General features: G+C 52.1%; 4 protein-coding genes and 1 long non-coding RNA gene across 10 annotated transcripts; 3 read left to right on the forward strand and 2 right to left on the reverse strand.

Moving 5' to 3' along the window:
- Positions 1 to 3,969: 3,969 nt before the first annotated feature.
- On the reverse strand, positions 3,970 to 28,654 carry POLR2A (RNA polymerase II subunit A). Its single transcript, XM_029579362.1, has 28 exons — positions 28,568 to 28,654; positions 26,565 to 26,697; positions 26,154 to 26,290; positions 24,941 to 25,114; positions 24,091 to 24,534; positions 23,771 to 23,991; positions 23,206 to 23,338; positions 22,903 to 23,027; positions 22,602 to 22,812; positions 22,298 to 22,507; positions 15,972 to 16,140; positions 15,701 to 15,795; positions 15,346 to 15,549; positions 15,021 to 15,243; positions 14,322 to 14,505; positions 13,908 to 14,079; positions 12,212 to 12,317; positions 11,443 to 11,648; positions 11,129 to 11,353; positions 10,662 to 10,908; positions 10,369 to 10,469; positions 10,164 to 10,268; positions 9,883 to 10,065; positions 9,550 to 9,753; positions 8,466 to 8,652; positions 7,989 to 8,102; positions 6,418 to 6,567; positions 3,970 to 6,089 (listed from the first exon to the last, which is right to left on the reverse strand). Exons 1-28 carry the CDS (start codon positions 28,652 to 28,654, stop codon positions 4,891 to 4,893), a joined length of 5,949 nt encoding a protein of 1,982 aa, XP_029435222.1. The 3' UTR covers positions 3,970 to 4,890.
- Positions 28,655 to 28,672: 18 nt separating this feature from the next.
- On the forward strand, positions 28,673 to 37,141 carry LOC115077149. Its single transcript, XR_003852965.1, has 4 exons — positions 28,673 to 29,168; positions 29,302 to 29,505; positions 30,984 to 32,227; positions 35,277 to 37,141. It is a non-coding gene; the product is annotated as an uncharacterized LOC115077149 (long non-coding RNA).
- A 1,040-nt stretch (positions 37,142 to 38,181) lies between these two features.
- LOC115077187 (solute carrier family 35 member G3-like) lies at positions 38,182 to 48,767 on the reverse strand. Of its 4 annotated transcripts, none has more exons than XM_029579456.1 (2): positions 48,700 to 48,767; positions 38,182 to 41,868 (listed from the first exon to the last, which is right to left on the reverse strand). In XM_029579456.1, the coding sequence occupies exon 2, from the start codon at positions 41,827 to 41,829 to the stop codon at positions 40,792 to 40,794; it is 1,038 nt and encodes a 345-aa protein (XP_029435316.1). In that variant the 5' UTR covers positions 41,830 to 41,868; positions 48,700 to 48,767; the 3' UTR covers positions 38,182 to 40,791. The 4 variants fall into 4 exon arrangements, with proteins under 4 accessions (XP_029435316.1, XP_029435313.1, XP_029435315.1 ...); XM_029579453.1 differs by lacking the exon at positions 48,700 to 48,767 and adding an exon at positions 46,067 to 46,830; XM_029579455.1 differs by lacking the exon at positions 48,700 to 48,767 and adding an exon at positions 45,206 to 45,602.
- ZBTB4 (zinc finger and BTB domain containing 4) lies at positions 47,716 to 65,573 on the forward strand. 3 transcript variants are annotated; one of them, XM_029579449.1, is made up of 4 exons: positions 47,851 to 47,919; positions 48,728 to 48,802; positions 50,333 to 50,428; positions 55,013 to 65,573. In XM_029579449.1, exon 4 carries the CDS (start codon positions 55,031 to 55,033, stop codon positions 59,846 to 59,848), a length of 4,818 nt encoding a protein of 1,605 aa, XP_029435309.1. In that variant the 5' UTR covers positions 47,851 to 47,919; positions 48,728 to 48,802; positions 50,333 to 50,428; positions 55,013 to 55,030; the 3' UTR covers positions 59,849 to 65,573. The 3 variants fall into 3 exon arrangements, with proteins under 3 accessions (XP_029435310.1, XP_029435309.1, XP_029435311.1); XM_029579450.1 differs by lacking the exon at positions 48,728 to 48,802 and having other exon boundaries at positions 47,716 to 47,919; XM_029579451.1 differs by lacking the exons at positions 47,851 to 47,919; positions 48,728 to 48,802 and adding an exon at positions 48,064 to 48,389.
- An 11,073-nt stretch (positions 65,574 to 76,646) lies between these two features.
- On the forward strand, positions 76,647 to 88,813 carry SHBG (sex hormone binding globulin). Its single transcript, XM_029581671.1, has 8 exons — positions 76,647 to 77,024; positions 82,285 to 82,400; positions 83,648 to 83,837; positions 84,688 to 84,849; positions 85,162 to 85,330; positions 85,581 to 85,726; positions 87,017 to 87,239; positions 88,518 to 88,813. Exons 1-8 carry the CDS (start codon positions 76,926 to 76,928, stop codon positions 88,673 to 88,675), a joined length of 1,263 nt encoding a protein of 420 aa, XP_029437531.1. The 5' UTR covers positions 76,647 to 76,925; the 3' UTR covers positions 88,676 to 88,813.
- Positions 88,814 to 110,457: the final 21,644 nt, after the last annotated feature.

Here is a 110,457-nt window from a genome sequence, read left to right on the forward strand (position 1 = left end):
ACCTCGCAATGGTGGCTTTTGATGCTTTATGTCCCTTTTTGGCACCACTCCTCAGGACAAAAAAGATGATCGGACATGTGGAAACTGTTGGTGACCTCCAGGTATCGCATCAGCATGCGCTTTATGTCTAACCACCATAAATCTTTAGTGTGTGGCGCCAACAGGGCCAAACACACCGCCCTCATCTCTAGACGATTGATGGACCAGGAGGCTTCCTCCGCTGACCACCGGATTTGCACCGACTGGTTTCTGACATACCACTTCCCACCCGGAGAGATTGGCATCGGTGGTAACGATCATTAAGATCGTGATGTCGAGAGCCACTTCGCGACTCAACTTGTCCAGGAGGAGCCACCATAAAAAGTCATGAATGTGTAAACTCTGGAAGAGGGAGAGGTAGCTGAAAACGCTCCAATAATGGATCCCAGCAAGATAGTAAAGCCGATTGAAGAGGCCTCACATGAGCAAACGCCCATGGAACCAATTCCAAGGTGGAAGCCATAGGTCCGAGAACTTGTAAGTAGGCCCAGATATGGGAGTTGCCTGACCCTAGTGGCTCCCACATCCCGAGGACCTGGACCTCTTTTGCCAGCCTTACAGGAGCCTCCTTCTCAGTTCTGCGTCACGCAGACTTCCTAGCCTTATAGGCCTTTGCAGTAAAAGTACAAAATCTGAAGAGAAGGAAGAAGAGGTATCAGTCTTCTTCATGGTCCTCCTCATTTCCTAATGGGGCCCCCTTGGCATCTGGACCTCCCCCGGAGATAGAGGGAAATCCCTGCCTCCCTCTGCGACCCGCACGGGAGTCCTGAACTTAGCCAAAATGGCCGCCATTCCCATGTTCAGCGGGATCATCGGAAACCTGCCTTGCCAGCAAGAGCCCCCCCCCCCCCCCCAGGCTCACGGCACTTGACCGACTTTTCCCCCGCCGTGCTCCCCGAAGGGCCCTCCCCACCGAGGAGACATCGGTAGCATAGGCCGCCCCACACGGCATTGAAGACGGCATCAGGCAGGAAGACTAAATCGGTGCTGGGCAAGGAGAGAAAAAGAGGCGCTGGAGGAACAGAGATAAATAAGCAGAGCCGCCCAGATGAGGAGACAGAGCTGGGAACGGACCCGCGCTGACTCACAGCAAGCCCCGATTTTTCAGAACAATCTCCTCTGTACACTTTCTTTTTTTAAACTTTAACAAAGAAGAAAGCACTTCCCTTAGAATGGCTGCAGGCTCTGTCCGACCCTCAGGGCAAGTGATCTGGGCCCCCTGGGATTCAGCCCTGACCGGCAAGAAAAGAGCGAGCTATGTACAGGTCCTGAGCCCCTGCATCAAGGGGGGATGGCCCCACCAGGACCTAGCAACCCCCCCCCTGGGAGGCAGGCACTGCTGAAAATTCTTCCATACTTTTTTTTTGTTTGCAACTCAGACTGCAGGCTTTGCACCTCCATCTGCTGGAGACAGAGAAATATTGAGGGAGGGCAGGTGGCACTCATGTCAGTGTCAGTAAACTTTCTCTGTCTCCATCTGCTGGAGGGGAGGAGTCTGGACTGATCTGGGTACGTACAAGGAACGAGGGCATTACCAGAAAATGCAAGCGAATCCAAGTGCATTCCCATAAGCTTTTGCACTCTAAATCCTTCCAGAGACGTCCTTCCATGAGCCTGTGCCTTTTTTCCTTATGGCTATCCTCCTTCCACTCTTCATATCCAAATCTCCTACACCTTTGCTATGTATTTGAATGATTGTATCTGTGCATGGCTTACGGGGCAGGCACTGCGCCATGTCGGTGGCTCCTTTGAATCGCTGCCACCTTGGCAATGTTACTACAATGCGGACTCCAGAACTGAAACCAGCTCAAGGTCTTTTCAGCTTAGAGAAGAGACGGCTGAGGGGGGATATGATAGAGGTGTTTAAAATCATGAGAGGTCTAGAACGGGTAGACGTGAATCGGTTATTTACTCTTTCGGATAATAGAAAGACTAGGGGGCACTCCATGAAGTTAGCATGTGGCACATTTAAAACTAATCTGAGAAAGTTCTTCACTCAACGCACAATTAAACTCTCGAATTTGTTGCCAGATGATGTGGTTAGTGCAGTTAGTGTAGCTGTGTTCAAAAAAGGATTGGATAAGTTCTTGGAGGAGAAGTCCATTACCTGCTATTAAGTTCACTTAGAGAATAGCCACTGCCATTATTAGCAGTGGTAACATGGAATAGACTTAGTTTTTGGGTAATTGCCAGGTTCTTATGACCTGGATTGGCCACTGTTGGAAACAGGATGCTGGGCTTGATGGACCCTTGGTCTGACCCAGTATGGCATGTTCTTATGTTCTTAAGGTGGAGGCCTCACTAGAGCCCTGCGGAGAAGTGAATCGCTTCCCTCTTTCTTCTAGCAATACCCCTTTATTCACCCCATCAGCTTTTCCCGACTGTTGGGCCACACCTGCTGGTTAACTGAAGGCCAGGGATGACGCTCACGGCTCCTTCCTGTTTGGGGACTTAAAAAAAAAACCAAACACAACTCTTCACCTCCCAAAATGTTGTCTGGCCCTTGGGATTTCTGTATCCCAAAAGAGAAAGCACTAGAATGGAAGGCAGGCTGCCGCCGTCCCCGCGTTATAGTGAGCTGCCCAAATGCCACCCGATCAAAGCCATCGGCTCAGTCTTTCTAGCAGTTCAGCCTGGATCCTCCTTCCCACTCTCAAGTCCCTGTAACTGGCCTGCACACCCCCCCCCCCCCAGTGTCCGTTAGTCCTCTGGGCGAGGACGGAAGTGCAAGGGCAGGAGGCAGTTCCTGTTCCTTCTCTGGTCACGGAGATTGCCTCATCTGTGGATGAGCAGGTGCCAGCCCCAGCCCCGTAACCCGCGCTGCAGCAAAAAACCGCCACAATCACCGTTGGCCAACCCTTCAAACTGTTCCTCGGCTCTTACTCCAGCCTTCACAGTTTTACTGCTTTGCATTTGCCACGCCGCACACCCAGCACTCACCGAGACACCCCCCATCCCCCCCCCCCCCCCCAACTAGCCGCCCCACTCTGGTCATCTCCCGCTGGAAATTTCATACAGGGTCCGGGATTTCTTACCTTGAGCCCCCCCGCCCACCCGCATGAAGGTTATAAAGGACCCCTCTTCTCTCCCTTCCCCAACTCTGGGCTGCAACCCTGTGCTTGGGCACGAGAGATCGGGCCCCTCTGCTCAGGGCTGGGGATCAGTCTGGCGCCAAACAGACCCTCTCTTTCTTTTTAAAAAAACAAAAAAAAAAACACCAGAGACTTTTCTCAAAATTAGAAAAGTTTTATTCAAAGAAAAGAAAACGTACAGTTATTCTCCCCTTCAAAAACTAAGACATTTAACACATGAAAATAATTAGAAAGTTAAACTCAAGGCAAAATTTGTTTAAACAGTGGCTGTTTACAACATCATGAAAAATAATAATAATAATAATTATATATATATATATATAATGGCAACAAGGGCCGGGATGTCTTAAAGCATCGCCTAACGTCGAGACTCCTGGCTCCCGCGTTTCCTGCTGCAGAGTGACAATGGAACCGAAGCCCAGGCTGCGTTCCCACCACTGCTGACGCGTGCAAAAAAAACCCCCCAAAAAACACAAACCAAACCAACCGAAAATACAATTCCTCCCCCCCGCCCCCCCCCCCCCAATGTCGGCCGAGGGAAACATCTTGAGCTTGCAGCAGTCACTTAGCAAAATGGAAGCACCAGAGCGGATCAGAGCTGGGAGAGCCACAGAAGCGGGGCCCCAGCCCCTCTTCTCCTCCCCCAAAAAAACCCATCACACTCTGACTTATCCCGGGGCCTCTCAACGCTGCCATCGCTGGATGAACCAGATGTCGCCTACAGAACGGGTGAAGAACTGTCGGGGGGGGGGGGGGGAGAAGGGAGGTGATGCGGAATCAGGCGACAATCCTCCCCCCTCCCCCCCCAGGAGTTTTCCGATCCTTGCTGCTTTCTCCTCCACCGAAAACCCCGGGGGGGGGGGGGGGGTTTCTGTACCTCCCCCCACCCAGCCGATCCGGGAAAGGGCAGGAACGCTGCTTCAATCTGGCTCCCAAACCCCGTTACGCTATTCCATCTATTTATGAATATACAATATTCATCAGCTTACCTTAAAACCGCTCCTACAAACGTACTATTAGAAACCTTTTTCCAATATTTTCATACCTCTATGTAGTCTGTTTTTAACTGTGTTCTTCAAACACAATAGCAAAATAACTGTTAGCTAAGAAACACCTTATATATCACCCCCTGCAGATGAAGGGTGGGGGAGAGGCAGGGATGGGGGTTTCTGGGGACCTCTGCCCCCCTGCCACAGATTCAAGGTCCCAGATCCTAACACCAGAAAAAACAAACAACAAAACAAACAAAAAAAAAAAAAGTAAGCAATTAACGTCATTACAATTCCCTGGCCCTCCTCGCCCCCTTTTAAAATACAACCCCCTTCCCCCAAAACGGCCTCATCACAGCCCAACCGTGGAGTCTGACCCTGGTACAAACTGCAGATTGCTTTTTGATTTTGTCTTTTTCCCAGGAGGGTACACCTACTCCAGTCTAATAAAATATAAGTATTTACAGACAAATTAAAGGGAAAAGCAGCAGCCGCCCTCGTGGCTCCTGAATCCGGACGACTGGCGGTGCCGCACTGCAGGCAGTCTCTGGATTCCCCTGCGGGCACGCGCCGTGGAGGAGTCCGGGTAAGGCTCTCCCACCCCCTGTTTTTCGCACAGCAGGTCCTCGGGAGGGGCTGACCAGGACAGACGGGTTCTGGAAGGAGTCGTGGAAACGTCCCTCCCCTTGGGCGTCCGAGGGGCGGGGGGCGGCATTGGTTCTGCGCTGCCCCAGGCTCCCCCCCCCCCCCCCCCCGTGCTGCCGCCGGCTCTAGTTCTCGTCGTCGCTGTCGTCGGGGCTGATGGCCGGGCTGGTGAGGCTGTAGGTGGGGGAGGTGGGGCTATAGCCGGGCGAGGTGGGGGAGTAGGTGGAACCCTTGGGGCTGGTAGGAGAGTAGGTGGGGGAGGTGGGTGAATACTTGGGGGAGGTGGGCGAGTAGGTGGGTGAAGTGGGCGAGTACTTGGGGGAGGTGGGCGAGTACTTGGGGGAGGTGGGGGTGTAGACGGGAGAGGTAGGGGAATAGGTGGGGCTGGTGGGGGAATATTTGGGAGTTGTTGGGGAGTACGTTGGGGATGTGGGCGAGTACTTGGGAGATGTTGGGGAGTACTTGGGGGAGGTGGGGGAGTACTTGGGGGAGGTGGGGGAGTACTTGGGGGAGGTGGGAGTATACTCTGGAGAGCTGGGGCTGTAGGATGGGCTGGTTGGGGTGTACTTGGGACTGCTGGGGGAGTAGCTTGGACTGCTGGGGGAGTAGCTGGGAGAGCTGGGGGTGTAAGTGGGTGACTGTGGGGTGTAGCGAGGGCTGGAAGGAGAGTAGCTGGGGGAGGTAGGGCTGTAACTGGGCGAGGTGGGACTGTAGCTTGGAGAGGTGGGGCTATAGTTGGGCGACGTAGGTGTATAGTTAGGGGAGGTAGGGGAGTAAGAGGGGGAGGTGGGACTGTAGCTTGGGGAGGTAGGGCTGTAGTTGGGCGAGGTGGGGGTATAGTTGGGCGAGGTGGGGGAATAAGATGGAGATGTAGGGGAGTAGCTGGGAGAGGTGGGGCTGTAGGAGGGGCTGGTGGGAGAGTAGCTGGGAGAGGTTGGGGAGTAGCTGGGGCTGGTGGGAGAGTAGCTGGGAGAGGTAGGGGAGTAGCTGGGGCTGGTGGGAGAGTAGCTGGGAGAGGTGGGGGAGTAACTGGGGCTGGTGGGAGAGTAGCTGGGAGAGGTGGGGCTGTAGGAGGGACTGGTAGGAGAATAGCTGGGGGAGGTGGGGCTGTAGGAGGGACTGGTAGGAGAGTAGCTGGGAGAGGTGGGAGAGTAGCTGGGGCTTGTGGGACTGTAATTGGGACTGGTGGGGGAATAGGAGGGAGAGGTAGGGCTGTAGGAAGGAGAGGTGGGGGAGTAGCTGGGGCTCTGGGGTGTGTATCCTCCAGGAGACCGGGGCTCATAGGCTGGGGAAGTCGGGGAGTAGCTTGGAGACATAGCACCACCTAGTGGGGAAGAAAAAAAAGGAGAGAATTTCAATTTAAGACCAGCGACCATGGTCTTCCATTCAACAGCTCCATGGACGAATTCTCAGCACTGGGAGCTGAAGTCCTCTGTTTAGCCAACTCAGAGCAAGCACCAAGCACTCTGTTCACCTAGCGGTGCGACAGCCCCACCATGGTGTTTTGCTCCTGCTCTTACAGGGCTGACAGATCATGCCACACACCAGTCCTTGGGATTTGCTTTTGGTCACTGGAGGCCAGACTTGACCTGGTGACAGGAGGCCCAAATATCCTAATTCCCAAGCTAGAGGAACGAGGCACAGATACTCACCAGGAGAAGGGATGTAAGGACTGGATGGACCAGGGGAGCCCGGGGAACCGGGGGTGGGTGACCAGGCCGGAGAATAGCCAGGGCTGAACCCACTGGCATCTGAAGCAGCACTTGGAGAAAACCCGGCAGCACCGGGGGTCATTCCACTACCTGTGGGGGAAAAAACACAAGCATGCTTCCATCACTGAGGCCTCGCCTCCCTTTAAAGCCTTATGGGCCAACTAAGCCTGCATGTGAAAGCTAGGGGATTAGTGCAAAGAAAATAAAACATGAGGAGGTCATCTCATTATTGCTTCCTTCCCAAAAAACATGATCAATGCCTAGAGCACAGGTTCCCAAATCTGTCCTGGGGCACTCCCAGCCAGTGGGGTTTTCAGGACTTCCACAATGCCTATGGCAAGAGATTAAATGTGCATGATCTGGAGGCAGTCCAGGCCAATTCTCTCATGCACAGGCATTGTGGAGGTCCTGAAAACCCGACTGGCGGGGGTCCCCTCCAGGACACCTTCAGCAAGCAATGTGTGTGGTTTTATTTAATGGAACAGGAGTTTCCCCTGATTTCGGAGTGTGATGGTAGACAGCTGTACTGAACTACCTGGAAATGCTAATCAGTCCAGTGTCATGGTATTGCTTACATTTTCAGAAAGAACTTGCTGTTTAAGTTTCCTCTTCTTCAGTTAATCCCATTTCTAACCCACTTGGCTTTCTTCCACCCAATCATGGTCTCACTGTTTTAACTCTAAACCTTATTCATCTATCTAGAGCAGGGATTGTACTGCGAGTGTCTATAAAGTGCCGTGCATGGCTGGTAGCACTAGAGCAGGGATTGTACTGCGAGTGTCTATAAAGTGCCGTGCATGGCTGGTAGCACTAGAGCAGGGATTGTACTGCGAGTGTCTATAAAGTGCCGTGCATGGCTGGTAGCACTAGAGCAGGGATTGTACTGCGAGTGTCTATAAAGTGCCGTGCATGGCTGGTAGCACTAGAGCAGGGATTGTACTGCGAGTGTCCATAAAGTGCCGTGCATGGCTGGTAGCACCAGAGCAGGGATTGTACTGCGAGTGTCCATAAAGTGCCGTGCATGGCTGGTAGCACTAGAGCAGGGATTGTACTGCGAGTGTCTATAAAGTGCCGCGCATGACTGGTAGCACCAGAGCAGGGATTGTACTGCGAGTGTCCATAAAGTGCCGCGCATGGCTGGTAGCACTAGAGCAGGGATTGTACTGCTAGTGTCCATAAAGTGCCGTGCATGGCTGGTAGCACTAGAGCAGGGATTGTACTGCGAGTGTCCATAAAGTGCCGTGCATGGCTGGTAGCACCAGAGCAGGGATTGCACTGCGAGTGTCTATAAAGTGCCGCGCATGACTGGTAGCACCAGAGCAGGGATTGCACTGCGAGTGTCTATAAAGTGCCGCGCATGACTGGTAGCACCAGAGCAGGGATTGTACTGCGAGTGTCTATAAAGTGCCGCGCATGACTGGTAGCACCAGAGCAGGGATTGTACTGCGAGTGTCTATAAAGTGCCGCGCATGACTGGTAGCACTATGCGAATGACAAAGACGACAACCCACCAATGCTGGGAGACCAGGCCCCATAGGCCGGTGTAGCCCCCTGGTTCCATGGCGTCATTGCTGGGGACATGCCACTCATAGGGCTGGGTGCGGTGCCAAAGAACATACCAGTGGCTGTGGAGAGAACAGACGAAACATGTTACACAGATAACCCTACACGTTCTGAAACACTGGGGCCATCTCCCTTACTAGCCTCCACGTGTTGCCCCCCTTGACAGCTTTACAACCGTGGCTTATAAAATAAACTGGGGAACTGACTACGGAGGAAACTTTACACATGGGCTTGTCTGAAGGGCAACGTCCCAGAGGAGGTGAATCCTCCTCTCACAATCTAAACTGCTTTCTCCTCCCCCACAACCTGCAACAAACACCCAAACGCGGAGGTTGAAGCTCCTCCATTACAGTCACAGAAAGCTCACTGAAGAGGGATGAACCCCGCTAACATTACAGCCAGGACGTACGTATACAGGCACTTACGGCCAGCAGCCCCCAGGCCAGGAATGTTGGTGGGGATCTCCATGCCGTATTTGCACTTCTCGGCATCCAACAGCAGGTCAAAGCAGCCCGTGCCGGCGGGGGCCAGTTGGCCCAGCATGATGTTCTCAGAGACCCCCTTCATGGGGTCCGACTCCCCATGGGCTGCCGCCTCCATCAGCACGTCCACCTGAGGGGGAAGGAGCAGCCAGGCTTACACACACACACACAAGGGACACATCCCATCCTCTTCCCCGCTACCCGTGCAAGCCATTCGCAAACTGGGGGTTGCACAAGCATCAGCTGGTGGTCGCCAAGGGCATCTGCGTGGAGATTAAAAATAACTGCCCACAGTCAGCAACCCGGCAGCAGGCAGCAGAAGAAAAGCACAGGGCACCGAGCACGCTCGCCAGCACTACCCCGGAAATGCATCTTTCTTCCTGGCTTGCTTCTCCCCCTACAGCCGCCAACAGCCTCGACTTAACATGGAGGCCCCTGCACCCACTCTCCCCCGCCTGCCCAATCAGTGCCAGTACCAAAACTCATCGCTCGGAGGCAGAGGAGAAAATGGCCTGAGAGGAAAAGGATGGGGGACAGACGAGGATGAGGGAGATGAGAGGCGAGAGGGTGGAAAGTGAAGTGAAAGATGAGGGATGTAAGAGGATCAACTGGAGGATGTGAAAGAACTGAGCCAGGTAAGAGAAGATCAGCTGGAGGGAAGAGGCCGAGTGATTTCTGGCCCAGTTAAATTAATTCTGGTTGTCATCCAGGTGGCTGTGAATTAAGTACTAAATAGCAAACTGTTTAGGAAGCCTTGGCCTACATCAACACATCCATTCGCAGAGAGGACTAGCAAGACACAGACCACCTCCTCACTGAAGCCGCCACCTACACCAGCAGGATCCACTTGTGGGGAACAGCGGCAGGGTTAATGGAAGCCATCTGCAGGCATCCACATGCACAGCTCCTCCCGAGCAAACCAGGAGACCCCATCAACACCTGGCAAATCTTCGTAAATGCACGGGGCACCAGCACCAAGGACAACCCCTTCTCACCACCACCCCCCCAAAGGCATGGGAAAGCTTACCGTCTCCTCAAAGGAGCACTTCATGAGGGGCCCGGTGTCCTGCCGGTTCACGCCATGCCGGGTGATGGCCATCAAGTGGCCGCGACTGGTCATCGTGTCGCACAACAGAGCCAAGTGACGGTAGTTGACATAGGAGCCATCGAAGGAGATGACATGGTAGAGCTCCCGCTCCAGGGCCTTGCGCACAGCCTCAATGCCCAGCACCTGAGAGGAGAGAAAAAGGGACAAGCCCACAAAATTAGGCCGCAGTGCCAGGCAGGCAAAGTGCGTAAAGCCAGAACGTACAAGGCAGGCCCTGGCCAAGCGACCCTTCTGCCCTCCCTGGGGACTCACTGTGAAGATCTCCACAATGTCGTTTGAGGTGGTGCGCACAGGGTCCACATCCTTCTCGCTCAGCACCCGCATCAGACTGACGCCATCCGTCTCCAGGATCCACTCCTGCAGGGCCTTGAACTCCCCGTCTTCCGTGATTATGATTTTCTTCTTGCTGTCTGTCTGTGGCAAGTGCATGTACACCTAGAGCAGGGAGAGAGAGAGAGAGAGGGGTAAACACGAGCCAAATCCCTCGCGGCACAATTTTACCCCTCCACCAGAGCTAGGAGCCCGCGCCTCACCTTGCTAATCTGCTCTATGCCCTGCAGGGTCATATCCGTCAGCATGTTGGATTCTATACACCTCAGGAACACGTCGTCATCCATCTTATCTACGACCTCTTCCTCCTGGGAGGGGAGGGGGGTGGGGGGGAGGAAAGAAAGAACAGGACCGCTCAGCATCTCAGTGGCTGCGAGGGAAGCGGCAGTGCTGGCAGTGCGTACTCACATCCTGCATCTTGTTCTCATCGCTGTTCATGATACGGATGCGAAGGACCAGCTTCTCTGCGTTGTCATCGTTGAAAATGCAGTTCAAATCATCACCAAAACCTAAGAGGTGGGGAGGGAACATAGAGGGAGTGGTCAGAGAACATTGAACCAGATGCTGATCCTGCTTTCCCACCCACAGCCCAGGGATGCTGCTGCTCTGCTCGTCACTTCCACCTTCTTCGTCCAGTCTTCAATGGAGCGCTGCTTGCACCAAGTGATCCCCCGCCCCACAGAATTTTCCCATTTGCTCACCGGCATTGATTTTTTCAGCGATCTGTTCCATGGTGAGCTTGCGGTCGGTCATGTGTTTGCGGTCCAGCTCCACACGGAGTAGCCACGGCGAGATACGGGTCACGTCGAAGTCCGGCATCTCGTAGTAGACGTTTACCCACTCCTGGTCCTCAGCCACCACCGTATTCTGTGGGTTGGGGTCGTAGTAGATTGCCGTGTTGGCGGTGACCTTCCGCAAGGTCGTGTGCTCCAGTCTGCACAGAATATCCTGAGAAGAGGTGAAGACACCAAGCACTCAATGACTACACGGATGAGAAGTCTTCACAAATGAACTTTGGGGACCACAGGAAAAAAAAAAGGAACAGTTACATTTGCCCAATAAAGAGCACATCAGCTCAAACAATCCAGGCCTCTTTGTACAAGTTCACCAGCAGTTCCCACCTTGACCATGTCCCCAGATACTGGGGATCCCTCAATCCCGTCCTCACCTTGGCTCGTTCGGCGTCCCTGGCAGACTGCCCCAGCAGGAACACAGTCAGGGAGGGGGTCTTAGGTTTCTTGGAGATGTTGATCAACTCCTTCAGACGGGGGACTCCCAGGGTGACGTTCTTGGCTGACACACCAGCGTAGTGAAAGGTGTTCAGGGTCATCTGGGTGGCAGGCTCACCCAGGGACTGGGCAGCCAGCGCCCCAACCATCTCGCCAGGGTGTGCCTGTGGATGAATTGTGGGAGAGAAGGATTAAAAAAACACACCCCAGCCTCTCTATGCTCCTCCTCCTCAGTACTGTAACGCATGCTTACAATAGCCTGGTTGAACTTGGACTCGATTTCACCCAGCAGCCAGTCGAAAGCCTCGTTACTAAGTCGGAACTCCTCGATCATGCGCCGGCTGCAGAGCGTGGAGCGTAGATGGATGTTGAACAGCAGCGTGGCATTCTCCTGGGCCTGCCGGCTCAGTGGGTCGTCCCCGTTCACGATCACCAGCTTCTTGCTCAGGTCCTTCACACCTGCATGGAGATCAGACGGCATTTCTGAAGCATGGATAGAGCTGCGATGGCCACAGACTCTGGGTTCCAACCCACTGCTGATCTCACTGTCCCAGTGCTGAGAGCACAGAATTGTTACACCTGCAGACCAGGGGGCCTCCAAATCCCACTTCTCCCACCAATCTCGCTGGGTAAACCAGAGCTGCGATACGTGGAGGTGCAGGTCCCACCACCACCTCTTCTAAAGCTGCAGGCTGAGAACAGAGGCAGCAGGGCTCAAAAGCCTGCGACTCCCATTGATTCTCCTTGTGACCTTGGCCAAGTCACTATTTTCCGCTGCCTCAGATACTAATCCAGATTATGAGCCCACTGGGGAGAGAAAAATACCTACTCCACCCAATCAAACTTGCTTTGCGCTATCAATGAAAAGGTGCGAGCTAAATCCGAATAAAATACTCAAACCGTGAAAACCCAAGGAATTTAACCTCCCCTGCTGCTTGGTAAGGCCATAGGCTCTTGGTGCAGAAACTACCCGACCATGCACAGGACTCTAGTGGAGTGCAGAAACGCACAAGAAAACTCACCCTCCACTACTTTAATGGGGTGTAGGTCAGAGGGCACCCTGGGGTTAATGTGGAAAATCTTCTGCGCATTCCAGATCATCCTCATTAGATTGCAGGGCAGAACCACCTAGGGGGAGAAGAGATACCAGTGAGGATCGCTATATCCCAGACCCTTCCAAAGCAGACTCACAGCATCGAGAGAGTTTAGAGGAAAATTGGTTCTTACCTGCTAATTTTCGGTCCTCTAATACCACAGGATCAGTCCAGCAAAGTGGGTTTATGCATCCCTACCAGCAGATGGAGGCAGAGAACAAAACTTTCAAGCGCTGCTACCTATCTGAGCGTGCCACCTGCAGTCCCTCAGTATTGACCTATACCCAAGCCAGATATTAATCCCTCAAAACCCTTTCCAGGGCAAACAGGCTACCTAGGGTTGGAACCCCTAAACTGGAGCCCCCAATACTTCCAGAAACTCCAAAAACCAGTCTGATAAACTCTAAACTATCAAGCTCTCCTTAAAGGATCTCCCAGGTAAGGAAATCCAGTCTTTCGGTGGTGATCGGGTGGAATTCTGGACTGATCTGTATTACAGGAATAAAAATTACCTGGTAAGAACCAGTTTTACTTTCCTGAACATACCCAGATCAGTCCAGATAAATGGGACATACCTAGGCACCCTTAGACTGGGCGGACACCTGAAAGACCCGCACGCGGAACCACTCAAATGACGCATTCTCCTATGCCCTCACATCCAACCGGTAGTGTCTGGTGAAAGTATGACGAGAAGACCACACAGCCGCTCTCCATTCTCCTGGGGAGACAGTAACTGACATTCTGCCCAGGAAGCTGCCTGTGCTCTCGTACAATGCGCCTTCAGTCCCACTGGAATTTGGTGACCCTTACAAATATAAGCAGAGCAAATGGCTTCCGTCAGCCAACGAGAAACGGTGACCTTAAAGGCCTTATCCCTTTTCTTTGCACCACCATACAAAACAAAAAGGGGATCCGAACACTGGAAACCATTAGCGACCTTCAGATATCGCAATAAGGTTCTCCACACATCTAAAAGTTGCAACTCTCTGTCCTGAGGGGAATTTTTAGACCATTCCAGGAAAGCCGAAGCTCCACTGTCTGACTGACATGAAAAAAAGAGGACCCCACCTTTGGCAACGTATCTCAGTCTCAAGGGAATAGCGAGCTCTCATGTCATGGGTGCAGACAATGTGCAAATGGATTTCCTCAGCAGGCAGCAGTTGGATCTGGGGGAGTGGGAGTTGTCTCCAGATGCTTGGGATCACAAAAAAGGATCCCTGCAAGACAAAGCTTGCAACTCTGGATGAGCAAATTCTAAAACGTAACCTTTTCTTATCACACTGAGGACTCACTGGTCCTGCGTAATCTTTAGCACCCTCTGCCAACTGCTGGAGACAGAGAAATACTGAGGAACTGCAGGTGGCATTGGGGTTTATGATGCAGTGTCAGTGAAAATTTCTCTGTCGCCATCTGCTGGCAGGAATGCATAAACCCAGGAGTCTGGACTGATCTGGGTATGTACAGGGAAAAGGCACTTTTTCTCTTCCAAAAAACCTTGTAGTGCAAAGGCCAGAGCACAAATCTGGAGGCTGGTTCACCCAGATGATCCCGAGTGAGCTGGTCCTTAGACATCTTGCACACAGCAGTGCTGCCCCCCCATCCTCCCACCGAGATAACCCATTACCTTGCTGTCTCCAGTGGGGAAGATGACCCGCAGCACCTCACGGTCCTCCCTCATCTTCTCAAACTCGCTTTCCAGCTCATTCTGGATGTGGGCGTTGCTGAGAATGTCCTTCACCAACTCCTCCTGCAGCGTGCGGCGCAGGGCCCGCTCGTTAGTGTAATCAAATTTGAACCTGCCAAGGAGAGAGGAAACTGAGCAATTGACATCCCCAGTCCGGAACTCTTGGTGTGGTGGTGGGGAGAGGTCCCACGACTCAGGCTCATTAAATGATTTTGCCTACTAGATCCAATGTCACAAACGACAGACCAATAAGATCCCTTCCCATGCAAGGTCATGGAAACTCCCAGGACGTTCAGGATCAGTGGGTTGGGGAGGGGCAGTAGGAGGGAGGCTGGAACATTCCCAGAGACTCACTTTTTCTCAAAGGCCTTGTTGGAAGGCTTCAGCGTGGCCAAGTTCTGGAACTCAACACTCTCTCCGGCAAGGCCATCCTCACCATAGCGCAGCTGTACCACCTGGTTGATGGAATTTCTCACCGTGGCATCATACTTTACCATCACAGACTCCATAGACTTGATCAGACGCCTCTGAATGTAACCTAATGGAAAAGGAGGCTGCTTTGTTAAAACCCCAGCTTCTTACAGGTATCGGCTTCAAATCCTGCCCCCCCCCCCCCCCCCAATCTGGATTCTATTCTCCAAGAACCACCTCAACATGATCCCAAGCCTCAAACGGGAAAGGTGTCCAAGATGAAATGGGGAAGGGGGGGGGACTACTGACTAATACAGGAGATCTATGTGCTTGGAAGCAGGGGAACAGTCTCTGTCTACAGTGACCAAAAAGGGGGAGGTAATGCTTCTCATGTGCCACAGCAGAAGGGATGGGAGATCAGAGGCTTTTGTGATTAAGATGGGGAGGGTACTCATCAACCCTGTATCTAGATTCTTTAATATCCAGGGCTATCAGGAGATGTTTTAGTTAAGGGAGATTCAGCAAAGCAGAGTTTAGAGATACTTATGACCTCCAACCACAGATCCCTAAAGTTTCATAGCCCCTGCGTTTACCCAGCTCAATCCCCTTGCTCGCCGAGTGCTCAGGAAAGCCGCTGCTCACCTGTCTCAGCCGTCTTCACGGCCGTGTCAATCAATCCCTCTCTGCCTCCCATGGCGTGAAAGAAGAACTCGGTGGGGGTCAGCCCGGCCAGGTAGGAGTTCTCCACGAAGCCCCTGCTCTCCGGCCCGTAGTCGTCCTTGATGAAGTGAGGCAGGGTGCGGTGCTTGAAACCAAAGGGGATCCGCTTGCCTTCCACGTTCTGCTGCCCCACGACAGCGATGACCTGGGCAAAGGGACACGCACGAGAGAGGGTGGGGGGTCACAAGCCTTGCTGGGTCACTGAGGGGCTGGACTAACGTCCCCGCGGGCGGGCCCGCCTGCTCACCTGTGAGATGTTGATCTTGGAGCCCTTGGCCCCCGACACCACCATGGACTTGAAGTTGTTGTACTCAGACAGGGATTTCTGGGCAGAGGAGCCGGTCTTGTCTCTGGCGTCGTTCAGGATGCGGTTGACCTGGTTCTCGAAGGTCTGTCGCAGCGTGTTTCCAGGAGTGGGCTCGAGCTCATTGTTGTGTGCCTTCTCAATCACCTGGCAAGGGGGGGGGGGGGGGGGGGGGGGGGGGGAAGGAAAGACTTTGCTCAAAAAAAACAAAAAACACACAAACCCCCCCCAGACATTTATCCTTCATGGGTTACCCTTTTCACTTTGGCTGCTAGAGAACTTTCCCCTATCCCCCTACCTCTATCACATCTTGTTTGGCCTTCTTAATGGTGTTCTGAATGTCTTGGTAAGTCTTGGCGTCAGCGATGGAATCTCCGATCCCAATGGTGTGACCTGAAAGGGAGGGAGAAGACACTTATTAAAAGCTGCAAACTGCTGCTACGATGTAATGCACGGAAAAGGCATGTACCTATGCTGCAACCAAGGCCTATGTGATAAAGTACCTGAAGATGACAAATATTTTTGGTTTCCTAGCACTAAAGCTCTGTAGGATGCCACGAGGGACTGACCTTCAATCAGTAACCAATTGTTGATGACGGTCTGGATGTTGGAGTAGAAAAGGCGAGTGACATCGTGACCCATTTCCAAGTAGGAGATGTGGACCAAAGACCCAGCCGACGTCCCCAGGGACTTCTTGCACAGAATACCCATGATAAGCTCACCATTTTCCACGATGACCTACAAGAAGGCAGGGCATAGAGTGGGAAGAACCATCTTAGTTATGGTACATGGAGAAACTGTCTACCCTGTACTCTACAAGAAAGGAAAAGGAAAATTTGGTTCTTACCTGCTAATTTTCATTCCTGTAATACTGCAGATCAGTCCAGACAAGTGGGTTTTGCCTCCCCCCACCAGCAGATGGAGGCAGAGAACAAAACTTTGAGGCACTGCTACATAACAGAGTGCCACCCGCAGTCCCTTAGTATTGACCTGTACCCAAGCCATGATGTAACCCCAAAACCCCTTTCTCAGGCTAACAGGGAAAATTATAGGGTTAGAAACCCCCAAAAACAGGAGCCCAGAACACTCCCAAAAACTAAATCTGAAAAACCCAAACCTTGATCAACAACTGCCCAAATACCCTGAAAGGCAAACCAACTTGAACCACCAAATTGGCAAAAAAACCAGTCTTTCAGCAGTGACGGGGAGGGTCTCTGGACTGATCTGTGGTATTACAGGAATGAAAATTAGCAGGTAAGAACCAATTTTCCTTTTCTGAACATACCCAGATCAGTCCAGACAAGTGGGATGCACCCAAGCTCCCCTAGACTGGGCAGGAACCCGAAAGACCCACACGCAGAACTCTCTCAAAGAACGCATCTTCCTGCGCCCTCACGTCCATGTGGTAATGTCTGGTGAAAGTATGCAATGAGGCCCGCACCGCAGCCCTACAAATCTCCTGAGGCAACAGCAACGGACATTCTGCCCAGGAAGTGGCTAGCGATCTTGTGGAGTGCGCCTTAAGCGCCCCTGGAACTTGACGGCCCTTACAAACATAGGCCATGCAAATAGCCACTTTCAACCAACGGGAAATGGTAGCCTTAGAGGTCTTCTCTCCCTTCTTCCTGCCCCCATTCAGGACAAAAAGGTGATCAGAGCGCCAGAACTATTTGACAGCTCCAGATAATGCAACAGATTTCTCCTCCCATCCAAAAGATGCAGATCCCTGCCCCTAGGGGAATACTTAGACCACTTCGGAAAAGCCGGCAGGTCTACCATTGATTAACATGAAAGGACACCACCTTAGACCAAAAGGAGGGGACCATCCACAAGACAGAGCCCGTAACTCCGAAACCTGTATGGCCGAACAGAAGGCCACCAGGAACACGGCCTTCAGAGTCCAAGTCTTTGTCGTCGCTCCCAAAGGCTCAAACAGAGCCCCACACAAAACTCGCAAGATCAAATTAAGGCTCCAAACTGGGCAGAACTTCCAGACTGTAAGTCACAAATGCTTGACCTCTTAAGAAACAAACCACAGCCGGACGTGAGGCCAAGAACCTGCCTCGCCATTTGCCCCAAGAGAGCCCAAAGCTGATGCCTGAACGTGAACGATACTATAGGCAAGACCCTTAGCAAGCGCTATTGCACAAATTCCAAGATGAGAGGAACCTCCACTGACGGGATGCACCCGTCTCCGAAGTCACCAAGACTCAAACACCCTCCAGACCTGAATATATGCCAAAGTGGCAGGTTGACGAGCCTGGAGAAACGTGGAGATAACCTGCTCTGAATAACCTTCCAGGCAAAGCCGCCACCTCTCAAAAGCCAAGCCGCGAGACAAAAGTGTCCTCTCGATCCAAAAATATGGCGCCTCTTGCAGCGACTTTGATAGATGAGTCAGCCGAAGGGATCCAACCACCGCCAGATGCACCAGATCTGCAAACCACGGACACCACAGCCACTCGCGCGCTACCAACACCACATAACCGGGATGTTCCTCTATATGCCTCAGAGTTCGACCGACCAGAGGCCAAGGAGGATACACGTACAGCAGGATCCCCAACGGTCAAAGGTACACTAGAGCATCCAGGCCCACTGAAATGACCACTCTTCTGGGACTGAAAGACTTCTCTGTCTCTGCGTTTAGCCATTTTGCCATGAGGCCCAGCTGGGGGAACACCCCACCAGGCACAAATGCAGTTCCAAACCTCATGGGACAAGTCCCATTCCCCCGGGTTCAGTTGCTGCCTGCTGAGGAAATCTGCCTGTGCGTTTTCTGCCCCTGCGACATGCGAGGCCACTATGCCCTCGAGATAGCGCTCTGCCCACATGAACAAACACCGTGCCCCCAGAGGTACCGCCCAACTACTCGTCCTGCCTTGACGGTTGATGTATGCCACCGTTGTCGCACTGTCCGAAAATACGTGTCCCTCCAACTTGCGATGCTTGCATCCACCGTCTGTACTAGCAGTTATCTCCAAAGTCTTCTCCATCAGGGGATATAACTTCCCAACTTCCTGATCTTCTTAGGTAAAGGAAAGGCACTCGGGGAAGGGGGCCCCCCTCAGCCCATCCAGGAACGAGCTCACCCCCTCGCTATCCGACTCCTCCTGAGTCACTTTAACCCCCAATTCCTCCGAAATTCTCTCTCTCAATCTCAGACTACAGGGTTGCACCTCTACCATCTACTGGAGTCAGAGAAATACTGAGGGACTGCAGGTGGCACTCTCTGTATTGTAGCAGTGCCTCAAGGTTTTGTTTCTCTGACTCCATCTGCTGGTAGGGAGGCAAAACCCACCTGTCTGGACTGATCTGGGTACATTCAGGAAATTGGTTTTTACCTGCTAATTTTCAATCCTGGAATACCACAGATCAGTCCAGACTCCGGAGTTTTGCCTCCCTGCCAGCAGATGGAGACAGAGAAAGTTTTACTGACACTGCTACTTAACCCAGTGTGCCACCTGCAGTCCCTCAGTTTTGACCTGTACCCAAGCCAAGATGATAATCACACTAAAAACCATGAACACTAACTCCCGCAACAAGCAGGAGGATGGTGAAGTGTAACCAATTAGAAACTCACAAAACCAGGTAAATAAACAGCGTGGAGAAACCACCACCTGTGCATTATATAAACCATCAGTACGAGCAAAAGATTCCCCCCCCCCCACACAAAGGACAAGTCTCGGGCCTGTGGTATTCCAGGAACAAAAATGTGCAGGTAAGAACATTTTCTTTACCTGTTCAAATCCCATATCAGTCCAGACTTCTGGGATGTAACTAAGCTCCCCTAAACAGGGTGGAACCAAGATAGTCCGCTCGCAGAACGCACTCACCAAAGCCAATGGATGCCATTGCCCTGACATCGGAGCGATAATGGCTGGCAAAAGAATGCAGCGACCTCCAAGTAGCAGTTCTGCAAATTTCTTGTGGAGATACCTGCTGTGATTTGGCCCAAAAAGTTGCCTGAGAACACATCAAATGCGCCCTCGAGCTCTCAGGCACAGGTTGACCCTTGGACCACTCCATAACACAAAGAGGCGATCTGACCTACTGAACTCATTTATAACCTTCAAATACCTCAACAATGCACGCCTCACGTCCAAGAGCCTAAGCTCTCTTGCAGGAAGGAATCCAAATCCGGAAAAGCCGGAAGTTCCACAGTCTGACTAAGATGGCATGCCGAAACCACCTTAGGCAGAAAACTGGGCACTGGGTATAATGATACAATCGGCTGAAATTTGCAGAAACAGATCCTGACATGACAGTCTGGAGCTCCGAAATTCTCCTAGCCTTACAAATAGCCACCAGAAAAACCACCTTAAAAGTCAGATCTTTTACAGTTGCCCTCTGCAGTGGTTTTAAAGTCCCACACATTCCTCTAAGATTAAGATTCCAAGACGGACAAACCTTCCTCATCGGACGACGCAACAGATGCGCAGACAGAGGGTACAGTTGCTATCTGTACCCTTAGAGAGTTAAAGGCCAGACCCTTGGCTAAACCTTCCTGTAGAAACATCAAAATAGGTGAGAGAGAAGCTTGAAAAGGAGAGCACCTTGTTAGTGATACACCAAGACTCAAAGACCCTCCAAATCCTCAAATAAGCTAAGGATATGGAAGGTCGCCTGGCCTGCAAGGTGGTAACAGCCTCTCCCATCTCAAGCGTCTCCTCTTAAAAGCCAGGCTGCGAGACCAAAATATTGGGCCCTGGCAGACAAGAATCAGATGGCTGAACCTCAGTGGTCCAAATATGGCCATGTTGACAAGATCTGCGAACCGAAGCCAGCGAGGGCACTCCGGAGCCAGCAGCATCACATTGCGGGATGTTTCCCTATTCACCATATCCCTTTGCCAACGAGTGGCCATGGAGAGAACACAAAGAATGTCCTGGGGCTATGGCAAAACAAGAGCGTCTATGCCTTCTGCCCCATGCTCAGTCTGTAAAAACGAGATGCCTTGGCGTTCTGTCTTGTCGCCATTAAATCCATATAAGGAGAACCCCATTTTCTGCAATGGAGATGCATTGCCATTTGACAGTTCCCACTATCCGGGGTCTAGCTGCCTCAGACTGAGAAATTCCACCTGAACATCGTTCACTCCAGCAATGCGGGAAGCTGCTATCTGCTCAAAGGTGCAGCACCGCCCAGAGAATCAACTTCTGGGCTTCTGAAGGCACAGTCTGACTTTGGTGCCACCCTGCCAATTGATATAGGCCACTGTTTCACATTGTCAGATAGGACCTGCCCTGGCCAGTCACATTAACTGTGGTAGAAAGGCCGTCTCTAATCGACTGATAGACCATGAAGCCTCTTTCCTCTACCACTGGCCCTGCACAACTTGATCCTGACACACTGCCCTCTCAGCTCGAGAGGCTGACATCGGTGGTATCACCCAATCTGGAACTTCCAATGCCACACCACACTCCAGACTGGCATGAATAAGCCACCACAAAAGACTGTCCCTGTCTTCTCCCTTGAGCGGAAGGTGAAACTCCATCAATAACAGATTACAGCAGGAGAGAAAAGCCCTCTGAAGAGCGCGCATACGCATGAACGCCCAAGGAACCAGATTCAATGTCAAAGCCAGAGAGCCCAGGAACTGCAAATAGTCCCACACCCTGGGCACCGACAGCTCCAGCAGGCGGCTCATCTAACCCTGTAACTTCAACATCCTCTCTTCCATGAAGAATCCTCTTCCTGCCTGCATTATTAAATTGAGGCCCCGAGATACTCCAGAGTCTGAGAAGGAACAAGATGGCTCTTCACAAGATTCACCACCAAGCTCAGCGACTGCAACCGCCTTCTGCACAGACTGTCGACAGAGGCCCTCCGATTTCACCCAGGTGAGCCAGTCGTCCAGGTATGGATGCACAAACAAGCCCTCCCATCTCCAGGCTGCCGCCACTACCACCATCACCTTGGTGAACGTACGCAGAGTCGTTGCCAGATCAAACGGGAGGGTCCAAAACTAAAATGTGACCCTAGGATCATGAACCTCACAAACCGCTGGTGTTCCTGCCGGATGGCTAAATGCAGATAAGCCTCTGTCAGATACAAAGATGCCAAAAACTCCTCAGGCACTGCCATGACGACAGAACTTAGGGTCTCCATGCGGAAGCGAGGAACTTTGAGGGCTGCATTCACCTTCTTTAAATCCAAACTTGGGCAAAACGACCCCTCTTTCTTTGGCACCACGAAATAAAATGAAATACCTACCTGTTCCTCTGGAGGAACTGGTACTATAGCTCCAGATGCCACAAGCAGTCCACGGTCCCCTGAACACTGACCTGCTTAGCATGAGAAGCGCAAGGGGACAAGGAAAGCATCTCGAATGGGATGAGCAAATTCTAACGCCTAGCTGTCTTATCACACTAAGATCCGTGGTAATTGTGGCCCACTCCTCGTAAGAGCGCGCCAAGCAACCTCTGATGGCTGGAACCGACGAGCAGACTGTCCTCACTTCAGTCCGAGGACTTGAGAAGGTCTCCAACCACCAGACTGAGCTCTGACTGCAGTCTGTCTCCGAGGCCTCCGAAGAAACGTGGGCTTGGCGAAACCTCCTATTGTCTTGAAACAGTTTCGAGCAGGAAAAAACCTTCTGCCTTTTGGCCTATCTTCTGGCAATTTATGCACTTTGGATTCTCCCAGATGCTTCATCATCTGCTCCAGGTCCCTTAACTTCCAAAAGTTTGTTTTTTTTTCTCTCCAGACTGCAGGTTTTCCACCATCTGCTGGAGACCGAGAAATATACGGCAGTGCCAGTAAATCTTTGCCTCCATCTGCTGGCAGGGAGGTGAAACCCAAGAGTGGGGACCGATCTGGTGTATGAACAGGAACCAGAGACTCCTCGCAGATAAACCTGCAGAGAAGAAAGGAAAGTACAAATAAGGTAGGTTACCTTGGTATCTCCAGGGGAGATGTGCTTGTAGGGCCCGCTGTCCTCGTCATCGGGGTGGGTGCTGTGGGTTCGGATGCAGTTGATATGTCCAGGAATGATCAGGGAGAAGACCTGCTTCCCTGTCCAAAGTGGCCGAGGCTTCAGGATAGCAGGCTGAGGGACTTTGCCATCCCAGGTGGATAAGAACATAAGAAGATTCATCACCTCACCCTATTAAAAAATAAAATCAATCAATCACGTAGGGTCACCACCCCCCGCACATGCTCTCAAGTCTGGGGTGTTTAAAGTCTCCCCTGTGGCTCACCCTCTCCAGGAAGACATCTCGCTTGGTGAATTTACGGACGGCTGTCAAGGTGTCCTGCACAATGCCCATGACAGGCCGATTGGACTGGGGCGTGACAATCATCCTGGGCACCATGGCCAGCTCCTGGATCTCCGCCCGTGTCTCCAGGGACTGGGGAAGGTGGAGGTTCATCTCATCTCCATCAAAGTCTGCATTGTAGGGGGTGGTCACACTAGACATGAAAAACAAAAAAGAGTCAGGCAAGCAGGCCGCCATGCCACGGATCCGCCCGTGCCCTTGCGTGGGGATGCCGGGAAATTACCTGAGGTTCAGCCGGAACGTAGACCAGGGTAGAATGCGCACTCTGTGCCCCATCATGGACATCTTATGCAACGTGGGCTGGCGATTGAAGATGACTATGTCCCCATCACACATGTGCCGCTCCACCTGTAGAAAGAGAAGGGCTCCATCACCAACCATTGGCGCTCTCCCTTCACAAGCCAGCTATCCGTAGGATTTAGGCTGGGCCAAGATACACATTTCTCCTAGAAGCGAAAAGGGGGTAGGGAGTAGGGGGAAAGGGTCATGACTCCCAGATGTGAGAAGCAGACAGCTCAGTGCCCACCTTGTAGCCTATCTGTAAGTGCAGGTCACTGGGCTTGGGGTGGAAGCGCAGGTCAATCCGATCCCCATTGTCTCGGATGATGTACTTGGCTCCGGGATACTGGCTGTTTCCCCGGCGCACCAGTTCCTGCAGCCTGAGGATAAAGACACCCCCCAGAGACCAGGGGTCAGACAGTCACCACACTGAAAACAAAGTCGGGGGGTTCTCAAGGTCCCCCCCCCTGTTTTCTATTGAAGCTTGAGCACATCTCCTAGTGTTCTACCCATCAGGACCCACCCAAGGATTCGGGAGTAAGCGTTTGCCAATCAGTTTCCCCATCCTGCTACCCAGACAGTGAGCCAAAGCTCGAGCTCCGTTTTCTATAGCCGACTGCGGAAATAATAAATTCCAAGGCTGGCAATCTCACTTAGTACAGGCCTAGCCATTAACCATTTACATTTGATTTCTCGCTGTGTTCTTTAGGTCCTGAGTTACAACAAACCCGCCAATTGTGCAAAACGTCCTCACAAATGCAAAGATAACCATGCAACTCAGACCCCATGCCCGCTCTCTCCCCGGGTCTCACCTGTCGATGTTGAAAGGTGTGACAATTTCTGGGAAGGTCATGTTGGCAGCGATAGAGCGCGGCACGCCCACCTGATCGATGGCGAGATTGGGGTCTGGGGTAATAACCGTTCGGGCGGAGAAATCCACACGCTTGCCCATCAAGTTGCCGCGTACTCGCCCTTCCTTGCCCTTCAGCCTCTGTTTGAGGGATTTCAGAGGCCGGCCAGATTTCTGCATGGCCTGTGGAGGCAGTCAAGGTCCAAATTACACCTGGGTTCCTACAGCCTACACCCAACACAACTTACCAAGCCCCCATTCCCGCCCTTGATTCTCCCTTACCCTGGGCAGTCCTGGCAGTTCGTTGTCCACCATTGTGGCCACGTGGAACTGCAGCAGCTTAACGTCCTCTGCGATGACGTGAGCCGCCGCGCCATTCTGCTCGTTTCGTCGCAGCTGGTTGTTGATCTTCACCACATCAGCAAGTTTGTGCGTCAGGTCATCCTGGTTCCTGGCGGAGCCCTGCATGACAACGGCGGGCCGGACGGACAGGGGAGGGACTGGCAGCACGGTGACTATGAGCCACTCGGGGCGGGCATACTTGGGTTCCATGCCCAGAATAAAGCACTCCTCGTCCGAGATGCGTTTGAAGATCTCGTGCACCCGCTCGGGGCTGAGGAGGATCTTCTTCTCCTGCGAGTCCTCATTCACGTGCTTCCACTCCGCGTACAGCTCCAGACCCGAACGCCGGATGCGGGGCTGGTAGCGGCCACAGCCACCATGGCCCTAGGTAAAAAAACATTGGGGATTGGATTAAGCAGTGTGAATATGAATTATACCTGTCCCAGTTCACTATCCTGTTGTAGATAGTGTTATCATCTCAGCCGTGAAGGCCCAGAGAAGCTCCTCATGTCAGTCAGCCCCAGTGGTACCACTTCACATGTAATGCCATCCTCTGGCCCACCGTGCACCAAGAAGCTGGCACTACACAGGCATCACCAAGACGTTTCACCCTGCGGAGGCCTCAGGGAATGAACCTTCGAACACTGCCTCATCACTAAGGCAAACCCTTCATAGCAACGAATGCATGCAAGAGGAACATTAGGTGTGAAGCTCTCTGCCCCCTCTAATGCTAGAAGGTGGCTGAAGGAATGAATGCCCCTCCCCGTCCCGGGCTCTCCTTCCACCTCACCTTCTCCTTTGTGATGTCCTCGTCGCCTTCTGTCTGCTCCACCCCAAACTTGTTGTCCATCTCCTCACCGCCCTCGCAGATGTTCTTGCCTTTACAGAGATCATACACGTGGGTCAGCCGTTTCTTGGGCTGCCCCTTCGATTTGCCCAGGATGTCTTTGATCTTGGGATTGTTCTGAGGAAGGGAAGAGAGTAGAAGGAAAAATCTGTAAGGGCAGGTGCTGAGAAGGGGCTCCCAAACAAGCCAAGCCACTGAGTTGAGTGCACACAGACAGCATTTACAGAAACTACTAAATATGCAAGGCGACTATGGAAAATAGAAATTAAAACTATTCCAGTGGCACACTGAGGGGCCGATGCAATATTTGTGTCCAGAAAACGGGCGCTCGGTGTTGAGCACCCATCCTCCTAACACGCGCCCAGCCACCTCTTCTGGGCACGCGATGCAATATTTAAATTAAGGGTTGCCAAAAAAATACGAGGCATTAGGGACGTTTTGCGCGTCCCTAGTGCCTCTTTGGCATCAGCCCCCAGGAGACGTGGCTGTCAAGTGGGTTGGGAAAACAGACGCTCAATCATTTTCTCCCGCAACCGGCACAGACACGCACGAGATACACGGCCTGGACTGTGTATCTTGAGTGTATCTTGGGCAGCCAGAACTTTTTTCCACTAAATCTGCTCTCTTTGGTTCCTCCTACTTAGTATCATGAGGATACTATTAGGAGAAATCATATAAAGCAGGATCTGCTGGAGCCAGAGAAATACTGAGGGGCGCAGGGTGAGCACTCTCCTTATATGGGATACCCTTTCAGTTTTTCTATGGCTCCATCTGCTGGACAGGAGGCTCATCCCACTGTCTGGACCGATCCAGGTACGTACAGGGAAAAAGCAGGATTTTTTTTTTTTCAATGTGCCCTGGGCTGACGTAAAATTTGCCCCATTGCAATGGGCGTATTGGCCAGCCAGGAAATTTTTTGCATCACGGGGATTAGCTAATAGCCTCATTTACATGGGATGAGCGCTATTAGCTACGTGGTGATTTGGACGCGCTAATCCCCGTATTGCATCAGGGGTTATGGACGCACAACCAATCGTGGGTTAAACCATGCTCTCGCTGCTGCCCAGGGTATCGCATTGGCCCTAACTGGGCAAAGAACCAGTACCACTGGGTTACTGCATTGGATAAGGTCTTGACAGATGGGCCTGCCACTCACCGCGTCTACCAGCAGCTTGGAACAGAAGAAGCAGACGCAGCGGAGCACCTTCATGGTTTTGACTAGGAAACCGACATGAAAAACTGGCTTGGCCAGCTCGATGTGTCCAAAGTGGCCCGGGCATTCTGTCATGTTCCCTAATGAGTAGTAAAAAAAAAAAAAAAAAAAAAGGGCAAAGTTACAATAGACCTGAGGCACCACAGTCACCTTTCCCCTTCTTCCCCTGCAAGAAACCATCCTACCATCACAGCCTAATGAGATTCAGCTCACAACCTCTGTACGAGCAGTCGGAAAAGCCTGTTCCCAGAAGCTCTTTTACAAGAGCTAAGATACAAATTAACTTCACATATGCAAATACATCTCCTCCCCACCCAGTAAGAGACCTCCAGTCACCCCTTTCAAGCCCCTTACCTGCACATGTCTGACAGCGGCCTGTTCTCTCGATAACGCCCTGGCGGGGATCCATCAGTCCCCCAAGTTTGGGACGTCCGCCTTCCGTAGTTTCGGGGTACTTGATGCCTCCTTCTGTAACGGACATCCTTTTCTGGAAAGGGAAATAAAGAAGCCCCAGGAATAACACTCAGATCGGTCACGGGAATGTTAAGCACAGCTCCTAGGTTTATTTACCAGCCTTAGTAAAAATAGAGACCAAGAATAACCGAAGAAAAACTGCCAACTCTGGGCCTTCATATCCATAAGAGACCTTCATTTCAGTTTATTTCATTTTTCCTGGGAAATTTCAACGTCATGACCAAAAATAAAATAACTGACTGTATGTAGGCTTTGCACCTTCACCATCTGCTGGAGACAGAGAAATACTGATGGACTGTAGGTGGCACCTGAGGGTATAGGGCAGAGTCAATCAAAAGTTCTCTGACTCCATTTGCTGGAGGGGAGGCAAAATCCCAGGAGTCTGGACTGATCCGGGTACATACAAGGGATCAGTGAAAAAATGATTTGACATTGACATTCCCAGGAAAAAAATAAAATAAAAACTGAAAATCAAGGTCCCTAGATATCCACAATGAATATGCATGAGACAGACGTACATATTCATTGTGGAATGGAGGCAACACATGCCCATTTATCTCAGGCGTATTCACTGAGCATATCCTGAAAACAAGGCCAGTTTGAGGCTCTTGAGGAACAGAGTTGGCCACCACTGGCTTAGGGGAAAGAGGAAGGGGGGGGGGGGTGAAATGATGAAGCGATGCAGAACCTGCTGAGAACAGACAAAAAAAAAAGCAGGGGGCAGTAACCAAAAAATTAAGAATTGCAGAGGAGACGGAGCAGGAGAACAAGCAGCAACCCTAGCTGAGAAAAAAAAAGCCACATCAGGTTGCCACCTTCAGGACAAATCTAGGTTCTTGAAACCAGAAATATGGCTGACATCACATGGTACACCAATATCAGGAATTAAATCAGAAAATGAACATAGCACATACATCAAAATAAAGAGCCAGAAAATGCTTTGCTGAAAGCATACAACAAAAATATGCATATTACTAATTTCTCTCTACCAAAAACTCAGGAAGTGCATTCAACTATCTTTCCTTTCAATAAGTCTAAACCAGAGCGAAGCAGTAAACATGTCACCGTGTTTACTGAGACAGACAGAAGACACCCCAACACCCTAATAAGTCAAAGAGCAAACCCACTTATCAAACCCTAGCCACCCCAAATAGGTCAAAGGTGTTCCGATACCCAAACCCTTCGTGGGTCAAAGCATCCTCCCTATCGAATAGTGAAGTCACCCAATCATCTTTGGCTACCACTGGAGTCAATACACCAACCAGTGGGTCAAGGACATCACTTCAGCCCCCATAGGCCAAAACATTCCAGCCACAAATGAGCCCCTTCTACCCCATATGATAGGATTCAAGACACCCATTACACCCATAAGCTCCCCAAAACTAAACGTTGGCCATGGTTGGTGGGGGAGGGTAATGGGTGTCTTCACCCATTCATACGTTTGGGGAGGGAGGAAGGGAATGTTGGCTCTTTAAATGCTAAAGAATAAAAAGCACTGCATCCTCCCCAAACGTATGACAGGGGAGGGGGAGAAGACACCCTATCAAACCTCCCGTAGGATAAATAACACTTATACCACCTCCCCCCCCAAAACAAATAATGGATGAAAAAGTAAAAGACATCCCAAAATAATGGATCCAAAGGTAAACATGCCAGGCCATCTTCCCACTCCCCTTCGCCTGATCATGGCAGAGTAAACATGTCATGCCCATTTGCCTCTTCTCCTGTGGATCAAAAGCATCCCATCATGCCCACCCCTCAGGTCAAAGAGCAAAGATACCAACCCCTGGATCAAAGACAACCCAGTGGCCCTCCCCACCCCGGTGGGTCATAGGTCAAGGAGGCTATCCTCCCCATTGCACCCCCGCCTCGGGGCCACGCACCAGCTCATCTGGGCTGAGAACGCCGAATTGCACCCTCTTGATGGTGCGCAGCGGGCATGCGCTGTCGCCTGAGGGCGGGCCGTGCATCGTCGCGGCTTCAGACGGCAGCTGCGGCGGCAGCTGGCAGCGGCTCCGAGCCCGGTCTCTCTGTCACACAGAAGCCCCCTAGGGGTTGCTCCGCACACACACCAAACACCGCTGTACAGGAAGCCAGAGGCAGCGGCGCGGGGAGAAAGAAAATCAGCCCTTCACGGAGTAAAGCGGGCCCCTTCCTCCTTCCGATCCGCCTCCTCCGCGCTCCTCGGCGCGACTAAGGCGCAGCCCGCTCCGCTGCGCCTCTATATAAGCTCCCGGGCGCCTGCCACGGGGTCTCCAGCCCGTGCCGGCAAGGGAAGGAAGGCGGCGGGCCAACCAGAGAGCTCCTGACTGTCAGCAGCAGGGAAGGAACAGGTGATTCGACGTACGACGTCAGACGTAAAACGAAAGAGGAGGGGACTCTGGTGGAGAACGCATATTAATAAGGCGTTCATGTATATCCACGGGGAGGTGACGATATGAATAGCGGTGGTCACAGCTTAAAAGTTTTAATTTCTTAATTATAGTGAGTCTGTCTACTTTTCTTTGCTCAGTATAAATCCAGCGGGGATGGTGCTTTATTTTAAATGTAGCTATATATACAATGTCTTTTTATGAATACCTAATAAAACTGCTTAATATTTATGACATAACTGCAGCTAAAACTAGGCGATGGAATGGCCGTTGCGTTCTGCGCTTGCGCGGATGGCTGCTGTTCCTCAAACCCCCTCCTCCACTCTGGATCTCCTAGGCGACTGGGGCCTAACGTGACCTTCCGCGTCTTCTGGACTGCAGTATCCGCCAGAGGGCGGGTGTGTCGGGGACCCAGGGAAGCAGGAAAATCCCCGGCGGCGGCGCGGCAGGTAGGGTGAGCAGGCCCCGGAGCGGAAACAGGCTGGGGGACTAGACCTAGCTTCCACCGAAGTGGGTTTTTTTTTCTGTCCGTTTTTTCTCTTCATCTTACCCGCGTGTAATTTTTCGTTCCTTTCTCCGCATCGCCTGGTTCGTCTCGCCCTCGGTTCTCTTTGATCGGCGGCGTCACCCATTATCGAGTAATTTCCCGCTCGGGCCCCTTCTTTTTTTTTACCTGACCGCGTATGAAAAAAAAAAAAAAAAGGTAAGTATAAAACGAAATAACTTGTGTGCCCGTAAGGTTGTGTGTGTGCTTTTTAACTCGTTTCCGTGTGCGTCTACCTTCTTTTTCTGTTTACCTGCACAGCCATGTTTTCCTACGCAGTTAGCAAGGCGCTGCTTTATTTTAGATCGCATCATGCGTGTAATATTTCTCTCTCTCTATACATATCCGCATACACACGGTGGTGTTTACATTTAGCAGCTTCTTTCCAGCTCGACGGGGGGGGGGCCCAGAAATGTCTGGGCTTCTTTCTTTCATTTCCCGGCCTTGGCTGTTTCATTTCGCTGGCCTCTTATTTCTCTTTGTCTCGCTTGATCTGTATCTTTTTTTTTAATCCTTTTTTTTTCCCGTTTCCGTCTGTATGTTTACATTCATGCGGGTAAGAATCCGTCGGGTTATTTAAGATTCTGTGTGTGTGCGTGTGAGAGATCATGTCCTGATGTGCCATTTTATTTTGCCCTTGGTGTTTTCCCAGGGATTTGATTTCCTTGTATATTTTCTCTCTCGTTCTTCTTTTTTTTCTTCTTCTTCCATTTACCATCGAGAGAGACACAAAAACTAGGGAAAATTCTTCTGCACATCTGGAGCCTCCATTTACTTAAGCTATTACACGTTTAAAGGACCAGAAATAACACGGGTTGTGTAACATCTTTATTTACCCAGTAATGCATCTGTGCCTGTCTCTTTATTTCTTAATTTAAAAAATAAGAATTATTTTTTTATCTGTACAGCTATGTGTTTTAATGCATTTTCATCAATACACAGATCTAGAGATAATGCAGAAAACAAAATGATTGTAGAGAGATTTACAGCTTTATCTTTAGATATGTGTATTAAAATCAGTCAAATTTTGTTTTGATTGATCTCATCTACCCTCTGATTTATTAATAGTTCTATATCTAACAAGTGGTCTGTCTGTATTCTGGACATCTTAGTTTTTATGCCACTAAATTCACAGAACCACAGCTGTGTCTTTATTTGTATGCATCTGTGAAATAATGTATCAAGTTGTGTTTTTATGTGCTTGTTACTCACCGATACATGGCTACTTAGTTATTTTCTGGAGCTGCCAGTTATGTTATTCTGTGGATCCATGTACCAATTTTATTTCTTTATCTTTGACATCTTGCAAAAACATTGCTTTTACATAGCTTTAAATAAAACAATTTGCTTGTTTTATTTTTGTGTGTGTCTTTGCCTGTTCAGCTTTTCCGTCGATCACTTGCTTCCCTTAACGTGGCGACGCATTTCCAGGGATTGAATGGGATGAAGTATTGCAATGCACGGACCTGCTGTGAATCCCAGGAATTATTCCACACCTGCTTTATTGGACTAATCCTGTTCCTCTGGGATTGGAGCAATCACATCTAAATTGTTTTTTTCAATGAAATTGTCTATTTTTATGTGTTTGTGTGTCTTCCCCTAAGAAGAAAATATTTTAATTTTGTGAATGTGTAGCCTTTCAGGGGGATTACATGTTCTCTTGTGGTCCAGGTTCAAAAGAGTCAGTGAGCTATAAACTGTAAAATCAGCTGACAAAGTCTCTTTTTTTTTTTTTGGGCCTGTTTCTTGCTCATTTAGACTTCTACTTCAGTCAGTTGGGTAATGATGCTTAGACCTGACATTCGCAATGGTGCAGGAAATTTCCCCCTCCTTCCTCTTTATTTTATTTCTTTTTTTCTCTCTCTCTCTCTCTCTCTCTCTCTCTCTCCCAACCCCATGCAGCAGTTGAACCACAGTCCTCACCTAGGAGCCACCTATTGTGGATTCTTCCATAGCTCGGCGAAGCTGGACTCTTAAGTTTGGCCCCTATGTGTTGCTGTTGAGTAAAGACTGAGACTCTCTCCCCTACAGCATCCCTAGGCCTAGGCTCCAGAAGCCTGGTCTGGGAATCCAACACTGATTTTCTGTTTGCTGTGTGCAGCGCTTGTGGTTGGCAGGCCTGGTTTTAGGCAGAGGGGATGGGCTGCCAGCTCTGCTTCTGTCTACAGAGCCATGTACTGGCACAGGTCCAGAGGGGTGCTGCCGTGGCATTCTGCCTATGCGTACCAAAATCTTAAATCCAGCCCTGCTCATTGGGCCAACCCTAGCAAAGTCATTCTTAACTGTGATTTTGTTTCCTTGGAAGCTGAGCCATGCTCTGTTTCACCCTTTCCACCCACCGAAAGCCACGGAGGACATGCACTTGGTTCATAGTGTATTGCAGCAGCCGTGTTTTACCTTCCACCCTAGCTCACCTTGTTTTCTCAAAGTGTATAAACTGCCTGCCGGAAGGGAGTGAACACTATTGTTTACTGAAGGGTGGAGGGTGGCCCTGGCCTTAATTGTGAAAAGCATGGCCTCAACCAGCTCGGCCACTTCCTGCAGCCATGTTATCATCCAGCAAGAAAGAGACGTGAGCGTTTCAGGATGCCAAAGGTTCCAGCAATCTACACGTGCCCAGGAGAGTGGTATGTGAATAGTGTTCACAGGCTCGTAAGCAAATAAGGCTAAAAGTGGCGTCTGCTACCAGTGGCAGGGTGACGGTAAAAATACTCGCTGTCTGCCATTGGCAGGGCAACTGTACAAATGCTTGCTGACATCACAAATGACTCTGATCTTATCGATGTCAATTGAACTGCTCGGTTTCCCTAGCTGAAAAGGGGGCTGGTGAAAATATAGGAAAAGAGTGAGCCAACCAGGTGGGAGAGATGGGGGTGGAAATGGAAAAATACTGGGGTCTTAGGATGCTGCTGTAATTATAAACTGCAGGGGGGTTTTAAACCAAATAGTTCAATGAGAGGGCCAGGAACCCATTTGGCTGTAACACAGGACCCCCATTTCTCTCCGGGTTTGACCTAATTGAAGGCTAAACAAACAAAATCCCCTGTAAAAAAAAAAGAAAAAATATTTTAGCTTGGGCTTCTGTGTTTTGTTTTTTTTTTTGTGTATGGTTAAGCACATATGGTAATCGCAAAAATAAGGAATATGGAGAAAATGAGGGTTCTTGTCCACTTTAGAGGTTTCTTCATTCAGTTTATTAAGCGGGCAACTCCATAGGTACGAGCAGTCCAAGTAAACGATTTTTCACCAAAGTCCCCCAAGATGGACCCCGTGTTTCACCCGAAGGCTGCATCAGGAGGGGTGGCAAAAAAAAGAGAGAGGGTGTTTAAAAATAAGAACCACAAACCCTGGCACCATAATATTCAAAATAGCTGTAACACACCTGTTCAGCTGGACAGCATGGAAAAAGATGGATTGCGGATCTCTTACTACATATTACAGGTATTTAAAGAACGCTGGTAGAAAGTTTAACCAGGTGCCGAGTTTTGCCAACCTAGATTTTGTAACATGGGCAGAGGATAATATAGATTACTCCTTTTGAGGAGCATGAAGTTGAAAATGTTAACGGAAATGCTCTCTTGGTATCAGGATGGTGAAAAAGTGACAGTGAAAGAGTGTTCAGGACAATGCGGAGTAAGTCTGAGTGAAGCAATATATCCCTTAGATTTCTGCCACGATGGTAAGAAGCTCGGTGCGACATTGAAAACTGTGTGCACCAAAAGTAGCGAACAGTGAGGTCGAATAAGGGTGCTGCTGTCCCTAACGTGTCGAGAATGGTAGAATACAGATAACATGATTCGAGGGGGGAATAACAGGTCCTGGTAAATGGATAGGGCTTTTTTTTAAAAGGATTTTGCGTGGGTATCCTCTTTCACAGAAACGGGCCAGCATCTGTTTGGCCTGTGTAATAACTGTTCTTTGGTGGAACACAGACGACGTAACCAGAGGAATTCAGGGAGTATGGGTGGCGACTACTGAAAGATAGTGTTCTGATCAGTATCCTTACACTACAGTCAAGTTGGATGAAATCAAGATAGCCAAGAAGGAGATTTCAACACGATGGATACTGAAATTAAACTAGGTTTCTGTCAACAATTGTTAAGTCAAGCCAAGAAGAGGAAGAATTGAATATCCGTCCCCAACCAGATTAAGAAAATATCGTCAATGTATCTTAAGTTATTAGATGAAAGGTAGATAAACTCTTCTTCAAAGGATTCCACATAGAGGCACGCTAAACTGGGAGCCATAGTAACACCCATAGCTGTGCCCTTAATTTGTGGGAAAATGTATTGGTAACTTGAGGCAGTTTTTAATATCTACCTCCATTTGATCTGTAAGTCCAAACTGCTAGTAACATTAGGGTTCCCATTCAGGTCCTCTTGTTCTAAAACACTCTTCTTACAGTCGCTATAAATAATGGCAAAACAACTCAACTTATTCATTTCTTTGATGGGCAGTTTAGTCGAATTATGTGGCTATCCAAAGTTACTTATAATAGATTTCCTGAAAAGAGTTTTGGAAAGTTTGAAGCCACCTTTTTTTGAAAAGGTTTAAGATTCTGTTTATATTATGGTTGTGCTCTGCATAGCTGTAGTCTTCTACTAGGTCCATACTTTATTTTATTTTTTATTTGAGTTACATTTCAAGTTCTCCCTCAGGTCCTTTCTATTTTAAGCTACCTATTATTTGATTGGGTGTTTGTTTCATTGATCTCAGTTACCTGATTGGCTATCCTTTGTTCTGGCATTCTTTAAATACCTGTAATATACAGTAAGATGTCCGAACTCCATTTTTTCTATGCTGTCCAGCTGAAAACGTGTCATAGCTTTTTTGAATATTATGGTCCCAGGGTTTGTGGTTCTTATTTTTAAACACCCTCTCGGGTTGTTTGTTTTTTTTTTTTTGCCGCCCCTACCAGCGCACCCTTCGGCTGAAATACGGGGTCTGTCACGGGGAACTTTGGTGAAGAATCGTTTACTTGGACTGCTCGTACACCTGGAGTTGCCCGTTTTAATAAACTGAATGAAGAAATCTCTAAAGTGGATAAGAAGCCTCATTTTCCCCATATTCTTATTTTTGCAATTTCACATTGAGTGTGGCTACTTCCTCCAACTTTTTGCTTCTGGAATTTAAGCATATACGGTGTCATGGGTCTGGGGCAAGTTTAAAGGGCATTGGCAAAAGCTGTGCCTCATGATGCCTTTCCTGTGCCTTAAAGGAAGGTGCTGCAGTCATGTACTCATATCAATCAGATCCTAAGCTATGGTTTCCCAACCCCCCCCTTTAGCTGCTTTTAAATAGCAGTTACAGCTGGGGGATTCTCGTCTTGCGAGAATACAGGAAGTACTAGTAGCGCGAGTGTTCAATACCAGAGGAGGAGCTGCCAGATGGGTTTCCTCTGATGTGGCCTTCTGCTTCTGCCACCAGAGGGATGGACCCTATCCCACCGCTGGTGGGATAGGGTCCAGCAGCGGCACTATGGACTTCTCCCTGCCCCCGACGCCGCCCCACTGGGTGTGCCACCCTGTGCAATTGCACAGTTTGCACACCCAATGGGGCCGGCCCTGGCTGCCTCTATTTCCTAAGGGGAAAAATGCTGTCTGATGTACTTACAATTAAATTTCCATCACCAACATTGTTACAACCACATGCACATTTTTTTTTTTTTTACTAAAGGTGGTGAACCTGAAACACCTATTAGTAAGAAGGAAGAAACTCTGAAAGAAAAAATGGCACAAAATCCTGCAAGACAGCCTACATGGAAAAGACTCTTGCCATAAAAGGACCCTACTCTTCCTCATTCTCTAATGTAGTCTCTATTATTCAATGCAGAAAATGAGAAGAAGGATGGTGGTGAAACAGACCAGCAGTTCAAACGAAGAAAGCTAAACGCACAGCAGCACCTCTAGGGGGCCCAGTTTTTCGCTAGAGCAGGCCGCTGCATTGCTAACCTTTTGCGATCGGGATCCTTAAAAGGACTATTCAGAATGGATCAGATGTTGTAAAACAAACATAAAAGCACTCGATAGGCTCATGGGTTTTCTCACCTGTTTAAACAGATTAGAATCGGACTGGTTCCATTCTGTTAACAGCACCCCCCCCCCCCCCCAAAAAAAAAAACCCCACTCTCTTCTTTCCACCATTGTGGTGTAATCTGCGACTCACTTGTATGTTCAGACAGTAGCAGCTTTTGCCTTTACCTGTTTTGACTTGTGGAAGAGTGTTGGTCACGTAAGACACCGAGCGAGTCCAGTAAAAAGATGTCACCTTTATTCCACAGGTGGCAAAGGAGGAAAACTAGGCAGGCTGAAACGTTCACCCCTTCTCCCTGGGTTCCAGCCCAAGTTGGCGCCTTCTGACTGTTGGAATTAAAGTGGCCATTCTTGCACTGAAAGTCATAGTTTAAAAATGAGATCAGCAGATTCCCCGTGCTGTAATTTTACCGATCAGACACCGGGGGGCAGCATTCCCTAATGCGACACACGGCCACCTTCCCTTGAAACCCAAGGACCAGAGGATGCAGCCAGGAAAGGGGAGGGCCAGTACAGCAAGTGGTTCTTACAGGTCCTCTCCCAGCCCACCTTCCTACCCTCGGGCACCTCTGTATCTGAAAGTGAACTTGAAAACTGGTACCAAAGGGAAGCAAGCTAAAAGTGCATGAAGGGGCAGATTCTGAACTCCTGCTGGCTGTCGCTCCCTGGTGTGCCAGTGCTCAGCTCGTTCCGCAGATATAAACATACATCACCGTCTCCCTTACCCCTTCCCTGCCAGAACTCAAGAGGCACACAGGCAGGAGAAAAACAGATGCATCCCTCAATACATTTCAGAGTGCTTCAAACCAAAGTGAAACTGAAATCCATGCAAGTAATAAGTACCTGGTTCCAATCCCAGCCCTGTAACTGGTGCCTCGGTTCTAACCCCTGGCTCTGCCACTGATTCTGTGTACTCTATAGGGCATGTGGCTTGCCATGTCACAGCAGGTCACCAAAGAGGCTGATCCTTTTGCTGGTTTTACCCTATTGCATGCTGGGACTTGCAGTTCTAATTTTCCTTATAAGCGTCACAAGGTGTGGCCAGCTGGCTTGTTTTTGATCAGGGAGGCAGGTGGCTAGCAGGACCTTTAAACCAGCAATGTAATCAACAATATTCTACTGACTGCTGGCCTTCCCAGCAGCAGACTCTCCTTGTAGACCTCCTCCCCCCCCCACCACCAGAATTACTCTCTTCCTGTCTCTGTGTTGAGCCCCCACCACCCCCAAAGCTGTGGCCTTTCTGTTATAAAGCAGGGGCTAGTCTTAGGCTAGGCTTGTCTGTGATAGCAGCAGCAGATTGTGAGGGATCACAGACTGAGGCCTAAACTAGTGCATCTGTGCCAGTCCCAGGCCTCCCCCTCCAACTGGGAAGCCAGGTGGGGTTAAAAGAAGTTGCCATATTGGGTCAGACCAAAGGTCCATCAAGCCCAGCATCCTGTTTCCAACAGTGGCCAAACCAGGCCACAAGAACCTGGCAATTACCCAAACACTAAGAAGATCCCATGCTACTGATGCAATTAATAGCAGTGGCTATTCCTTAAGTAAACTTGATTAATAGCAGTTAATGAACTTCTCCTCTAAGAATTTATCCAAGCCTTTTTAAACCCAGCTACACTAACTGCACTAACCACGTCCTCTGGCAACAAATTCCAGAGTTTAATTATGCGCTGAGTGAAAAAGAATTTTTTTCTGCTTCATGTTGGGGCTCGTGCAGCCCTGGCCTGTGTCTCTTTACAACCTTTTGCAGCCACCTCTGTCATAGCCAGGCCTAGAACAGGCTCCTGTTTCATGAGAGACGGTCCAGCTGGATGAAGGAAGTAAAGACAGACAATTCAGGGGAACCCTGATAAAAGCTAAATGGCAAGAGGTGTGGGAGGATCCCTGACAAGAGCCAGGTGTAAGGGTGATAGCTGCGGGCAGGAAAAATCCCTGCTGGAAGAAATAAAGAGAGGCCTCGCAGGGAGAGAATCCCTGATGAGAGTCGGATGGAAAGGAGCCTGGAGCGAGGCCTCACAGGGATGGAATCCCCCATGCTTGCCAAAATGGGGAGGGTGGCATCGCGGGAGGAGGATTCTTGATGAAAACCAAGGAGGAAGGTAGGAGACCTAGCAGGGGGAGGATCCCTGATAAAAGTCAGCTGGAAAGGAGTGGGGGAAGATCTTGATGAGCTGGATGGTAAAATAAGTCTGTACCAGTGGATCCCTGAAGAAAGCCAGATGTTAAGGAATAAGGAGGATTGCCTTGCAAGGGGAAGGAACAGCCATGCTGAGAAGCAGGGTCTCATGGGGGGGGCAGCGGTGGTAGGGAAGGATCCTTGATGAGCCCTGGAAGGGAAGAAGGCAAGAGGTCTCAGGGCGCGGATCCCTGATGAGAGCTGGGCGGGTTGGAGCGAGGCTTCAGGTCGGATGATCTCTTGATAAGCTGGATGGTAAAATATAGGCAGGCCCAGATTTAGCCTTAGGCAATATAGACAACTGCCTTCAATGTCAAATTTTTCTAGAACCCAGAGCACCATCAAGCCACCATCCGGGCCAGCACAGGCGCTCGTGTGCCCTGTTGTGGCCCTCCCCCTTGCATGTGTTTTCTGGTAGCAGGAAGACTGTGCAGGAGGAGGAGGTGCAGCTGCGGCAGTACCTATAGGCGCCTGCACCGGCTCTGCGCCGAGTTTTGCCGTGGGCATTGCGGGTCAAGATTACCTCCAGATGTGGACAGAAACTCCTGCACCCTCTGATTTCAGGGGTGGGGGTAAAGGGATCCCCTCTCTCTCCTCCCCCAGCATCTGAGGGTGTCCAAGTTTTAAATATGGCCTTCCACATAAGATGAGGCCTTACTGGAGGATTGTGAGTACCGCATCCATTCTTTCAACGCCAGACCTGGTCTGTTTGACGATGGCATCCAGCTTTGCGTCAAATCAGGGACTGACATTGCTGCAGCCATCGCTAATCTCAATAACTCACAGCAGTGGTGGCCCTATGGGAAACTCAAGCTCACCCCCCTCCAGGTCTGAACTCTGGTTAAGCCACAAGGGTGTTCTCTATTGTCAGAACCCCTTTAAAGACTGTGAAACAGGCTGGAGGTACAACTCAGCCCGAATTGCACAATAGAAACCCACATCTCAGCAGTGGCAAAGGCCTTCGTGCACCTACGCCAGCCTCAACTGCACACCTTCTTTAAGAAACAGCTTCGCCACTGTCATACCCTCACTGACCACCAACTGCCTAGACGACTGAAATCTCTATTCCATGGCACACAATTCAAAATACCTCTAACTTTTATTGAAAACAGCAGTTAGGACTTTTGGTACAGGCCAAACCCACTGACCACATTACACTGGTTTTGCATCAACTACCCTGGCTCCCGGATGAGAGCAGGATACAGTTTAAAACACTTTGCTCCGTCTTTCAAATGCGTGAACCTGCTGGCCCATGAATATCGTGCCCCATGTCTACTTTTCTACATCCCCCCCACCACCTCCCCCAAGGAAATCTGGATCCTCCCAATGGGTCCTTCTATCATCTCCGCCACTGGCTCCACCTAAGCTAACATCAGGGCCAGATTTGAGATGCTGGTGCCCTTTGGCGGAGTGCCACAGTGGCACCAGGCTGCCTGTTACCTATTCCTAAATCCGGGCCTGGCTAACGCACATGAGACTTTGCGCCTCTAAAATATGGCGCAAGTTACCGCTAAAGCTGTGATGGGAAAACTTGCTACCTCGCCGTTTAACCAAGCCTTCCCCTAGACTCCACAGCAGAGGCTCATCCTCGTCCACCGGGAGTCTTCCTGACTGGGAATCCCACTTCCGGGCTACCTCTGTCCAACTGGTTCTTAATATCTATCACACTGCTGCTGTTTATCTTACTTCTTAACCATATATCTGCAATTTATACCCAATGCACTCACCTCTCTGCTCCTTCCTAATGTACTGGTGTCTTGTATATTTACTAGAAATCTACCTTGTGTTTTTATCCATTAGTTATGTACTCGGTGCCTTGTTACTTTATGTAATCTGCCTTAGGCTCACCTTTAGGAAAAGACTGAATATCAAATGCTTATAAATAAATATGGCACAAGGAGGGTGGCCTCCCGATGGGGGGATATATGGAGATGGGAGGATGCCTGATAAGCTGGATGGAAACGCACACGATGAGAGTCCTTACTGGAGGATCCCTGATGACAGCCAGAAAGTAAGGCATAAGAAGGGAGACCTTGATGAACAGCCTGAGGGGAAGGTGGCCTCATGGGGTTGGATGGTGGGGAAGGTTCCTTCAGGTCTGGAAGGGAAGATGAGGTCTCACAGAGTGAGAATCCCTGATGAGAGCTGGACGGAAAGGCGTGAGGCATGACATGGAAGGCTCCCCGATTAGCTGGTTGGTAAAGCATAAGGAAGGTGGCATGACTGACTCCAGATTTTCAGGACAGGTTGATCCGATCCTGCTTTTACCCCGCTGCATGCAGGGCCCTTGCAGTTCTGAAAGCAAGACTAAAAATCCCTGCATGCAACGGGGTAAAAGCAGGACCGGATCAACCTGACCTGAAAACCTGGAGCCAGCTGGCAACCCTCACTGGAGTGGGAAGAGCCAAATGGGAAAAGGAATGAGGAGGTTGTTGGAGACAGAAGGCCAAATGGTATCTAGGCCAACAAAAGATTTGTTTATCTAGTGGAAACTCTCCGCTTTAACCTGCAAGTTGAAACCAACTTCCTACATCTCTTTGTTCTGTCTTCTCTCACCTGCAGTCCTTTGTACTCCTCTCTGAGCCTCGGCGAACCTACAGCACTTCCTTTCATGATGAAGTCATTTTTAATGATAAAAAATAAATACATTTCAAGTGGCCTGGTAATGACTGTGCATTGGGTTTTACCTGCCAATATTACACTGTTTAAAAAAAAATAATCACATTTATTTCTATAAACTTAATGAACATGCAGTCAAAATTAAAAGCTAAGATTATGCTATTCCATGTAGAGAGAGAGTTTCAGGATGGTGAGAAACCATTTCTGTACTGGTATCAACTCCTGAAATATTCTGCAAGCCTTCCTGGACCAAGACAGAGAATTCTGTTGCTGGACAGATGTGTTACAAGCCCACAAGTGTCTGGGGAAACTCAGCAATCACAGGGTGGAGGGAGGACAGACTTGCTTTTGAGTTAAGGGGCTCTTACTAGTCCTGCACCATAAGGTCCTCCCTATCGCAGCTGACATTTTGTGCGGTGATGACTGCGATGCTCCCTATGATCACGCCGGCGCCCACCACATCAAATGGCGAGACGGCCTCGCGGAGCACATAGTACTGGACTGTCATGGTCACCACCACCTCGGAGTGCAGGACAGCACACACCAGCGCCGGGTGTGTTATGGTGACGGCATAGCTTGCGCAGAGGAAGGAGACAAGTGCCAGGACGCTGATGGCCACCACGCAGGTCACGCTCAGGGGGTCCTGGGGGATGATGGGGCTCTGCAGGATCCACATAGCCGGGGTGCTGAAGACACTGCCCACAGCCCCAAAGACAAAGATGACTGTTGCCAACTTGGATTTGAAGTCAAATGTGCGGAAGATTACCAGACCCAAGGCCAGGGCCAAACCTCCCATGGTAGCTAGGATGTAACCTAGGATGTCATAAATCCGGGTCTTCTCATCCAGTTTCAGCAGGCTAGGCACCACGATGAAGAGCAAGCCAACTGTGCTTCCTAGAAGTCCCAACCAGTTGTAGCCAGTCAGCTTTTCTTTGTCCATACAGAGGGCCAGGAGAGTGGAGCTAACAGTAGAGGACCCCTTCCTCACTGTTGCTGCATTTCCGGTCGGCACCACCATGTAGGAACTATAGGCACAGCCAACGGAGATGACGTTGACCACAGCATGCAGTAGAACACGCTTCCAGGAGTCTGGGGGTCCAAAGAGCGGCGCCTTCTTCCAGCACAACCAAAAGGCGATAAAGAGGTGAAGGAGGCAGCGGAAAAAGAGGATCTCCAATGAAGGCATCTGGGAGGTGGCATTGGCGATGTGGGAAAAGGGCCCCACAAAACCGGCAGGGACTCCACCTCCAAACAGGGCCACCAGCAGCCCCTTCATGCTGTCTGACAGGCGGTACTTCCACCAGGGCACGGGAGCATCAGATGAGTCTGGTTGGCTGGTGCTCCATCGGGACTCTCTGTAAGGGACTTGCATGTTGGCGATCGGCTGCAGCAAGTCATTTGCCATAACGAATCAATGGATGAGACTTCTCAATCCCAATGACTTCTGCAAAGGAGGAAGAGAGACACTGCAACTTATAATAGATCGCTTTTAATGTGTGTTCACAGTAACATAGTAGATATTGGCAGATAAGTATCATTGGTCCCACCTAGTTTACGAGGTCAACTTTGCCTACACTACTGTACCTGAGGGTATCTCCCAGCCATCAACCATACAAGCCCGGCCACCTTCACTGCTCTAGCTGTGATTCTTACCCTTCCTGGCCCTAACATTGGTCCACTTTGCTAAAGATATCTCCTAGCTATCAGTCTTACAAGCTTGGACACCTGCGGAGATCGCTGCTTCTCCGTTTGTCCCTAGCTGGGACATGTAGCCAGGTAGGCTTTCGGCCCATTCCAGGAAAATGTCCGCCTGCCCCCAGTTGTATCTGAGAATGTATCAAAACCCTGCTGCTGTTTCAAGTTGGTTGGACCGGCACCCACTTCTTGGGAGCTTGACGCACATGTGCTGCTCCTCTATGCAAATTGGCATTGCCATCTCTTCATTTTGGTCCTCTACTCTTCTTGTTAGATGAGCATAGATGTTTCCAGACAATTTCCAACACTTAGGCTCCCCCCACCCTTTATTTTACCTACCACTCCCCTACCTGCTCCTATTAATTCCCTCAGTATTTGTCCCGAGCGTGCTTAAATTCTCTCACTGGTTTAACTGCCACCTCTCAGTAAAGATGGATTTCTTCTGAGCCTTCACCCTTAGGGGCCAGGGTAATTCAGTGCATTAACGCTGGGATACTCTCAACATGCTTGTGTATTAGTCCACCTTAATATGCTAACTCACAGTTAATGTAGACTAATGCCGTACTTGCTAATGAGCTTCGTTGCATGCAAATGCATGCAGAGCAGCTTATTAACATTCAAATAGAGTTAACACAAATCACATCATGAAACATGATTTATATTAACCCCCAGGTAACCTCTCTGAGGTGTAATTAACTTTTAGCGTTAGCTTCTGGAAGCTAAGGCAAGGCCTGATGTGGGCTATGATGTCCTACTCCACCCATCTCAAATGAAAGCCCCTCTGCCTCGTAACCCCACCTCCCCTCTATCAAATGCAGCAATGGTGGAGGCAGCGCCCCCCCATGAGTACCATATATCCTCCCATCCCCACCCCCTGCCAGGCCAGTCCTCCCAGCCCTGGTCTACCCGTCTTGCTCCTCCCTATCCCAGCTGTTCTCTCTTGTCCTCCGAGAGGGTTGGGCCACAAATGAAGGTGTGGGAAGGCCTGTGGGGCTTGAGCTGGGTAGAGGCCTTCATTCAGCCTTCGGGCCTTTGCAGCTGCTGTTGGGCCTTACGTTATTACTTGCAGCAGTACCACCTCTCACACTCTACCTCAAAACACCCAGTTTAATGCCCGCTAGAGTTCAGTGGCTCTTAAACACCGTGCTTTCCAGCAAATAATGGCTGCAGTAAAATCTGCAAATAATGGCTGCTTTCACCGTAGCTTAGGCTCTGGATTTCTTTTTTTTTTTTTTTCATGGAAAATGCCTGCTTGTACTTTACGGAAGCTGCTAAATATCTGAACTTCCCCATCTTATCCCCCTTTCCCCTTCTCGCTAAGCGTTTTCTGGAGCTGTGAAGAAACCCAACCAGCAATCGGATATATTCGGAATGTTAAATGGAGCCACGGGACAGCCAGGCCTCAGCGAATCCACGTCTGAAACGCGAAGACGACCGTCTGGTTCTCTTTTTTTTTTTGCAGGACAGGCTGAATCAAGCATGGTTTTACCTCCCCCCCCCCCCCCCCATGGCATACTGGCACTCGTAGCTCTGGTTCCCCTCCCCCACTGCATGCCACCAGGACTTCATCTGCAAAATCAGAGCCAGCTAGCATGAGATAAACTTGCATGAAAACCCAGTTGGCTGTGGGGTCACCCGGACAGGTTTGGGAAGGCCAGAAAATCACATGGCCTGCAAATGGATTGGAGTAAAAAAAAAAACAAAAAACCAGAACCGGCAAATTGTTTTTCCTATACCTGATGCCAGCCAAAGACGCAGCCTGCGTGGGATAAAGATTATTCAAGTCTTGTGCACCCAGGGATGATAATTTAATTTAAAACATATTTATGACCTGCCTATCTAAATCCTAAGCAAGTTACCTATAAACAACCATAAAGCATAACAAGATCAACCATAAAACATACACAGATTCCAAACATAAAATCAAAGGTTAAAACATATCGTCTGAACTCCAACTGTCCCAAATTTTATGCTGCCTGCATCCTGCTACTGATGCCCCCAGTCCCTTCTTCCCATAAGTCTAGCCCTCCTTCCCCCCCCCCCCCCCCCCGACCCACTCTCATCCCTCCTGCTCCATCTCAGCAATCTCCTCCCTCCTTCCCCCAACCAAACCCACTGCTCTCATCCCTTCTCCCCAGGGCCAGATTTAGGATTTTCCTTTGAAGTTGTGCAGGCACGTGGCTCCAAAGCAGGCAGAACGTCTCCTTTTTTGGCCTATCAAGCTGCCTGTACCTAAATCCAGGCCTGCTCTTCCCCCCTGCTGCTGCCTAGCACCCCCCCGCCCCCATGCAGTCTCGTCCCTGCCTCCCCCCTGCTGGACCTGACCCAAGCATGTCATGGAGCCGAGAGCCCCCTTGCCCCAGGTGCCAGAAGTGACGCGTGTGCACCTTTCGTAACATACACGCACGAATGAGGCCTGCGGTGTGCCTATACCCACCCCATCGGGCCCTGACAGATACCGTCCCCTGTGCTAAGTGCAATAAGACACTGTATATATAGATATAGAAATATGGCGGCAGGAAAACCATCCGGCCCGTCTAATCTGCCCATCCATACAACTGTTCAGCTCCACAATCCTTACCACTCCCTCCCGATTAACAGAACGTAAGGAATTGCCATGCTGGGTCAGACCAAGGGTCCATCAAGCCCAGCATCCTGTTTCCAACAGAGGCCAAAACCAGGCCACAAGAACCTGGCAAGTACCCAAACACCAAACAGGTTGCTTTACAAAGGTGGTGCAGTGGTGTGGGTGAAAAGGACAGACGTGCGGCCGGAAGTATTTGCAGGAGACAAATAGCAGAATTGACAGCTATAGAAAGGCTGGTGACAGGGGTGGAAACCAATCGCCCCCTATTAAGTCCCTTTTTGATTTGAAATGTCTTCGGTTCTTGGGTGGTTTTGAAGCCCCCCTTCTAAAATGATGGGACGCTTTGAAACAAACACACAAACGGACTTAAACTAGGGAAACGCTGTTTTCCTCATCCCTTACGGTCACTCCTGCCATGGTAGTGAATTCCACTGTTTGCTCAGCTTCCATCCCTTAACTTTACAGCTTTGAAAACCACGATTCCCCTCTGTAATGCCACCTGTTCCTTTCCCTGTATCTGGGACATCGTCCTGGGCTTCTTTCCGCACTGATCCGATGAAAGGAGCGCAGCCCTCTAACGCCGGTCACAAATGTATTTTAAGTCCAATGAAAACCCCTCGTCTACCACTTGTTTGCCTGCCTGGCGTTCAAGGGCAAAGGGACAGGGGGTCCTTTCTCAGTGCCCCCCCCTCCACCCCCCCGCAGGCACCCGCACACTCCAAGGGGCTGCCCGTGCCTGGCAGCACGGCACTGCGCATGTCCCCTTTAAGAATGTGCTCCAGCAGCGGAAAAGGCTTCTCCCATAAGCCACGAGTGACGCTTCTTGTTTTCTTCGCTGATAATTCTGTACAGTCATTCTTTCCAGTGGGAACAGGCGCTAGTATCTCGCAGGCACGCTTCTCTTTCCTCCTCCCATCCTCCCGGCCTTTGCCAGCGCCCCCTTCACTAGCAAGGCCTTGGTTTTTGCGTTGGAGAGGGGGGGGGGGGCGGGGGGGTGTCCCTTCCACGGAGGGACTGTTCCGCCGAGTTGGCCACGGAGCAGCTGCAGCTGGAGAGAGTCCTCCCACCTTCCACCCCAGCCCCTTGCCCTGCTTGGTACTCCCCAAGTGGCAGTCAGGTTTGGGGGGGGGGGTGCAGCAAGGGGTCGATAACGAGCTCCAGATTTTCGGGTCGGGGGCCCGGGTTTTAATCCCCCACTGCTTGCCTGCCTGGACCTGCAGTCTGGCTTTTTCTCAGGGGGCATCAGTAGGGACAGCGCAGAACAGCAAGCCCGCGCGCGTGCCAGACCGACCTGCTTGGAAAAATCTGCCCGCGAGCTTCCCTGCTTTCCTACCCCCCACACACCCCCCCCCCCGTTTACCTTTCAGGGTGCAACATTAGCCCTGGTCGGATCAGTCGGCGAGAGTGGCGCAGCTCTCTCCGACCTCCTCCGCGCCCGTCCTCGCACGCAAGCACGCAGCCCAGCAAGGGCGAAAACTAAAAGCGCACCCTTCCAAGTGTCAGACAAGGCCAGGCTCGGGGTGTGACATCACGGCCCCAACTCATTGTGACAGCCTGAAATGCGTGGAACCAGCTGACCAATCAGAGGGCAGGGCTCACGGGCACTGTGACATCTTGGCCAGAGTCAGGTTGACTGCCTGCCGCGTCAGGTCTGCATTGCACCAGGGCTGGGGACACACTGACATCCGCTAATAAAAGTTTTAAGAAACGGGAAGGCCCTGGGACCTCAGCCCCTCCAGATTTAATGAAGGGGGGGGGGGAACTGCCCCCTCCCCCCCTGCTCATCCTGCATTTTGCTGGAGCCTCCTGTAGCATTGCAGCATCCTACATCCCTATAATGCACATCATCTCCCGCTCTCGCCGCCCCCCCCGTCACAGATGCACGGGTCCCAGGCCCGTATATTTAAACGGGAAGTTGTCTCCAGCCATAGTGAACCCTGGCACCAGGTAGGAGCCCGAGGCCAGTGTCTGTAGCGCTATGCATGGATCCCAGGCTGGCATTTTAAAGGGCGGCCCGTCCTCTCTTCCCACCCACGAGGCCCAGGGCGCCATGTTTATGGGCGCGCTGCGTCTGCCCCCACAATACATGCATCCCAGGTGTGTTTGGGAACCATTCAGTGCCCCCCCACCTCCCTACATATGCATGGCCCCAGGCCTCAGGGTCTAAGGCCGTGCCGCCCCTCCACCTCCCCCAGGCCGGTGCTGTCCCACCCCTCTCATCTTCATTCATGGGGGTACCAGGCCAGCCTCTCTCAGGGCACCTTGTCCACCTGCTCCCCCCCCCCCCCCGCCCATGCCCAGATTTAGGCACAGACAACAGAGGAAAGTGCCCAGGGCAGCAAATCTTTAAGGCGCCCAAAAAAACTGGGACTGCTTTTCGATTTCCAGGGAGGAAAACCCCGCATCCGCAGGTTTCTGACTAGAGATCCTATAACCTTACATCCAGCTTCAGCTGGCTCCCGAGTCGCCCTGTTTAAAGGGCAAGCTGTCCCCACAGATCCCAGGCCGGCCTGAGGGCGTGATGTCACCCCCCACCCCTCTTCCCTGGACCCCCCCAGTTCCCCGGGTCCAGGCTGGCCTGTTAATGGTGTGATATTCCCCCCCCCCCCCTCTTCCCTGGGTGCGAGATGTCCCCCCCTTTCCCTGGGTCCCCAGCCCCCCTGGGTGCAAGATGTCCCCCCATCCCTCTCCCCTGGGTGCATAATGTCCTCCCCCGCCCCCCCTTCCCTGGGTGCATGATGTTCCCCCCCCCCTTTCCCTGGGTGCATAATGTCCTCCCCCGCCCCCCCCTTCCCTGGGTGCATGATGTCCTCCCACCCCTCCTCCCTGGATGCGTGATGTGTGTCCCCCCCTCCCTTCCCTTTTTCCTGGTCCCTAGCCCCCCCCCCCCCTGGGCGCCAGGCCGGCCTGTTTAAGGGCGTGATGCCCCCCCAGCCCGCGCGAGGCCCTGCCGGCCGTGCAGCGCTCGGAAAGTTTGGCCAGGCTGAGGCTGCTGCTGCTGGTGGCTGCTGATGATGTCAGAGGCGGGGAGGGAGGCAGCAGAGAGAGCGCGGAGAGTGCCGAGGCAGTGAGCATGCACAGCACCGGAGGAAGGGAGAAAAAAAAAAAAAAAAGAGAGCGAGAAAGAGAGAGAGAGAGGGGACTCCATTTTGGGCTGCCTGAGAAGCCAGGATCCCTCAGTAACCCCCTCCCCCCCTCTCGTCGGAGAACCAGGTAGGGACCCCCGCCTCTGCTTCCCGGCATGCGGATCGCACCCCCCCCCCGCAGGGCAGCTTTCTCCTGTGCGTGCAGCGGGGCGGATCTGGGCAGTGGATTTGTTTATTCAGCATTGCCTCTCTGTGTGTGTGTGTGCACCCGGGTGGGGAGAGGCAGGCAGGCAACTGCTCGTTTAGAAATTGGGCGATCGCCCCCTCCCCATACCACGGAGAGGGGAGAGACACGGAGTCTGTGCCGCCAGGGGTGGGAGATGTCAGATCTGGGAAAGGGGACCAGAGAGGTGGGATGGCGGGAGTTGGGGGGGGGGGGGCCCTTGGCTGCCCTGACGATCCTCCTCTGTGATGCACTGAAAAATCTGCTGCTGTGCGAAGGCTCCTTGGTGCTTGCATTTCATACATAGGCACGAATATGTTTCCAGGGATTGTGCCTGCGTGTGTGCGGATTTCTACGTGCGCCTGCATAAATATGTATGTATGTATGTATTTCTTATTGCCCCGAACCGAAAGGATAGTGCCCAGGCAGAAGCGATGGTAGGGATCTGCCAGAAGCAGGTGGGGAGAGGGGGTGTGAGATTGTGGGCCCCCCCCCTCTCTCCTTAAATCATCCCCCAGTTGGGACAATCAGGGCCCCTCCAACCAGACCTTAACATGTGACTTCAGGTAGCCAGCAAAGAGCCCAGCCTAGTGCATCCCACCCCAAAACATCCTCCCTTCCCCTGCACTTTATTCACCCGTCTGGGGGCAGAGAAGGGACCCCCCCCCCCCCACCCTCTTTTACCAAATCTCTTTCTTGCTTTGCTTTCCAGAAAAAGATGAGGTTCGCCGGCCTCCGTATCTTCCCCGGCCTGGAGAATATCTGAATTTCTAAGAAGATAGAAGAGGTAGATTTTATAATCTCCCGGGGGGGGGGTTAATTATTATTATTTTAGTGCCTGGCATTGCCCCCTCGACCAGTGCCCATCTGTGGCGCCGTTCAGCAACTCCCTGCTCGCACTTCCGAGCCTAGAATTTGCTTGGTTGGGAGAGAGGGGCAAGTTGCACATTTTGAGTCCTGAACAGAGCAAATGACATCCAAAGTTCAGAATGTGATCTGTAGCTGCCGTCTTATCAGCTCGCTCAGGGAAGCCCTCCACACACTCATTATTATTATTATTATTACTATCATGGCATCTAAATATTACCCTAAATGAGAGCACTTTGTAACAACTTGCATACAATGAGTTCCTGCCCAACAGAGCTTACAATTTAAATGGGAACCCGAGGCAGTGGGAGATAAAAGTGATTTGTCCAGGGATACAGCCGAGGCCTTCTCACTTTTGGATAAGACAACGTCATTGAGGAGCCCTGCCCCGGACATAAACCAGGCCAGGCCCAGTGCGCGGGCCCAGGTGTACTCGAGGGGTATTGGGGCAGATATTAGGGAGGGGGGGGTGCTCAGTATAGGGAGATGGGGGCCATGCTCGGCACAGGCTGCTGGGCATACACCGGGTGGGGGGGTGGGCGGGCAGTACAAGCCTGTAGGCCTAGCGGCGAGGCGGCGACTCCTCGCAGGCGTCCTCTCTCTCTGTCACCCGGCAGGGTCGGCCCACGCCTTTTGCACGCTGGGGTCACTGCGACCTGGCCCGCCGGCGCTCGCCAGGAGGAAGCTGGGTTAAAGATTTATCAAACGCGCTGCTAAACCCCACACAGGATGTGCTTCTCTTCCCTCCCTCCCTCCATTCCTGACGCACAGGCGATGCCCGTTCCCGGACGTGGAGAGGCAGTGGATGACTAAAATGCCGCGCCTGTACCCGTTCTGATGGACGGCAGCAGAACCCTCAACTCGTTTTCAGCGGCCGTCTCCTACCTCGCCGTGCCGGCACGGCTCCGATTCCCCCCTCCCCACCCCAAAACCGTTTCACTGGTTTTAGCTGACTGCGCCTGCCCAGCCCGGGGAGGTGTCCTCTCTCACCACAAACAGTGCCCTCAGCAGTCTCTGCCGCCCCCCTTCATAGTTGGGCTGCCAGGGGCTGTTTTAGCTTTTATTGGATTTGTGTGTTTTAATACAGCCTTGTCCCGGCCTGCCCTCCTGCCTGCACACGGCCTGGTCCATCCTCCTCCTCCTCCTCGCTTCCCAGCCCGTTTTCCTGCTAGGCCCAGCCTGTCGTCCTTCTCCTCCTCCCCCCTCCCTCCCTCTCCTTCCACTTTCTAGCCCACTTTTCTGCCTGCCACGGCCCGCCCCCACCCTCCTCCCGCTCACATCCTTGCCCTTCCTCCCTGCCCTGCCGGGTCGCGTCGTGCCAGCTGGGCTCTCAGCGTTGTTGGGGGGGGGGGGGGGGGGGAGGTCCCTTCCCTTCCCTTCCCTTCCCTTCCCTTCCCTTCCCTTCCCTTCCCTTCCCGCTAACCCTCCGCTGCTCTCTCTCTCTGCCCAGGAGGAGGCCCCAGCCAGGAGGACGCTGGCGGGAAGAAGCCAATGAGGAATAAGAGGGGAACCTTCGGCAAGCAATAAATGTTGTGCGCCGCCCCAGGTAAGACTCTTCTCTTGCTTTCCCTGCGCTGCCTCGGCGGCCTTCAGACCTTCACGCGGCCCTTGCCCAGGGCTGCTCGGGGTGCAGGGGAAAGAGGTCAGCGTGTTTTGGGAGCCAGCCAGAAACCTCGGTGCATACTGGGAAAGCCTTGGCAAATGTTAGCCTGTAGGGAGAGACCCCCCACTCCCCTCCCCACCTCTCCAGAATAGCCTCGGGCAGCGAATCCACCATCTGGGTTGGCACGAGCCCTCGGGGAGGGGGTGGGGGGGGTAGGGGGGGACCCGTGAGCGTTACACGCGTGCCGTCTGGAAGTCCGGGTGCTCGTTTTGCTCTGTGTGTCGTCTTGGCACGGGCCGGGCCTTGGCGTAATTTCTCCGCCCTCGCCCGTCCTTCGCCCGCCGTGGCTCGCTTGGGCTCTGGAGTTGGCCGCTTCCCCAGCGGAAGCGAGGGAGGGGGGGGGGCGGGGGCGTAACCCCCGGGACTTGGCTGGGCCTGGTCCCTGAAGACGGGCCCGCGGCTGGCTGGCAGCCTCCACCCCCCCCCCCCCACCCCCCCCCCCCCCCCCCCCCCCCCCCCCGAGACGCCGTTGGGAATCCGGAGCTCTGCCGGAAATGGCCTGGGAGAAGCAGGTTACGGGCATCGGGAGATTAATCGCTTCCCGGTCTCCCCTCTTCCTCTCTCACATAACCGGGCAGCCAAGCCAAGGCCTGCGTGTAAACGGTGATATTTTCGGAAACGTCGGAATCGGGCCTTATGGGAGCTAAGGTGGGATTTGTCCGTTTTTTGTTTTTTTTTCAATCTGCTCGCTGCCTTTCCTCGTGGGTCTCTCTCTCTTCCCCCTCTGCCCCCCCCCCCCCCACCACCACTAGATCTTTCTCCATTTCCCAGGTCTCTCATCAGTCCCCTACACCCCCCCCCCCCCCCCCCCCACCATGTCTCTGTCCCAAATTCTGCTGCCGGGCCTTCCCTCATCGCTCCTCCACCCCCTCCTCATCACTTTTCTCACCCATTCCTCAACCGCAGTCGGCGATTTCCCCCCCCCCCCTGGGAGGGGTGGAGAAAGAAAGGCTTGCGAGCTGCTTACGGCGCTGTTCTTCGGGCCTGCTGCCAGGGGGGTCTCTGTCCCCTCGGGCCTTCCAGCAGCTCTCAACCATGGGGGGGGGGGGTCAGTGCCAGAGCTGGGAGTGAAACCCAGCGCACGGCCCGCGCTCTCTCTCTTTTTTTTTTTTTTACCTTTCCTTTCAGCCATTATCGATTGCCATCTCTTTATTCCCCTAACCTTTGAGGGGGTAGGGAGGGGAGGGGAGGGGGCTTTGTGTGTGTGTTTTTCACCGTTCTGTCCACGGCCGTTTCTATAGCAACCTCCTACTCCTCCTGTGGCTGCAAGACCTAATCCCGGCCTGAGCAGGCCCATTTTCAGGCTCTGTCATCGCAGGCTGGGCCGTATCCCCCCCCCCCTTCAAACCAGCTGGCTCTTCACCGGATCAGGGATCCTCCATTGCAAAGTCTTGCTCCTTATGGGTTGTTTTTTTTGGTTTTTTTCCTATCTGGTTCTCGTCAGGGATCCTGCTCTGGTGAAAGCTCTTGTTCATGATGCCATCCCGCCTGGATTTTATCGGGGGACCGCCCCCCCCCCCCCCCCCCCACGAGCCTTCCTAGCCGGCTCTCCTCGTGGAAAGCCACTGCTGCCCCCACCTCCCCTATTCCCATGAAGTCGGCTCTCAACAGGGAGCCCTCACCTTGCGAGCTTCCCCTCCTGACTTCCTTCCTTCTCGTCACGCCCCCCCCCCCCCCCCCGTCCCATCTCTCGTCGGGCGTCTCCCGCCCCCCCTCCCCCTCGCCGCGCCGTCTTCTCCAGCTCCCGTCAGGGAATCCTCGTGCGGCGGTCACCGCCACCCCCCCCCCCCACCCTCCATCTCCAAGGCGTCTCTTCCTCCTCCTCCATCCCGTCCGGCTCTCGTCGAGGATTTCCCGCCGCCGGGATCTTCACCCGTTTTGGGCCCCTCTGTAAGCTGCCCATTGCTGCAGCCGGGCCTCTTCTCTCGTCCGTGCCCTCTTCAGCTTGGCTGCTGCTGCTGCTCCTTTCTGCTTATTTTCCGGTCAGAGGTTTATAGTCTCTCAGAAATGAGCCCCCGGATAAAAGAGAGAGACAGAATTGAAAGTAAGAAGAGCGAGGGCCAATGTGAGCAAAGCCGAGAGCTGGGGACTATGAGGGGGAGACTGGGAAGTGGGAGCTGAATTCAAGATGCACAGGTTGAGGTGAAGCCCATTTTGTTTTGATTTTGGTGGGGGGGAGCTTTCCTCACTAATCCCAGTTGGCCAGCGGCTCTTCTGCCGGCTACAGCCATTTTATCTGGCTGCCACGGGGACCGGGGGGGGGGGGGGGCTATAGAGGGCTGCCGCCTGTAAAATGGCCACCGCTCCGGAGAGCCGAGAAACAGAGAGAAGCCCTGCCAGGCTCCGCTGACTCACAAGGCCCTGAACCGTCTGCCAGCCAGACGGCCTGAGAAAAGGGGGTAGGGCTGGGACACAGATTCCTGCAGCTTGGTGCCGGGCTGAGTGGGAGCAGGAGAAGAGGCAAGCGGAATGGGCGGCAGGGAGGAATTTAATTTCTTTTTAAAAGGGGGGGGGGGGGGGTGGTGGTGGTGGTGCTGTGCTGATCGTCATCAGAAGTCTGCACCTTAAAGGCTACCTCGAGGGAGGAGATTTGAGACACTGAATACAGCATGAACAGCTGAAGAGAGACCTGGGGGGGGGGGGGGGGAGAGCAGCTACTGGAGCTCATGAGTAAAAGTATGGTGGAGATAGAAAGATTTTGCCGGATTTTAATCCCTTGTGTCCCCGGGATAGCAGCAGATGGGGGTGGCGTGTGCACACGAGATTAACCCCCTCCTAAACTGGGGGTGAGGGATGGCGAGAGCATGGGGAAAAAAGAGAGAGAGAGAGAGATTACCTAGGGTATTAGAAGAAGTCAACTAGGTAGACAGCATGGACCAATTGGTGTTCCTTATCTGCTCTATTACTTTTGTAGAAATGGGAGAACAGGATTAACTCCAAGCCTCCTGGAGAGAGATAGGAGCCAGAAGTTAACCTCTTGTATCCCAGAGAAAGAAAGGCATGAATGGTTCTATCTCAAAAAGAGAGAGAGAGAGAGATGGCGAGAAACTATTTCTGTCCCAGAGAAAGAAAGTGGTTAATTCCTTGTATTCCAGAGAGAGAGAGAGAAATTAACCCCCTAAACCACCTTTGAAGGAGAAATTGATTAATCTTTTGAATCTCAGGGGGATTAACCCCTCAGACCCCGGAAAGAGTGTGATTAACTCACTCCAACCCCAGAGAAAGAAAGAGTGATTAACCCCTTGTATTCCAAGAGAGATTAACCCCTCAAGCCCCAAGAAGAGATGTGATTAATGCCTCAAAACCCAGAGGAAAGAGTGATTAACCCCTTGTATTCCAAGAGAGATTAACCCCTCAAGCCCCAAGAAGAGATGTGATTAATGCCTCAAAACGCAGAGGAAAGAGTGATTAACCCCTTGTATTCCAAGAGAGATTAACCCCTCAAGCCCCAGAAATAGATGTGATTAATTCCTCAGAAGCCAGAGAAAGGAAAGAGTGATTAACCCCTTGTATTCCAAGAGAGATTAACCCCTCAAGCCCCAAAAAGAGGTGATTAATGCCTCAAAACGCAGAGGAAAGAGTGATTAACCCCTTGTATTCCAAGAGAGATTAACCCCTCAAGCCCCAGAAATAGATGTGATTAATTCCTCAGAAGCCAGAGAAAGGAAAGAGTGATTAACCCCTTGTATTCCAAGAGAGATTAACCACTCAAGCCCCAAGAAGCAATGTGATTAATGCCTCAAAACCCAGAGGAAAGAGTGATTAACCCCTTGTATTCCAAGAGAGATTAACCCCTCAAGTCCCAGAAATTGATGCGATTAATTCCTCAGAAGCCAGAGAAAGGAAAGTGATTAACCCTTGTATTCCAAGAGAGTTTAACCCCTCAAGCCCCAAAAAGAGGTGTGATTAATTCCTCAAAAACCAAAGGAAAGAATGATTAACCCCTTGTATTCCAAAGAGAGAGACAGAGAGAGATTAACCGCTTATACTGCAGAGAAAGGGGGAAGGAATTAAGTCCTTGTGTTTGAGAGAGAGTTAACCCTTCAGGCACCAGAGAAAGGAAAGTTTGATTAGTCCTTTGAATCCCAGAGCATGAAGGAAGTCAGCAATTACTTTCCTATCCGGGAGAAAGGAGTGAGGCATTGACCCATTTGTTTCCCTGGAAAGGGAGTGGGAAGTTCACCTCAGTTGGTAACAGCAGGAGGGGGAAGAGCATCTGTCCCTGCTTTCTGCTGTTCTGTGAGCATATAAATAGTAATTGCACAGGTAGTTATTGACATTGGTACAGGAAAGCAAGGGCGTGCTCAGTTGGGGCAGAAGGCATTTGTAGGTACGGAGAGGAAGAGCCAGTATGCTAGTTCAGCAAGAGGGGATGAGGTCCCCATGTTGACGTTGTAAGGGAGATAAGAAGCTTGTTTTTTGGTACATGGCCCAAGTCTTTCAAACCTTCGCTGGCTCTTGTTGCAGATCTGAAGCGTCATCGCGATGGCTTCGGTTGTGGAGGTGACAGATGTGAATCACTCCAGCTCCCTGCTCCTGGAGCTGAATGAGCAGCGACTTAAGGGCGTGTTCTGTGATATCACCGTCATCGTGGAAGACACCAAGTTCAAAGCCCACAAGAACGTCCTGGCAGCTTCCAGTCCTTACTTCAAGGAGGTGCTCTCAGGTCACACATCTTGGCTCCGGGATCAGATGTTTGAGCTTCCAGACATCCAAGCAGAAGTCTTCTCCAATATCCTCAACTTCATCTACAACTCTAGACTGACCATACAGAACTTGGCCGTGGCCAGGGAGATTGCCACAGTGGGCAGACGTTTAGGGATATCTTGCTTAGAAAACCTGAGTGAGGCAACACAGGAATGCAGGAGAACTGACCTGTGGCCTCTAGAAGAACCTCCTCAGCTGCCTCTTGCTGACCTCACTCAAAACTCACAAGGAACCAAAGAGACCAGCGTCTGTGACTCAGTCAGCCGAAGATGGGGGGATTCCTCCAGGGCAGCACTCAATGGTACGTGGACACCAGAAACTGCCGTGGCTTCCAGATCATTGCTGGGTGGCTCCATATCTCCAGTAGACCTGACATCTCCATCCAGCAGGAGATCAGCAGAGTCCGGGAGCCCAGCAGCAGCCCCTTGCTTTCAGAATCCTTCCATTCAGCCAGAATCCATCCAGAGCATTCCTTCAGCTGCTCCATCAATCCAGGGGCAGAGCAAGCTTCAGTCAGTTAATCACATGGAAAACGAGCCCCTCCCAGCTGCCCCCAACAAAGACAGTGAGGCCCAAGGTTTGCCAATGGATACTGAAGCAGCCACTGCTGAGACAGCTAAGATCTTGTATGCTCTGAGTACGGTCCCAGTCAACGAATCCTTAGGTTCCAGCAGCATAGCTAGTGAAGCAGAAGTCGATCGAGATGCACAATTGAAAAACGTGGCTTGGGATCATATTACAGTAGAGAATGCTGCTCTAGAAGTAGATGGATCAGAACTTTCCATGAATGATCCACCCAGTGTGGTAGCTCCTTCCACTTACTCGAGTAGCACATTCCACTGTAGACTCTGCAACAGGTCTTTTAGTTCATCGACTGCTTTGAGTCTCCATGTCAAGCTGCACAGGCCCCGGAAGTCCCTGGCCTGTAGGTATTGTGGCAAGAGTTTCATCCATGTCAAACGCCTGCAAACTCATGAGATTCTGTGCAAGCAGCCAGAAAGGATCCCAGTGGGGAATGAAGGATCCGCTGACCCCAAGGAGCTGGACCTTGGTGAGGAAGCATGCTGTTCTGAACTGCTGTGCCGCCCGTCTGCTACCAAACAGCTGTCATCTAAGAAAGACCACCTTGGGCTTCTCTTCAGGCACCGGAGCTTCCAAAGGTTGGACCTCATTCCTGAGCAGGACCACTTCGTCAAGGTGGTGGATGGCCACCTCATCTATTTCTGCACTGTTTGTGAGAGGTCCTACATGACTCTCTCTAGCCTCAAGCGACACTCAAATGTGCACTCCTGGCGCCGTAAGTACCCCTGCCGCTACTGTGACAAGGTCTTTGCCCTGGCAGAGTACAGGACCAAACACGAGGTATGGCACACAGGAGAGCGACGCTATCAATGCATCTTCTGCTGGGAGACCTTCGTAACTTACTACAATCTGAAGACGCACCAAAAGGCCTTCCACGGGATCAACCCAGGTCTCATCTCTAGTGAGAAGACCCCCAATGGGGGCTACAAACCCAAGATGAATGCATTGAAGCTCTATAGGCTCTTGCCCATGAGATCACAAAAGAGACCTTATAAGACTTATAGCCAGTCGCTCTCGGAGAACCTTATGATGCCTTCTCAGTCTCTTCCTGTGCCAATAGGCAGTAGTGACTCTCAGGATAGTAACTTAGAGACTGTGTTGAATGGTGGTGATGCTGGCTCAATTCTCTTCTCTGAGAAACCCGCTTCCTTGCAGACAGATCCAAGCTCTTCCAAGCAGGAGGGCCTGCAGGGAGTGGAAAACCCCCAGGAAGTAACTGGAGAGTTCCAGATTGAAACTGCTTTCCAGGGCCTCTGTGAAATATCATCCAATAAGCATTCTCTGAGCACATCAGGAGAAAAGTCACCCAAGTTACCTTCCAAAGTGAGCAATGGGGGTCCTGGCAGTAGCAATGGGGACAGTGGGGTGCCCAGTGTCATCGCTTATGGCCACCCATCGTCCTCTGTCATTATTCGCAGCACCTCAGTGTCTTCAGCATTGGCCGTCAACAGTGTAACACCATCGGTTATCACATATAACAGCAAATCCACTTCCCAGAGCCCAGGTTGTGGGCCCTTGGCTCAGAGCCAGCCTTCCTTCTTGTGTCCCCGGCCATCAAAGAAGCATAACCTGAAAGACTGTGTGCCACCACCTCCTCAGAACCCTACCAAACTGGTGACATCCACAGACCAAAGCACAGAAGGTAGTGGGAGTGAGGAGGAGGAGGAAGAGGAAGAAGAGGTGGAGGAGCAAGACCAAGAGCATAGGTTCAGATATGCAAGGGGTAAGACGATGACTTACATGGCCAAGCCAGCCTATGTGGGAGCTGCCTCGGAGAGCAGGAGTGCCCCCTTGTGTCAGATTACTGTGCGAATTGGTGAGGAAGCTATTGTGAAAAGGAGAATTTCTGAGACAGACCTGATGAGGGACAAGAGCCCTTGTGGCAAAGTCAAGAGGTTCTCCTTTGGAAGTGACCATGGGGAACATAGAATCAGGAAGACAGAAAAACACTCCAGGGACTCTGGAAGAAAGGCTAGCAGCTCCCTAGGTCAGGACACCTGTGATGAGGATAGCGAGAGGGACACTGAAGACCACCTCTGGCGGCCATACTACACCTACAAGCCAAAGCGGAAGGCCTGCAGCGTCCAGAAAGTCAAGAAATCCCACTGGCGGAGGAAACTCCGCTACAAACGATCCTTGCGGTGGATTAAGAGAGCCGAAAAAGAAGAGGACCCACCTGATCTGTGTTCCACGGCACGGTCAGCCAACCAGGACAGTTGCAGGAATGACACCAGGGGTCAAGATGAATCATGCCGGGAGTTGGTCACCCAGAAGCAGAACCACGAAGTGGCAGACTGGAAATATGAGTGCACTACCTGTGGGAAGCAGTTTACGGCTCTGAAACGGCTCCAGAAGCACGAGAAGGCACACAGTGAGGGTGGACCCAAGTCTGTCTGTGAACAGTGCCCAGAAAAATCGAGTGCAAGCTGCCTATTGGAGTGCCCAGCCAAGGAAGATAATGGCCCAAAGCTGAGCACCTCAGCTGATGCCGAGTTGCTTCCATCCTTCAAGAGCACTGCCCACAGGGTGGGGAGAAAGCCACTAGTCAAACACATCTGCGCCTGCTGCACCAAGGTGTGCAAGACTGCGGCTGCACTGGGCAGACACATGAAGCGCCATGGAACAGAGGAACCGAGCCACGTAGATGATCCACCCATGAGAGATGATGAGCCTCAAGGCTCGAGCCCAGGCCGGGTGGCAGCCCTTACTACAGTTATTGCCTACTCTAAGAAAAGTGAGCAACAATCACCCCCGAAGGAGGCAACCACCCTGGAGGAAACGGACTGCAATGCTAGCTTGCCTTCACCCAGAACAGTTAAGGAGGAAAACCCACAGGAAATGCAGGTTTCCTCCTCAAGTGAGGACCAAGCCATGGCTGTGGAAGCTGAAGCAGAGCGGGAACATCTCTGTTCATCTCCAGCTACCACCATTGTCCATTCGGTCAGCAGCCTTGAGGGTCCAGTGCACCAGGGTGTGGTGCCTGTTCCCTTAGAGGCTCATAGTGCTACCCCACCAATGGAGATGATACTGAAGGTCAACAGTTGTGAAGACTCCGAGTCCATGACGTCATGTACAAACAGAAGCAGCCCATCAGACCAGATGCTGGTCCACTCACAGACACCACCCCTTCAAAGGATAAGTGAACCACGAGCGTCTCACACCAACCAAGATCCAAAGGTGCAACAGCAAGCAATGTCTCACACAACTGAAGTACTTCTTGAGGAGGTAATTCCAGTGCCTCCTGCAGACCAGGCCAGCAATTGCTCCCCCAGACTCCAGCAGGAAGCCGAGATGCCCTGCCTAGATGAAGGTGTCCCCTTACTAGAGGCAAAAACAGGACATATGAACCGCCATACTTCTGCTGTCCAAGAGCGGGCAACTCAACAGGCCACCGAGGCTCAGTTGGGCATTCTGAGCTGCAAAGCAAGGGTTCCTCTCCCAGAGGACCTCTCCCTTCAGGACCCTGTCATTTCCCACACTGGGGGTGGAGCCGGATTGAACCTGGTGCAGAAATGTCCACCTTCCAAGATGGCTGAAGACTTCCAGTCAGGTCTGCGGCATGAGTTGTGTCCAGATCCCAGGTTCCCGCTGCAGGAATACCCACTCCCGCTGCTGGCACCGGGAGGCTGGAGAACCAGGAAGGAGATGGAGGAAAAGGCTTTACCTTCCTACCCCAGCACCCTCCAGTTCAGTGCCATGAGCAAGATGCCCAACAGCAATGTCGGCAAAGTCACTTTTTACCCAGACCCTTACCCTCTGATGTATGGGCACCAGCTCCTCGCCTACCCCTACAATTTCAGCAATCTTACAGCCCTCCCTGTGGCCCTCAACATGGTCATCCCCGACGAGAAGGGCCAGCCTTTGCCCTTCCTACCCAGCATGTTTGGCTATGCCCTCAACCCTTGTCGGGGCGAGTTGCAGGAGGCGGCCGCAGTGGGGGTAAATGGCGGCCCCAGCCACAGGAAAGGTGAGACGACTGAGCAGGAGCAAATGAAAAAGGGCAGCATGATCTGAGCTCCGGTGGGAAGAGGTGGGCACTTGTGAGACTTCCATAGGGGAAGAAGCAAAGAGGAAAAGAATGACAGCAATTAGCAAAATACATATAGCGATATATTCATTTATGAGTGGAAAAAAAACCAACAAACGAATTGATGGAAAACTGTGTCCCTTCCCCCGTAGGATGAGCAATGACTGTTTTATTGGTGACATGGTTTCTGGATGGAGATTTTAGGATAATCCTGTGTTTTGGGGCATCCCCCACCCAGTGAAATTTGATACTCATTGCACTGATTACAAATGGAAGGATGTAGTGACTATAGCAGCTCAAAGTATGACGGCAGATAAGGACCATAAAACCCATCTAGTCTCCGAGGGGGGGGGGGGGGGGATATAGATTTCAAAAAGCCAGGAAGGACCCCAAAATCTCTCTGGAAACCAGGTCCCCCCCTAGCAGGTCTGAAGGAACTTGGGCTGCCGATAAGCTCCACATCCTAAGAGGGGGGGGCCAAGCTGTCCCAGTCCAGGTTTTGCTACAGACTCGTGGTCCGGACATGGGGGGATTTACAAGTCCATAAATGGGCTGGGAGGGAGGGGCTAAGAGCAGGATTGACTCATCCTGTCTCTCATGAGGCGGGGGCTTGTTGGCAGCCCTAGGGAAAACAGGCTTGGAAAGGCCGAATCCAGACACCCTGCGCCCCTTGTTGACTGCGCTGTACCAGAACTGTGTCTTTGCCACCAGACCACCCTCTTCTTGCTCTCCCCCTCCTCTCCACCCCTGGATGTATCTCCCACCTCAGAGCGCCACCCAGCCTAGATATAGTTCATCTGAGACTCTTGCCAACCTGCACTAACCACACCGCTATCCCCAACACCATTCTCTGGTTGGACAACTCCTAGTGTTAGATGCCATAATTAGCTGCTTGTTCTATGTCAACGAAACCTCTTGATGAGAAATTTCCCCGTGGCACCATTGTGTAGCAAAGATCTCCCCCCAGTAGATGGGGGGGGGGGGAGGGGCAAGGGGACAGAGGTCACTGAAAACACCAGCGGATCTTCTGGCTCATGCTGGACTCTGGCCTCGCCTACTATAAGGACTGATGCAGAGAAGAAAGGTTGCAACGGCAGTTAACCCGAGAGAGAGAGTCATCTCGTGAACCCGGGTCACTGAGGAGCAAGCTGTGCTACTGCCGAAGTCAAAACTACAAGCCCTCGTGCAAAGTGGGTGACACAACCCAGAACCGGCTCAGCTTGTCCATTAACGCAGGGAGGTATTGGAGCGTCTGCCCGACCATGCCCAGGTGCAAGGTCCTGCTATTCTCATGTCTGTGCAAGAAGGGGGGAGCCGGGACCTCTTCACCCCCAACTGTACCCTTGCTGCACATATCTAGGGCACCCAGGGTTTTGGGGGTGCCCTTCTAATGAAGGGTGGGCATGAAGAGAGATAGAGATGACACCAAAGTGGTTCCTCTAGGCTCCCACTGACTGCCTGTCCTCTTCTGCTGGACAGGAATACAGAATCTCCTCCAAAGCACGAACATCCGCACCCAATTTTGGGAACCCCACATCCAGAACCACCCACTGCTGTAGGACAGTGAGGCCTGCTCCTGGGTGCGGTACTGAAAGGGATGGGGCTTGCTGCAGGATATAATACTACAGGGTGATGAGGCAGGGAGTGAGGGCAGGCTGCAGGGTGTGACAAGGCCCAGAGCGTAACCTTCCACGGGATGTAACAGCAGGGAGCAAAGCCTGCTCCTGGGTGTGATACCGCCTGGAGGGGGGGGATCTTTAACAGACTGCCATACCCCAGGGAGCGAGGCCCGCTGCAGGGAGATGCAGGAAATGGGGCCAGATGCTACTAGGCCCGGTGGCGTAGAGAGCGAGACTGCGTGCTGCTGCGTGTGGGAAGGCAGGTGGCGATGCCTGTCGCAGGATGTTGTAGTACAGGGACGGAGGCTTGCTGCGGCACCTTAATAGCGCATGGCGTGAGGTGTTCTGCAGGGAATAAGGCCCGGCCGGGAGTGAGACCCTACCGCAGGATGGAATGCGGGGAGCCCTCCCCACCCCCGATCACCCTTTTTCACCCTTCCCACCTCTTCCCTTGCTCTGTCTTGTTTTCCCCTCTTCAATAAAGCCGCTGTGTCACAAATCGCAGCTGAGATGGGACAGGCTTTAAAAAAAAAACAAAAACTGTTCAGCACAGTGTGGGGCAGCTTTTCAAAAAGGCGCACCTCAAAAAGTCGATACACCTCCTTTTTTTTTTTTTGAGATTTACCATCAAATCGTTATGGTTTGGAAGGGTTCTTTTTTTTTTTCAGCCGCCGCCGTGCGGTTCTCTTGTTACCACCGAGGCAGCCATCTTGGTAGACATCTCGGGCTGTGCCGCCTGTACTGGATCCCCGATTGGTCCATGTTGATTGTGATGTCACCAGTGCTATCATGCACAATCGCTCTGAAACCGGCGTGTGCTGGTGATGTCATCGGTGGCGCTTCCTTCCTCTGCGAAAAGTTAGCTGGCCCTAGGGGGAATTCTGGGGGAAAGCTGCTTAAAAGGACTTTCAGACACGGCAGCTAGCTAAAATTATAAATAACAAAACTGACAGCTAAAGTGTCAGCACTAGCAAGAGCAGAAATCTTTTATTTACATTATTCCAACTGGTAGCTAAAATCATTTAAGAGGCAACCTTTTGTCTTTCTGCTCTTATGGTTCATTCCCTGAGGTTTATAGTGTTTTTATAATTGATTTTTAAACTTTTTTTTTTTGTATGGTGGGCACCTCCTGCTTCATTGCTCCCTCTGTTCTGAGCCTGAGAGAGGAGATTTTGGAATAAAAGCCAAGCGGCAGCCCAGCTGTTGCTTTACGGCAGTCAGAAGACATTGCTTGTCTCTGGGTGCAGCCGCTCATGTGACACTGCCTGGAAGTTACTCAGCACTTGGTCAAGGTGCGCTCTCTTTCAGTCCCTCCCTCCCTCGTACCGTGTCACCCTCTGCTTTCCTCCCTCTCACCTCATTGCGTCCCTGACACCGCCGTCTGTCTCTCTCCTGTCTAGAGTCAGGAAACCTTATTTGCATATTTCATCCCATGTCTCTCTCACTCTCTCTGCTTGGCTGTCTCTCCCTGGCTTTCCTTGTTCCTGTCTTACCTCAGCTGGTCCTTGGCTCCCTGCCACTTGTGTGTGTCCTCTCTTTCCCCCTCTGTCCCTGGCCCCCTGCCACCTGGCTCTCTCGCTCTGCCTCCCTTCCTCTCGCTGCTTGTCTCTGCTCTTTTCCCACCTCTCCTTCCCTCCCTGCCTCTCCTCGGCCTTTTTCTCTGGCTCCCTGCCCACCCTGTTTTGCTCTCTCCTGAGCTTTGTGGCCTCTGGAGACTGAGTCACAGAGGGGATGAAATACACAAGGAAAGAGAGAGCTCAAAACATTCCCGAAGTTAACTCTGTGGAACCCCCCCCCCAAGCTGAAAGTTTCTGTAAAACCGACCGACGGTGGGGAGCGGCGAGTCCCTGCTGGGATGCTTTTTTTTTTTTTATCGAACTCATTTCTGTCGGTGACTTAGAATTAACAAAGTAGAAAAGAGGAACAAATATAGGAGTTAGTGGGACAAAGGCAAAGAGTAGAAAAAAATTAATAAACTAGCCTTGGTGGGGGGGCGGGGCGGTGGCAGGAGTGCAAGGTTGGGGTAGGGTTACCAGATGGCTCCGGGTCATCAAGAACTGGCTAAGGTAGGCCCATTTCTAAGCCCTAAGTGTTTCCAAGAAAAGCAGGAGCGCCACATCCTAGGGATGCCCAGGGCTTCAAACGAGGCTTAGGTCATGATGTCCCCGGGGACATGGAACCTCCTGGTGGCCCCTGGGGCGGGGGACTACAGGAAAGAAGGTCGAAGACCGAGGATGTCAGGAACGCAAAGAGGCTGCACCTCGGCCTGTGCGCGTTCCTGGGTCTGATGTGGCCAGCAGAGAACCAAGAACCTTCCTTCACCTTCTGCACCCGTAGGCCAGTCAGATGGAAAGTTCACCGAAACGTACACTGGGCCAGACTGAGGATCCCAGTTCTTAGCAAGCCGGGGGGACCTTGGTGGGGAAGCGGGGATGGCAGCAACGAGCTATGGCGGGTGTTGAGGAGGGTGATTTTAGCTAATAGCGCAAGGTTGCTTCGAGGGGTTCTTTGTGGAGACAAAAAAAAAAGCAGAAAGATAATAGTAGCATAATAAGACTGAACTGATCAGACTTGTGGAAATAGCCAAGGCTTGTCCACAGACAAACAGTGAATGAGGGGGAGGGATGGCACACACGGGAATTGTCATGGCAATTGCTGGTTGATTCCATAGTTGGCGTGTGTGCCGCCGGGGGTGGGCATTCTTCTCCTTGATACAGACCCCGTGGCTGCTGTAAGGTGGTCCCTATTACCAATACCAGAGGTGCGGTGGATGAACTCAGGGGCGGTGAGATTTCTGTAGCTGATGGCATGGTGTCCACTGCCGTTAAGGGGGGGGGGGTCCTAGAGCAGATGCTAATAGGCTCCCATGGTCATGATGAGGCATCCTATATTGGTCGACAAAGGATTCAGGGCCGCTCTAATGGATCCTGCACGTACCCTGATTCCTGATGCAGTAACCTGGGGTCAAGAGTAGCTAATGTTACAGGTCCAAGGCTGATGTTGAGGGTCCCACAGCACTTCTACCGCGTCCCAGAGAGAGGGGAGGGGGGGACGACGACACACACACACTCTACTTTTGACTCTCAGGTGTAGAGTTGGGGCAGGAGTAAAGGGGTGGAACCCCACGTTTACGAAATCGTACGCGTGCTGTGCGGGGAGAATGGGCGTAAATTTCAGCACAGCTTCACAGGATCTGAAATATGTTGGTGTGGAGTGGAGTTCCCCTGTCCAAGAGATCCAGTACCAGAAATCCCAGTATAATGTGCTCCCAGGCATATCTTCCTGCCTCGTCTGCAGACCCCCCCCCCCCCCCCCCCCAAATCCTTGTGCTGGGATTGGGAGTGTGAGGGCCTTTTGCATGCACGGAGGGGGCAACTCCTGCTTTCCTTAAGGGTAATGAGGACTGCATACTGGTGGAGGTAATGGGCAGGAATCGGCCTTGCTGAGCTGAGCTGGGGGGAAGCGGGTGGTCCTTGGCTCTCACGGACCTTTGAGACATCGATCGGCGGGATGGGAGCGCCTCCTGCATCTGAGATGGGGTGGGAGAAGGCAAGATTTGGGTCACCCCCACCCCCCTCGGCAGCCGGGCCAGCCCCAGAAAAACTCGGGGGGAGGGGGGGGGGAATGGTAAAATCCAGGCTGATCTTGGTTTAGTTTTTATTTTGAGGACGAGATTGGGGAGGGGAGGTGATGTTCCCCTCCTAGAAGAGGGAGAGGGCGGGCCCTAACGATGTAGATATCTGTCCGTCTGTCCCCGAGTTTGCACTTTTGTGACTGACACCACCGGTTAAGAGTCAGTTTTTTGCTACTGAATGTATTTGCACCTTTTGATTCTGGGGTATTATTTGGGGCGGGGGCGGGCAGAGGGAGGGAGTGGATGTTTTTATTTGGTTGTTTTATTATGATTAATTATTATTTTTTAGATGCACCTTCTTGTTAGTCCTGTTACGCACTTTAGAGAAGCTTTCTCCCGGTCTCTGTTACCGTGTGACAGTGTGGATGCCGATGACGTACATAGAAAAGTATTTATCTTTCTGCATCTCTGTATACCTATAACTCCTTACAGTAAATAAAGACGCAGTATAGAGCCGCAGCGCCTGTGTGCCTCCTTTTACCGCCTGGTGCCTTACGCCTCTCTCGCCGCACTCCTCCCCCTCCACCTTCCCCATTTTTGAGGCCTTGCACCTTACGTCTTCCCCTTTAGCTCCCAATTCGGGTTCCCCCGCCCTGCACCCCTCGCCTCCCCCTCCCACCCAGCTCCACCAGACCTGGGGGCTGCGTGGCCCGCGTCAGGGATCCTTCCCTGCCAGGCCCCACACCTCGCCTGTGGGTTTCTTGGGGGGGGGGGGGGTAAGCCTTGCACATTATTCCTCCCTGAAGCCTGTTACTGCCGTACAGCTCTCTTACCTGAAATCCTCCTCCTCCTCTGCCAGCCACCCGGCCTGCTGGCTCTCATCAGGGACGTTCCTTGAAACCAACAGGTGGTAGAATTAAAACAAATTGAAGACTGTGTCTTCCGGCGCCGTGACGCGTGTTATGGGGGGACGTGATGGCCACAGCAGCAAACACGGTGCCTTTTAAAAGGGGTTTGAACAGATTCCCGGTGGGGGGGGGGAGTCCATAAAACAGTTACTAACTAGGTGACTCTTGGAGACCCAGAACTTATTCCTGGGAGCGAGCAGCAGGAAACTGGACCTGCTCTGCGATGGGTCAGTGTTGGAGACAGGGGGCTGGGCTGGATGGACCTTGATCTGACCCGGCATGACGCTTCGTGTGTTAGCCCCTGCGTTTTGCTTTCCTACATTTCCCCTATAGCCCTCGTCAAGAATCCTCCAACCCCCCCTCCCTCCCCCCTGTGAGGCCTCTTCTGGCTTTCATCAGGGATCCTCCCATAGGAAGGTTCTCCGTCCCTGGCCAGGTGTCATCAGGGATTGTGCTCTGGAGCAGGAAGAGGGATCTTCGGTGAAAGAGAGAAGTGACTTCATGCAGCCTTGAAGGGTGTCTGGCACGATATGCCGGAACTGGCTTGCAAACCCTGAAAATGACTTTGGCGAAGGGGAGGAACTGACATCACCCCTCGTGCTGGCAGCTTGAAGGGTAACCTCTCCTCGTGGTTTTCAGGGATCTGGTGTAAGCCACCATCCTGGGTGCTCTGAAAGCAGCCTTCTGTGCTAGAATACAGATTTAGACCCTGATATGTCGGTCTGTTAAAAAGAAAGAAAAATTGGAAATAAAAGATTTTTGGGTTATCTGCATGCAACACCGGCCTGCGCCTCACTCTGTTACAGCCTTGGGTCTCCGTTGACTCGGGCAGAGGACTGACGGGCGACTGGGAATTGCCGGCAAACGGGCGGCGGGGTTTTTTTTTTTTTTTACCAGAGACAACCTGAAGAAACGGACAGCAGAGTTAATGATGCCGGTCATGGATACCCTTACTGTGATGGCTGCCGCCCTGGGAGGGTCACAAGAGCCACAGACGCGGGCTCCGAAACGCCGGATTGCCCGGCGGATTTGCAATTGAAACTGGAGCGCTCCGGAGAACCGGAGCGAGGTCGTCTGCGTGAAGGGCGGTGCCACCTCGAGGAATGGAACCGAGATGCCAAAAAAAAAAAAAAATAATAATTTTGGATCCGAGGTATCCCTGGGACTCCCTGGACATTCCCCACTCGAACAAACGCTGCTGAGAATTCTGCAGATGATTTTTTTTATTACTTGGGCCCTTGTGGTCCTGTCAGATAAAACGCCCAGGAACGCGACCGCATGTCTGTACTCTTTCACCCATGATGAAGCGAGCACAGCGAAGGCGAGGAAAGACCACGCAGGTGATGCTGTGCAGATCGACGGTGGTGATGAACAAAGAGGCCTTCAGTAGATAAAGCGTTGGCTTGTGAGAGGATTAAGTGTGCCTGGGAATATCCTCTTAGGGTTTGTCTGGCGGTGCATGGTATATAAGCTCTTAAGGAAGCTAAGCTAGTGACAACGTGGCACTTTCAGATGACAAAAAGCAGCAGATAATTTTTTTTTGGGGGGCGGGGGGTGGTGGAAAGGCTCTGGAGAAATACCCTCAGTCCAACCAAGGACCAATCTTTCATTGCAGAAGGAAGGTCTACTGATGTGGCTGCTGACCCTTCACTCTGGCAATAAAGTCTCGCATTTGGTGAAAGCATTATAGGCTTAATGCAATCTGTCTGTTTGTCTAGGGGGCATAGTCAATGTTGATGAAAAAATTCACCCAGTAGGTCCAAACTCGGTGGAGCATAGGCCCAACACCTACCCTACTGAAAATGACCTCAAGCCAAGGTCATTTTCAAGAGAGTCAAAGTTGAAAAGTGCTAGAACATCGTCACTTAAGCATGACTTTCACTTCCTCCCTTAGTTTTTTGGGTTTTTTTTTTGGTTCAAACTGTTCGAACCAGCCGGGGGGGGGGAGTTCCCCTACCCTGACTCCTCTGCCTATAGGCACCATCACGTTAAACCCGGCCCTGATGTATATGTAACACTGCCTGCATGTTTTTCTGCTGCGACCCCATTCTGAGCGTGTCATGAAAGGACGGGTAAGAAAGCGAACAAAATAAAATACAAGCGTGTCAAGGGGGAAAATGTCTACTCTAGGCATCAGAGTGCCGGCGGGAGGGCTACCGGAGACGAATATGGAAATACATCAACCGCGTAGCCGACAGATCGTGGCAGGTGAAGGTGGTGACCGGAGGGATGGAACTGGAGGCTTCCCTGGCACAACCTAAGACTCTTGGCGCTGGAAGCCAGAGAAGACAGAACGGCCAAACTCTAGACGGAAACAATTCGTTCCCAGTCGAACTAATAATTAAGATCTAACATGGCGAGACGACTAGGCCCAGCTGGGAGGGTGGGAGCCCGGGAGGAAGCAGGGCATGGATAACATCTGTGATTATTCTGTCCTCAGCACCCTTAATAATGATGGTCCCCACAAAAGCCAGACATGCTCGTCACAAGTGGAGATATCTATATGGGGGAAGAACGGAAAACCAGAGCAATAGTTAAAAAAACCAAGAAAAATGAACACCTAAATAAAACAAAAAAGAACCTTTGATGTCAACATCCTGTACTATTATGAGTGACTGAGAAGGGTTGTGCTACGCAGATAACGGGAGAGAGACATTGGGGGGTGGTTTGTCTGCACTGGGACAAAATTCCTGGTTACTTTTTACCTGTGGATGTTGCACCAATTTTCGCAGAGAACGTACTTTTGCTTTGAAACCCGAGCAGGGCCTGTGCACCTGTTCTTTTCTGCTGGAGCTTTTTCCATGGAAAACAAAGCGGGCCGAGTTGTAAAGGCAAACTACCCGGGGTTTCTTTTTCCTCACCCGATCTATTTATATTTTATATTTACCTTGAGCCTTTTCCTTGGCAGGCTCAAGGTGAGCTGCAGTCAGGTTCTGTCGATATTTCCCTGGCCCTAGAGGGCTCTCGAATTAAGGACCCGATTTACTGAGGTGATGGGGGTGAAGTGATTTGTCCAGGGTCACGAGGAGCGTCCGTGGGATTTCAGCCCTGGCTTTCCTGGTTCTCAGCCCGCTGCTCTAATCACTAGGGCTGCTCCTTCATCGCACGCCCCCCAGGAACACCTGCACTCGATGGGGCTAAGGGCGCCTGTGTGCGTGCGTTGTAGGACACCTCGCCTGCTGGGTCTCCATAGTCAGGAAAGGCCATTTTCAGGGGGGGGGGGGGGGCGGGAGAGGCTTTGAAAGTCATCCTTTGGAAAACCCTGAAGCTCGGAGGGGATGGAGGGGGCTGCCTTTTTAATGATTCACTTGGAGGGAGCGGAGAAAGGCACAGGTATGTAGAGAACTCGGATGTGTTGGGAGTCCTTGAATTTGGTATTGCATGACTGGAATGGGACAGAGAAGTACAAAGCCAGAGTGTGTGTGTGTGTGTATGTGTGTGAGTGAGTGTGTGTGTGTTTCTGTGTGTGAGTGTCTGTGTGTGTGTGAGTGTGTCTCTGTGTGTGTGTGTGTGTCGGGGGGGGGGGGGGAGACCATTTCTTTTGGGGTTTCCTTTACCTGGTTTTGGTTGGACGAGGTTAAAATGGATTAGGAGGCGAGATGAGTCTTCTCTGTTTCCTTTCTGGGTAGATATTTCTTTGCAGAAAGAGGGGTGGATGCCTCCCATGCTTTCTTGAATTCAGATACTGGTTTTGACTCCCTCCATACAGGGGATCTCTGAGGGAGTGATGGAAACCGCAAGGGCTACCTAAATTAGATGGATAGACAGACTAGATGGGCCATATGTTCTTTTTCTACCCTAACATCATAAGAACGTGCCATGCTGTGTCAGACCAAGGGTTCATCAAGCTCAGCAACCTGTGGCTAATCCAAGTCACAAGTACCCAACATTAAATAGATCCCAAGCTACTATTCTTTATTGATTAATAGCAGTTTATGGACATCTGCTCCAGAAACGTATCCAAGCCTTTTTTAAACCCAGTTACACTAACTGCTGTAACCACATCGTCTGGCAATGAATTCCAGAGCTTAATTGTGCATTGTGTGAAAAAAAACTTTTCTCTGATTTGTTTTAAATGTGCTACTTGCTAACTTCATAGTGGGCCCCCTAGTCCTCCTATTATTTGAGAGAGTAAATAACTGATATACATTTACCTGTTCTAGACCTCTCATGATTTTGTAGATCTCTGTCATATCCCCCCTTAGTTGTCTCTTCTCCAAGCTGAACAGCCCTAACCTCTTTAGCCTTTCTGTCTTGCTCTAAATGAATATTTTTTTCTTCTGGTCTTTTCGTGTCATTTTGGTTTTATTCTATTTCTTTTTCTCTGTGTAGCTTTTATTTTCTGTTGCCCTCTTCAGTGTGTTTCAAATTGCCATAGAGCACAAGGAGGAAGTCAAAATAAAAGTTAGGATGTATCCGTCCTCTCCGTAACTGAAGTGATTTGGAACTGGAATGGAAGGGGGCAAGAAAGAGAGAAAAATGCAACATTTTCAGGGAGCGCAAATACCGTAATTTAGATGATGATATCAAAGTAAAAATAATTATGCTGAGATGGTCCAGAAACTACCTGAAATGACAAAGGAGACACGTATTCTTCGAGGAAGGCTGAAACTTCAAATTGGCTATAATTTTAATTCAAGAAACACAAGGGTCAGAGAGATGGAGACTCTTGAGGACTAAAAAAATGTCAAATATACCAGGTCCCTAATCAGGGGCGTTGGTAGCTTATTCAGACCCGACCGATATTTTGCTGGAAAATGTCCAGTGCCCCTCTCAAGGCAGGTGCGTTCCTATCCTGGCCATCCTGAACAGGAATCCCCTTTCGCTCGCTAAGACTTATGCACCCGACAGGGATTGATAGATTATTTTATTCTTGTTGATCCTCTCCTCATTTGCCAGGGGGATGCCTTCCTCTTTGGAGGAGACTTTTAATATGACCTTTAAACCAGGCTGGAACAGGTCTGTTCTCAGAGTGGATGGTCTGACACGAAATGGTGGAGGGGTTGGGGTGGGGAAGAGGGGGGATGGGGAATGAAGCAAATACACTGCACAGAAAATGACTGAACGGGGTGGGTGGTTTCATCCACACGCAGCCTTTTCCAGGTGAGATTATCTGTGCTGACAGAAGTGTCCACTTCAGCCCTAAGAAAACATTCCCTGCTAGGACCATGCTCCTGGACGCTTGGACCCGAAGCGAACAGAGCAAGCAGCCAGGAACAAAGGATGGGTCACTGAATGAAACTCTTCTAAAAGAGGAGAGGCAGAACATCAATACTCGGCCTAGTGCACGGCTCGACGTGCGTTTTTGGAGGCGCTAGAATAACTCCCAATGCAATAATGGGATTAGTGTGGCCAAGCCAGCGTGTAGCCAATAGCGCTCATCACATGTAAATGCCATGTTAATGAAGCTATTAGCTAGAACCCCCTATGCAAAAACTCAAAGTGCGCCCCCGTGCCCACGTTTTAAAAGGCAAAAATTAACGCCGGCCCAGGAGCTGGCGTTAAGTTTAGAAGCGCTCTAAGCCTCAACAAAACAGCCCAAAAAACTGCTTTTCTGTTGTTCCTTCAACTTAATATCATCGTGATGCTAAGGAGGAACTACAGAAATTAGCATTGTGGAAAAAAAAAAGTCTTGACGGCGGTCAGGTTAGGAAAATGGAGGCTCGATTTACCAGCGTAAATTGTCTGTTTCGCTAACCCACGCGCAGCCACGTCTCCTGGGCGCCCAATGCTTAGGACGCGCTGAGGACGCACAATTTATCCCTAGCCCATCCTTTTTAGTGAGGCAGCTCATTACCATATCGCATCGGGCGCCCAGCAGAGGCGCATCCCTTCCTAACATTACGAAAGATCTTACTTGGTCAGGTTTCTGGTTTAATCCCAAAAAAGCTTAGGGCCCTACAGGTTAACTTAGACCCACAATACCTGAATCTAATAGCAAAGTAACTTCCTATTTAAATGGGCTAAAATGTTTCTTATATACTTGGAAATATATCAACAAACTCAAGAAGAGACCTGTCTGAAGCTAACTACTCCGCTTTAATAAGAGCACTGGGTTGTGACTTAGGTGACGGGCCTAAAATATAATATTTTGTAGGTCGCCAAAATGAACGTTCTCCCATGGATATCTTTCTTGTTTCAATCTCCTTCCATCTGAAGTCCTGAAAAAAAATATTAATAAAGCTTCAAAGAAAATGTTTTACAGGAAGCAGAAATCTCCAAGCAGAGCATGTGGAAAACCCAAGAAATGCCATACCGGGCCAGGCCAACGGTCCATTGAGCCCAGCGTCATGTCTCCAATGGTGGCTGATCCAGGTCGCTTGGAAAGTCCCCGAGAAGATCCTTTCTTATCCAGATAAAAAGAAAGCGTACGGGATGATGGCAGTGAGTGGGGGGGAATTTCCCATGGATTCCTAAGCCTTGAAGGGAAATCTTGGGAAGCTCATAGCCCAACGTTGAGTGTACACTCAATGTAGGGGACTCCCCCGCAAGACGAATATGTAGAAACGCATCATTGACCCACGGGTCTGCCAGGACTCCCAGCTTTATTAGAAGGAGAGCGATTTGCTTCACCGTTGCCACGTTGTGGAAGGACGCTCCGGTGATTGAGCTAATATTAAACATTTATCCTTCCTGTTAAGGGGCAAGCTGGAGAGGGAGTGAGCTTGGCCAAATGTGAGTGCTTTCGTAGAGTCATGTTTTTTTTAGGAACCATACTGCCTTTTCCCCTTGTGTACAGATGTCCTGTTCAGTTTCTCGGGCTGTGTTAAATTTCGCCATATGAAGACGGAGCACTGTTTGCCATCGCGTATGCCATGATGTGTGAAGTTTTGGATTTCTGTCTGCTCAAATGAATCACAAGGGGGGAGGCGAAAGTCATGCCTAGGCAAGGATTTTGAAGCCCCTCAGCCTCTTTAAAATGTTCTGCTCATTATCAGATCCTGGTCATGGTCCACAGGGTGGGTGCCAGGGTCGTGTCCCCCTCCCCCCCCCCCCCCCCCCCGAGTTTGGCCCAATGAATGAATTTTCCTGGCAGTTATCCTGTCCTCCACCCCCGGACAGACGGATGGCTTGAATCACTGCTATTGCACTTTGAGCCCTGGTGGAAAAGTGCTAGAAAGTTTACAAAACTAAAGATTAGATTAAAGCAGCACTGTTGGGCTCGCCTACAAAGATGGAAGATGCCTACACTCATTGGTTTACTGCGAAAGGTATTATTTTAAAACTGTTCCACCTTCCAAAGGCAGAGCTTCTGACCCACAAGTTATGGCGGATCAGCCTGGGAGAAGGAACCAGGTGGTACCCACACCGAGGCTCAGTGGAAGGATATGGAGAGAACCGGGAGTAAATCCTGAATGGTCCTGCAGCATGCCAGCAAACAGCATCCTTTAGCAGCAGTACCTGACTCCAGTAAAAGCTCCAGAAATGACATTTCCCCCCTCAGTTTGGAAAGAATGCCGGAGGACCCCCCCCCCCCCCCCCCCCCCCCCCCCCGTGCCACCTTTGGTGGACACCTCCAAGAATCACCGCCATCTGGAGATGTCTACGAGCTACCGTCGGTATGGATTTATCCAGCGATCCAGGGGGGTGTCTGCTGGGTCTCCCCTCACCCCACACTCAATTCAAGAGCTCTGCCCAGGACGGGGGAGAGGATGCAAGAGGTGGAAGAGTTTCTCTCCTTCCCCCGCCCACCAGTGTCTCAGTCTCCCTCCCTCCCTTCTCCCCATTTAATGCTGGATCTGGGGCTCCCCTTTTCCTCACACTTTTGCCTGTCCCGTTTCCCTGCCGAGTCCCTCACTAGGCTTCTCTGTTTCCCAGGAGTCCAAGTCCCTGCCGGCTGTACATTTCTCCTTCACAGCTGGTTAGTTGCTTTTTGGAAATGGGATTAGTACTTATCCCGCACTTTAGAGCACACCGCCAGGGCTGGTGCAAGGTGCTCGTATGTAGTCTGGAAGAGCAAGCCCACCCTCCAATGCCTTGCCCCACTCTTCTGCAAATGCAGATTCTGGGAACTTTTGAGTTGTGGTCGCCTGAGATGCATGTGGATCAGGGGAGAAGTTCATAAATCAACTTTCTTTCTTCCTCTCCCCCCCTCCTCCCCTTGCCCTCCCCCTTCTCCGGTCCCAGGACCCCCAGCATTCTCCATATCCTGAGGCCTAGGCACCCAGGACTTGCGCAGTGAATCTCACTCAGGAGAGCACAGCTGCTTCTGCCTCCTGCTCCAGCTCCTCACTCCCCCTCCCAGGCAGCCTGCAGGGAGTGAGGCAAAAATGGGATCGGACAGATCAGAGCTGTACAATTTCCTACTCCAGCTCCTCCCTTCCTGCCTTGCAAGGAACAGGAGGGGAGGGGATGAGTTAGGATGAGCAGAGCAGAGCAAAGAGGAGCTACTGAGCTCCTTAGTCCATCCTCCGCCCCTCCTCCCTCTCCCAGGCAGCCTGCAGACATTGACCTACCCTACCCGCTGAGACTGCTGCCGTTCATGCAAATAGCCCCCTGGGCTCTTCCCAAGCTAAGCTTGTTAATTATTAGGCCACATCCCTTTCTTTAGAAAACACCAGAGAAATAAGGCTGGCGTTTGTTATTTGGTTATATGGCATTCCTCATCCTAAGCAACCCACATGCACAAAATCAATGAAATAAAACCCCAGCCGAGCGTTGTTTCATTTCGTTTCAGGTGTTTAGTGCGCACTAAATCAACCGAAACCTGTTTGTTTCATGCACACCCTAATGAATGGCTTTTTTTTTTCTTCTTTCCATACCTGCCTGCTCGGTGGCCCGTGGCGGCTCGCTGGAACGCTCTCCTCCCGCCACGCTCAGAAGATTGGCCGACTGGAGTTTGGGAGGATCCCAGTAAACGGAGGCAGAGCAGAGCTTCCCATCCTTAATCTGATCTGGGATCCCTTTTGTGCGATGCCCGCAGAGAGCTCGCCCCCTCCCCCCCTCTCCATTCTTTCTCTCTGCGTGTCTTTATCTTTTAATTGTGTGTGGTGCGTTTTATCAGGATCTATTCTTTCACCAAGGCGCCATAGATTGATGCTTGTGATGTACTTAATATTGATGTTTCGATTTGGGAGCTCGGTTTGTTTTTAATGAACACACGGCGATTAGGTTAGGTGAACCTATCTAACTCTGAAATCAAGAAGCAGGCTTCGTGTTATTTTATTCTGTGCGAATGACCTCACAAAAAAAAAGATTACATTGGTGGGGGGGGGGGAGGATGTTTTGGCCACAGACAGACTGAGATGTGCAAATTCTGCCGCCTCCCCTCGCCATGTCGCTAATTGACCCTTCACCTCTGCTGCGCGGACGACCTTGAAGCGCTGCAGGGATTATGCAAACAGAGGCCTCACCAAGCCTGCAGACTTCGCTGGGCAAATAAATCGGGCGCCTGGAAAAGCTGCCAACAAGACGTGGAGGAAGAGTCCGCTGGGCCCATTCCGCGGCACGGACGAGGCAAGGCCTGAGCTGATCGGCGCCCGTGAGAGGGCAAGCCACAGTTCCAGGGGTGGGCAAGCCTGTTCCCGGAGCGCCACAGGCCGGTCGGGTTTTTCCAGGATCTCCAGGAGGCGTTTGCCTGCCAGGGAAGCGGGGCAGGCACAGAGACGGAGATCCTGAAAACCTGGCTGTGGCCCCTCCCGGATCCCAGCTGCCTATCCCTGCGTGATTCTGTTCTTCGCCGCAGAAAACCGGTCTTGCCAAAGTCTCCAGCGACCTCTTCGGGGCCAGGACCAAGAGCCCTTCGCTCAGTCCTCATCCTCCTTGACCTAGCTGCTGCTTTTGGCAGCGTTGAGCACCGTTTGGCCCTTGACATACTGGACTTCCCTCTTCTCAAGTCACCTCATTGACTCCCCGTCCGCTTCTGCATACAGTTCAAGCTTCTCTTCCTCGCCTATAAATGCATTCGCTCTGCGGCTCCTCACTACCTTCGCTTCTCTTCTCTCGCCCTACACCCTAGAGCCCTTCTCCTCCTCCGCTAACTCCCAACTCTCTACTTTCTATGTTGCTGTGCCATATGCCTATTCAAATCCAATTTAGAAAACCCCTTTTACAGGCCGTTTTTATATCCTGAATACTTCTCTACAATAAATACACTTCTCATTAACTCTTATTTATTTATCTACAGCAGTTTGCAACCCGCCCAATTACCAGACCTCTGTTCATGGCGGTTTACATCATCGCATACACAATAAAACAATTAAAACATCTTGTTTGTCATGTATGTTTATGTTGACTAGACTGAAAGCTCCATGGAGCAGGGACTGTCTCATATGTAGCGCTACAGAGTAGTGGCAGAAATGTGCTGATTGGTGCCTGTGATGGAGAAATCCACTATTCTATTCTACTGCACAGATGCCATGGGAAACGTGTTGACAAAACGCCGAGCACAGAGCCTTGCCTGTAACAGGTAAGCATCGAGCTGCCTTGTTGGATGGATATGTGGGGAGCCCTCAGATTAAGTGTCATCTTTCCTGCTGACCTTCCAAGCTATAAAGTTTTGCCTCCTCGCCCACCACTCCATCTTCCTAAAGGCAAATTATACCCAGTGGACTCTCCCTTGCCCTGGATAGAGAGCTCAGAGTCCATCCCCTACCTCACGCTACCCTCTCCCCCGCCAGACAACCGCTGTCACTTATCCAATGTCAACAGATGAGCGCCCCAGAATAACACTGCCCAATATTTATCCAGCTCAGAGGCCAGGAGACCAGCGCCACTGAAAGACAAGGTCCTCGCTGCTCTGGGGCTGGAGGCAGGAGGGAGGGGGAGGCCTCTTCCTCCCCGCCTCGGTGGGGTCATTTGTTAGCCCCCTTCGCCATCACCCCATCGGAGGTCTTCAGTTCCAACCGGAGAGCCGTCGAGAAACCCGGAGGCTCCTCTCTCTACCGCTCTCGGTCCTCGGCCCCCCCCCCCCCCCCCAGCTGCCCGAAGGGATCTCTCTCCGCGCCAAGGGATTTCAGGAGCCATGGGGCACCTGCTTGGATTTCTGTGGCTGGCGCCACTTCTCAGCCTAAGCAGCGGAGATTTGGAAACGCGCAGTGACGGACCCGTCTATTCCGAGACGGTGAGTTCAAGAAGGTGGGGGGGGGGGGGGGGAGGGGGGCAGGAGGCAGGTGGAGGGTACCCCCCCGGGGGGATGGGGGTAGGAGCCCAGCTTACTGCTTGCAGTGGTAGACCAGCAAAGTCGGCTCTGGAGGATACGTCTCCTGGGGAGTGACTCCGAGAAGCCCTTAGCCAGCACAAAATCAGGGCAGTGCCGTACCCGTGCAAGGGGTTCCCACCGTTTCTCTCATTGTGACCCCAAGTACGTCAGAAGGGTGCTGTGGTCCTGATCGTCACGGGAGCCCCCTGACCGTTCCCTCGCCCATGCAGGCATCGGTCACACCGATACGTGCAAAGCACAAGTTACAGCTTTCTGGATGGCACGGGACTCCCAGATGTAAAAGCAACATAGGATGTGTGCAAGCTCCGGAGCACGCAGCAGGTAGGGGAGAGGAACGTGAGTGCAGCGGAGAGGGACATCCCCCCCCCCCCCCCCCCCCGACCGGGTACATGAAATGATGGAATAAGACATCCCTGAGGTGAAGTGCTCGCCTTTTCCAAATGTACTTGGGTGGGTTCTTACGCTGGTCATGCGGATGAGGAAACGGACCTTTGGGTGACAGGGAAGAAAGCCCCGGCATGAGGATCTGGTTCTGTCCGTAACACAGGCTGGCCGAATAATACACCCTGATGCATCTAAATCCCAAACAAACGGTGCCTTTATCTTCCGGAAGATCCAGCCAGCCATTAACTACCTTTTAATTTATAGAAACACGACGGCGGAAAAGGACCTTATGGGACCCCTCCAGTCTGCCAATCCGCCCGAATAATGCAGCTTTATAATTCCCATCACGTCCTTAGAGATCCCCTGCTCTCTGGAATTCAGATACTGGGGTTTGTCTCCCCCACCTCCACGGGGAGGCCGGTCCAGGCGTCCACCACCCTGCTCTGTAAAGAAATATTCCCTCGGATTACCGAGTCTGACCCCCTTTCACCCGCCTCGTTCCAGAGCAGGGGGAAGGCATTATTGGACAAAGTCGGAGAAACCCTGGGCTTTCCGTGGCAGACTCGCCTCGTCAGTGCAAGGACGTGCAGCCCAGACAGCACCTTTCCTCTCTCACAGCCCCATGAAAATACCAGATAGACCTTATTAACTCCCTTATCCTCTGCTCCCCACTCCTCTTGGCCCTCCCAGTGCGGGTTTCCCTCTGGGCGCTCTTCCATGAGGACTCGCCCCGCTCTCTCAGCCTCCTGATTAGCTCCCCCGGAGGAGGAAAGCCATCAGTCTCTCTCTGTGTCACCCTCCAGTAAGCTCCCTCTCAAGCCTCCTTTCACCACGCCTGTCCTGACCCTTTTAAGAGGGGGGGGGGGAATGCTGCTTCACTCTTCTTGGCCTTGAGCCTCTCCCCTTGAGGGGGAGAGGCCCTGCAGGGTCCCACTCCTCTTGGAAGGGCCCCCCCCCCCCCGAGCCTCCCAGCCCATAGGCCGGGTACCCCAGTCGATGACAGGTCTGGAGGTCCCTACACCCCACCCTACTCTGGGAAGGGCAAAAACCCCCCCGACCCTTTTATACCTCCCGCTTCAACCTGGGCCACCAATCAGGAAGCAGAGGGACCTTTCCCATTGACACATTATCACAATCCAATAAATGCTCACGCACCCAAAATGCCATCCAGTGGTCAACTGGTGTCACTGCATGCAGAAACGTTTAAACATTTCCCAAAACTAGGAGGCCTCCCCCTACCCCACAGCCTTCCGTACGCCTACGGGCTCACCAAAGTGCAGACATCACTGGGGGTCTCCTTACCTTAGCATCACTCTGAGAGGGGTTTCCTCGGTCGGTTCTAATGTCACACACAGGCTTTTTTCAGTATTGGGGTCTCCATGGTGTGCTGTGGATAATAGCTGTGCTGTTCTTTGGCTCACCCTGCCATTTCTCCACCTCAGCTGAATAATTACTCATAGGCTCATATCCAAATGCTGGGTTCAGCTTCAGTATGTCCACAGTGCTGACTGTATATTACTCAAAGCCTGGGCCTGCATCCCACGGCGCTGACTGAATAGTACACGGAGCCTGGGCCTGCATCCCATGGCGCTGACTGAATATTACACAGAGCTTGGGCCTGCATCCCACGGCGCTGACTGAATATTACACGGAGCCTGGGCCTGCATCCCACGGCGCTGACTGAATATTACACAGAGCTTGGACCTGCATCCCATGGTGCTAACTGTATATATACAGAGCCTGGGCCTGCATCCCATGGTGCTAACTGTATATATACAGAGCCTGGGCCTGCATCCCACGGCGCTGACTGAATATTACACAGAGCTTGGACCTGCATCCCATGGCATTGACTGAATAGTACATGGAGCCCGGGCCTGCATCCACGGCACTGATTGTGTATTACACAGAGCCTTACCTCTTCTCTACTACTTCTACTGTCTAGAAATATTCCCCTAGATTACTCCTGAGTCTACCCCCGTTCACCCTCATCCCATGGCTCCCTTCCTGTGCAATTGTTACTAGGAGGTATTTAAAATGTCTCTATCCTATCACCTCTTTCCTGCCTTTCCTGCAGGGTATACATGTTTAGATCTTTAAGTCTGTCCCCATATGCTTTATGATGAAGACAAATGATCCTTTTAGCAGTTGCCCTCTGGACTGACTCCATCCCGTTTATATCCACCAGAGACTTACATGGGGTAATATCAACTCCTTCCTGCTGATCATTCCTCTCCCTACGCATTCAAACATCTTCTGGCTTTTGTTCTTGCCTTATCCACTTGTTTGGTCATCTTGGGATCGTCCGATACGATCACCCCAAGATCCTGCTCTTGTGCACAGAAAATCTTCACACCCAATCCCATACTTCTCCCATGGGCGTTTGCAAACCAGATGCACGGCCCTGCATTTTTTTAGCATTAAATCTTAGCTGCCAGCCTCTAGGCTATTCCTCAAGCTTCTTTAAATGCACCTCGTGTTTTCCACACCTTCCAGCGTGTCTAACCTGTTGCAGTTTTTGGTATCGCCTGCAAAAAGGCAAACCTTTCCTAATGGCCCTTGTGCGATATCGCTAATGAAAATGTTGAACAGAACCAGAGTGCGGACGATCACTGTGGCACACCACTGGTAACCCCCTCTCCTTGGAGTGAACTCCGTTTACCACTTCCCTTTTGTTGCCTCCCACTCAACCAGTTTCTTATCCGGTCAGTCATTTTAGGGCCCGAACCGAGAGTACTCAATGTATTTATAAGTCTCCTCTGTGGACCCGTGTCACTGAAATCCAAGTGCACTACGTCTAGTGCTCTCCCCCTGATCCAACCCTTTGGTCATCCAATTCCAGAAATTGATCAGCTTCTCTGACAAGGCCTAACTCTGATCAAACCATGCCGCCTCGGATCCTGATATCCACTGGATTCCAGAAACTGCACTGTCCCTCTGTTCTAGCAGTGATGTTCCTTTCCTCGCCACAGAGGTCAGACTGACCGGTCCGTGGTTCCCAGCCTCCTCCTTACTTCCACTTTTATGAACAGGACCCACTCCTGGCCCTTTCCAGTCCTCCGGAACTACTCCCGACGCTAAAGAAGCTCAGATCAGCCAGAGGGCCTAGCAGGACTTGTCTAAGTTCCCTTCACACCCTCAAGTGGAGGAGTAGCCTGGTAGCTAGAGCAGCGGGCCACAAGCCAGCCTTCAAATCCCACCGCTGCGCCTTTTCACCTTGGGCAAGTCACTTTTGCCTCAGGAAAAAACCTTAAATTATAAACTCTCTGGGGATGGGGGCAGTCCCTCCAGTACCGGAATGCAATGTGCCGAAAGCAGATCCTAAAAAAACATTCCCTCCAGCCCCACCGCTTTACATTCTTTCAGTGTGGCCAGCTCCTCGCACACACGGTCTTCGGGGAAATTGTGGCGCCTCTGTTTTCTGTGGTCCTGCCTGAAGCCCTGCCTCGGCGACCACCGAAGAGAAAGATTTCCTAAGCAATTCCGCTTGCTCCTCGTGGGCCTCTGCATATCCTCGCTAGCCCTTTTTTTTTTTTTTTGCACTTCCTCTTATCACTGACATAGCTAAAATATTTAAAAAAAAAAAGTCTTGTACCTTCGTTTTACAATTTTACCCCATTTGTTTCTTCCCCTTGCATCTTCGCTCTCCTGACTACTTTCTCAGCCTTTCCAGTTATTATTGCTGCTTGTCTTCCTCTTTCTGCAATCTCATGCAGTTTATAAACGCTAACCTTTTCATCCACGCCTTTAGAAAACCAGGGTGGCCTCTTTTTTTCCTCTTATCTTGTATTTACTTTTCTAACAAAAAGGTTTTTAGGCCTCCTCCTCCTCTTATTCTGGACACTGCTACTTTCCCATGCCACTGAAATCCTGGGCCCTTCTGCCAGTGCTGTAACGCCGGATCCCAGTTGAGCCCCTCCACCATGACATCGGGAACTCTCTCCCCCACTGGTAAGCGCCAGGTCCGGCATCGCCCCCCTCGTGTGCCGGTACGGTCACCGGTCGCCGGGAAATATTCTTCCTGCAGGCACTTCGGGATCCCCTGCTTCAGGAAGAGACTGCAGCCGGGATGCCGAGACCATGCCGGCCTTGAAATCAGCCAGCAAGAGCATCTCCCCTTTCCCTAGCGATTTCGTGGATGTCCCTCCATTACATCCCTATCCCCTCTCTCTCTGCCTGCGACGGAGGTCGGTATATTGCACCGGCATCAGTGGGTGAGTTCCAGTCTCTCTTTCCAGATTAACAATCCACAGCGTCTCCCTCTCACCTCAGGCTTTCATGCTACTTTTTTTTTAAATTTTTTTATCTGTAGCGCCAGCCACTCCTCCTCCCTTTCCTCCTACCTGGTTCTCCCCGGTATAACTACATCCCATTCACGGTCCTTTGCGTGCCACGTTCCCCCCCCCCGTGAGAGCCACCGCATCCAAGTCAGCCCCTTCCATGGCCACCTCCAGATCCGGGCCTTTGTCTCTCGCGCTGTGTGCATCAGTGTTACCCAGGCTTCCTTCGTATTGCCCCCCCGTCATTTCTCTTGTAAGCGTTCAGAGATTTACTTGTACTTTTACTTACCTGAGGAGCACAGTCAGACGTTTTGTGTATACCCGAGTCTGGGCCCTCGTCTCACAGTGCTCCGTGCCCCCTGCCTCAGGCCCATAGTGCTAGCTGTCCATGTACACAGACCCCCGGGCCTCCACCCCATGCTGCTGACTGTAGGATGGGATGCAGAAGACCCAGATGTTGCAGATGCCAATAAACCCTCTCCCCTCTCGCCCCCGGACAGTGCAACCTCAGCCAGAGGATGTTTCCGGCCGACCCCAGCGCCCTGAACATTGGCCAGAAGTGGGGGACGGATGAGCCGACTGCCACAGTGGTGCTCGACCTGCAGCAGGTCACCAGGTAAAAACCCAGAAGGACGAATGGGTGGGGGGGTCCGTGGCTGAGAAAAGCAGGGCGAGGCCAGAGAGGTACTGGGAGTGCAACCGGGACTGGCTCAGCCCATCCAAGTCGACACGGACTCCTCTTGACATTAATCTATGTCGCCATCAAGGGGTAGGAACTGCCACAGCTGTGGGTCTCCCTGGGCTCGGGGGGGGTCCCAGCCGGAACCGGCCCCCAACAAGATCCAAAGGTCTCGGGGTCGGCTCATTGGTTCCGTGGCACCCGGGTTCCGAGTCCCACGGCCGGCTTTCGCTCCCCTGGGGATGCTGTGGAGGCCGCATTCAAAGCCCCGCCCCCTAGGGGAAGGGTGACTCAAGGGTGACCCCTAGTGGCTAGTGATAAAAAATGTAGAGGAAAGAACCCAACACCCCCCCCCCCCCCTGTGATTGTGAACAAAAGCTTATGGCTCTGCGGCGCACCCTCATCCTCCATCCCTCCCTCAGGCAGGCAGGAGGAGAGCAGCTCTTCTTAGCTGCGTCTGCCTCCTCCATCAGCCTCCATCTGAAGTCTGAATGTGCGGTGCTGGTGGTTCCCGCGAAGCCACAGGGCCCCGCATGGGTCACAGACGTATTCAGACTGAAGCCGGCAGAGGTCGAGGAGGAAAACGCCGCTCTCCTCCTGCTGGCGGGAGGGAGGGGAAGAAAATAGCGCCGATTAAACAACAACAACAACAAAGTTAACTACCCACTTTCTACGCCACAGCTCCCTGTGCGGCGCATGCGACATTCCCCTAAGTTACTGAGCTACGCTTCCTGAGGATGTCCTAGGGCGGGGCTTTCCACACCTGTCCAGGTGAACCTGCAGTCTTCAGAATACTCGCAATAGATAATGCATGAGATGGACCAGCACAGGCATTGGAGATCCAGCACAGGCAAATCGATTTCAGGCACATTCATTGTGGACATCCTGCTGGCTGTGGGGGGGTCACTGGGCAGGTTTGGGAAGCCCTCTCCTTGGCAACTGAGCCCAGCCGTGGATCTGAGCCCATTCTGGGACCACTATCCGATCATACTAAGCAAAAGAAGTTGCGATTTCCCTCCTTCCGGATGGGGAGGGGGGCGTGCTTTCCTGTTGCCCCCGCCCTTCCCATTCCCCCCTTTATCCACTGCTGATTGATACTGGGGGGAGTGGGACAGAAGGGAGCCATAAAATGCCTCTGACTTTATGTACCCTGCTCCCTCTCCCTCACCTCGTTCCTTGCGCAGTTCTTCCTCCCGTTTTGACATCCGGACCTTCGATCCAGAGGGTGTGATCTTCTACGGGGACACCAAGGATGGCATGGACTGGTTCCTGCTGGGGATGAGGAAGGGAAGGCTGGAGATCCAGGTGCGGAACCATATCTCCAAGATCACTGTTTCTGGAGGGGATGCACTGAACGATGGACAGTGGCACCAGGTAAGATGAAAGGGTACAGATGTTTTTGACATCAGTCTGGTGATCCCCAGATGTTTAGTGCCGTGTTCAGCCAAATGGAAGAGACCTGGGTTCCACTCCCTGCTCACGCTCCTGCTACCAGGATCCCTGATGAGTATCAGATGAGAAAGAGTAAAGAACTAGTCCTGGCAGGAGGAGCATCCCTGAAGACAGCTGGATGAAAGGAAGTGAGAATTGAGGCCTCATAGGAGGAGGATCCCTGATGAGAGCCAGATGGGAAGGAGGAAGAACTCAGGACTTGCAGTGACGCAGCTCCTTAATGAGAGCATGATGGAAAGGAGGGAGTCTTCGCAGGGGTAGATCCCTGATGAAAGCTGGACGGGAGGGAATCAGGAGTAATGCCTGTCGGGGATGGATTCCTGATGAGAGCTAGATGAGAAAGAGTCGAGAATGTGGTCTTGCAAATGGTAGGGTTCCCTGATAAGAAGGAGTCAGGAGAGAGGCCTTGCAGGGACTGGATCCTTGATGAGACCCATATGGGAAGGTGTCAGGAGAGAGACCTAATGAGGTAAGATGACTAATGAGAGCTGGATGGCAGAGGGTCAGGAATGAGGCTTAGTAGGGGGCAGGGTTCCCTGATGAGAGCTGGATGAGAGAGGGTCAGGAACGAGGCCTAGCAGGGGGCAGGGTTTCATGATGAGAGCTGGAAGGGAGGGCGTAAGGAGAGAGACCTCAAGGGGTAGGATGCCCGATGAGAGCCGGATGGGAGAGGGTTGGGAACGAGGCCTAGCAGGGGGCAGGGGCCCCTGATGAGAAGGTGTCAGGAGAGAGGAGCTCCTGCCCTGAATCCGAGACCCCATTGCCTTCCCAGGTGACAGTGACCAACGAGGGAGACACCGTGCTGCTGGAAGTGGACGGGGAGCTACGACTTCGCATCGGACAGGTCACCGAACCCATCAACAGCGGACAAGTCCTGGAGATGAGGATTGCTGTTGGCGGCATCCTGACCAATCACAGCAATTTGCTTATCCCAGTAAGACTCCCAGGGGAGCTCGATAAAGGGGTGACAGCCTTCTAAAGGGGGGGGGGGGGGTCTGGGGCATTGGGAGGGTGACCGTCTTATAAGAATGGGGGTGACTGAGAGATGAGGTGGAGGTTACAGGTACTGTGAGTTGAGGGGCACTGGGAAGGGGGGTGGCTGCTTTATGATGACCTGGATCATTGAGAGAGGAAGGGCATGAATGAGGGGGTGACTGAGAGATGAGGGGGGTGTGGGAGGGGTGACCACCTTCTGATGAGGTGTGGGGTTTCCGGCCTCTCGTGAGTCGCCTCCTGACCCTTGCAGATGAACTTGGCTCTGGACGCCTGCCTGCGGAGGTGGAAATGGCTGAATCAGACCAGCAGCTGGCACAGCGGGCCCCCAGTCGAGGGTCACGGCGCGAAGCCCTGCTTCTCCTCCATCCAGAGAGGAAGCTTCTTCTCTGGGGCAGGAATGGCGATCTTCCACACCTCAGGTAACCCAATAGCCGACTGATGGGGGAGAAGGACCTCTGGGCTACCCTTGGTTATTTTGCTGTTCAACCTCTGGAACCAGCTGGTCTCCTAGTGGTGTCTGTACAAAGGAGATAGGACTACAAGTCCCAAGATGCTTTGCAGTGGGAAGGCTGATGTTGAGGGTCTCAGCTGTGATGCAATGGCATAATTCTGTTCCTTGTGCCTTTTCCCATCCCGGATTTTGCCACTCCTCCTCCCCTATCTGGGAAGGCTTTGGCACAGAGGGAGTCGTGCCGTGGGATGACTGGGAGCTGATGCTGGAGATGGTCATTCGTCCGGCAAAGAGAATGGGATTCCTGCTGGCCCTGTCAGCTGAGGACTACAGACCGCTGCTGACCCTGAGGATGAAGGGAAAGGTGTGTGAGTGTCTGCAGCAGCCAGGGCACTAGTGTCAAGGCTGACACCATCAACATCATCCCTGCCAGGATTTATACTCCCAGTGGTGCACTAGTGCCAGGAATCACACTCTCAGCCTCTGAGTATCAGGGTTTCCAGACATTCTCCAGTGCACTATTACCATGACTCACCCTCCCAGCCTCAGAGTGCTGCAGAATCCATGTACCTTAGTGCACTAGTACCAGGATTCACACTCCCAGCCTCTGAGCATCATGGGATCCACACACCTTAGCGCACTATTGCCAGGACTTTCAGTCTCTAAACACAGTAGGATCCACACCCCTCAGCATACTAGTGCCAGGACCAAACTCTCAGCCTCTGAGTCCGTGGACTAGTGCCAGGACTTGCACTCCCAGCCTCTGAGTACTGCACACTAGCACCAGGACTCACACGCCTGCCCTTGAGCACAATGGATCAAATAACCACAGAGCACTAGATCAAGGACACACTTGGCCGCTAAGCATAGTGAGATCCATGAAGCCCATCACACGAGTGCCAGGACACAGACTCCCAACTTTTTAAGCATCACCGGATCCACACAAACCCAAACACTCTAGTGCCAGAATTCACATGCCCAGCTCTTGGTGTTGAGGGATCTGCACCCCTCAACACACCAATGCCAGGATTCACACACCCAGCTGCCAAGTGCATCGGAATTCACACGTTCCCGTGCACTAAGGACAGGATTCACACGCCCAGCTGCCGAGTGCATCGGAATCCACACATTCCCGTGCACTAAGGACAGGATTCACACGCCCAGCTGCCGAGTGCATCGGAATCCACACATTCCCGTGCACTAGGGACAGGATTCACACGCCCAGCTGCCGAGTGCATCGGAATCCACACATTCCCGTGCACTAGGGACAGGATTCACACGCCCAGCTGCCGAGTGCATCGGAATCCACACATTCCCGTGCACTAGGGACAGGATTCACACGCCCAGCTGCCAAGTGCATCGGAATCCACACATTCCCGTGCACTAGGGACAGGATTCACAGGTTCCCGTGCACTAGGGACAGGATTCACACGCCCAGCTGCCGAGTGCATCGGAATCCACACGTTCCCATGCATAGGGTAAGGACTCACAGGTTCCCATGCATAGGGTCAGGATTCACACGCCCAGTCTCTGAGCACCCTACGCACTAATTCTAGGATTCATGTGTCCGGCCCTTTCCTCACACCAGCCCTACCTCTTAGATAAAGAAGAGATTTAGAAATGTTCATTAATGACTTTGCTATCTGTCTTGCAGGGGTTTTCCCTGGAGCTTGGTAATAATAACACATCTTTGGAGCTGTCTTTCCCTGACAAAATGTGCCCTGGTGTCCAACTCCTCCTCAACATCTCCCCTTCTCACCTCCTCTGGAAGTTAAATGATGAAAAGGCTGAGCTCCCCCTCCAGGAGGAGGATTATCGGGCACTCAGGGCTGCCTGGCATGAGAAGGGGAGTCGGCTTTTCCTTGGGGGGCTCCCAAGTAAGTCCTCTCCACCTTTCTATTTATTTGTAAACCTGGGAATCCCCACAAAACTGAATCCCAAAGCTCAGGCATGACGATTACCCCCTCCCTTCCAAAAACAAAATCCAGGCACCATGACCCCTCCCATACTCAGGCACCATGAACCCTCCCAAACTCAGGCATCCAGGCTCCATCACCCTTCCCAAATTCAAGCACCATGACCCCTCCCATACTCAGGCACCACGGCCCCTACAAGAACAACCAGCCACCATGACCCCTCCATGGACTTCCAGGCACCATGACCCCTCCAAGGACATCCAGGCACCAGCACTCCTCCCATACTCAGGCACCATGACCCCTCCGAGGACATCCAGGCACCATGACCCCTCCCATACTTAGGCACCATGAACCCTCCCAAACTCAGGCATCCAGGCTCCATCACCCTTCCCAAATTCAAGCACCATGACCCCTCCCATACTCAGGCACCATGGCCCCTACAAGAACAACCAGCCACCATGACCCCTCCATGGACTTCCAGGCACCATGACCCCTCCAAGGACATCCAGGCACCATGACCCCTCTGAGGACATCCAGGCACCATGACCCCTCCCATACTCAGGCACCATGGCCCCTACAAGAACAACCAACCGCCATGACCCTTCTATGGACTTCCAGGCACCATGACCCCTCCAAGGACATCCAGGCACCAGCACTCCTCCCATACTCAGGCACCATGACCCCTCCATGGACTTCCAGGCACCATGACCCCTCGGAGGACACCCAGGCACCATGACCCCTCCCATACTCAAGCACCATGACCCTTACATGGACTTCCAGGCACCATGACCCCTCCAAGGACATCCAGGCACCAGCACCCCTCCAATACTCAGGCACCATGGCCCCTACAAGAACAACCAACCACCATGACCCCTCCATGGACAACCAGCCACCATGACCCCTCCAAGGACATCCAGGCACCGTGACCCCTCCCATACTTAGGCACCATGGCCCCTCCATGGACATCTAGGCACCATGACCCCTCTCATACTCAGGTACCATGACCCCTCCATGGACTTCCAGGCACCATGACCCCTCCCATACTCAGGTACCATGAACCCTCCATGGACAACCAGCCACCATGACCCCTCCGAGGACATCCAGGCACCATGACCCCTCCCATACTCAGGCACCATGATGCCTCCACCCAAAACCCAGGCTCTTTGCCACTCCAAATTGAATGCTGTGGACCATCCTACTCCCCCCATCTTATGTTTTTTCTCTTTTTTTTGGATCTAGAGGAGCTGTTTCCTGCAGAGGGTGCTGTGTTCTTTGAGGGCTGTCTCTCCGACATCCGGCTGCAGGGCCACACAGTGGACTTGGACTCTGCCCTGTACAAGAGTGACACAATCTGGGCCCACAGCTGCCCTCAATCCTCCTCCTTCAACCAATCTTAGGAGGCAATGTGGGGTTATAGGGCAGGGAGTGTGTGTGTGTGTGTGTGTGTGTGTGTGTGTGTGTGTGTGTGTGTGTGTGTGTGTGAGACTGCAGTGACCCCCCCCTCCCCCCGAATAAATGCATCTCTGCCCCTGGAATTGTGTAATCCATTTTATGGTTGTGTACCTCTCCCCCCAGGCCCACGGCCAGCAGCGCTCTCACTGGTACCAGGAACCAGGGAAGGGGTGGGGGGGACACCATCTCCTCCCCTCCCTCCAATCCCACAGCAGCTCTTACTTACCCCCAAGCACCTGGTCCTATGCCCTTTCTCAAAACTCTCTCTTTTCCCCTCCCCTTCTTGCTCACAGGCGTTTTCACTCCCTCAGTCTCTTTCTCCTCTTTCTGTTTTCTATGGTCCCCCTGTCTCTCGCTCCTGAGGGAACCCCCCCCCACCCCTCCCTCTCACGCATCTCTCTCTTTTCCTCTCTCTCACTTATTTTCCAAAGCCCTTTCACCCTCATCCCCCAACCCTTTTTTTGCCTCTTCCTCTCTCTCCCTTGCTCTCCCCATCCCACTCTCCTCCCTGGCTCCCCAACCTTTCTTTCTTCCATCCCTCTCTCACTCACTTTTCCTATCCCTTTCTCTCTCATTCACTGGCTCCCATCCTTCTTGCTCTCTCGCACTCATTTTTCCCAGACCATTTGCTCTCCATCCCTCTGATGATCTCATGGCTCACAACAACCCCTGGTTTCGATCAGAAAAGCAAACAAGCCCTTAATTTGTTGCTGGCCTCATTGGCCAAGCCCTTCCAGAGATCACTGGGGAACCTTCCCAGGTGGGCATCAGACATTCATCTCCCCAAACACCTCTGTCTCGATCATCATTTCCTGCCAGGAACGGGGCATATTCCCTGAGGAAAAGTCCACATAGAAGCTCTGGTCTGTCTTGTCCAACAAGACCCCCTTCATGGTGGAGACTGACCCCGTATCCGTGATGTCCTTGGCATAGACAGTCTTGGCGTCTGATATGAAGGCTGGGGCCAGCAAACCTGGGGGAGAGGGAAAGGCAGGGAAAGGTTTAAGGAGGACCATGGGAGAGAGGCCAAGAATCAGCTGGCAATGAAGGCCAAGATGCTCAGAGATCTCCACTGGAAAGAGGCATCCTGGCCTAGTAGCTCTGAAAGACTCACTGCTCCAGCCCAAGATTATCAACCCCATTTTTTTCATGGAAAGGTTGATCCAGTCCCGATTCTACCCTTCACTGCATAGGCATAGTTTGGGGGGAGCAGTGCCTCCCCCCCCCAGTATTCCAGGTACTAGTTCTGAATCAGGCCTTCTCTGCCCTGCAACCTTTACCACTCCCAACCCCACAAACCAAGCAGCAGGCCAACTACACCTATAATTTGAGGTTCTGATTTTGCCAAGAAAATGGGGCAGGAGGGGGGATATAGAACCAGGACTGAATCAGCCTGTCCTGAAACCATAGAATTTGGTGGCCACTTCCTTGCCGCAAGCCCTTATGTAACCAAGACATCTGTGGTGCTCTTGGTCTCAATGGAACAAGCTCTCTCTCTGGCGTGCAGCAAAGGACGGATACTGGAGCTTCGAGCCGTTGTGCTGTAGGAGACCGATGGATGGAGCTGGTGTCTCTGAACCAGAACGTCCCTGGGCTCTAACTCCACTCTCTCTGTGTCCTCATGCACCTGGCACTGCCAGATTACATTAGTCAGGACATTCTTGGGGGTGGGAACTAGGAGGCAGAATGAGCCTTGGTTCAGGGGCTTCCAAGTGTTGGGTGAAAGGCATGGGCTATAATCCAGAGTCTTGAGTTCTACGGTGGTAGACCCTACTACTAAATAGTTCTTGTGCTGGATGGTGGAAGACGTGTTGGCACAATCAGCAAGTGACCTTGGCTACCTGCTTTTGGTTGGCTCCTGAAGAAAGGCTGGGTTTTTAGCCCTTGACAGTCACTGTCACTGAAGCCCAGCCTCTCGCCAGGGTCTTTGGCGAGAATTGGGGTCTCCATGGATCAGACAAATGTAGCATTTCCCATGAATCAAACTGAATAAGGGCCAGCATGTAACAATGGGATGGTGATTATTTATCAGCTATCACAGCTCTCTAAGCCAGGGCTGGAATTCCGCTCCTGGAGGGCCCCAAACCAGGATATCCCCAATGAATATGCATGAGAGAGATTTACATGCAATCATGCAAATCTCTCATGTGTATTCATTATTTGTTACATGCACTGTTCTACAAATCTCTCTCTGGGCGGTGGATGCAGCCTCCCAGTGGAGGGAGCGGAGACAGGAACAGTATGTGAATTCGAGAAAGCATGGGACAAGCACAGGGGATCTCTGAGGGAGTGGCAGTAGGGATTGTAAAGCTGAGCAGGAGATGAGGATGGGGCAGAGCAGCTAAGCCATCAGGTTTCTAGGATGCGCATTACACATTCCTCCTCCCTTCCACCCTCCATCGCTAATAAACAGGAAACCTGGGGGAGAGGACAGCTCAGACGTTCCCAGGTGTCCCCCCCCCCCGCATAGCCTCGGCTCAGTCTGCGAGGGAAAGGAACACAAACCGTGACCACCGACCTGAGTTTCCAGTGGCGAGGGGACCGGCCAGAGCAGTTTGGAACAGCCTTGGTTGCACACACCCCCCCCCCCCCCCCCAATACCCAGGCACTCGGATGTAGGCCAGCGACATAACTGAGGGGGAACCACAAGAAGTTAGACTCTGTAGATGTGGATCTTGAAGTTGTGCTCACGCAGACAGACTGACTGACTGCCCGGAGGCTCAGCAGGGTCTTGGGAAGGGCTGAAGACCCACTGGACCATGTAACCTCTAGGTTTGCCGACCTTATGAGCTGAACCTTTAGATGCCTGTGGGGAGAGCCATTCCTTCCAGGAAAGGTTCCTGACATTTCTGCATGGGGAGGGGGGTAACCTGCATGGAGCAGTTAACAACCCTAAACATTTGCTGGGCAAACTCGATGGACCATCTTGGTCACTGTCAATTGTCTCTTACTCTCTTACTATCCTGTGGCAGATTGTGAAGGAGGATGTGAACAGCTAAAGCTGATCCGACAGCACCACCTGGTGCCCATTACTACAATTACATTATGAAGTAATGCAAAATACCACAAAAAAAAAAAAAAAACCCCACACAGCACCTATGTAGTAAACCTGTCCTACCATATCAGCACTAACTGCCAGGACTCACAGTGACAATCCTAGCTAGGAAAAAAGCAGCACTGCAAATATTGCACCGAACCCCAAAACACCAATACACCTCCTGCTGGGAAAACACAAGAAGGCAAACTACTACAGATCCCTACGCAGAAACTACGCGCTAGCAGAATCCCTTCCCTCACTCACGCAGGCAGAGCACAGACAGATCCTCACCCGGTGCAGACTAAGGGACCACGACTTACAAAATAGAGACGTGAAGACAGAAACTGAACTGCAGACCCCCCCCCAGAAGCCGGACCCTGCCTGCAGCGCAGCACCAGAGAAAGAGAAGCAGGAGCGCATTTCCTCCTGCGCCGTGCGAAATCCAGAGACGGAAGAGCGGCGCGTTTCCCAGAGCTGAGGGAGAAAATCCAAGAGACTCCCCCCCCCCAAAAGGATGAGCAGGAAAAAAATCTAAGACTGGGAGAAACGGCCGCAAAATACGTCATATCCCGTGACCAGGCCAGAAACGTAAAATGAACAGAGGCAATCCTGGCCAGCGCCAGAACCCCAGAATTGTACTTTGTACATTTATTTTAATGTGGTATTGCTTTTCTTGTCTTTTGCCTTTAACCACTTATAGTAACTTAGTAAACGATGGCAAATAAAGACCCCAAAAATAAAATGCACCCAGCCTGCCTGGCAGCGATTTGATTAAATTCCTACCTGGAACACGACCCCCCGAGCCCGTCAAGTCCCCTTTACAGCTCTAACGGCTGCACACAATGCAGCCCTATCACCGCTGCCCTGGCCTGTGACTGTCGCCCGTTCACAGGCGCCCTAGGTGAAACCTACAGCCTGCCCCCTGCTCCCCCCGTCACACTCTCCCCACACACAATTACAAAGTATACATTTTACATAAAAGATTTTACATGAACAAGAAGTACAGTCTTCTGAGGTAAAAATATCACTTTCAACAATGTGAATATTATATATATACATGCAGTGCTGTAAAACCCTGTAAAAAAAAAAAAAAAGTTAAAAAAGAGCCTTGGAGCTGGTATTAGGTCTATTGTAATGTGTTTTGGGTAGGGGCTTGTACCTCAGAAATCCACGAGTAAACTGAATTACAGTTTCAATATAGTAAGTCTCCCATACCAAAACTGCACTAACTGCCAGCGCTCAAACATGAACAACCCTCCTTATGAAAAGTCAACACTGTGATCATTACACCAGGCCCTAAAACACCAATACACGTACTATTAGGAAAACAGAAAAAGTCAAGCTGCTCTAGATCCCTACACAGAACCTACACACCAGCAGAATACATCAACTCAGTCACACATACAAAATACAAGCAGATTCTCACTAAATGCAGAATAACGTGACCATAAAGTAGTAAATCAAAGGTGCAGACAAAAACTGACCTGGAAACCACAACAAGCCAGACTATGTATGCAGTGCAACAATGAGAAAATATAATAAACATTACAATTCCTCACAAAACATCAAATAATAAAATCAGGAAATAGAAATCAAAAGAAGTAAAACCATAGTAATAAAAAGAATATTTCAAAACAGCTGACATAGAATATACAATAACTTAAAACATATAAATTTTCCAAAGACAAATACAATATTTCAAAACAGCAGACACAAACACCAGCCAATACTGAAAACTTAAAAAGGATTTTAAAAAATCCCTTGCTGGCCATACCAGGGATCTTTTGATTTCCAGATGTCCTGAGATTGTCCTGGATTAGCAGGGGAGAGGAAAGGGGTTGTTGCTCACAATCTTTCTCCTCTCCCTCATATATACACACAAGCTCAATCACAGAACATACTCTCTCTCTCTCTCTCTCACACACACACACGCATACTCTCACATACACTGACACGCTCTCACAAACACACATACAGAAGTGCTCTCACACACAGAGACATGCTCTAACACACAACCACAGACACGCGCACACACGCACACACACACACACACACACACATACAGAACATGCTCTCACACACACACAGACACATTCTGTCTCGCTCCCTTCCTCCCCCCCTCCCCATCAGAAGCCCATTCCAGCGGCAGCCTCCTCCTTCAGCCCCCTCAACAGAGAGGACTTCATCATCTTTCCTGAGGCCATGGGGGCTGCTGCTGCTCTGCTTCCTGCACCCGTGGGCGCTGTCGCTGCTGCTGAAGGCTCGGGCCCGGCTGATGCTGCCTCTTCCTGCAAGGGCCCGGAGCACGAGCTGCTCTTTCTGTTGCTTCTAACAGCAACTACATGGCGTCCCATTCTTCCCGCCCGCATGGTCCCACCACGTCCAGAAGCCATGCCGTCTCGGCCCCCAGACCCGTGCGCCTGGTGCTTCTACCGGCCCTGCCCATTCTCATGCCACCTGTGTTTGCCCCATGCTAGTCTGAAGTCTGTCACTTTTATGTATTATTCTGGTAGCAAATTGGAGCAAAAGGCCATGCCAATAAAAGTGTCTTCAGCCTGATGTTAAGCAGCTCGGAGATTTTCCCAAGATTTCTTTTCTCTGCTCCTGCTGAAGCGTTGAACATGGAGGCAGGAAGCCATGGATTCTGTCACATTGCAGCGACTGTCATAACAAGTCGGACTGGTGTAAATATAACGCTTGGAACATAAAGCAACCTAATGTTTGGTGACATCAGAACACATGCTGGGCTTTGTAATCTCTTGCTACCCTGCAGGAATGTGTGTGTTTGTGTGTGTGGAAGGGGTGCGGGAGAAGAGCATGACCTGATCCTTCCCTTGGCTTTCTCTCTCAGTGCCGCACGGGGCGTCCCGGGACCGAAAGCCTCCTGAGTTTTGCTCTCAGTAAACTTGCTTTCTGTGGGCTCTGGGCTCTCTCACCTGCCAGCCACCCCATGCAGCGCTGTCCTCCCATTTCCCAACCCCTGGGATCTTGAGGGTTTGCAGGGCACAGAACGCAGAGATGGCTTGGAGCAGGGCGTGTGCCCACTCAGAGCTGTAAGTGCCAAGCCGGGGACCGGTCATTTGACTCTGAACACTTTAGCAAGTTTTGGCAGCGTCAGTGAGGAAATGCAAGGAGAAGAATGGGGAAGATTTCATAATCCAGGAATATACCCGAGGAGAGAGAGGATGAGCACAGAGAGAAAGAGAGAGAGGTGCATGTGTGTGTGTTATGTGCTGTGCATGTACGTGTTTTCTGTGTGTGAATGTGCTGTGTATGTCATGTGAATGTGCTGTGTGTGAATGTGATGTGTGTGTGTGTGTATGTGCTGTGTTTGTGGGTGTATATGTGGGTGTGTACTATGTGGGTGCATGTGTATGTGTTTTGTGTGTATGTATGCGATGTATGTGTGTTTTGTGTGTGTGTGTGTACGTGCTGTGTGTGTATGTGCTATGCATGTATGTGTTTTGTGTGTATGTGGGATGTGTGTGTTGTGTGTGTGTGTGTGCTGTGTGTGTTTGTGGGTGTATTTATTTGTGCCTACAAGGGAGTGAAATGTGAGTGAAGGGATGGGGAGGTGAGGGGAGGATTGATGGAGCCTCTGAAGAGGGGACAGAATGAGAGATGTAAGAAGTGTGAGTGTGAGGGGAAAGGGGGTGAATGAGAGAGGGAGAGTGAGGGAGCGAGGGAGAGTGAGTGTGAGGGGAAAGGGAGTGAATGAGAGAGGGAGAGTGAGGGAGCGAGGGAGAGTGAGTGTGAGGGGAAAGGGGGTGAATGAGAGAGGGAGAGTGAGGGAGTGAGGGAGAGTGAGTGTGAGGGGAAAGGGGGTGAATGAGAGAGGGAGAGTGAGGGAGCGAGGGAGAGTGAGTGTGAGGGGTGAAGAGGGGTCAGGAAGTTCTGAGATACGTCTTGGCTGGATCCTCGACTCCAGACACTGTGCCTTTTTTAAGACTTGTCCCAGGTTCAATGATACTTCCCAGGAACTGGTTCTTCTGGTCGGATAGGCTCAGGCAGTTTCACAAATGGCAGGAACCAGACGTGACTCGATCTGTCCGCCTGTGTCCTAAATCCTGCACCCTGGCTCCTGCACCCAGCAGCCTGTATCTTCCGCCCTGCACCATGCACCCTGCAGACCGTATCCCTCACCCTGTACCATGCATCCTAGAGCCTCTGTTCTGCTCTTAGTGCGTTGCACGATCCACCCTGTATCCTCCACCCTGCACCCTGAAGATTGTATCCTCCATCCCATAGTCTGTATCTGTCACACTGTACGCTGCAGCCCGCAGCCTGTATCCTCCACCATGCACCCTGCAGCCTGTATCATGCACCTGACAGCCTGTATCCTCCACCCTGCACCCTGAAGATTGTATCCTCCATCCCATAGTCTGTATCTGTCACACTGTACGCTGCAGCCCGCAGCCTGTATCCTCCACCATGCACCTTGCAGACTGTATCATGCCCCTGACAGCCTGTATTCTCTCTCTACCCTGTACTATGCATCTTGCAACATGTATCCTTTGCCTTCTATCATGCACCCTGCAGTCTGCAAACTCCTCCCTGTACCTTGCACCCTGTAGCCTTTATTCTTCACCCTGTACCATGCACCCCACAGCCTGCACCCTGCACCCCCCCCCCCACACCCTACCCTGTATCATATCCCCTACGACCAGTATCCTCTGACCTGCGGCATGCAGCCTGCAGCTTTCATTCTCTGCCCTGTACCCTGTGCCATGCACCCAGCAGCCTGCATCCCCCATCCAGCACCCAGGGCCTGCGCTTCCATTAGGCAAACTGGGAAGTCACCTAGAGGGCCAGCATTCCACCAGTACAAAGTCCAAAGGGCTGACAGAGCTGATACTGCCAAAGATGGGAGTGCTGGAGCTACTGCCGCTGCCAGGAGAAAGCACCGTGCTGGAGGTAAGGTGAGGGGGAGGAGTGCATTTCCGAAGCTTCACCGGCACCAGCCCTGCCGCCACCCTCCACCCAGCACCCAGCTCTCTGTGCCTTGTACCCTTTCTCCTGCACCCTATTTCCAGTTTGACATAGCATCAAAATATGCAAAGAGAAAAGCACGGGGGCTGAAAATACTGGAGGAGACCCCAGCAAAAATGCAGAGAGATGAAAATACAGGAGGGGAGTCCATCAAAATGCAGCGTGCAGGAGGCTATACAATGTACTGTAGTGAAGGGATTCTGAGTGATGAAAGCTGCTGCATTAATCAAACTGCCAACTCCTTTGTTTCATGGGCTCTACTGCAGCCTTTGGGTTCTTAAGCCCAGGTCTCCTTTCTTTCTGACATGATACATTTCGTTCCGTGTATTTTTTATGCTATTTTTGCAATAAAAGGCAAACACCACTTATTAGTATTCCTACTTCATATATTGTATTCCTACTTCAGTGTGATGCCAGAATGGGTTCTGATGAAAAGCAGTACAGTAACACCCTGTCATCTTCTCAAGTAGCTGCTAAACAGGAGAAACCTTTTTTAACAGACACGGAAATATTTCTTCAGAAACGGAATAAAAATTGGAATTTGAGATCTTGGGGCCAGCCCGGCGACTCGGAGGCAGCACTGCGCACTGGAGATGCAGGGAGGGAGCCCCTGTCATTGGCGAATGATAACATCCAGTGGCCGGAGTTAAGACCTGTGACTGCAAAGCTCCAGGAGGTGCATGACCCCTGGGCGAGGAGCACCGCTGCAATGACTGGAGTACAGTAGGTTGGGGGTAGGGAGAAGGCTATAATATAGAGGAAATATGGCGCCAGTCCTGGTTCGGACTTCAGCTGGAAGACCAAAGGCAGAAACTGCCAAGTCAAATAAAATCCCTTGGCACAGATTGGATGGGATTTTTCCCTTCTGTGGATTGCCTCCGCACTATCTATAACCTTTTGGCCTCCAGAACTAGATGCAATACTCCAGGTGAGAACTCACCAAAACCTGCACCAATGCATTACCACCTTCTTTTTTTTCTATGGGTTACCCCTGCCCCAAGCCCCCCTGCATCCTCCCTGGCTCTGGCTGCCACCTTCTCACACTCCTGGCTTCTCTGATCATCAGGCACAATCACCCTGAGGCCTCTCTCCCATCAGTATCCCAGGCCGCATCACATATCGCTCCTTTGGATTTGCACGGATCACTTCTCATTCTGTCTGCTCCCTCTGGAGTGGTCATTCTTGGTGCAGATCTTAAGGGTCATCCGTAAGCAGACAATCTTCCTCAGGGATCTCCTCAGCAATATCGTGTATGGAAATACTGAACGGAACCAGCTCCAGGACTGGTCCCTAATTTTATCTGATTTCAAAGAATTCATTTTCCACATTCATGCATAATATGTTTGAAGCAGATTACAATGTAAACATACAAAAATAAAACATAATTAAAAAAAAAAAAACCCACACACAACCAAATACAAAAGTAAGTACAAAATACATAACTGATAAGAGAGACAAGAAACTTGCTCTGGAGTAGTTGGTAATTCAATTAGAACCTATGTCGCAGAAGACTTAGGCGGTTAAATAGGTCTTTTCAACCTTTTCTAAAAGATTTTGAACATGTTACCGATTGGAGTTGCTCAGGAAGGGAATTGCATAGTCTTGGACCGTCCATCGAGAAGGCTCCTTCCTTTGTCATATCCAAAATTCATCAGTTCTGGAGATGGAGTCGCCAACAAGTTCTTACTGGCTGATCTCAAAGTACACATAGGGGTATGGCTCTCATTATGCAACAATTCATGACAATCGTTTATAGTGAATTCTCCCCTGGATTGGGGGATGATAGGATCAGCGTGATGTGACTGCACATCCTTGCACCGGCTGACATCCGAGCAGGGGCATTTTAGACAATCTGCCTCACACAACTGGAACTATCTGGAAGATCAACAAAACAGGGCATTACAATAGTCAAGCCCTGGTAAGACGAGTGCCTGCAAGAATGTACGAAAATCTTGGGTATTAAGAAGCGGTTTTAACCGCCTAAGTAGGTGGAGTTTGTAAAAGGAGCTTTTTACAACAGGCTTAATGCCAGCCTTCATTGACAGGTTTGTATCTATGACCACTCCTAAATTCCTTATTTGTTGCCTCATTGGAAGGCTGTGATCCACAAGGTTGAATTTTCAGATGAAAAAATGGATGTTATCAGCGTAAACTCTCTAGCTTAAGCTTAGGCCGAGGATTGCCAGTATTTTGCATAAGGGCATAAGATAGATACTGAACAGCTTTTCCAATATGACACAGAGTCTCCAATCTGAATTGTTGAGAATGATCGGATAAGGTCAGAAAAGAACCATTCCCAGCCTGCTGCAGATATTCCCAAGGGCTGAAGTCAAACTGGAAGGACCAACGTAGCAAATGCGGCCGTTATATCAAGCAGGGCCATGACAAACTTAGTACCACTATCAAATCCTCGAGAGGAGCAGGGTCCCAGTCCAATTTCTAAATCCAAATTGGAAGGGGTACGCAGAGGCAGTCCTTCTTTCCTCGGAGCAAATTCCATTTGCTGCCGCTCTCCGTTGCCCGCCACTCAACCGGTCTCCAACCCCATCCACACCCAGGCTGCTCAGGATATTTATGAGTCTTCCAGGCAGGACAGCCATAAGCGCCCCCAGAAACCCAAGTGTACCACATCCAGCGCGCATCCTGTGGTCACCCAGCCAAAGAAACAGGGTTTGTTTGTCATGATCTCCCTCTGGTAAAAACTAAAAGCCACGCTGCTGCTGCTGATTCCATAACCTGCCAGGCTCAATTATTTTCCTATAATTATCTGTGGGAGGGGAATTGTTGCTAGCAATGCTGCTTGAGGTTCTTTGAGGCTGGGAACCGCTGCAGGACCAGACAGAATCTCTCATGACTTTGAACGTGCTGTTCGGCTATGAAAGAATTACAGGGCCCTTCAGTTCCATCTCCTACCTGCACAGGAAGAGAGAAGCAGAGCACGTGCCCAACCTTGGCTTTCCCATAATTAAAGAGAGAAGCTGGCGGGGACGAGCTTTGAGAAACCTGAGAGAATGGAGCACACCGGCAAAGCTCTCAGCATCTTACACAGGCCTCAAATGCAACCAGGATATATATATAGATATATATTTTTTTTGCCTAACCTCCAGCCCTGTTTTGCCAAAAGGTATCCATCAGATGCAATCAGTCCCGATGTGGCTTGGAGACCCGTTCCATCAGGCTTGGCGTGGACTTGACAAGAGAAGTTGGAGCTTGGCACCCAGAGTATCCAGAATGACATCCAAACAGTCGATCACCTCTGGGACCGGATAGCTCCAGGGTTGGGCGCAGAGATACAGACCCTGTCACTTCTGAGACTGAACGCAGACCCCCAGAACAGGCAGTCGTAAGGTGGAGGTTAAAGAAAACAAATCTGCATTTCTGGTGCCAGGCTTGGTATCCCCCAAGCTTCCCACCCTTCCCCGCACGATGTAGAGGGTCCTGCTGAGACCATTAGCACACCATTCACACTCTGCTTACTGACTCAGTGCTGGCTCTGTTTCAGTGGGCAGGAACTCAGTCCAGGCCCAGGCAGCTCTGTAGCTGACACCGCACACGCATACCCCGCACACTCACAGAGACACACACGCACACCACGCTTCTACGCATACACTCATTCTTTTCAGTCAATAGATCTTATGTTAGAATACTCGAGTACTTACGTAAGAGGAACGCCCTTTTGTGCAAGCCAAGAGAGACCGTACACAACCAGGACAGACAGCAAGACTCGGGCACTCGGGCAGCTTCTGCCACTTTCTTTTTTGCTCCCTGGCTGTATCCTCTGCTTTTTTTTCCTTTCTCTGCCCTGCCCTCTCATCCAGAAGTGCAGAAAGCCATGCGCCCTCCTTCCGGCCAATACTTCGCCCCCCCCCAGTGACCAGTCCCACGCAGTGATGTACCCCTTCCCCTGCTCAGGCAGCTGTTTATTCAATGTTTTATTGGGAGGGGAGAGGGTTAATGCAGCATTATTGAAATGTACACCCTAAAAAAAGTAGCCTGACTATGACAGGCGTGACTATGAGCCTGGGATAAGGGAACACAGTAACATAAAGTGACGTGCTCCATGACAGCAAACAAAGACCCCGATGGTCCATCCAGTCTGCCCAGAAAGTGTTTAGGGGGTGTAACTGCTGCTCCATGCAGGTGTCCCCCAACGTTTCCCACAGGTTACCCCATGTCGTCATTTCATCCTCTGCCTTTAGCCCACGCTCTTTCGGAATTCTGCTACCTTTCCTGCCTTCGCAACCTCTTCTGGGAGGGCGTCCCTTGCAGCCACCACTCTTTCCATACAGAAAGATATCCTGACGTTACTCCTGAGTCTATCTCCTGGTTCTATCGGAGAAGGTTTGACGTTTGTGCAGCATTAATGTCCTTCAGGCATCATCTCTCTCCTCCTGGCTGTACATAGTCAGGACTTCCAGTCCCATCTCATGTGGCTTCTGATGCAGATCCCACACGGGTTCTGGTGGCCTCTCTCTGGACAGCTTCCATCCCGTCTCATTCCTTTCTGAGATACAGGCTCCCGAAGTGAAAGCCTCACCAAGGACTTCCTTTTTCCTGCTGTTATTCCTCTCTCTATGCAGCCCAGCAGTCCTCTGGTCTTAATCTAACAAAAGAACATAAATTGCCATGCTGGGTCAGACCAAGGGTCCATCAAGCCCAGCATCCTGTTTCCAACAGTGGCCAAACCAGGCCACAAGAACCTGGCAAGTACCCAAACACCAAGAAGATCCCAAGCTACTGATGCAATTAATAGCAGTGGCTATTCCCTAAGTATAATTGATTAATAGCCATTAATGGACTTCTCCTCCAAGAATTTATCCAAACCTTTTTTAAACACAGCTACACTAACTGCACTAACCACATCCTCTGGCAACAAATTCCAGAGCTTTATTGTGCATTGAGTAAAAAAGAATTTTCTCCGATTAGTTTTAAATGTGCCACATGCTAACTTCATGGAGTGCCCCCTAGTCTTTCTATTATCCGAAAGAGTAAATAACTGATTCACATCTACCCATTCCATACCTCTCATGATTTTAAGCACCGCTATCATATCCCCCCTCAGCCGTCTCTTCTCCAAGCTGAACAGTCCTAACCTCTTTAGTCTTTCCTCATAGGGGAGCTGTTCCATTCCCCTTATTTTGGTAGCCCTTCTCTGTACCTTCTCCATCGCAATTATATCTTTTTGAGATGCGGCGACCAGAATTGTACACAGTATTCAAGGTGAGGTCTCACCATGGAGCGATACAGAGGCATTATGACATTTTCCATTTTATTCACCATTCCCTTTCTAATAATTCCCAACATTCTGTTTGCTTTTTTGACTGCCGCAGCACACTGAGCCGACGATTTCAATGTGTTATCCACTATGACACCTAGATCTCTTCCTTGGGTGGTAGCACCTAATATGGAACCCAACATTGTGTAATTATAGCATGGGTTATTTTTCCCTATATGCATCACCTTGCACTTATCCACATTAAATTTCATCTGCCATTTGGATGCCCAATTTTCCAGTCTAACAAGGTCCTCCTAGAATGTATCACAATCTGCTTGAGATTTAACTACTCTGAATAATTTTGCATCATCTGCAAATTTGATTATCTCACTCGTCATATTTCCTTTCCAGATCATTTATAAATATATTGAAAAGCACCGGTCCAAGTACAGATCCCTGAGGCACTCCACTGTTTACCCACCTTCTCACATTGTTTCACTATCTTCACATCCTTTGGATACTGTCATCCCAAGGTCTCTCTCCCAGTCTGTGCACATCAGTGCCTTCCCCATGCCCTCTCCCCAAATTATGTACAGCTGTTTTGGATTACCGCATCCCAGATGCACGACTCTGCACTTCTTGACATTGAATCCCAGCTGTCAAATCTTCGACCATTCTTCAAGCTTTCTTAAATCAGGTCTCATTCTCTCCACTCCTTCAGGCATGGCCACTCTGTTGCAGAACTTAGTATCATCTGCAAATCGACAAACTTTACCTTCTAACCCTTCCGCCAGGTTGCTCACGAAGATACTGAACAGAACCATCCCCGACTCATCCTTGGGGGGACTCCATTTATCATTTTTCTCTCCTCAGAGTGAGCTCCATTTTCCACTAGTCGCTGACGTCCGTCAGTCAAGCAATTTGTGAACCATTCCACCACCATGGAACCCACTCCCACGGTCTCATTTTATTCACGAGCCTCCCTCATGGGACCGTATCAAATGCTTTGCTGAAATCCAAGTAAATCACATTGAGTGCTTGTCCACGATCGAATTCTCTAGTCACCCAATAAAAATTAAAAAAAAAAAAAGAATCCGATTCATTTGACACAATCTTTACTCTGGTAAAAACCACGTTGCCTTGGATCTCGCACCCTGTTGGACTGCAGATAGTTCACCAGCCTTTCCTTCACGCAGAGTCACCCGGGTAAGGCTAAGCGGTCTGTAGTTTCCAGCCTCGTCCCTGCCACCACTTTGCAAGAGTGGGATCACCACCGCCCTTCTCCAGTCTTGTGGCACCACTCCAGTCTCCAGGGATCTTCCAGCACCTCCCCGAGCTCCCTCAGGCCCCATGGCCTCGTCCACTTCCAGTTTTGCTGGCTGCACCCAAACGCGCTCTTCTGTAAATGGGGTGGTACCTGCCCCGCACTCATCCGTACTCTCATACCAACCAGCAAGACCCTCCTGCAAGGTCTTCTTTAGCGAACACCAAGTATCTGTTTAATATTTCTGCTTGTCCCTCCTCATTCTCCAGGCGCTGCTCTTCGTCTGGAGCCAAGGGGAGACCGGATTATTGAATGCAAGATGTGCAGGCCATGCCTTGCGCTGTGTTCCCAGGGACTTTCCTCTCCAGTGATGGTTTTAAAACCATGAGCTGCAATTTATCCTCCAGATTACTGAAAAGCAAAAACCGACTCACACAAAATCAAAAAGAGCACCTGAGAAATCCCCCACCTCACTCACCGAGGCCTGGGGAGGGCGTTGGATCCGCAGCAGGTTCAGGGCTGCAAGTCGTTCCCTGCAAGGCTGAGGAGGATGAGTGGGGGGGGGAGGGGGGAGATGAGGGCGACCCCCAAATCTTCACACACACACACACCTGTCCACCAGGGGATTTTAACACCTCATTGTCCTGTGCCTTCCAAGGCAATCTCGGCCTTTAATTGAGACTTTAAAGAACAATGGCCACTTGCAAGCTGTAAAAATTCCTCTTCTAAACCCACCTGCCCTTATTGTTGGCAGGGGGTGTGGGGGGGGGGACATCTCTTGTTATTGCTGTTTTCAAGGTCATTTGCTTAAAGCACCTTTACCCGTCCCCTGTGCTAAGAGGTAGGAACTCCCGGCAATTTAAATCCCACTCCCCCCCCCCCCCCACCACCACCACCCCCACCACCCACCAGTCCAACCTTGGTGAGGCACCCGCTATGGCAAAGTGAGCAAGAAACCACAGGTCTGTGACCACCTCCCTCCTCCACAACCCCCAGAAAAAGAAACCATCAGAAAGAGGAGGGATCTGGAGGAAGGGTGAGCACAGCAGACCCCCCCAAGCCCCGAGAAACCCCTGGGGGAATCCTATAGACTGAACCCCCCCATCCCGGAAGGCTCTGAGACCAGAACCGAGCCAGATGCTGGCACTCCTCTGACCCGAGCCTCCGCGGCCACATCTGAGAAAGGGGGATCTGGGCGGTCACTCCTCTCAGGGACGGAAGGGGCAGGAGGTGGGGGTCCGGGCACGATGGCTCATACACCGCACTCCTCTCAGGGACGGAAGGGGCAGGAGGTGGGGGTCCGGGCACGATGGCTCATACACCCCACTCCTCTCAGGGACGGAAGGGGCAGGAGGTGGGGGTCTGGGCACGATGGCTCATACACCCCACTCCTCTCAGAGACGGAAGGGGCAGGAGGTGGGGGTCCGGGCACGATGGCTCATACACCCCACTCCTCTCAGGGACGGAAGGGGCGGGAGGTGGGGGTCCGGGCACGATGGCTCATACACCCCACTCCTCTCAGGGACGGAAGGGGCGGGAGGTGGGGGTCCGGGCACGATGGCTCATACACCCCACTCCTCTCAGGGACGGAAGGGGCGGGAGGGGGGGGTCCGGGCACGATGGCTCATACACCGCACTCCTCTCAGGGACGGAAGGGGCGGGAGGTGGGGGTCCGGGCACGATGGCTCATACACCCCACTCCTCTCAGGGACGGAAGGGGCAGGAGGTGGGGGTCCGGGCACGATGGCTCATACACCCCACTCCTCTCAGGGACGGAAGGGGCAGGAGGTGGGGGTCCGGGCACGATGGCTCATACACCCCACTCCTCTCAGGGACGGAAGGGGCGGGAGGTGGGGGTCCGGGCACGATGGCTCATACACCCCACTCCTCTCAGGGACGGAAGGGGCGGGAGGTGGGGGTCTGGGCACGATGGCTCATACACCCCACTCCTCTCAGGGACGGAAGGGGCGGGAGGTGGGGGTCCGGGCACGATGGCTCATACACCCCACTCCTCTCAGGGACGGAAGGGGCGGGAGGTGGGGGTCCGGGCACGATGGCTCATACACCGCACTCCTCTCAGGGACGGAAGGGGCGGGAGGTGGGGGTCCGGGCACGATGGCTCATACACCGCACTCCTCTCAGGGACGGAAGGGGCGGGAGGTGGGGGGTCCGGGCACGATGGCTCATACACCCCACTCCTCTCAGAGACGGAAGGGGCAGGAGGTGGGGGTCCGGGCACGATGGCTCATACACCCCACTCCTCTCAGGGACGGAAGGGGCAGGAGGTGGGGGTCCGGGCACGATGGCTCATACACCCCACTCCTCTCAGAGACGGAAGGGGCAGGAGGTGGGGGTCCGGGCACGATGGCTCATACACCCCACTCCTCTCAGAGACGGAAGGGGCAGGAGGTGGGGGTCCGGGCACGATGGCTCATACACCCCACTCCTCTCAGGGACGGAAGGGGCAGGAGGTGGGGGTCCGGGCACGATGGCTCATACACCCCACTCCTCTCAGGGACGGAAGGGGCAGGAGGTGGGGGTCCGGGCACGATGGCTCATACACCCCACTCCTCTCAGGGACGGAAGGGGCGGGAGGTGGGGGTCTGGGCACGATGGCTCATACACCCCCACTCCTCTCAGGGACGGAAGGGGCGGGAGGTGGGGGTCCGGGCACGATGGCTCATACACCCCACTCCTCTCAGGGACGGAAGGGGCGGGAGGTGGGGGGTCCGGGCACGATGGCTCATACACCGCACTCCTCTCAGAGACGGAAGGGGCAGGAGGTGGGGGTCCGGGCACGATGGCTCATACACCCCACTCCTCTCAGGGACGGAAGGGGCGGGAGGTGGGGGTCCGGGCACGATGGCTCATACACCCCACTCCTCTCAGGGACGGAAGGGGCGGGAGGTGGGGGTCCGGGCACGATGGCTCATACACCCCACTCCTCTCAGGGACGGAAGGGGCAGGAGGTGGGGGTCCGGGCACGATGGCTCATACACCCCACTCCTCTCAGGGACGGAAGGGGCAGGAGGTGGGGGTCTGGGCACGATGGCTCATACACCGCACTCCTCTCAGAGATGGAAGGGGCAGGAGGTGGGGGTCCGGGCACGATGGCTCATACACCCCACTCCTCTCAGGGACGGAAGGGGCAGGAGGTGGGGGTCCGGGCACGATGGCTCATACACCGCACTCCTCTCAGAGATGGAAGGGGCAGGAGGTGGGGGTCCGGGCACGATGGCTCATACACCCCACTCCTCTCAGGGACGGAAGGGGCAGGAGGTGGGGGTCCGGGCACGATGGCTCATACACCCCACTCCTCTCAGGGACGGAAGGGGCAGGAGGTGGGGGTCCGGGCACGATGGCTCATACACCGCACTCCTCTCAGAGACGGAAGGGGCGGGAGGTGGGGGTCCGGGCACGATGGCTCATACACCCCACTCCTCTCAGGGACGGAAGGGGCGGGAGGTGGGGGTCCGGGCACGATGGCTCATACACCCCACTCCTCTCAGGGACGGAAGGGGCGGGAGGTGGGGGTCCGGGCACGATGGCTCATACACCCCACTCCTCTCAGGGACGGAAGGGGCGGGAGGTGGGGGTCCGGGCACGATGGCTCATACACCGCACTCCTCTCAGGGACGGAAGGGGCGGGAGGTGGGGGGTCCGGGCACGATGGCTCATACACCGCACTCCTCTCAGGGACGGAAGGGGCAGGAGGTGGGGGTCCGGGCACGATGGCTCATACACCCCACTCCTCTCAGAGACGGAAGGGGCAGGAGGTGGGGGTCCGGGCACGATGGCTCATACACCCCACTCCTCTCAGGGACGGAAGGGGCAGGAGGTGGGGGGTCCGGGCACGATGGCTCATACACCCCACTCCTCTCAGAGACGGAAGGGGCGGGAGGTGGGGGTCCGGGCACGATGGCTCATACACCCCACTCCTCTCAGAGACGGAAGGGGCAGGAGGTGGGGGTCCGGGCACGATGGCTCATACACCCCACTCCTCTCAGGGACGGAAGGGGCAGGAGGTGGGGGTCCGGGCACGATGGCTCATACACCCCACTCCTCTCAGGGACGGAAGGGGCAGGAGGTGGGGGTCCGGGCACGATGGCTCATACACCCCACTCCTCTCAGGGACGGAAGGGGCGGGAGGTGGGGGTCCGGGCACGATGGCTCATACACCCCACTCCCTCTCAGGGGACGGAAGGGGCGGGAGGTGGGGGTCTGGGCACGATGGCTCATACACCCCACTCCTCTCAGGGACGGAAGGGGCGGGAGGTGGGGGTCCGGGCACGATGGCTCATACACCGCACTCCTCTCAGAGACGGAAGGGGCGGGAGGTGGGGGTCCGGGCACGATGGCTCATACACCCCACTCCTCTCAGGGACGGAAGGGGCGGGAGGTGGGGGTCCGGGCACGATGGCTCATACACCCCACTCCTCTCAGGGACGGAAGGGGCGGGAGGTGGGGGTCCGGGCACGATGGCTCATACACCCCACTCCTCTCAGGGACGGAAGGGGCGGGAGGTGGGGGTCCGGGCACGATGGCTCATACACCCCACTCCTCTCAGGGACGGACGGGGCAGGAGGTGGGGGTCCTGGGCACGATGGCTCATACACCGCACTCCTCTCAGAGACGGAAGGGGCAGGAGGTGGGGGTCCGGGCACGATTGGCTCATACACCCCACTCCTCTCAGGGACGGAAGGGGCAGGAGGTGGGGGTCCGGGCACGATGGCTCATACACCGCACTCCTCTCAGAGATGGAAGGGGCAGGAGGGGGGGGTCCGGGCACGATGGCTCATACACCCCACTCCTCTCAGGGACGGAAGGGGCAGGAGGTGGGGGTCCGGGCACGATGGCTCATACACCCCACTCCTCTCAGGGACGGAAGGGGCAGGAGGTGGGGGTCTGGGCACGATGGCTCATACACCGCACTCCTCTCAGAGACGGAAGGGGCGGGAGGTGGGGGTCCGGGCACGATGGCTCATACACCCCACTCCTCTCAGGGACGGAAGGGGCAGGAGGTGGGGGTCTGGGCACGATGGCTCATACACCCCACTCCTCTCAGGGATGGAAGGGGGAGGAGGTGGGGGTCCGGGCACGATGGCTCATACACCCCACTCCTCTCAGAGACGGAAGGGGCAGGAGGTGGGGGTCCGGGCACGATGGCTCATACACCGCACTCCTCTCAGAGACGGAAGGGGCAGGAGGTGGGGGTCTGGGGCTGTTACGGAGATTAGGAGGATGGAGGAGCAGAACTGGAGCCCAGAAGAAGAAGGGGGGCAGATTTATAATGTAACGCCGCCAGCCTCAGCCCAGTTGGGAATCTTTTCCACCCAAGTACCTGAATGGAATCCTCTTTGAAGGGCCGAAAATTGGAATAAAAATCCAATAAATAAAAGTTTTATAGGGGGCTATGGGAGAAGATCAAGATGGTTTAGAGTTTTATGGTGGGTGGGCTCCCATCCCTTCCCCTGATAACCTTATCTGGAGCTGTGGGGGTTAATGCCCCGCTCCCCCTGTCTTTCTGTGTCTGGAGGCTGAGATGGGAAATGCCGCATAAAGAGTGACATCCAAGCCTGTCCCTCCCTATTATTGCCACCCCCACCCCCTCCTAAATGCTCTGATTGTCTGAAGTCTGAGCCTTGATGACTTTAAGGAGACTGGTTCTGTCTGGAACCAGGAGGCAGTCAACACACTGGGCAGGAAAATCAGCAAAGAAAGAGAGATTAAAGTGCTGCCTGTGTGTGTGTGTGTGTGTGTGTGAGTGAGACTTGCCCTGCTGCTGTAGCTGTTCTATGGTGGGGCAGTGTGTGTGTGTGTGTGTGTGTGTGTGTGTGTATGTGTGTGTGTGAGTGAGACTTGCCCTGCTGCTGTACCTGTTCTATGGTGGGGCAGTGTGTGTGTGTGTGTGTGTGTGTGTGTGTGTGTGTGTGTGTATGTGTGTGTGTGAGTGAGACTTGCCCTGCTGCTGTACCTGTTCTATGGTGGGGCAGTGTGTGTGTGTGTGTGTGTGTGTGTGTATGTGTGTGTGTGAGTGAGACTTGCCCTGCTGCTGTAGCTGTTCTATGGTGGGGCAGTGTGTGTGTGTGTGTGTGTGTGTGAGACTTGCACTGCTGCTGTAGCTGTTCTATGGTGGGGCAGTTTGTGTGTGTGTGTGTGTGTATGTGTGTGTGTGTGTGAACATCTCATTTGATTAGTAGGTGCTGTCCATATTAAAGTAACCACAGTTTGGCTGCTAGAATGCAGCTGGTAAGCTATGCACCGCATCGCAGACCTGGATGCACATCTTCTTTCTGTACTATTAAACTGTAAAGTACCTAGGCATGCATGTGAGATGAAAGGTGCCCTAAGCAGCCTAAATCTTATTATACAGACCCAAGTGGGGGTCACTTAACTTCTAGTATTTAACCTTTCTTTCTATCTTTCTAATCTGTTTTTCCTAATTCTTCTCCTGGTGATGGCGGAGTTGGGGGGGGGGGGGGGGGGGGGGGAATGTCCTGTCAGGTTACTGCAGCTTTGTTGCCACCCTGGATGTGGCTGCTCGTCGCCAATGCACCTCCAGAGTCTAAAAAAATAAACGTTTGGAGGGGTTTTCTTTTCTTTTTTCTCGGAAAACCAACCCTAGGTCTTATTCCAGGTGGACTACCTACGGTAGGTGCCTGGAAGCAAGGACCTGCCTGCTGTCTGCCTCCTCCATGCCCCCTCCCCGCCCGCTCTCGAAGTCTTCCTGCTGTTTTCAGGCTGTGGGTGTCGCGGGGGTGCTGCGTTCTTACTCTGGGTGCCTCCTAATGATGAACTGCACAGCTACCCCCCAAAAGAGTGGGAGGAGCTCGCCGGCCTCCAGGACAGTAATGGCAAAGGGTAAATATAAAGAAAAAGAAAAAGCCAGGAAATATCTATAAGGAATGAAGTGAAAACTCCAGAGAAGAAGTGAGAATGCCTTGTCCCTACCCCACATTTTCAGGGCTGCTGACGGGGGGGGGGGGGGGGGGGCAGGTTCTGAGAACGGAGCTCGTGATACAAATAGAAAACTTCTGTGCGTAATCCAATTTCTCTGAAACCAGGAGAGGTAAATACAGCACAGCCCCGAGGGGGCAACAGAGGAATACTTGGAAGCCGGAAGTGCGGGCTGCCCGTGTGTGGAAATGCAGCCCTCCGTGTGCTCCTCAGACCTGACCGGCAGGATTCTGAACCTGCGCGTCTATAATTACAAGCAGGGCTG

Source organism: Rhinatrema bivittatum, chromosome 16 (assembly GCF_901001135.1).
Source record: "Rhinatrema bivittatum chromosome 16, aRhiBiv1.1, whole genome shotgun sequence".
NCBI lineage: Eukaryota > Metazoa > Chordata > Amphibia > Gymnophiona > Rhinatrematidae > Rhinatrema > Rhinatrema bivittatum.

Bases quoted from the DNA above. Each gene is read 5' to 3' on its own strand.
- ZBTB4 (XM_029579450.1), top strand. From the start codon at position 55,031: ATGGCTTCGGTTGTGGAGGTGACAGATGTGAATCACTCCAGCTCCCTG.
- POLR2A (XM_029579362.1), bottom strand. From the start codon at position 28,654: ATGCACGGCCCGCCCTCAGGCGACAGCGCATGCCCGCTGCGCACCATC. The intron at 22,508-22,601 runs GTGAGCCACAGG...ATTTTTTAATAG, and splicing joins GAGATGTCTTCCTGGAGAGG to GGTGAGGTGATGAATCTTCT. The intron at 14,080-14,321 runs GTGAGTCTCTGG...TCTCCTTGGCAG, and splicing joins AACAAGGCCTTTGAGAAAAA to GTTCAAATTTGATTACACTA.
- LOC115077187 (XM_029579456.1), bottom strand. From the start codon at position 41,829: ATGGCAAATGACTTGCTGCAGCCGATCGCCAACATGCAAGTCCCTTAC.
- SHBG (XM_029581671.1), top strand. From the start codon at position 76,926: ATGGGGCACCTGCTTGGATTTCTGTGGCTGGCGCCACTTCTCAGCCTA. The intron at 85,727-87,016 runs GTGTGTGAGTGT...TCTGTCTTGCAG, and splicing joins CCCTGAGGATGAAGGGAAAG to GGGTTTTCCCTGGAGCTTGG. The intron at 87,240-88,517 runs GTAAGTCCTCTC...TTTTGGATCTAG, and splicing joins TTTCCTTGGGGGGCTCCCAA to AGGAGCTGTTTCCTGCAGAG.